Genomic DNA, 137,892 nt, shown 5'->3' on the forward strand with positions numbered 1-137,892 from the left:
CAGGGGCGGGCCCTCCTCTTTCTGGACTTGGCCTCCGTTCTTTGCATCTGGCCCAACGTCTAGACTCAGCCCGGCCTGAAAAGAACCCTTGTGAGACCTGGGAAGCCTCCTGGCCCCGTGGCGTTGGCTCAGCTGTAGCCCTCATCCTAAACCCTAGAGTGCAGACTTGAGGCGCCCCTTCCTGCCTGTTGGTGCTGAGGGGTTGGGTGCTGTGTCGCTTGATGACATGGCTGACAACCACCCAGGGCAGCGGCCAAGCCCATAGTGCTGTCAGTGCCACGGCATCCTTGGGGTCCAGCAGTCGAGGCTCAGCCAGCTGAGGAGACCCCCCCCCAGAGCTGGTTCCAGGACTGGAGAGTTTCTCAAGGACCTTGAAGACCCCAGGAGCCCCTGCAGCAGGAAAGGCTGTAAGGGGGTCAGCCTGGGGCAGACACGGGGAACTTTCTCGTTACATATTTGCCTTTTCATCCCATCCAGCAAGTACGGTGTTAATTTTATAAATTACAGAAGAAGAGATCAGCCAGGAGTGTGTGTGCAAACCGCGTGCCCCAGGCCTCCTCCGCCCCAGGGTGAACTGGAAGTTCTGGCGTGGGCTGAGGCGCACCAGGCAGCTGGTCTGGGTGCACATGGGCCACAGGCCACCCTCACAGGGTTAAATCTTGAACAAGAGCCTCATGCTTGTTAGAAGGTGGGACCCCAGCCCAAGCACCTAGCACCTCCCCACTGCAGCCCAGTGTGAAATCTTTGCCTTTTAGTGGGGATCACTCCTGCCTGAGTCCTGGCTGTGGTGGGGACTCTGCACGTTGCTAACCCAGCATCCATTCTCCTTCCTCCCTGCTAACAGAATTCCAGTGCCTCTGCACAGTTCTGACAGTGGGCAGATGAGAACCATGTCCTGGCCTCCCTCGCAGCCTGGGGTGTGCAGCTGTGGCATGGAGGTGGGTGGTGCTGGGAGAGACTTGCAGGGAAGCTCCTGTGAAGGGGGCTCAGCTGCCACGTGCAGGGCCCTTCCCCTTTGCCTTCTTCCTGCCTGGAACATGGATGTGATGGCTGGTGCTGGGACAGCTGTCCTGAGAGCATGAGGGAAGAGTCACACCCTGAGGATGGTGGAGCTGATGCACAACGCAGGAAGGACCCTGGGCCTTTGCTGACACAGAACGTGGGAAGGACCCTGGGCCTTTGGTGACGTACCAGCCCCCGAACTGCTTAAGTTCAGCTTTTTTTAAATGTGAGAAAATAAACACACCCCTCTCTGGTTTAAAGCACTGCTATTTGGGTTTTCTGTTAGGTGTAGCCAGACCCACCTGTAAGTACTTTTTACATTAGGGAGTTTTCACAAGCATTGTAAGGCACCATCCCCATTTTAAGTCCAAGGAAACAAGTCATCTGCTCACCTCTGATCTGACAGCAGAACTGTCACGTGGCAGCTTCGTGCTGCCTCCACCCTGGGGTTGGCCTCATGGAGGGCCACAGTCCTCCTGCCCACTCCTTCCTCGACCCCAGGCGACTTCTGCTGGACACCACATGGGGCAGCCCCTCCTCCCCTTCAGGCAGCGACAATACTGCCTCTTTCCTTCTGCTGCAGACAGGACGATGAGCCTGTTCTTGTTAGTTGCCCGCCCGAGCCAGCCAGAGCATCTGCCTCCTCGACGCAGCTGCAAAGGCCTCTGCAGGTCATGGCCCAGGGTCTCATCACCTGGAAGGGCCATGACCAGGGGTTCCCAGGTCTTCCTCCGCCTTGGCCTGTTCAGGTGTTAAGTCCACAAGAAAGGAGGGACTCCCCAGGCTCACTCCGCCCTCTCCTTGCAGTGGCCACACAGAAGGCTGAAGGTGGACAGGAACTAACCTGCGACATGGGCTAGAACAGCCAGGGACCGGACACACCCATGGGCGTGAAACCTGCGTCAAGGCCAGCACAAACCCTCGCTGAGGGCCAGACCCTGGTTCTGGGTACTGAGCAGTCAGGGGCTGCCATCTGCCAAGTGCTGTGCTTGCCTCAGGCCCCTCCTGCAGCCCCCAGCTGTGAGCAGTGCGCACAGGGCCCCGCCCTGGGTGGCTGGGCAGCTTGACCTCCCTTCTGGGCTAGGCCTGGCTCTCACTCTGATGCTGGGACAGCCCCCTCAAGCCCACCCTGAAGCCAGACTTGCTGGCAAACCAGCAGAGGCCTGGGCAGAGCAGCTCACAGACCACGGTGCCCGGGGCCCCAGAGTGGACCTCAGGCAAGATCAGGACAGATCTTGGAGGGCCATGGCGGCTCCTTGGTCGAGCATCCCGATAATTAGGTCAGAGAGCTCAAGTCTCCAGGCCTCCACCGTAACAGAGCAGCGCGTGGAGAGGCTTCAAACCATGGAAACGTGTTTTCCGCCCGGTGCTGGAGGCAGAAGTGCAAAGGCTGGATGTGGCTAGGGCTGGCTCCTGGAGGCTCGGGGGTGGGTCTGCTCCAGCCTCTGCAGCCACTGCCGGCCCCTGTCATCCTCGGCATTGCTCCAGCCTCTGCCTCTGTCCTCACAGTCTTGGAGCGTCTCTTGGTCTCTGTAATCAGTGTGTGTTTGGTTTTAGGGCCACAGGTCACCAGTGTGTGGTTGGGTTTGGTCTCATGTAACCAGTGCGTGGTGTTTAGGGACTGCAGGTAACCGGTGTGTGGTTGGGTTTAGGGTGTGTGGTTGTGTTTAGTGACCACAGGTAACCCAGGACCATCTCTAAACCTTTCACTGAATCCCGTCTGCAAAAACCCTTTCAAGAGGAGTTCACATTCACAGGTCCTGGGGATCAGGACATGGACGTACTTAGGGGGCGTCATTCACCACACTACGGAGGCCAGCACTGACCAAGACCCCACGGTGGGGTGGGGGCGGGTTTGGGGTGGGGTGGGGGGGGGCGGGTTTGGGGTGGGGTGGGGTGGGGGCGGGTTTGGGGAGGAGGGTGGGGGCTGGTTGGGGAGGAGGGTGGGGGCGGGTTTGGGGTAGGGTGGGGGCGGGTTTGGGGAGGAGGGTGGGGGCTGGTTTTGGGGAGGAGGGTGGGGGCGGGTTTGGGGAGGAGGGTGGGGGCTGGTTTTGGGGAGGAGGGTGGGGGCGGGTTGGGGAGGAGGGTGGGGGTGGGTTTGGGGTGGAGGGTGGGGGAAGGGTTTGGGGTGGGGTGGGGGAGGGTTGGGGAGGAGGGTGGGGGAAGGGTTTGGGGTAGGGTGGGGTGGGGGAGGGTTTGGGGAGGAGGGTGGGGGCGGGTTTGGGGAGGAGGGGGGGGGCGGGTTTGGGGTGAGGTGGGGTGGGGGAGGGTTTGGGGAGGAGGCTGGGGGTGGGGGTGGGGAGGAGGCTGGGGGTGGGGGTGGGGAGGAGGCTGGGGGCGGGTTTGGGGAGGAGGGTGGGGGCGGGTTTGGGGAGGAGGGTGGGGGCGGGTTTGGGGAGGAGGCGGGTGTCGGCGGGAACAGGAGGTGGCTCATTCCTGGGAGCAGTGCCTGGCCTGGTGCTGGAGGAAGGTGACTGAGGGGTGGGTGGGCACCAGTCCACTGAATAGGAGCTGATCTGCACGGGGCTCCAGGAACTAACACACTGAGCCTGATGGGGCACTAAGGGGAGCGCTGTCCATCATGGAGTGCTGGAGTCTGCTGTGTGCACATAAGCAGCCTTGGGCCTCCGCAGCTGTGCATGCTTTCAGAGGGGACAGTTGTTAAAGTACCCAGGACAGAGATCAGAGATCTCCACTTCTGTTTACTGAGCTTCTGACAAGGGCCAGCGTCCCGGGTGTCTGGATCACTTGGTGGGGGCACGTGGTGCCAGGGCAAGGTTATGGGGTGGGGGCGCCTTGACTGACACACAGGCAGTCGTAGCCCACCAGGCTGGCAGTGATGACACCGGCTCAGCCTGTGCACACTGCCGGCTTGCTGTCGGTCGTGAGGGGTCTAGAGCCCTGTCCTTCTCCCACAGCCACGACCCACCAGCCGCCTTCTATGTCCTGTTCCAGGGGAAGACGCAAAGGGAACTGTGTCCACGAGGAGAATGCACAGGAGTGCTGCTGCCATTTGCTTTTAAAAAGTATCCAAGTTTAATAATTTATGCTTCACCATTAAGAGACACGTTTCTATTTTTCTTAAAATGACTTGGTTGAAGAGCTGAGCATGCCAACCCCAAGCTGGCCTGGCACTGCCTGGGCCTCTGCCTCTCCCCCACCTCACTGCCCAGTGCCCCCCTAGATCCCTGTGGCGCCGGTGCCAGGCCCACCACCGGGCTGTGACTGTGACTCGTGGCTGTGGCCATGGGTCTGGGCCACCATACAAAGCCCTAGTGGGCCATCGCCTGGCCAAGTGGGGGCCAGCAGCTGCTCTTCCGGACACCCCTCTCCTCTGGCCTCGCCCCTGCCCTACTCCCTGCCCCAGCCCCAGGATGGAGCCCAAGTGGTTTACTCCTGACCCAGCCCCCAGCCCCTCTCTCAAAATCAGGCCTTCCCTTTAATACGGTGAAAACCACGGTGAGAATTTTCCACGGGCCCTGCACGGAGAGAGAGTGCACAGTGAGTGGCATTCCGGAGGGGAAGGGAGGTGGCCAGGGCCCCGGGGGACGAGAGGATAAGGATGTAGGGAGGTCACCTGACTGCTCAGGCAACGCCCCAGGGGCCTTTCTGGTGACTCGGGATAGTCCCAGGAAAGGGGAAGGCAGCACCAGGAGAGCCCCTTGGGGCAGCTGCAGCCCACCCCAGGGTCTTTGTGGGAGCAAGAAGGGGTCACCTCTCCCAGCAGAGAGGCTGCAAACAGCACCCCCCTAGCTGATGCAGCAGCCCCAGCCCTCACCCAGGCCCCGCCAGGTCCATTCCTGCAGCCCCGTGAGGAACAAGCTCAGGGACTCCCTCCTGCCCCTGATCCCCAGGCCCCGACGCCCCACCATGGCCCTCGCCCCCAGGCTGCCTCCACAGGCACCCACTCACCGGTTCTGCCCTCGTAGTCTGAGCCGGGGCCTGCCCTGGAGGCCGCTGAGGGGGAAGGGTGGCCCCCTGGAGCCTGGGTGTCCTCGAAGGCCCCCGCGGTCTGTGGAGCTGATCCCGGGGAAGTTGGTTCTTTTTGGCAGCACCTGGAGCAAAGGCCTATTCCTAGTCCTCCTCGAGGGGAAGCTAAGAGCCAGCCTGTAGTCCCTGCAGCGCCCACCACCCCGGAGTGTGGGGTCCTGCAGGCTCAGGACGCCATTTGGCCCTAAAGGGTCCCCCTGCCTTTGCCCACCATAGCTGTCACGTGACACCCAGTCACGGCCAGCACCTCTGCAGAGGGGGTTCCTGCCCCGAGAGGAACTTCCCCACTATGTCACTAGCAGACCAAACCCAGCTTCAGGTCCAAGGGTCCCGCCACATCCTGTCCAGGCCCAGCCAAACACCGTGCCTGAGACGCGCTGTGCAGAGAGGAGCCAGCTGGGGCTGCTGTGTGTTCCAGGGCCAGTGGGCCAGCCCCTCTGTGCTCATGTTCCTGGACCTGGGGAGCACTGGCGCACCTTGATGACCCGGCCCCGGAAGAGGCTCTGGTCCAGCTCCACGGCGGCCTGCACGGAGCCCTTGGTGGCAAACTCTATGTAGGCATAACTGAGGGGAGGGGCGGGGAGGGGAGGGGAGGGGACGGATGAGGCTGGGCCCTGTCCGCACAGCCAGTGCCCCCGCCAGGCCCCTCACTGACCCCTTGGGGTGTCCAGAGAACTTGTCGCACAGGATGGTGACTCGGTGGACCTCCCCACAGCGGCTGAAGTGGGCCTCCAGCTCCTCGGCAGAGCCCCCGTAGTCCACCTGGACCCAGGCCCAGACCCGCATGTCAGGGAGACGCCTGGCCCTGACTCGGGGCTTTCTTGGTAGAGGTGGGGAAAGAAACGCCAAGGGTGGCCCCCGGGCGGGGATGGCCCCAGGCCTCCACCCCACACCCCTGCTGGGGATGGAGGGAAGAAAGGAAGGGAGATCTCACAGGGAGCGCTGCCTTCCGGAGGATTGGAGCCTTTTAAAAAGCTTCTCAAAAGTGGAGATTTCATGGGCAATCCTGAATTCCACCTCATGTTGAAAAACTGGAACATGTGCCCAGGCCAGTGTTTCCTCGAGGGGACAGGGCTGTCCCCCGTGTCAGACTCCCTTCCCAGCAAGCCTGCCTGGCCCAGGGCCGGGCGCCAGACCCCCTGGAAGAGATGGGGCCCCACTCGCTGCCTGCCCCCGGCCCCCGCCCGCCACTCACGTTGCCCACGTAGACAGATCTGTGGTCAGCCTCCACCTTCTCCTCGGGGGTCCCAGGGAGGGGGCAGCCTGCGGAGAACACAGCTCAGGCCCGAAGGCCCATGGCTCCTTCCTCACTCCCCTCATAGGGAAGGTGGCCCAGGTTTGTAGGGGAGGTGACACCTTGGAGCGTGCCAGGCCCAACCCTCATGGGAACTCTGGGACCCTGGCTCAGTGGGGGCGGCCTGGGCCCCTGGTTCCTACCCATGGCCTCAGGGCTCAGCAGCTGCCCGGCCGTGGTGCCCTCCTCTTCCTCGGCCTGGTGCTGTGCTCCTGGAGACCATGGCGGCCCCTCGGCCTGCTCCATGGCGCACACCTTCATCTTGATGGCCTCCAGCTCCTGCCAACACATGGCCCTGAGCGGGGCAGGCAGCCTGCAGGCTCTGCTCAAGGAAGGTGGGTGTGTGGCCTGCCAGCTCCAGCAGAGGGTCACAGCCCTTCTCTGGACAGGGACGCTCCTTCCTGGGGTGATGAATTCGCCCCTGCCGAGAAGCCCCCGGAACTGTACCTCAAGGGCCCTTCCCCAGGCCAGAGAGCTTGACTCTGCAGTCTGTGCAGCGGGGTCTCCTTGCCACCTTCTTCCAGGCAGGTGGGCAGTGGCCCTCTCCCCTCCTAAGTCAGCTGCAGCCATTCGTCACCCAGACCCCGTGTCTCCGCCAGTCCCTGTGCTGCAGGTCCCCTGAGAGCCCCAGGGCCTCCACACAGCTGTTACCTGGTCAGGCACCGGGCACTCAGCCAGGTTCTCTTGCTCCAGCAGAGACAACAGGAAGCCTGCATCCCCATCCTGGTCTTCCTCTGCCTCCTCTTCCTCCTCCTTCCCTTCCCCACTCTCTGGCCCCAGAGTCTCCTTGGTCTCGTTCCAGGCCCCCCAGCCCTGGGCTTCCGGGTCTGAGGAGACCGTCTGGAGCCAGGCCTGAGTTGGGGGTGGGAAGAGAGAGCGGCTCGGGAAGGGCCACATGGTAGAAGGGCAGGAGGAAGGTGAGCCAGGCGAGGCCTCCCCTCCGCTCCCCTCGCGTCCGCACCTGCCCGGGCCCTCCTGGAGTTTTAAGCTCTCTCTTGAGGCCAGCTGCTCCCACTAGAGCATTTGCAAAGGCTGAGTAGGGGCTGAACTTCCAGCCTTGGCTCCTGGCCTCGCCCCTTCCCTGTCACTGGGACAGGTACCTCCAGGACACTCTCCCTGGAGGAAGGAGAGGCTGAGTTGAGTGGGGTCACTGGTCTCTTCTGCTTCTGCCTGGCCACACTGCGGCTCACTGGAGCCTTGGTCCATCACAGGGTTCAAACCTCAGCAGCATCCACACGGCACGAACACCACACGGCACGAACGCCACACGGCACGAACGCCACACGGCACGAACACGCAAAATCCAAGTGGGAATACAGGCGCCAGGGTCCAAGCAGGCTGGGGAGGTGGCTTCTGACTAGGGGAGGCAGGGGCTGAGATGGTCTCGGGGGAGGGAAGGGTCTGAGCAGGGACCAAGGGCAGGTGCACGGGATGAGAGGGCCTAGGCAGGTCGGGGCGGGGTCCTGGGCCCAGAGGAGAGGCAGCAACTGCTGTCCCTGCATCCTGACCCCCATGGAGTCCCCAGGGACCCTTGCCTCCCCAACCCTCATTCTGGGTTTTTGTTTTTTTTTTTTAAGACAGGAGTCTTGCTTTTTTGCCAAGGCTGGAGTGCAATGGCACGATCTCAGCTCACTGCAACCTCTGCCTCCCAGGTTCAAGTGATTCTCCTGCCTCAGCCTCCCGAGTAGCTGAGATTACAGGCACCTGCCACCACCCAGCTAATTTTTTTTTTTTTTTGTATTTTTACTAGAGACAGGGTTTCACCATGTTGCCCAGGCTGGTCTCGAACTCCTGACCTCAGGTGATCTGCCTGACTCAGCCTCCCAAAGTGCTGGGATTACAGGCACGAGCCACTGTGCCTGACCTGGGTCATCTTTTAGATGGGAGCCACTTCCATGAAGCCAGAATTCTTCTCTTGTGGGGTGGGGGCTCTGTGGGGAGTGGCGGTGAGTTCCTGTGGGGTGGGGGCTCTGTGGGGAGTGGCGGTGAGTTCCTGTGGGGTGGGGGCTCGGTGGGAGTGGCGGTGAGTTCCTGTGGGGTGGGGGCTCTGTGGGGAGTGGCGGTGAGTTCCTGGGGGTGGGGGCTCTGTGGGGAGTGGCGGTGAGTTCCTGTGGGGTGGGGGCTCGGTGGGAGTGGCGGTGAGTTCCTGTGGGGTGGGGGCTCAGTGGGAGTGGCGGTGTGAGTTCCTGTGGGGTGGGGGCTCCATGGGGAGCAGCAGTGTGAGTTGCTCTGGGGTGGGGGCTCTGTGGGAGTGGTGTGGGGAGTGGTGGTGTGAGTTCCTGTGAGGTGAGGACTCCGTGGACGTGACCTGCCTCTGCCTTCGCGCCTCCCTCTCCACCTGCCAGCGCGGCTGCTGGGGTCTGCTCTGGCCTCCGTCTCCAGTGATGCCGTCTCCCACCCACTCTTGGGGCCAGGCAGTCATGCATGGCTCTTACCCCTGCCATTGGTGGTGGGGGACGGGGCCGCCCTGCACAGCTGACACCCCCAGGTCGAGGCCATCTTCTCTGTGACTGCACCCCGGCATTCAGCCAGTGGGGCTGGGATTCCTGGGAATTTGGGACTAGGGGAGGAGAGAGAGACAGGGCATGGCCTAGGCTGGAGCTGCACTGCTGCACCATGCACCCACCCACGCAGGGTGGCCCTTCCTCTACCTTGGGCTGGGGGCTAAGGGGGAGCCGGTGGTGACGTGGAGGCTGCCACAGCCTGGGAACCAAGGCTCCTGCACCCACTCTGTTCTCACCTCTGGAAGCCAGATGGTGTCTGAGATGGGTCTCTCTCAGTTTAGAGGTTTATCTTGCCAAGGTTGAGGGTGCGCCCAGGAAAAAGGACCACAAAGCCACAGGCAACATCTGCTTTTTCCAAAGAGGGTTTGGGGGCGGGGCGCAGGGGCTCACGCCTGTCATCCCAGCACTGTGGGAGACCGAGGCAGGCGGATCACTTGATGTCAGGAGTTCAGAACCAGCCTGGCCAACATGGTGAAACCCCATCTCCACTAAAAATACAAAAAAAAAAAAAAAAAAAAAGAAAGAAAGAAATTAGCCAGGCGTGGTGGCGGGCACCTGTAATCCTAGCTACTTGGGAGGCTGAGGCAGGAGAATCGCTTGAACCCGGGACGCAGAGGTTGCAGTGAGCTGAGATCGCACTACTGCCCTCCAGCCTGGGCGAGAGAGTGAGACTCTGTCTCAAAACCAAACAAACAAACAAAAAAACAAGAACAAAAAAACCCAAAGAGGGTTTGGAGACTCCTATATTTAAAGGGAAAGAGCAGGCAGGAGGGGAACACAGGAAGGAAAGAAAAAGGAGAGTGGATAAAGGAGGCAAGCGGTAGCCTGCCTTCGAAGCTCTGATTGGCCGTCACCAAACGCACATTTTGAAATGTCGAAGGTGAAGGTAGAGGAGTGAATTACATAGCCCCACGCTCAGCAACTCTGCGTTTCCAGAGAAGATAGAACTGCCACAGGGAACAGGAAGCCGGCAGGTTCACATTCGTCTCCAGTGAGTGGAGGGTGATGTTAGCTCTGTCCTTTGTCCCACAGCTGGAAGATAAGCTGGGGGATGACATTGTCTGGGTGGGATCCAGCAGAACTGTTTCAGAGCCAAGATCTTGGGGTCCACAGGGAATTTCCATGTAAACGCATTGTGGGGGACCGGGCTCCTTCATCTTCGTAGCTATCCACTGAGGAAGAAAATGGGAGGCACGTGTGTGTGACTTGGCTCCCAGCTGGACTTTTCTCTTTGGCTTAGTGAGTTTTAGGTCCCGAAATTTTGTTTTCTTTTCACACCTCCAAGAGGCTGACTGAAGACCGTGCTGCCCCCCCTATCTGTCCACCACCCAGAGGATCTTCTGGGGCAGGCTCATGAGGTCGGGAGGAATGGTCTTTGTCTGGACCTGGCTTCCCCTCTACCTGGCTCCGCACAGCCACACACACGTGCGTGCTCCCAGGACACTGTTCCCCCATGCACGGTGCCGCTGTTTCCAGGAAGCCTGCCAGGCTGCTCCTCCTCCCTCGAGAGCCGCTGTCCTCACGCCTTTCCTGCTGTCTGTCTGGTGTTGATGACTTGCCCCGTTCTCCCCTTAGAAACCAAAGCTCCTCGGGGGCAGAGCCCACGTCTGCACTAAGGACGGGCGTGCTGCAGGGCTGGCCAGACGAGGGTGGAGTGTGGCCTCGGCCTGGGCTCCTTCTGTTGTGACAGGGCCCCCCGCCCCGTGTGTCTGTGCCTGTGTGGTGGAGGGTCTGCCAGCACCTGTGCCTCCACCTCCCTGTCAGAGGCAGGACTGCAGCCAGTTCTGTCCAAGACCAGAGCCTGCTGGACTCGGCCCAGGCCCTGACGCATGCCCTTCTGAGCTCGGGCCCTGGCTGTGGAAAACCCTGTCATCCTCACCCTGTCTGAGACTGCTGACACACCAGGCCCGGCCAGGGCTCCTGCCAGCTGCCTGGCAGGGGACAGACGGATCCGACACTGGTCTTTCCAGTGACACTCTTCAAATATACCCCGTTCCAGGGCCAGGCCTGAGGATTCGTGGCAGCCTGGCCCCAGGGGCACCAGTGCCCAGCCCAATTCCTATTCCGTACAGGATTTGCGTGTGCCCCAACGTGAGCGTCCCATGGCGATGGCTGAGAGGGGTGAGCTGTCCCTGCTTGCGCTGTCCACTGTCAGGTCCCCTGTGTCCCCTCAGTTTTCATGTCTTTTTTTGAGATGGAGCCTCACTCTGTTGCCCAGGCTGGAGTGCAATGGCACGATCTCGGCTCACTGCAACCTCCACCTCCCAAGTTCAAGTGATTCTCCTGCCTCAGCCTCCCGAGTAGCTGGGATTACAGGCACCTGCCACCACGCCCGGCTGATTTTTTGTATTTTTAGAAGAGATGGGGTTTCTCCATGTTGTCTAGGCTGGTCTTGAACTGCTGACCTCAGGCGATCCATCCCCCTCAGCCTCCCAAAGTGCTGGGATGACAGACGTGAGCCACCATGCCCGGCCTCCTCTGTTTTGTCTGTGTCCCCCGAAATCCCCTGTGTCCCCCATCGTGGTCGGAGGTGTCACGGGCCCAGCCCCAGCACTGTCAGAGGTGGGGCTTCTCAGGCAGGGGCTCCAGTCTTGGAATCCTCAGGACCATCTCCCAGGGGTAAGGTTGTCGGGACCCCCCACATGTCCCCTTTGCAGGCTCAGCCGTTGCCAGCCCTGCAGGAGCCCTCGTGGCTGGAGGCTGCCGCTCCTTCCCGCCCGTGTGCTCCCGCCCCGCCTCTTCCCTTCGCCCCAGCCCCACGTCACACACTGGCCTATTTGTCCCTGCAGTGTGTGCTGCGTGGGGAGGCCCGGTCCCTGCAGGGCACAGAGAAGCCCCAGCAGGTATTTAGTGAATTCACAGGTGAGACGAGGCTCAGCCGAAGCCTCCTGGGATCCACGGAGACTAACAGGCAGGCGACAGCGAACGTTCGCTTTATTACATGGACACGGCGCTAACTGGACCACTGCGTCTCACAGCGTCCACAGGCCAAACCCACAGTACATCCGACGGGGCGGCCGGGGTCACCTCGCAGCTCTGCACAGGCTGCAGACCCAGGGCACAGGCTTCTCACAACTACAGGAAAATATTCCAATGCTCAGTCCAGCTGCTTTGGGGGAGTCAAAAAAAAAAGAGAAGAAGGAAGTAGAGAGTAAGTCCCCTCCCCACTAGGCTGCACGTGGCTGTGCCCCAGCCTGGTCCTCACCGGCCCAACTCCCTTGGCCCTGGCAGATGGGGTTGGGGAGGTGACAGATGGCCTGGCCGGGCTCCCCACCCCATCCAGGTGGGGACAAGGGAGGCCTGTTGCCATCATCCATGTACTTTTTTTTTTTTTTTTTTGAGGCAGAGTCTCACTCTGTCGCCCAGGCTGGAGTGCAGTGGCCAGATCTCAGCTCACTGCAAGCTCCGCCTCCCGGGTTCACGCCATTCTCCTGCCTCAGCCTCCCGTATAGCTGGGACTACAGGCGCCCACCACCATGCCTGGCTAATTTTGTATTTTTAGTAGAGACAGGGTTTCACTGTGTTAGCCAGGATGGTCTCGATCTCCTGACCTTATGATCCACCCATCTTGGCCTCCCAAAGTGCTTGGATTACAGGCGTGAGCCACCGCGCCTGGCCTCATGTATTTCAAAAGCAGGCTTCACTCTCACTACTGACACTGACTTTCCATTCCTCGGGGTCTTTGGGAAGCTACTTGGGGCTTGGCTGGATTGAAACATAAAGAACAGAAAGTGTCCAAAATGGAGTTTCCTCGAACTTTGGGAAAACAGAGCGGGGTTGTCAGCAGCACCCTGGCCTTATCTCTGAAGTGTGCACGGGCACCGGCGGACCTGTGGGAGACCAGCCCCATGGACCCCCCCTCTCCTCACTGTCTTCCTCTCCAGCCAGCACGTTCATCATCCAGGGCTGTGGCCCCAGCCCCATTTTAGCGAGTGCCCCCTCAGTGTGGGAGCTTGCACGGCAGTGCAGGAGGAAATGGGCCCCGGGGCTCGGGGATGCAGGGCAGGGAGACTGCAGAGGATCCTGGGGAGTACCCACCACTCCTGGCAGAATTTATCCAGGCAGGTCTGTTCCCAGAAGTCCCCAGTCTCAGGCGGTAAGGACTCAACTCTTAGCCAGGAAATGGGATGGGAGCCTGGCACCTGTGAGTACCCCCCAAAGAGTGGGGCTCCAAGAGTGCTGGGGACTCGGGGAGGCTGCATGGGGCCACCCTCCTCTCCTAGGGACACCCTCTCCAGGCACTGACCCCTGGAAACAAGGAGTAGAAGAGGGCACCCCACCCCACTGCGTCACAGCTCTGCCAGGGAATGTGCTCACCCTGGCGCCCTGGTCCGGGACCCTAGGCACATGTACGGGCCGCCACCCAGTGTGTGCTCCTGGCCCCCAGCCACCCACCTCAAGCTCCAGGTGGCCCCGACTGGCCAGAGCTGTTGCAAGATGCTGGTCCCACCTGCTCACAGCACCTGTAGCGGAATTTTATCTGCCCCTGGAAGTGTCTCGAGCAGTCCTGGACTGGGCTGGGCATGGGAGGGGCTGCTGCCCAACAGGTTCCCTTAGGGCAGCAGCTGAGGTCACTGGCACATGGCAGGGGGCAGCTGGTGCCCTCAGGTCCGTGGGTGGAGAGGGTGGGGTGGGATGAAGGCACGGCTGTGTGGGTGGCCTTCAGGACACGCAAGGGGGGCACGTGGGGTGTGTGGGGGTGGTTTGGGGTTTGGGGAAGAGGCTCTGAAGAGTGTCTGGTGTGCCATGGGGGGCGCATGGGGGTGGTTTGGGGTTTGAGGAGGAGGCTCTGAAGAATGTCTGGCGTGCCATGGTCCTGTCTTGACGGTGGCTGGCGGGAGGACAGCTTGGCAGGCTGCATCTCTGGCCAGTGATCTGTGAGCTTGTGGAGGTGGCAGCCGGGCTGGGGGCAGAGACAGGGTGGATCTCCCCAGTCCAGGTGTGGCCCCTGCCCAGACCCTCTGTCCAGACCACCCTCTGCCTGGCAGAAGAGAGGCAGATGCCCGCAGGTGCAGACTGCAGGTCGGAACCCTGGGCACGGGTGTTCGTGGCCACCAAGGGGAAACACAAAGTGCCGCCTGTCCCTGTCCCCCCCAGAGCTGTGGGTTCCACCTGGGTTGCCATGAGGTCTTTGGCCACCAGGGCCTGGGCATATGAGCTTCAGAAAGACGGGCCCCCGAAGCATCGGAGGGGGCCCCAGAGCCTCCCTGGGCAGGAGCTGCCTTACTTCATGTGACCCGGCCAACACCCGCCCAGGGGTCCCTGACACAGCGCACCCAGGACACCCCCTCTTTTGTCTCCAGGCCTCAGTTTTCCCAGCCGTCCCGATTCCATGGGGCTGTCGGCCGTGGGGCTCCACCTGCCTGGTCTCTGGCCAGGTCCTCACGCCAGCTTTTGCACTTGTGCCGGGGGTGGCTTGGGGCATGGTGGGGGGCTACGCAGGGCAGATGGCATTCATCCTTGGCTCGAGGGCTGACCCCTTCCTGAGAGCTGGGGTGGGAGGGCCTGTCCCACCCTGAGCCTTGTGGTCTGGCGCCTGGAGGCTGCTGGCCAGACTGATGCAGCCAGCTGGTGAGTATGCTACTGTCCCTGTGTGTCCCCAAAGAAGGATCGAGGGAGGTGAGGGAAAAAGAGGAGGCTTTCTTCCACAAAGTAAACTAGTGTCTCCTTCACGCTCCCCACCAGTCCTGACCCCAGGGACCTGAGTAACCAGGGAAACTGCCCATGGATTCCCTTGCCCTTGCCCCGGGGCTCAGTGCCAGGGAAGCTGCCTGTAGGTCCTCTTGCCCCAGGGCTCAGTGTTCTACAGACACCACCAGTTCACCTGCAAAGCCTTGGACCACACAGCCTTGGAGGGCCTGACTCAATTTACCCCACAGCACCATGCCCGTTTCCTGTCCCCTAGAGCCTTTGATCACCACAGCCAACTGCCCTGCCCACCTGGAAGGGCACTGCAGTGTGGGTGGGGACAAGATGGAGCCCAGTGGGGGAGAGAGATGAGAAGAGTCCCAGGACGCCTACCTCCGGGGGAGGCAGGTCCCCTTCGTGGGCACGGGTGTGTCCGCTGCCACCGCCGCTGTGTGGGTTCGGAGCTGGAGAACCGCAGCCCTGGGAGGAGGAGAGACGGGCTTCCGCCACTTTAACAGAGAGCCCAGATCCCAGACTGGCCCTTGTTTCTCTGAAACCCAAGAAAGCAAACCTCAGGGAGTTTGCTGGGCCTGTCACTGAGGAGTGCAGGTGGTGCTGGGGCCAGGGCACTGTCTGGAGGACACACTCGATCTGTCTCGACTTTCAGAACGAGGTTTCTGTTGTCAGGCTTGGTTCCAGACAGGACCTGGCTGGTGGTGACCCGATGGCATCCATCCTTACGATGCTCAAAGAAGGAACTTTTACCAGTGTGAAGGAACCACCAGCAGGTAAACTGCGCCTCCCCTGGGGCCACAGTTCAGACGCCTTTGAAAATCTGTTTCCTACACTTCGCAAACTCCCGCGTTTCTCTTAACTTTTTCTTTTTTATTTGGCAAACATCTCTTCTTTATTACCATCAGGAATATTATTTGGACCTCTGCAAAGACTATATACATTCACATTAACGTACACTCTCGGCTTCGGGCCTCTCGCGGGCCGTTCACGGCCGCTTCAGTAGCTGGGTCACTCGGGTATTGCACTGAGTTCCTGGAACTCCTGAGAGCCATGCACACAGATGCCAGGCGGTGGGCTGCGCCTGCTGTTGGCTGTCCTTGCACTCGGTGCAAGCGTGAATTTCTTTATCCCTTTATTTCCTTCTTGAAATCGCGGAGGGAGTTGAGAGGAGTGGAGGGAGGATGGGCAGGGCTGGAAGGTGGGAGGGAGCATGTCTGATAGAAAATGTCACCGAGACACACCCCAGGGCCAGAGGCAAACGCATCTGAGGGGTGGCAGGGCGGGAGCACCAGGGCTATGTACATGGTCAGGGTCCTTCCTGGGGAGGAGGCAGAGGGCTGCTTTTGTTTGTAGTTTTTTTGTTTTGTTTTTCTGCAAAAGTTTGGAAGACAGGGGAGTAGCTGCAGTGAGACGCCGGGGTGGGGGCGATGGGGCCGGGAGAGGTTGGAGGGCGCGGAGAGGAGAGAGGTAGAGGAGGACGGGCTGGCTGAGAAGCCGTGTTGCAGGGAGCCCTGCTGGCTCCGCGTGCTTGAAAAGCAGTCGAGAATCACCCCAAAAGATTGTCACAGTTTTGTTTCGGAATTATGCTCTCTCTGGGAAGAAAACTTGAGCACTTTTTTTCCACAAGTGGAAAAAGGAAATAGGAAGCGTCACAGGAGCGTGAGGACAGACGGCGTGTCCTTCCCTACGCACGTGGGGACACAGGCCGCGGCGATGGCACACAGACCGCGCACACGCGGCGGACGCACCGACGCCTACACAGAAGGGAACAAAAGTTGCTTCTCACTGGGCACCAACCCTCTGCACCCCAATATCCTGACACCCACAGACAAACCCAAGAGCAAGGAAAACAGTGAAAAACATACTTTGGCAGTGACAAATTTTGGACTTTGATTTCTTGTGTTTGCTTTTTTGGATTTCCTTTGGAGCAGAGGTGTGTCCGGTATCCTTGGCTGGCTAGCTAGCAAGGTAGTTCACAAGTATGCTTCCTTTGCTTTTGTAAAAAAACTTTTTGGATTTTTACTTAAAGCCAAAGAGTTTAACATTACAGGAAAAAAAAAATCTGAAACCAAAAATGCTTCTTGAGTCAGAAATTGAAATCTTTCCTCCCGTCTTTGCCAATCAGCCTCACGCCCCTGGGGAAGGGGCACAGCTGGGTTCAGATCTCCGGCTATAAAATCACAGTTTTCTTTCTCCCTCGTTAATCAGGAGGGGGAGAACCCCCAGAGTTTTCTTTGTCCATTTCTGAGTAGCTCTTTTGCCAACAAACAAAACCCCCCAAAATTCTTTGCTGAAAATATAAGCCACCAATTAGATTTCTTCATTGAAGAGAAAGTGTGTGATAGTCAGAGAGAGAGAGGATAGAGAAGACAGAGGGGGACAGACAGAGAGAGAGGAAAAGAGAGAGAGGTGGGCAGAGCTGCCGCGCCCGCGGCATCCACTCTGCTGTCTAAAGCTCATTGAGGCTTCTGAGGATGCTTGAAGAGAGGTTGTCAAGAGGTCTCCGCGCAGAATCATTAGGTAGCTGAGGCAGGTGCATTGAATGCGGTTTTGTTGGTTCTGTGTCTTCTTTTGGAGAGGGGCAGTAGCAGCAGTGACTCTAATTGGTCGGCTTCCCCAGGCCAGGCGGGGCGCAGCGTCTGGCCGGCCGGGCATCAGGGGCCACAGCATTTGGCGGGCCCGGAGCTGGGTGGGGTTGGCACGGTGCTGTGTCCAGCAGGCCGGGGGCTGGTGGGGTCAGCGGGGCACGGCATCCAGTGGGCCAGGCGGGCTAGGGGAGCCGGGGCGAGAAGGCCCCGCAGAGCCGGCTTCGCTGGGGCTGGCAGCACCCACAGGCAGGGAGGGGCCCAGGCCGTGGGCGGCTTCGGGCGGTCCAGGCACCGGGTCGGCCACCACGGCCGCAGGGCCCTGCAGGCTCTGGCCACACACGTGGTGGTGCTTCTCCCAGTCCCGATGCTGGCAGAAGGACCCGCAGTAGCGTGCCGCATTGCAGCCGCTGCACGTCTCACTGGCTTTCCGTCCGCAGTTCCAGCAGCTCTGGGTGGGGGCAGAGGGGCCAGTCAGGGCTGGGTCCGGTCACCCAAATCCCCAACACATGCTCCAGCCAAGCCACTCAGACCCAGCAGGTCATCAACAGGTGAGAAGAGAGAAACTCTAAAGCCCCACAGCCCTCGGGCCATTCCCCAGATACAGCCACTCACTGGGCCATTTTGGGGGACAGCGTCCTACGACTGTGTCTCACACTCCAGCTCACCCAGACAGGTTTGTGCTGTGCTAACTCAACGATGACCCCTGCCTCCTCTCCGGGAAGCCCTCCTGAGCTCACCAGGCTCCAAAACCGAAGGGCATGGCCCCAGCATAATTGAGGCTGCTGAGATCTCACCATCTGCCTCTGCTGCATACCCCCCCACCTGTCTCCCTCCCCACCTCTGCCCCATCCCCCGCCTCTGCTGCACCCCCCCACCTCTGCCCCCACCCTGTGGTGGGTTCTGCTCCCTTCCCGTAGGGTGAGTTGTGCCCCAGGCATCCCTGTGGGCAGAGGGGGTCACGGATGCCACACAAAGCCCGAGCATGTTTCTTCTTGGGGAGGGGCTGGATCTCTGACAGAGACGGCTGAGCTGTGGGGTGGGAAGCCCAAACCTGCCCCAGGGGAGAAGCCCAGGGCCCTCTATGGCCTCCAAAGCCTCTGGTGCCACCTCCCACCTCACCTCCCCTCACTGCCACAGCAGCAGCAGCCTTCCTGCGGAAGGCACGGTCCCCGCTCCAGGCCCTGGCCCCTGTCGGTCCCTCCGCTGGGCCTGCTCCCCCAATGCCTGCGTGGCCAGCTTAATTCCTCCCGGCCTCTGCTCAGGTGTCACCTGCCATGAGGCCTCCACGGCCCCACTCCCCACACACTTCCGCCCCCAGAAACTGCGTGCACGCCTCACTTCTGCCCACATTCTTTGCTTCTGCTTTTGGTGTTTCTTTCTCTGTGCCCACTCAAGTGCCAGCTCTGTGAGAGTTTTGCCGGTGGTGTTCTAGCTTCTCCCCAGCCGAGAGCATGTGTGGAAAGGGCTGGTGCAGAGACCCCTGCATCGATGGGGCTCCATCTTCTCCCACCCCGGGGCTGGCCCAGGCACAGATGCACACAGGGCCTTTGGACAGAGATCTGCCCTGTCTCAAGGGACAGTCCTGGGGCTCCCTGGAAAGGGTCTCTCCTTCTCCCCTCTTTGTGGACAAGGCAGAAAAGGGTTGCAGAGGGTCCTCTGCCCCCACCTGCCTCCCAGGTGCACAGGCACAAGCAGGGTAGCTCTCAGGCCTGCTGTGTGCACCGGAGGGAGCTGGGCGCCTCAGACGCCACCTGGGGCCCTCACAGCTCTCCTGGATCCTCCTGCTCTCACAGGCTAAAGAACAGGGATTTCAGGCCAGGAATGGTGGCTTACGCCTGTCATCCCAGCACTTTGGGAGGCCGAGGCGGGTGGATCATCTGAGGTCAGGAGTTCGAGACCAGCCTGGCCAACATGGCAAAACCCCGTCTCTACTAAAAATACAAAAATTAGCCAGGTGTGGTAGCAGGCACCTGTAATCCCAGCTACTCAGGAGGCTGAGGCAGGAGAATCGCTTGAACCCGGGAGGCGGAGGTTGTAATGAGCCAAGATCGTGCCACTGCAGTCCAGCCTGGGCAACAAGAGTGAAACTCCAACTCAGCATCAGCCAACCTGGGCTTGAGTCCTGGCCCCACCACTTCCCAAGGCCGTGACCTCAGACAAGCTGCCAACCTTCTTGAGCCTTCAGTTTCTGGATCTACAGAACGGGGACACCCATAGGACGTCTCACCAAACCATGTGGAATCTGTGTTGATAAGCACAGCATGGGCAGGGACGGCGCCTGCTGCAGGACGCCCGTGATAACTGTGCTGATGCCATGTGGAGGCTCAGAATCCTCACGGGGGTGGTGTGGGACCACACGGGAGCGAGACAGGGGAAGGGTGTCAGCGGGGCCGGGGGGCCCTACCTCGCTGGAGTCCTCCTGCTGGTTGACGACCGTCAGGGCGTCCTCAGAGGCCTGCCGCTTCGCCTCGGCCAGGGCCCGCTCCATCTTGGCACGCTCCGTGGTGATGAGCTCGTGCGCTTTGCGCTCCGCGTCCGACACGGCTTTCTGCAGCTCTGACATGGCCTGCCGCTTCACCTCGTTCACGGCCTCTTCTGCAAAGGACATGGGCAGGGCTGGCGGTCACATGGGCCATCCCAGACGGGTCTCTGGACTTCCTACGCCCACAACCTGGGGACAAGGGCTATGTGCAGCTGAACACACGTAGCATCTGTGCACACACAGGCACACGTTGATGGCCCTCATGCCTATGCGGACAAGTACATGCAAATAAATGCAGGCATCCCAGGCATGTGTGTGCAAAGCTGGGTCATGCGGCGAGCAAGTGGGGAGCTTTTCAAAGCTTGCTCCCCAGGCGCTGCACCCCTGCAGGGCAATGGCGAGGCCTACCCCAGGGTCTGCTCAGCCAGGGGCGCACCCGGAACCTGCATTCCTAATGCGTGCCAGGGGAGCTGCTGCTGCTGCTCCAGGAACCGTACCTGAGGCGCTCGGACAACTCTGCTATTCCGTCTTCACCACTGGCCCCACCCAGACGCAGCCCAGGCAGCCCCTCCTCCAGGGCTCTGTGCTGTCACCCCAGACCCTGCTCTGTTATCCTCACTGCACTTGCCATCCTTTAACCTCGCTGGCCTCAGAAGACCACGCTCCCTGACCCCATTGCTTGATCCTGATCTGTGCTAAGGTGGGGCAGGCTCAGAGCAGGGAGAACCGCCCGCCCAGTTGGAGAGGCCAGGTTTCAACTCCATCACTGAAAGAGACCCTAAGACCAGCTGGAGACCCTGGTACCGCTGCCTAACCCCAACCCCGACCCTAACCCCGACCCCAACCCCAACCCTAACCTTAACCCGAACCCTAACCTTAACCCCAACCCCAACCCTAACCTTAACCCCAACCCTAACCTTAACCCCAACCCCACCCTAACCTTAACCCCAACCCCAACCCTAACCTTAACCCCAACCCCAACCCCAACCCTAACCTTAACCCCTCTCGCTACCCACAGATCCAGCTCTGCCCCAGCCCCTCCCCCACCTCTGGTCCCCACAGCATAAGCACATGTCCCCACAGCCTTGCCCAGTGCCCAGCTCCACGTCTGCCCATGTTCTGACTCTATTCTGCCCAGACTCTGGCCCCGCGTGCCTGATGCGCCCAGGCTCTGAGTGTGTGTACTTCTGCATGCCCTCCTGGGTGTGCAGGGCTGGGACCCACTTTATTCTGCTGGGTGCCCACCGGTCCGTTTCCTGGTAGGCACAGGTAGCAGCTGTCCTGCCCTGAGTGTGGATCTACTCTGACCGCGCTGTGAGCCACGCAGCGGAATGCATAAAGCCCCACAGCCTGAGCCCCCAGATGGAGACAGAAGCTCCTCATAGCTGAGCTGCTGAGGGGCATCTGGGGCCCTGGCCTCCCACAGCACCGCTGGCCGGGCAGCCCCACTCACCAGCACCACTCGCCGGGCAGCCCCCACTCACCAGCACCGCTCGCCGGGCAGCCCCCACTCACCAGCACTGCTCGCCGGGCAGCCCCCACTCACCAGCCTTCCTCCAGATGTCCTCGGGCATGTAGCCGGTGAGGGTCCTTGGCAGGAACTCCCGGGGCACGTCTGAAACGGGCCAGCGTCACACAGGATGGGCCACGCGGCTGCCTCTCCCCACCCTGGCTGGGCTCTGAGTGCAGGGCATGAGTGTGTGCGTCCCTGGGGGAGGGCCCAGGTACCCCTGGACAAGGTCTTGCTCAGTCGCCAGGCACCCAGGGCAGTGCCTGGGCATGGGGGGGCACTGGAGCTGTGGACCTTGGACTCGGCTGGGAGCCGTGTGTGTCCTGGGCCTCTCCTGGTTTCAGTATTCATCACTGAGGCGGAGGAGCAGAGACCCTCAGGGCCTCCCAGCTCAGCCTCCGGCCCACCGGACGCCCTGAGCTCCAGGCTCCTGGGAGACCAGGCAGTGTTTCTGTACAAAGTGAAAAAGGTGCCTCTTTCTCAAGTGAAACTGTTTGCCTGGCGTTTCATTGCACTGCCTGCCTGACAGCTCCCAGGTGTCTGCTCCCTCCCCACCCACCCGCCACACACCTAGCTGACACCCTTCAGGGCCGGCGCAGCTGCTGCGCGGCCGGGCCGTGCTCCTCCCCACCCACGCCACACACCTAGCTGACACCCTTCAGGGCCGGCGCAGCTGCTGCGCGGCCGGGCCGTGCTCCTCCCCACCCACCCGCCACACACCTAGCTGACACCCTTCAGGGCCGGCGCAGCTGCTGCGGGGCCGGGCCGTGGCGGGACCGGGGCCCTTCTTCGTGTCCTCCGTGTCGCTGCAGCGCCGTGCCCAGTGGTTGAGCTCCTCACGGTCGGCCTCCTGGCACCTGCGCAGCACCGTGAGCGAGCGCCGGGTCTTCTCCACCATGTCCATGATGCAGTTCAGGAGCTGGGGGTGGGCGGATGGGCGGGGCAGAGCGCTTCAGCACCTCGGAGGGACCTGGGCGCACGGGACACTCCCTGTGCTGCCCACTCGGCCAGAGCCCTGGACAGGGTGGGTGCTCGACCAGCCCACTGCCCACGAGGGCAAGGGGGTGAGGGAGGGCCCACCTCTACCGTTCGGAACTATGGGTCCCTAGCCTGGGACTGCCGGGCGCCTGGGGTACCAGACTCACACAGGACACATGCTTAGACGCACACAGGAGTTTATGATTCTCCTTTTTTTTTTTGAGACGGAGTCTGACTGTCACCCAGGCTGGAGTGCAGTGGCGTGATCTCGGCTTACTGGAAGCTCCGCCTCCCGGGTTCATGCCATTCTCATGACTCAGCCTCCTGAGCAGCTGGGACTACAGGTGCCCGCCACTGCGCCCAGCTAATTTTTTTTTTTTTTTTTTTTTGAGGCGGAGTCTCGCTCTGCCGCCCAGGCTGGAGTGCTGTGGCCGGATCTCGGCTCACTGCAAGCTCCGCCTCCCGGGTTCACGCCATTCTCCTGCCTCAGCCTCCTGAGTAGCTGGGACTACAGGCGCCCGCCACCGCGCCCGGCTAATTTTTTTTGTATTTTTAGTAGAGACGGGGTTTCACCATGGTCTCGATCTCCTGACCTTGTGATCCGCCCGCCTCGGCCTCCCAAAGTGCTGGGATTACAGGCATGAGCCACCGCGCCCGGCCCCAGCTAATGTTTTGTATTTTTTAGTAGAGACGGGGTTTCACCGTGTTAGCCAGGATGGTCTTGATCTCCTGACCTCGTGATCCGCCTGCCTCGGCCTCCCAAAGTGCTGGGATTACAGGCTTGAGCCACCACGCCCGGCATGATTCTCCTTTTTAACCCGCTCGGGTGGCTCTGCCTCAGGGACCTGGCTTTCTGCCTGGGCTCCCCTTCTAAAAAGGAAGAGGGTGAGGGATGAGGCTGACAACAGTGCTGGGAGGGGTTCTGGCCCTGTGCCCGGCGACCCCTCCTTGGACGTGCTGCGGGATGGGGGGTGGGTTCTCACGAGCCCAGTTCCAGGACCATCCCCTAACATGTCCTACCTCAAAGAGGCCTCAGCACTGCTTTCCCCCCACACTTCTTGTTAAGACTCGGGATAGACTCTGGGACAAGCTAGTGAGCAGAAAGTGGAGGGAAGGCAAGGCCCGCCATGATGGTTTTAGGAATCCTCCTCCCTGTGCCTCTCGCGATGCCTTGCACTAGACACGATGCCTGCGCTGACAGTGGGGGAGGGGGGCTCAGGTGAAGGACACAGCAGCTGGGCAGGGATGGGGCAGGCCACACAGGCAGGCACTGAGCTCAGGGACACCCACACAGTCCTGCTGTCTCTAGCAGCCCCAGGCCCCATGGGGCCCAGCCATGGCCATGTTTATATATGGGTGTAGCCATGCGGATATGGCTGTGTGTGGGTGTAGCTATGTATGCATGTGGTTGTGACTGTATGGGGGTGTGGTGTGTGTGGCTCTGTGTGGGTGTGGTTGTGTGCATGGCTGTGGCTATCTGTGGGTGTGGCTGTATGGGTGGGCATGGCTTTGGGGTGTGGCTCTGTGTGGGCGTGGCTGTGTGACTTGCATGGGTGCGGCTGTGTGTGGGTGTGGCTGTGTGTGGGTGTGGGTGTGTGCATGGGCGTGGTTGTGGGTGTGGCTGTGTGCAGGTGTGGCTGTGTGCATGGGTGTGGCTGTGTGCATGGGTGTGGTTGTGTGGGTGGGTGTGGCTGTGTGGCCGTGTATGTTGGTGTGGGTGGTGTGTGTGGGTGTGGCTGTTTGCATGAGTGTGGCTGTGTGGGTGGGTGTGGCCACATGGGTGTGGTGTGCATGTGTGTGGCTGTGCACGTGGGTGTGGCTGTGGCTCTGTGGGGGTGGCTGTGGATGGCTGTGCATGTGTGTGGCTGTGTGTGGGCGTGGCTGTGTGGGCGTGACTGGGTGGGCATGGCTGTGTACGGGCATGGCTGGGTGCATGGGTGTGGCTGTGTGGGCGTGGCTGTGTGCATGGGTGTGGCTGTGTGGGCGTGGCTGTGTGCATGGGTGTGACTGTGTGGGCGTGGCTGTGTGCATGGGTGTGGCTGTGTGGGCGTGGCTGTGTGGACACTCACGTTGTTGAGGTGCTTCCACTCTTCTGCCCACTCACGCTCTGTGAGCTTGTGGTCGATCACTTCTTCCTGCCGGGACCCAGGCACCACTGTGGATGGGGGAGGTGCATGCTTAGGTCCCACCCACAGCCAAGCTCCGCCCTATTCTCCCAGACCCCGCCCTCTGCTCCCAGGCCCCACCCATGGGCTGTGCCCACTGGGGACTACGGACAGGGTAACGGAAGGGCTGGTTGACTCGGTGAACCTGGAGGATGCCTGGGTTACTGAGCTGCCTGGGCCTCTGGGCCGACTGCTCTTCCCCTGCAACCCGGTACATGCCTCCAAGGGAGGGTCCCGTCTCAGTCCTGCACCTGAGGAAACTAAGCTTGGTTAAGAGCGGTGGAAGTGGGGTGTGGACCGAGGCTGGCTGGAGCTGGAGCACTGTCCTCAGCCACTGTCTGGGAAGGCCCTGTTAGACTAAGCGTGGCCTGAGGATGCCTCAGTGCCAAGTCACACCATGACCTGGACCTGCCTTAGCCCGTGAACCAACAGGTAACCTCGCTAGGAGGAGCTGGTCTGAGTCATTCACAGCAGCCCTCTGTGGTCACCCGCAGGCGCCCACGACTCAACATGAGGCCACGCCAAGCAACATGCAACCCTGCCGCCTCGGCACCCGCCTCCTGTCTCTGCCTGTGAACACCACCAGCCATGCGGAGGCCGGGGCTCTCGGAGCGCGCTGGCTCTGAGGCCTGTCCTATTCGGGGGTTGTTCTTTGCTTAAACTCTGTTCAATGCAGCGTGTCTCAGGTTTTCCCTTTTGACAGGCTCCAGGACTGAAGCCGCAGGGGCCACTCCCATAGGTCACCAGAAACTAAGATGTGAGTGATGCCCCGCAGTGGCTGACCCTTTCGTGGTGGCTGGGCCCACGGGAGACGTGAGTGACGCCTGGCAGTGGCCGACTCTTCCGTGGTGGCTGCGCCCACGGGAGACGTGAGTGACGCCTGGCAGTGGCCGACTCTTCCGTGGTGGCTGCGCCCACGGGAGACGTGAGTGACGCCTGGCAGTGGCCGACTCTTCCGTGGTGGCTGCGCCCACGGGAGACGTGAGTGACGCCTGGCAGTGGCCGACTCTTTCGTGGTGGCTGCGCCCACGGGAGACGTGAGTGACGCCTGGCAGTGGCTGACTCTTTCGTGGTGGCTGCGCCCACGGGAGATGTGAGTGACGCCTGGCAGTGGCTGACTCTTTCGTGGTGGCTGTGCCCACGGGAGATGTGAGTGACGCCTGGCAGTGGCCGACTCTTTCGTGGTGGCTGTGCCCACGGCTTCTGGAGACATCAGAGGCTTCCAGGCCCCACCGTTTTCTGCATTCGGCCATGGCTCAGGCTTCCCGGGGCTGAGGTCTCCCTCTTTGGACCCTTTTCAGCCCCTAAAGATATCCTAGCCCCTGAACCTGAAATGGCTCCCCCAAATTGCAGAGGAGGTGAGGAGGTGGCAGCCACAGCTCAAAGTCACCACCCTGCTCTGCCGCCTGTGAAGCTGCAGCCGGCACCAACACCCCAACCAAAATAGTGGCTGAGACGTGCCCGACAGCTGGCGTTTATTTTTGTATTAGCAGAAGCGGGTGGGAGTCAGCACCTGCCCGGCCCGGCTGCAGCATGCCAGACGCCGTCACCTGCTGCCTGGGCCCAGGCCCTGGAACCTTCCGCAAGGTGGGGGCTGGGAAATGGCCTTGTGCAGGGCAAGGCCTCTGCTGACCCGGCTGCTGGGCCCCCACCGTGCCCTGGGTCTCTGTCTCAGCATGGCAGACTGGAGGCCTCCCTGCAGCCTGTCCTGGGGGGCTCCTGGGGTGGGGCTGGGCCTAACCATCTCTGGGTCCTCAGCACAGAGGCCATCAAAAAGTCAGGCAGGCTGGGCTATGAGACTGTGGGTGCATTATGTGTGCTCTCAGGCTCCAGTCTCCTCATCTGTGGTATGGGGGTGCTGACGCTACCCTGCTGACGGGCTCAGGAACGAGTGAAGGGTAAAATGCACCGAGACTCCATGCCCACTTCTCTGTTATCCATGCCCGTCAGGCCTCAAGCCGAGACTCTGTGCCCACCTCTCTGTTATCTACACCAGCCAGGCCTCACTCTGAGTCTCCATGCCCACCATCTGCTCTAGATACCAGCCAGGCCTCACGGCAGCCCTTGCTGGACTCTGCATTGACTCCCCCGGGCCTTGGACTCTGAGAGGTGGGACTCTGGTCTGACCCAGCTGACAGAGGAGGAAACTGAGATGCAAAGCCATGTGACCCGCCTGCAGGTGCACTGTGGGAATCGCCAAACTCGGATGAGAACCACGTGGGCAGCTCCAGGCCCGAGGCTGCACACCCCAGGGTAACAGGTGGGCTCAGGGCCCAGGACAGGCCCCTCTGCAGCCACCACCCTGCCCCGGGGGGGACAGGACCCTCCTGGCCCCGAATGGTGCCAGGCAAGGGGGACGGGGTCTCCTGAGTTCGGGTGCACACAGCTGCCCGTGGTGCCTTGCGCCCACATGCTCAGGTGTACACACGTGGGCACACGTGTGCTCCTGTAACATGCATCCACACTTCTGCCCCACCACACTGTTCACCAAGTGGCCGATGGCGCTCTCGCAGCTCCCGGGGGTCCGCATGGCGGTAGGCGTCTCGGAAGTGGTGGGCCATGGCGATGTCCTCCAGGCGGTAGTGCGGTGGCGTGGGCTGCGGGGGCCCGTTGCTGGGGCTGTAGCGCTGGGCAGGGTTCAGGGTGCATGGCCGTTTGCTGAGGTGCTCAGGGTGCAGCGGGTCACGGTCCAACCCGTTCTCTTTGGTCCTAGCCCAAGAGCAGGCGGGGTGGGGGCAGTGGGTATAGCAGAGCCAGGGACAGAGGTGCAGGCGGGGTGAGAGGCAGACAGGTGTGGGCAGAGAGAAAGAGGACACGTAAGGGCGAGACAGAAACATGGAGCAAAACACCAGCCCTGGGAAGCCCAGCCTGGCACCCCCACTCGCCACCCCTCTGCCGGGGCCTATGCCAGCCTCAACCGCTGCTCGAGCTGCACTGGATCCTGAGGCCTGGTGGTCAAAGAGCCGGACTCGCTGCTCTGGGAATGAGGAGAGGGATACACCAGCCTCCCGTAACTGGAGACCACCCGCCCCCTGGGCAGCAGTAGCACAAGAGTATCTGGAGCAGCAGAGTGGGCCCAGCCCAGGCACCTGGGGACCCTGGACCCCTGGACGCTCGGGGTCCACACCCAGCACACAGGGGACAGCCGTCCTCCCAGCAGCCTCCTCCCCGTCCTCCTAGGCTCCCCGGAGCATCTGAGTCTGCAGCCCACTGGGGTGTCTGCCCGTGCAGCCGCCAAGCCTGCTGGGCCTAGGATGCTTTGCCACGCTCCCTCAGCCCGAGTGGGCTGGCTGGGCCTACAGCCCCAGAGGAGGTTCCCTCTCTTACCGAGAGGGGAGCAGCGTGAGACGCGTGGCCATGGTGCCCCCAGCCCAGATGCCCGGAGCCCACAGGTACCTGTCGGGCGTCCTCCTCTTGCCGTTCTCGTTGACTTCCAGCAGCAGCTCTGAGGAGTCGATGGGGGAGGAGGCGCTGGCGTCCAGCAGGAGCTGCTCATGCTGGGCCAGGTACTGGGCAGGCGTCTGCTTGGCCAGGCGTGCACAGTGCAGGAGCTCCCGCTGCAGCAAGGGCAGGTTTGCCTGTAGGGTGAGGAAGGAGGGCCTGGGGGGCGGGCAGGGGTGCACAGCCCTGCTCAGGTCTGAGCAGAGGGGGCCTGGGTTGGGTGGCTGAAAGCTCAACTTGACCTCGGGCCTCAAAGATTAGGTGCTCGACCTCTGTGGGCCTCAAGTTCCTTCCTAGCAGTGCCATGGGAGGGTGCCGTGGGAGAGTGGGCACTGAGGCTCGCAGGAGTGCCTCACCAGGACCACACAGTGACGTGGGGCGTGTGGGGCTTGAGCCCAGATCCTGGACTCCCAGGCTGGGGCTTTTCCACTGCACCCAGCTCCCTCCCATGGCGCCGTCTGGAGAAGATGGTGCAGCAGATCACGGCTGGTCTTCCCCCCTGCACCCGCCCCGCCCAGCAGGCACCACATGACCGGGCACAGCTGGGGAAATGCAGGCTCAGGGATGGGGAGGCAGCCCCGGGTCTGCAGGCCCTCACACGAGGGAGTTGGGAGTGAAACCTGGCTGAGATTACGGGCAGTATGTCTGCTCCAGCAATGATGGGAAACCCCTCAGAGTCAGCTTCCCCTTCCTTTCCCGCTGGTTTCCAGCCTTGGCCTCAACAGAGCGTGGACTTGGGAGGTGAACACCCGTGTTCTGTGGCCGCGCTGCTCTGAGCACGTGGTGCTCAGTGATCCTCCAGCCTCGGTGAGGACAGCCTCAAGACCGGGCTCCGTGTTTGCGGGTAAGGACTCTGCAGCGTGCGGCCGAAGGACAGCCCAGTGTACAGGATTCGTGCGCAGACCCTGCCTTTGGCGCCTGTGAGTACTTGCGGCGCCCACCGCCTCCTCCCTGGCTCCAGGTTGGCACCGCTGGGCCGCAAACTGTGCTCTCAAAGTCTTCCCAGAGCTGCCGCGGGAGGGCGGACAGGCTGGACCCTGAGTGTGCTGGACCAGGGCCCAGCAGCAGGCCACTTGGGAGGGCCAGCGGTTCTAAGCATTTGTAAATAAATACAATTCCCCAACTTTCTCATGCGTTTCAAAGCTGCCAGGCCGCCTTCTCCCGCCAGCGCCTCCCCCTTCCCCATGAGTGCTTCCACCAGGCCCTCGAGCAGTGCCGGCTGCGGGCCTGTTTTTCTCTTTGGATAGCTGAACAGGGGCCAACCAGCCATCTGTCGAGCACATTAGGAGCATGAGCTGGGAAACGAGGTCCCGGGAGGTCTGAGGAGCCAAACATCCTCCCTCCCTCATCCGCCCCTCCCCAGGGGCCTCCCCTTGGCCCGTTCGGGAACCGGCTGGTCGCGGTTGGGGCACGGGGGAACATCTGGATCCCTGGCTGGCTGGGGCCGGCTGGGGCCAGCTGGGAGCCGGGGCAGTGGGTGGGGTTGCATCCCAGGCTTCTGGAAAGCCTGACCCTTGGGCCGCGTGTGGGGCAGGCTCGGAAGAGTGCAGGGGACTCAGGACTGGGCAACACCAGCGTGTGCGCTGGACGCATCGCCGCCCTCGGCCAGCAGGGAATGGCTCCCCCAGGCCTGCAGAATGGGGTGGGGCCTGTGGGAGCCTCCTGCAAAGCCTCCTTCGAGGCAGTGTCCCCACTCTGTCCCCAGGAGTCCAGGGCACCCGGGAGATGTCACCACTAAAATGCTACACAAACTGAGTTGGTCAAAAATGCCCCAACCCCACTGCCGAATGGAGGCTCTGACTACAGAACGCCCGAAGCTGCCCTCTGCACAGATGCGAACTCAGGCTGGGGAACTGATGTTCGCAGCAATGGCAGTGGTGGCTGAGGCACTAGCTGAGCTACAAGGGCTTTCGCAGCCTCCGCTGCTCTGCCAAGCACCCAGCTAAAGCCTCCCTGACCGTGGGCTCTGCCATAGAGAGGCTGTGGCCTTGGGCTGGTCACTTAACCTCTCTGACCCTTGCTGTATCTGCAAACTGGCACTGTGGAGACCCTGGCCGAGACAGGCTCTGGCGAGCTCCGGGTAAATTAGCTCCGTCCTTTCCCACCACCCTGTGCGGGGGGTTCACCACCCCAGCTACGAGAGAGAGGACGCAAGCCAGGGCTGGGGTTCCAGCCAGGCAGGCCCCCACCCTCTCCGGCTCCTTAGCCACCATTCCTGCCATTTCTAGGATGATGCCTCCAAGGGCTGCGTGAGGGTGCCCCACACTGGGCCTGGGGGGCTATGGATGTCTCAGGAAGGTGCTACCCCTCCCCTAGCCCAGGCTACAGTCAGGAACACCGAGGTCCAAGAGGGCTGGCTGGGGGTCACTCCCACTAGGCTCCTCCTGTCTGGCCTGGGAAGGTCGGGTTCCCCCACTACACTTTGTGTCTGAAGGGGCTGCTGCCCTGTAGGGGTGTCGGCGGGTGGGGGACAGGTGGGCGGGGTGTAGGTGGGGTGTGGACGGGGGTGTGGAAGGGGTGTGGGAGGGGTTTGGGAGGGGTGTGGGTGGGGTGTAGGTGGGGTGTGGGCAGGGTGTGGACGGGGGTGTGGGCAGGGTGTGGACGGGGGTGTGGAAGGGGTGTGGGAGGGGTTTGGGAGGGGTGTGGGTGGGGTGAGGGCGACTCCCTGGGTGGGACAGCCGGGCCAGGGTTCTGGCTGGTATCTGAGCAACAAGCCCTGGAAGCAGGACTGGCCGCAAGATCTTTAGCTTTTATTTTTGAATCCTCCCGGCCTCCCCCCAGAAGCTCCATGTCAGAGAAGTGACCAGACTTCATGTCCCACTGGCCCTGGGCCCCGGGTGGGGGCATGAGGTGGGCTGGCCCTGAGCTGCAGCTGCACCACACAGGCTGTGGGAGCCCCTGTGTACCGAGGGGAGACTGAGGCGGACGGTGCCCTCACAAGAGCAGTGCTGTGGGCGGCGCCATGCTGGGGTGTGGCCGGGGGACACCAGGGCCTGACCAGGCGTCATGGATAGAGGCTGTAGGTCTGGTGGGGGCAGGGGTGGGGACGCTGTGGCATCTCTCTGCCTGACCCTGCTGCTCGGGTAAACAAGGGTGGCTGGGTCCCCAAAGACTGGGAGGGGTAGGGGCTGTAGCAAGTTAAAAGAAGGGAAGGGAAGAGAAGGACCGCTAACGAACTGCAAACGACGCCAGATGGGCCCAGGCTCCTGACACTCTAGAAGCTTCTCTTTTGTCACCAGCTGGGAGCATAAGCACAGCAGGGTGTGGGAGGGGGCAGAGGAGGGCAGGAGGAGGGAGGGAGGGCAGGAGGAAGGGAGAGGGTGGAGGGAGGGAGGGGGCAGTGGAGGGCAGGAGGGCAGGAAGGAGCGGAGGAGGCTGGGCAGGAGGGAGGGAGTAGAGGAGGGAGGGAAGGAGGGCAGGAAGGAGCGGAGGAGGCTGGGCAGGAGGGAGGGAGTAGAGGAGGGAGGGAAGGAGGGCAGGAAGGAGTGGAGGAGCCAGGGCAGGAGGGAGGGAGTAGAGGAGGGAGGGAAGGATGAAGGGAGGGGGTGCAGGGAGGGAGGGGGTGGCGGAGGGAGGCAGGGCAGGAAGAAGCAGAGGAGACAGGGTGGGAGGGAGGGAGGGAGGGAATAGAGGAGGAGGGCAGGAGGGCAGGAAGGAGTGGAGGAGCCAGGGCAGGAGGGAGGGAGGGAGTGAGGGAGGGTGGCAGCAGAGGTGAGTGTGATGTGGGGTCCCCTTGGGGAGGGACTGAGGGGGATCAGGGTCTGGCCCTGGGCGTGCCCTGTAACGACCATGGCATTTGGAGTTTGACAGATCTCGGTTTGAGCCCTGGCTCCAACTCTCCACCACCTGGGGGGAACCCAGAGCCTCAGTTTCCCCACCTGTTAATCAGGAACATGGCAGTGCCTATGCTACACCTTGACAGGTGTCAACAGGGCTGTGAGAGATCTGCATGAAGCAATTCCTCCTTCGCGAAGGGACATTTCAAATCCCTGCACGATGTCCCTGTGAATCGAGAACGTGCCTCACCTCCCTGCAGTCCCCGCGACCTGGGAGGCTGAGGTGGAAGAGTCCCCTGAGCCCGGGAGTGAGGCCCGTTCTTTCCATGTGTCCCTCCATGCTGTCTCCCCAACAGCCTGAAGATGATTCCATTTTGCGGATGTAGAAACCGAGGCACAGAGGAACTGGCCTAGCCCAGGGGCCAACAGCTGCTAAGTGGCAGGGTCGGGCTCAAGCCAGGGAGTGTCTGATCTGGTCTGTCCTCTGGACCCCCGAGGGGAGGCCTGGCCCAGCAGAGACGGAGCCCACAGCAGGGCGGGCAGTGCTCAGGTGGGCCTGAAGCTGTGGCCAGACTGGCAGCTCCCAATTAAGCTCCATGGAACCCGGACCCCAACACGTGCTCAGCAGAGAGGGTCATGGGGTCAGATACATTTGGGGAACCTTTCCTCAGCTCCTGCTAGAGATGTGCGACTGTCTTGGGGAAGTGGAGACCCGCAGAGATGGCAGTCTGACTCCACGGCACTTCCGTGCCCGTCCCATTTGCCTGTGTGTGGGAATCGCTCTCCCATGGGAATCACTGGCTTCATTCATTCATTCATTCATTCATTCATTAGTTCAGAGACAGGGTCTTGCTCTGTCGCCCAGGCTGGAGTGCAGTGGCACGATCGCAGCTCACTGCAGTCTCGACCTCCTGGGTTCAAGCGATCTTCCCACCTCAGCCTCCCAGGTAGCTGGGACCATGGGTGCATACAGTGCCCAGCTAACTTTTAAATTTTGTGTAAAGATGGGGTCTAGCTGTGTTGCCCAGGCTGTTTTTGAACTCCTGGCCTCAAGCAATCCCCGCTCCTCAGACTGGCATCTGTAAAAATTCAGTAGGTTTCGGCCGGGCCGAGAGCCTGCATAGCTGACAAGCCCCGCATGCTGCCACCCTGGTCCACGGTTGATCTGGGTGTGACCATCTGACCTGCTTTCACCTGACACGTCTTCATCCACCTGCCTACATGGCCACATAAGACCCTTCCCGCCTGTCCACGTCTCGCACCCTCACCTCTGCTCTCTCCGCCCCACGTATTCTGTTCCAGTCGCATTGACCCCTCTGCTGCTCCTCAAGCACAGTGGGCGCCCCACGCCTCAGGCGGCCTCCGCACCTGGCGCCCCACGCCTCAGGGGGCCTCTGCACCGGCGCCCCGCACCTCGGGGCCTCTCCGCACCCGGCGCCCTGTGCCTCGGGGCCTCTGCACGTGCAGTTCCTGCTGTCTGGAAAGCCCTGGGCTGGCTCCGCACCCAGCTCCACCCTCATCCTCAGTCCTCACCAACATGCCTCCAGGCAAGAGACTTTCGGAATATTTCTCCACCATGTACAGCTGCAGATTTGACAGTGGCTGTGGACCAAACACCTTCCCATCCCAGGGTGCTGGCTCCAGGAGGGACCTGCTGCATGTCCTGGGCCCTGTCCCTGAGCCTCGCCCCATGCTGGCACATCATCAGTGCCCAGAAATCACCTGTGGAGTGAGCCAGCGGCAACCAGAGCCGAACCGGACAGCTCTGTCCTACACTGGATTCAGTGGTGGACTAATCCTCCAGTCTGGGAACCAGTTTTCAGGCCCTAACTGGTAGGAATCAACCCTGCCTAGTCAGCTAGTCAGCAGTGCTCCCCTAGGGCACCACAGGTCCTAGGCTGGCCAAGATCGATGCCTGACACTTCTTCACCCACCTGTCTATCCGGCCACATCAGCCCCTTCTCGCCTGTCCACACTGGCAAGGAATGGGATTAGGGGCCTTCTAAGGAGGCCTCCGAAGCAAAGGGGATGGGTTTGCCATTACCTTCAGGAAGGGAATGACAAACGGCCGCAGAGGGAAGTTGGTGGCCTCCTGAAGCTTGGAATGAAACTCCTCGATCGTCAGCGTCGAGTTCTGCAGGGGAGAAAACCCACCTCACACCGGCACCGCTCGGCATAGGAGCCAGCGCCAGCCCGCCCACGCCTGAGGAGGCAGCTCCATGTTGGAAGCAGGCAGGCAGCCCAGGAGCTGGGCACGGCCTGGGAGGGTGCAGGCGGCATCATGGGAGCGGGTCCACGCCCAGTCGTCAGCATGGAGCCCACGTGCGGGCTCCATGCCGTGGCTGCATCCTCATTCAACGGAGGGAATACGCACGTCCCAAGGCCCTGGCTGCCCCTGCCCGACTCACCACCAGGCCCAGCACCAGCGTGCGCACGCGCTCCCCAATCTCTGGGGAGATGTCGCTGCCAAACTGCTGCAGGGCGGTGAGGAAGCGCTTGAGCTTGCTGAGTTGCCGGGCCCCACAGGCTGGGGGCAGGTGCTGTGTGGACAGGGAGGCCGTGGACGAGGTGGCCGGGCCATTGCTGAAGCCGTTGGGTGTGGACGGTGCGCCGCTGATGGCCGTCGGCGAGTGGCTGCTGCCGTTCATCACTGCAGGAGGCAAGCAGGTGTGAGGGCGAGGGACACGAGACACGAGGACACGAAGGTGACGGTGACAACGCGGCCCAGACGGCAACAGTGAGGGCAGCAGCGACAAAGGTGACAATGTCCACAGCAACGGCGACAATAATAGGACACAAGGACAGCAGTGCTGAGGGTGACAGCAGGACCTTTGTGTGCTGACCATCTGTCCTTCCGGCCCTGCTCTGAGAGGTCACACACACCCCCTTACAGACGTGGAAATGGATACGCAGGGAGGTGAAGCCTCTTTGCCCCAGGTCCCCAGCGGGTAAGGGCTGGGATGGCATCCACAATGGTGGTGGCTGTGGAGTGACTGTGTTCTGAGTGTGGCTTCCCCTGCCTGGCACCACCCTTGGGACTTGCTCTGGGGCTGAAGTCAGGCCCTTCACACCTAGGAGGGGTGTGGCCCCTACACCTGGCCTGGAAGACACCGACCCACCAGGCTGGCTCAGGTTTTCACTGCGAACAGGGAGCGAGGGGCTTTTCCACACAACAGGGGCTTGATGGCTCAGTTCCCACTTTCTGGAGGCACAGGAGACTTGGAAAATGAGAAGTCGCTCTCCCCCGAAAGACCAGCTGCCGTCACCTCTGGCATGACGTTCCCAAGCAACACCCCACACCCAGTCAGGCACCTCCCAGCCCCGAGCAATGTCCCCTGCAGGTGCCTCCCAGCCCCAAGCAATGTCCCCAAAACAAGTGTCTCCCAGCCCTGAGCAATGTCCCCTGCAGGTGCTTTCCCACCCTGGGCAATGTCCCTCCTACATGTGTCTCCCAGCCCTGAGCGATGTTCCAGACAGGTGCCTCCCAGCTGTAAGCAATGCCTTCATTTGCCCCAACACCTGGGCTAATGGGGTTCCAGGGGGCAGAGGAGCTGGGACACCCAAGGACACACTGGGTGGGTTCCTGCCTCTGGTGGCTGGACACACAGATGCATGTGCACACAGACCAGCGCATGCTGAGGACAAGCAGGTGACATAAGGAACAGCTGAGGAGTGCACTGCAGGGCTGCCTGTTGGCCACTGAGACGTGACTGCCTGGCTGGCCCTCCTATTGGGGTCAGCGTTCCAGGGGCCTGGCAGACATGGGGCTGCTATGGAAGGTCCCAGGGCTGGGCCTCACCCCTTTTCTCAGGTGACAGAGCTAAGGCCAAGCCTCTTGCAAGGAGGCCAGGGTGGCCCTCCTGTGCCCTGGACACCTGCACCCTGTGCCCTTGGCCTCAGGAGCCTGAGGGGCGACCTCCAGGCTCTGCAGATAGGTCAGAGGTCACAGGGCTCCAAAGTCCCTTGCTGATGGGAGGGGGACTAGATGCCTCTGGGAGGCCTGAAGTCCTGGCCAGCTCCTGCTGTCAGGAGGACGGAAACCCCGCACACACACACAGCTGGCTCCCGCCTCCTGCACAAGGACACGCTCCCTACACAGGGTACCAGCTCCCCTGCTCCGAGTGAGCCCTCCATTTCCCTGCCCCCACTCACCCCCACTACCCTTACACGCATGCACACACATGCACACACGCGCACACATGCACACACGCACACACACGTACACACGCGCACACACGCACACACGCGCACACACGCACACGCGCACACACACGCACACACGCACACACGCACACACGTACACACGCGCACACACGCGCACACACGCACGCACACGCACACACGCACACACACGCGCACACGCACACACACGCACACACGCAGACACACGCACACACACGCACACACACGCACACACACGCACACGCACACACATGTACACACATGCACACACATGCACACATATGTACACGCATGTACACACATGCACACACATGTACACACGTGCACACACGCGCACACACGCACACACGCACGCACGGCTATGACGTTCACGCACGTCTCTCTTGCTCCACTGTGGCCCCGAGTGCCTCTCCCCAGGGAGCCCACCCCTCGCCCTTGCTGAGAGTGTGGGTCTGGGGGGCGTCAGCTCAGAGCCACCTGCTCCCTCAGGGCCGAATTCCTCCGAGGCTCTAGCCGTATGTTCACGCCTGTGGCTGAGGCCTGGCGGGGCCTGTGTGTGCTGAGAAGGAGAGGAAAACCCTTTCTCCAGGATGGAGACGCCCCTGGGCTGGGCTGGTGCAGCAGCTCCTCCTGGGAAGCCGGTAGGCACGTGCTGTTTACTTCATGTGCCGTGGATAGTGGGGGGTCTTGGTGTACCCCTCAGATCAGGCCAGCCCTGCCCATCCTAACCTGGCCCTGGGAGGTGACCCTGCTGAGTGTTGTGGACTCTGTGTGGACGGGAGGGAACATGGGACGTGGGGGCCCACATGCCGGGCCCCCTTCCTGGGCTGCGTCCCCACAGCTATGGCCCCGGCTGGGCCCGGCCTCCCTTTCTACCCACTCCTGCAGGCCTGGGCTGGAAGGGGCCACACCCTCCCGAGGTTGACCGACCAGCCCGTACCTCCACCGAGGCCCTTCTGAGGGGTCAGACCTTCTCTAAGTGTCCCTCCAGTAACCCTTAGGTGGCCGCCATCGGCTTCCTCCACTCCACCTTCCCATAAGCCACCTGAGGCTCTCACCTTCCCGACCGCAGTCTAGTGGCACCTGCGAGGCGCCTCTCGGGTCAGGGAGCCGTGCTGTGGCCCGGGCTGGGCTCTGCATCTGTGCACACACAGGCTACACGGTCATCACACACATTCCACGCGGCAGATGGGCACCGAGGCACTGAAGACACTCAGCAGGGCAGCGTGGCTCCCCGAGACCATCTCCCGTCCCCGGCAGACCCCACACACCGAGCAGCCAGCGCTGGGCACAGTGGGACGGGGTGATGCCAGCCCTGTGCTCAGGATGTTCTTGGTGGAGAGGGCGGAACAGATGTGCCCACAATGACGGCCTCCCCTGGGGCCCAGTGCTCACTCTGCTCTCTCTCCAGCCTGGGCCTCACAGATACCCACTGCAGGGTCTGCAGGAGGAGGCTAGAAGGGCGGGGGGCGCCGCAGAGGCCCTCAGACACACCAGCGTGGTAAGGACGTCCAGACAGACACAGCCCTGCCTTCAAGGGCTGGAGGAAGCTGCCCTGGTTAGGAGCGAGGACCCGGCCGCCAGGCCCAGATGTGCCCTATGACTCAGACCCGGCGCCTAGCCTCAGTTTCCTCATTTGCAAATGGCTCCCAACCCATCCTGGAGTTCCAAGTGGGGCTCCAGGGATCAAGGGACAGCGTGGCAGTGACCTCCTTTGTACCGTGTGTCCCCAGCTGGAGTCGCTCAGGCCAGACCTAGGCTTCCCTGGCCTCTCCTTCACTGCCCAGGTCAACCCCCCAGGTCAGTGGCTCCATCCCGACTGGTTTTATGGTTTGGGTGCTGTGTGAGGCTGTGGCAGTAAATGGCCCCCATACCTACTGGAATTCTGGAAACCACTAACTGAAGGTCAGATATGCCACAAAACCTTGAGTGCACGCGTGGCCTCGGCCGTTCCTACGGGCTCACTGCAAAATTGAGACACCTCTGCTGCTGGGCCGTGAACCTCCACACAGCGTTCTGAGCGGCGCTCCCCTCAACCGGGGGCGGCCTGCGTAGTGGGTAGCCTGTCTGTGCCCCTGGCTTGAATGATCTCGGCAGTGCCTTCCTGGGCTCGGGATGAACGCATTCGCACTCTGGAGTGCGTGGCACCGATAACGGCACCGTGTTCTGGGGCTTTCCCTCCTCCAGGGGGACAGTGGACACTGAGGCAGGATGCACTGAGACCCTGGTCTCTCGCTCTCTGAGGTTCTGTCCAGAGGACCCCACCACACTGCTGAGTTTCCCTCTCACTAGTGAGCTCCAACTGGCCACACGGTGGACTCTGACACACACACACCCCGTCAAGACTGAAGACAGCCACTTGCGGTCACCCAGCCAGGCCAGGAGACGGCCCGTCACCATGGGAGACCTCACCACAGTGGGAGGCTGGTTTCTCCAGGACACGCAGGACTATCACCAGGACTGTGGACCTTCCAGTGGCTTCTCAGACCGCCACGGTGCACACCGGGGCCCCTGCCCACCGCCCCGGCCGGCCTGGGCCTGGCCCTCCCTTAGGTGCGCTTACCAGCCTTGCCCTGGGTGCCTGGTCCTTCCAGTGGCCTGCTCGCCCTCGCCTGCCCGCGCACTCCCTCCCGCGCTGCCGGGCAGTCTCAGCAGCTAAAGAGACGCCGAAAATAACCCCGGCACAAGTGCTTTCACTCCCGCAACAGGTGTGTTACTAAGTTAGACTGCATACGTGTCCCCAGCTGAGGTTTGGGGGCACACGCGAGCACCCCCGTGGCTCCCCCAGCATCAGAGCCTTGGTGGGGGGGTCAGATGGGACAGAGGTGCCCTAAGGCAGCCCCTCCTGTCACCCCTGCTCCTTGCTGTGGTGGCTCCAGGAGCTGGGATTCACCATCTTTGCCATCCATAAGATCACACAGTGGGTGACAATAGCCACTGTCCAGGAGCTGCATGCCAGGCGCGGGTGCATGGCCAGGTCCATCACAGAATAACGGCTGTGACAAGGACAGCCCCGTGCAACAGAAACAATGCACAGTTGTTCTGCCACCCTCATTCTTAGAGCCGGGAGTGACGCGACAGCCACACCTGGGCCATACTGCCAGGCTGGCTGGTAGTGATGGACCGGAGTCTGTCTGATGGGCTCAAGCATGGCTGCACTCACTGGCTGAGAAAAACTCTAAACACCGCGTGTTAAGAGCCCGTGCTCCCTGAACGCCTGCCATGGGCCACGCCCGTCGACGCAAATGTCTGCTGGAGACTCAAGTCTGCTGAGCGCCCAGCGTGTGCCTGGCCCTACCATCTCATGGCTCCTGGAGATCACCCTTGGCACCAGGGCCCATGATGACTCCATTTTACAGGTGGGGAAACTGAGGCACAGGGGGTGGCACCTGGCCAAGGTCACCCTGGCAGGAAGAGTTGCAGCTGGGACTCCAGGTAGGTGGGGTCTGCCCTAGCAGACCTGGCTGAGCTACAGGCCTGCCAGGGACAGTGTCACGCCCCTTCCCTCTGCACTCACGGTCAGTCCCACTGGCCATGTTTTGCTGCTGGGGAAGGAGAGCTCAGAGAGGCTCTGCTCCTGCCTGAAGCCCTGCAGCTTGGAGCGGAGGGTCTGTGGGATGCAGGGACCCTGCGGCTCTGCCCGCCTGCGCCCTCTTCTCCCTAAGGAGGCAGGACCCACACGACAGAGGCGATGCTGAGGGTGTGGAGGCCGTGGAGGAGTGCCGACGCCCCCAGGGCAGCAGTGCTGGGCCCACGGAGGGTGCTGCGGCGAAGACCTCTGGGAAGGCCTGCGGTTTTTGTTATTTTACTTACAGAGACAGACCATAGACCATTTTAAGCAGCCATGAAAACGGCCGTGGGGCAGCGTCGCAGGCCCGTCCTCTCGATCTGTAAGCAAAATAAGAAGAACACGCTGTCAGGAGGGGCGTGGGCAGGAGACTCTGCCCTCAGGGGCGCCTGCAGCCGCCTTTTCCTACTTCTCAGAGCGATTTTCAGTAGGGGCTTGAGCAGGAGACTCCGCCCTCAGGGGCACCCAGGGCCGCCTCTTCCTGCTTCTCAGAGCGATTTTCTGGATGGGGCTCTGTCACCACCGGGGGCCAGGCCACTCCGCTCTCTGGGCCTCAGTTTCCTTCTCTGAGAGTGGATGATTTGAAGGGCCACATTTTTGACAAGACCATTCCAGAGTCTACAAGAACCAAGGCTTCTCTATGAGCAGGGGCGGGGCCCCTCGTTTTCAACATCCTCTTCCCAGAAGGCACCTGTGACCCCATCAGCACCATCCTCAGGGGCCTGGGCCAAAGCTGCATGTCCTAAAAGTGATCTGAGACTTGGCTTGGAGTCTCAAATAAAGCCCTGGGTCAGCGCTGGAGGAGGAAGCACCAAACAGGAAGGAAGATTTGGCCAGGCGCGGTGGCTCACGCCTGTAATCCCAGCACTTTGGGAGGCTGGGGTGGGAGGAGAGCTTGAGACCAGGAGTTCAAGACCAGCCTGGGTGATGTAGGGAGTCCCCATCTCTACTATATAAATGAAGAAAGAAAGATTGAATTTGTCCAAGCTGAAGTCAGTGGCGAAGGCCACAGGAAGACAGGCTGGAGCTCTGTAAACAGGTAGTGAGTTCTCTGTCAAGGGGGTAATCAAGGGCAGGGTAAAGCCTTAGCCCTTTAAGCATCCTGCCAGCTTTAGAGGAGTTTGATCTGGGTCCCTGCTCCTTATATTCCTCCCCCCTCCACCCCCGCCCCCGCAGCAGCACTGCAGCTTCAACTCCAAGATGAATTTGTGCCCAGGGCAGTCAGTGGGCAAGAAAAACTTTGGCCCTCAAGTCTCCGTTCAAGCTCAGTCTCCCATCAGCTTGGCTCAGAGGTCAGTCCCCGGGGAGGAGCCTCCCGGCAGGGCTCTGCCGCCGAGCTGTGGCCCCTCGAGGACACCCACCAGCCAGGGGCAGGGGTGCGGCCAACCACCTGGCTTTCAGGGAATTGCGCGGATTAGGGAATGAATCTGAGGCCACCTCAGGGGCAGCCAGAGCCTCAGACGGATGCTCCTGACAGCCCGGTGGGACTGAAGCGTCGGCTTAGAAAAGGAAAAGCACCTGCTTCTCTCTTTCATAACCTTCACACTCCTTAAACCAGCTGGGACCTCACCCCAGAAACCTGATGCCAAGGTGGGCTGAGAGCGGAGGGGGTGGGAAGGACCCCAGCCCCAGGCATGCCGGCTGCCCTCACAACTGTTCCCAGGTCGCCGGAAGCAGAGCCTGAGGCTCCGCTGATCCCACCCCACCCCCAGCCAGGAGCATCGGGTCCCCAGACCAGCACCTTCGAAGCAGAGGCTGCTGGTGCCCGGGGAGGAACAGGTCGGGGAGACGCACCCTTGAGGGTCTGGGGAACCAGGGTCAGCCCACGGCGTTTGTCCCTGACACTGGGGCCTGAGGTTTGTGGAGTGGGCGTTTTAGGCACTGCACCCATGGCCGAGTCTCCTGTGGTCCGTCCTGAGCATTTCCTCCCCCAGGGCTGGGGTGCGCTGCAAATTCAACACACCAGTGGTCTCCCCTCTCTACCTATGCGGGCTCGGTGTGGTCGCAAGCTGCCTGGTGGAAAGAGACGGCCGTGGTTCATACCAGACGGGAGGGCTCTTCCGGAAGAGAGGGAAGGGCGATTCCAGCCCAGCCACATCGCCGTGTGACAAGCACATGTGAGAAAAAGCCCAGCCAACCTCTCACTGGAAACTGTGGCCAGCTCCGCAGAGCCAGGACCTGCATGCTGGGCCTGCCATCCTCCAGGACCTGCAAAATCGTGAGTGTGGCATCCTGACTGTCGGAGGCAGGGCTGGCCCCCAGTACAGGCTCCATGACACGTAGAGGCCCCATGGGTGCAGGGAATAGGTGTTAGGCTGTTTGGCTCCTACTGAGTGCTGGGCACATTTCCAGCTGTGCCTGCCTCTGGGTGGCACACCTGGGGGCACCCCATTGCTGGGTCACCCCATTCCCCAACCAAGTCAGGAGGCTGACTCGGAGCCAGCATCCCACAAACAGGGCCGCAAATCTGCTGCCTGACCCCACAGCCTCTTTCCAGATGCAGGGGAGATGATGGCCAAAGCCCTCGGCGGAGCAGGCCCCCAGCCTCAGGGGCAGAGCCAGGGAGGGAGCCAGGCCTGGCCCATAGCCACCTGGTCCTCTGTGGACAGTCATGACATAAAGGGACGGAGGAAGCAGCTCTTCCTGGCCTGTGGAGGACCCGGGGCCTGCGGGACAGAAGTCTCAGGCTCCTCCCACAGAGAGGGGCTTCATTTGAGTTTCAGAGCTTTCTGGCCTCTGAATGTGGAGGTGGTACATGGAGTCTCCACCCCTGCAGACACTGAGATGCACTCCTGAGCCCCTGGCCTTGAGGGGCAGGGACGCGGCCCACCCCGCCGGCCCAGCAACTGGGCCACAGAGCACCAATTCTGTCCTCAAAGCCAAGCCTCAGGGTTGACTGCGATGAGAACTGGCTGCTCCCTGCCCCACAGCCCCCCAGAGCCCACCCTTAGCGGCTCTGTGCGCCAAGCATGGCCAACCCCTTGCCCAGGGCCAGCAAGATAAGGCCTGAGAGCTTCTCGAGGTCCCGCCCTTCCGGCCTCCTGTGCTGAGGCCCCCACCCTGGTCCCCATGCTCAGCCGGGCTGCCGAGCTCCTGGGATCTGAGCCCCTCCAAAGCCAGAGCCGCTCCTGCAGTCCCTCCAGGGGCCTGTCCACAGGTGACCTGCTGTGTGACCCTGGGGAAGGCCCGGACCCCATCCGAGCTCCACATTCCCTCTGGATGAGCATCCCTGGGCCTGCCAGATGAGGCAGGAAGCCTGAGGCACAGCGGCCGGCTTTGACCCAAGGCCCACGGCTGGCCCTGGTGCAAGGCCTGTGTGGACTCACCTGGCCCCACCACAGCCCTGGGAGGACTCACACTGCAGAAGAGGAAGCCCAAGCCTCCAGAGGGCAGGGACCTGGCCCAGAGCTACATAGTGGGAAGCAGGAAAGCTGGGATTTGGACCTACCAAGCTTGGGCTCTGGGCCATGCCACATGAGCTCCTCACACGCAGGGCTCATAGCAGGTGCCCACCAGCTCTGGGCAGAAAGCTCGGAATTTCACACAAGGGGCTCCCCTGAAACACCTGGCCCTCGGCTGCCAGGTGGGGGCTACTTACGTGTGTGTGGCGTGAAGGAGGGGGGGCGTGTGGCCCCCTGGGACGCGGCAGGCGGTGGGGGCGGCATGCTGGGGGGTGTGGACCGGGGCTGTGTCTTCACCTCCGCTGGGGAGTCCGGCATCGCTGAGGCCTTCGCCTTCCTGTCCACAGGGGCTGCAACCAAAGGAGAGAGAGTGGGTGAAGCGGGCTAAGTACAGAGGCCAGCGCCCACAGCCCCACAGTTCCCAGCCAAGGCCCCACCAAGTGGCTGTCCAGCGCTGGGGCAGCCTGCCCCAGGTGCCCTGACAGGTGGCTGACGTCCCACCTGCAGGTGATCTCGGGGGCAGAACCAGGCCAGAGGATGGGCTTGGGCCAGCTCATCTCAGGTGACCAGCCACACTGGAGCTGGGGCCCTCGGTGTGTGGTGGCCCTGGGAGAGCCACACCCCACTCCAGGTTTGAGGCTTCTACAGACCAGGAGTGGGCAGTGTCCCGGGGCAGCGGTGCCATGCTCCCGCCTCATGCTCCCGCCTCCATGAGCATCCCCCAGCGGGTGTTCAGACAGACCTCAGCCCTCTCCCAGGTTCTAATTCAGCAGGTCGGGCTGGGACCCAGAACCTGCATTTCCAACATGTTCCCAGGTGGGGCTGCTGCTGGTCCGGGCCCCAGAGGCCATAGTTCTAAGAGTCTCTTCCACTTTGCGATGCTAACAGGCTCCCCTGGGCTGGGGGCAGGAGGGGGGCGGTGTATGCCCAGGGAGAGCCCGGCAGGCAGGCCATCTAGGGCGGCAAAACCTCCATTTTCACCGTCTTCTGCCCCAGTGATTCATAGGAACGGCCAAGACAGAGGTGGCGTTGACTTCAGGACGGCCGAGGCCTGGCCACGCCGAGTGCAGCCACCAGCAGGCAGAGGAAGCGTTGATTTCGGGATGGCCGAGGCCTGGGCACGCTGAGCGCTGCCCACTGGCAGGTGGTAATGCCAGGACACTTGATTAATCAGAACCTGCAGCTGAACAAGATTCTCTCGTGGTCTGAGGCTCCCTGAAGTCTGAGAAGCTCTGCCCAGGGCCAGCTGTGTGCGGGGAGGGTGGGAAAGTGCTCAAGGCACTGGTGGGCAGGACTGGTGGTCACTGAGCCCCTTTGCACCATCCAGAGAGCAGGGCCTGCAGACAAGGCTTCCAGGTTAACTGAAGGGCCTGCAGCACAGACCTGCCCGAGACACCAGGAGGCCAAGCCAGCACCCTGTCTGCAGCATTTTCTTCCTTTTTTTTTTTTTTTTGAGACGGAGTCTCGCTCTGTCGCCCAGGCTGGAGTGCAGTGGCCGGATCTCAGCTCACTGCAAGCTCCGCCTCCTGGGTTTACACCATTCTCCTGCCTCAGCCTCCCGAGGAGCTGGGACTACAGGCGCCCACCACCTCGCCTGGCTAGTTTTTTTGTATTTTTTTTAGTAGAGACGGGGTTTCACTGTGTTAGCCCGGATGGTCTCGATCTCCTGACCTAGTGATCCGCCCGTCTCGGCCTCCCAAAGTGCTGGGATTACAGGCTTGAGCCACCGCACCCGGCCGTCTGCAGCATTTTCTGCAGGGGGTGCGGGGGTAAGCCCCTGGGCCTCCCCATTCATCTTAAGTCAAGGTCAGCCAGCGCCAAGGCAAGGCAGAAAGACCTGAGACTTCGGGGGCCTCAGCGGCTTACAGTAGCAAGGAGGGCATCCTCTACCTGCTAAAACCTGGACTGCCCTGCAGCCTCCTCCTGCTAACACATGTGAGTCTCGCCCACGGCCCGGGGCATGAAGCAGGTGAGGCCACAGCTGGGGGCTGGTGTCTGTCGCTTTATTAGTGAACTGTGGGCGCTACCCCTACTTCTGCCCATTCCCCGTTCCCGGGGTCCCAGCCCCACTGTTAGACGGAGAGATCCAGCCGGGGCCAGGGCCACGCGGCCTCTGGAAGATGACGGATAAATGACTTCTGCAGCTATCACGTGCCAAATACGGTGCCAACCTCGCCTGATCCTCTCGCCGCCTGCCCCTTTCACAGAGGGGCGGAGAAGTTCAGAGGTGCTGAGGCCCTGCCCAACATCTCAGGGCCGTGGCGCCTGGGCTCTAACCAGCCCCTGGTGCTCCAGGCAGGAGTAGAGCAGCCCCCTGTCTGCTGTGTGGAATGGTGGGGGAGGAAGCAGCCAGTAAACAGCCACCCAGGCCTCGCGGCACCTGCTGTCCCCTCCGCACAGCCGCTGGCCTCCCTCCCGCAGGGCGCCCTGCCCCTCCTGGCCACCCGCCTGTCGGGAGGCTGATGGCTGGGCACACGTGCAGCCGCAGCTGTGGGGGCCGTCAACACCGCCTGGCTGCAGGGCCGGTGGCCAGTCCCTGGTGACATCCAAAGAAGGCGAACGTGGCGGGGCGTCCTGTGGGGTGTAGCCCATCCAGACCAGGCTGCCCTTGGGCCAGTGTGGGTTGGGCACACCCAGAAGGGAGCAGGCAGGGATGGGGCCGAGAGGTTCAAACGCCAGGCTGGCTCTGGGGACACGGGTCCAGGACACTGGGGACGCCCTGTTTGGACTTTCCAAAGCCCTCCCACGGAGGCGGCTACATTCGAGCCACGATACTCGAATAAAACAGAAATGGATGCAGAGAGCCCTGCTGAGGAGCTGGCGCCGGGCGCTGGACAGGCGCTCATCCGATGGACGGACGTGCCACATTTCCTAAGGTGGAGAGGGCGGCCAGGAGACTCTGGGCCATCATGCCACAGCGCAAGGAGTTGCTACAGCCGTCATCCAACAAGGGCTTATGGCCACCACCTGCGTGCTCGTGACACTCTGGATCCCGAAGCCAGAACAGACAGTGCCCTGCTGGTGCCCGGAGCAGTCGGAGACTTCATGTGGTTCCCTTTGGGCAGAACAGGGGCCCATCCTTTTACTTCAGAGACCTGGATAGCGGCTCACTGCAGGGAGCCTCTTCTCAGTGCTCTACAGATATTGATGAGTCATTCACCCTCGTGGAGACCCTCTGCGGCTGATGCTACCATCAGCCTATTTTACCAGGAGGGACCAGGCTTGCAGAGGTGAAGTCATCTACCCAAGGTCACACGGCGAGTGTGCTGCGTGCCGGCATCTGAGCCATGACCTGGTGTTGCCCCCACAGGGCCAGGGCTCTGCAGGACTCCAAAGTTCCTGCTTGTCATCAACATGCTCGCCTCCTTTTAGGGGCAGCAGGTCTGGGATTCAGACCTGAGGTCGAACGGAGGCTGCAGGGGCAGGAGGCCCCGTGCCTGAGGAGCACGCCGGGGAGCTGGTGGTGTCCTCCCCTCCGTTCTCCAGGCTCCACCCCAGGTTGTGCAGGGGCAGCTGTGCAGGTGATGGGACCCCACAGGTATCTGTTGAATCCTGTTTGAGTGCTCCTGGCCGTGTGGCCTAGGGACAGCCTCTTCCCCTCTCTGAGCCACACTTTCCTCCTCTGTACATGTGGAGGAAGCCAGGTGACGGATGATGAATGGGAGGTCCCCATGCCCTGCCTGGCACGCAAGAAAACCAGGCCACGGCTCATGGAGCAACTTGTGGCCGGGACCTGCTCCTGGGGCTGCCCCTGGCGCAGACTCCACTCGAGAAAGCAGAAAGTGACAAGAACCCTCAGAGAAGATGAGAGGTGAGTGAGGAGAGGTAGGGGAACAGCATCTGTGGCCAAGAGAACAGCCTGGGAGTTGGCCAGGACCTGTGGAGGGATCTGGAAGGGAAAGGGGGTGGCGTGCATGAGGGACCTGGGGAGGAGGGGAGTGGGGATGCAGGCAGCAGGGAGTCGGAAGGTCTGCACAGCAGCAGCCGGGGCCATCTCTGGGGGGCACATCGTCTCTCTCCTGCTTAATACCCTTCAGCAGCTTCCGCTGTACGTGGGGCTTCACCAACCCACACCCGCTCCATGACACCCCTCTCCCTGCTCGCCCCACCCCCGTGCCCAGCTCAGGGCCATGCATGATCCCCGACCACCCCTCGTTCCCTCTGGGATTCAGCTTCAACCTCACTTCCCCAGGATAGGCTGCCCCGCCCCCCGCGAAGCTTCCTGGTTCAGTCCCCAGGATGTCACCCCACTCTGGGCGGTCCTGCCTCTTGTTGGACCTGTTTGCAGGGTCTCTGTGCTTGACTGGGTCCCCCAGGATGCAGCTCGCCCAGGGTAGCCTCCAAAGGAAGTCCCCCAGGGGAAATGCCTCTTTGGGGTCCCCCCGCTTAGGGGCTGGAGTGGAGCAGAGAGGGAAGTGGGGTGAGTGGAGCACCATGCTCAGGGGTGGAGCTGAGGGGGCGGGGCTGAGGGGAGGTAGGGCTGAGGGGGACGGGGCTGAGGGCAGGTGGGGCTGAGAGCAGGTCTGCAGCAGGTGGGAGCGGCTGGGCTGTCCGGTCACAGGACAGGCACTTTCTGCAGACATCAGGGGCTGGCTGCTCAAGGCAGGGGACCCATGGCTGCCCTGGATGCCCATCTCCTTGGTGCTGGCTGGGCAGGGGGCAGGAAGGCACGGTGGGTCCACCCCACAGTCACAGAGGGAGGCTGAGTCCTGCCGGCCTGGCTTCCTCGGATAAGCCACAGCCTCTCTGCCCATTTTCTTGCCTCTTCAAAGGGGATGGAGATGAAGCTGTGCGCAGCAGGGGTGCCCAGCACTCTGCGATCGCTCGAAAGGGTAGCTATTAATTATCATCCTCCTCCATCCCTGCACTCGCAAGCAGTGTGGGGAGTCTCTGGAGCCTCCCACTGGCCCACAGCTCCACCAAGGCCAACTGCAGGCTCCTCTCCAGGCTAAGGCACCGCTAGACAGGGGCAGCCTCATCCTTCCTGGGTGCCTGGCTTCCCACCTCATTCCCCTTTGAGGCCCTGCACCTCGGCCAAGGGCCATTTCTACAGACCCACTTCGAGGCTCGGAGGCCCCGTGGGCCACCAGCCCGTGGCTGCGAACCACACAGGAACAGGCCCAGCCGCATCCCCTCGACACAAGACCACTTGCTGGCCCTGCTCCCCGCTCCATCCGCAAGAAGGCCCCGTCCAGACACACAGAGGTGAATGAAGTCATCAAACCCCTTGGAAAAATAAGACCACACAGAGCACCTTGTGCTTCACAGTAGAGCCCAGTGTCCTGGTGCAACGGCCCTCAGGCAACTGCGGGGGCTCAGCAGCACCAGGAAAGGGGCCGCCGCTGTCTGAAGGGGTTTGTATCTCAAGGCAGAATACAGAAGTGGCAGGAAAGGCTAACATCACGGAGGAACCTGGCGCTCTAGGTCTGTTCTCAGCATTGTCTACCTGCTGCCCCATGAGGCGGGCCCCGTCACTACATCCACTTTCTAGACGGGGAAACTGAGGCCCAGAGAGGGCGAGTGACTTGTTCTGGGTCTCAGAGCCCAGAAGCACCAGGGCCTGTGCCTGGAGCCCCCATTGACTGCACATGGCAGCCATCAGGAGATGAAATGGTCCCAGTGCCAGCCAGCCTGGACCCTGACTCAGCCTCATGGGGCAGCTCGGGCACCCAGCCCCACGCTGGGACGTGTAGCCCTGGGGGTGTCACGTGGGCTGAAGGGACACTGACTTGTACTTGAGGCTGGGGTGGGTGGCCTGTCGCCATACAGAATCTGGGGTGGCGCCTGGGGTGGCCGGCTCTGAGGCGTGAGCCTAAGGACTGTTTTTCAAACTCCAAGGAGTTTTCTTTCCAGAGCTCAAAGTGCCCATGAAACAGAAACAAGGCCTCCAGCATCCCTGAACCCTACATCAGCTGCAAGGGGACCCCGGTCCCCAATGACACCACCATGTATTTTCAAACAGCCCCTGAGGCCCAGCGCTGCGTGTGCAGAAGAAAGCATGGAATTTAGGGAGGGGTCCCCAGGCCTGGCCGCCCAGCACAAGGGGGTCTTCGGGGCACCTGCTGTCCCCACCCTGGCTGTCCTCCCGGGGCCTACACAAGTGTCCTAATCCCTCCCTGGCTCAGAACAGCACTGAGGTCCTCTTGCTGGGGCTGGTGGGGTCAATCTGGGTCCCAGCGCCTTCCCTATGGTGCTGGCTCAGAGGCAGGTGGGCAGCGGGTGCAGAGTCTGATGAGAAGGGCTCTGACGCCCAGAGGGGAAGGATTGCACACAGAGCACCAACCCTGTCCTCACGGATTCTTCCGCGGCACTGAGGGAGAGCCTGCGCTTCTCCATCTTACGAGTGGGGAAACAGAGGCACAGAGAGGCTGAGGAGGGGCAGAACCAGGTGTGGATCCAGGTGGCCTGGCCCAGCTGCCCCTTCCCCACTGGCCACAGAGGGCATCTGCCCTCCTGGCCTCCCTCTGTGGCTTGGGCCTCTGCCAAATGTCCTTCTCACTCTCCCTGCCCATGGCTGATGGTGGCATCTTCTAGTTGTCTGTCCCCCCCACCCCAGGGCAGGGGCTTTGCCTGTCCTTCCCACCCTCGATGGCTCAGGCACTGGCTCCGGGTGCGATGCCCCCTCTCTGGGCACGCCTGAGTCTGCCCTGATGTTGGGTTTCCCTCCGTGTGGTTTCCCCAAAGGGTCTGGGCATGCAGGAGCTGGTCAAAGATGTCTAAAGAAAGAAGACGGGGAGGGGGTGCCGGCTCCTCCCCCAGCCCTGGCTGCAGCCTCATCTGCCTCCCAAGCTCCCACTCATCGAGAAAATTCCCAGACCTGCTGGATGTGGTGACTCACGCCTGTCATCCCGGCACTCTGGGAGGCCGAGGTGGGCGGACCACTTGAGGTCAGGAGTTCGGGATCAGCCTGGCCAACATAGCGAAACCTCATCTACTAAAAATACAAAACTTAGCCGAACGTGGTGGTGCGTGCCTATAATCCCAGCTACTCAGAGGAGACTGAGGCCCGAGAGTTGCTTTCGTCTGGGAGGCAGAGGTTGCCATGAGCTGAATTTGTGCCACTGCACTCTAGCCTGGACAACAGAGCAAGACTCTGTTTCAAAAAAAGGAAAAAAGAAAATTCCCAGACCCTGGAGGCCGCTCCCCAGGGCCCATGGGAGAGGCCGTGTCTTCCCAGACGGCGCATCCAGTTCCCAGCGAAATGTCACTAACGGGCCGGGAGAGGAAGCCGCTTTCCAGGTTGGGCGGAGCGGGTGGGAAACAGCCTGGAATGTGCCGCGGCCAGCCACTCATCCATCACTTCCCCTGTCTGCCTGGGGCACCCAGCCTGCCCTGCCCAGCTGGGAAACAGCCACAGCCCAGGGATCCCAGTCCAGGGGTTTCAGAACCCTCCATGGGAGGAGGACCCGTGGCCACCAGTGCAAGAACTCGTCTTCCCAGCCTTCCCCGCCTTGCACCTTCGTCAGCTCTGGAGTAACAGGCCCTGCTTCTGCTGTAATGTCCTTTGACCCTCACAAAAGCCTTGGGGCGTAGGACCCTAGGCAGGTAAGGCAGGTGACCTGCCTTGAGGCCTTTGCACAGGTGACACAGCTATGGCGATTACGTCCTACTGCGTGCCAGGCTTGACCTGAGCATTTTGTGCAGGTCACCTCATTTCGTGCCCCCGAAGGTCTAGAGGCTGTCAGGTGGGGAAACTGAGGCACGGGCCCAGGTTGCCTGGCTCTAGAGCCCATCCTCTCCGTGGGTTTGGGACATGCTCCGGGGAGTGGGGGGGCACCAGTTCTGCCCTTGCTGGAGCTGACCACAGGCAGGCAGGGGAGGAGGAGGGCATGGCCTGCAACCAACCCGGGCGCTCCAGGCCTCTCCTCCTGTTAGCCCAGCCGACCCCTCATCCCAGGACGCCCCAAAGTCCAGCCTCAGAGGCCCAGCAAGGCCTCTTACAAAGCCTTTCCTGGTGCTGTGGTGCAGGGAGGGATTGGAGGCGTTTAGGACAGGTCCAGGATGGGCCCTGTTCCCAGAACAGTGCTGTGCCTCAGTTGGCCACTCCAAAACAGTGCAGAATTAAGGGACTGAGCTCACGCTCCGGGCGCTGCAAACTGGGTGGGCAGCCCTGTCCACATCTGCGCAATGGGGGTGACGGGTGATGTGAATATGCACGCGCGACAGTCACTGGCAAATCCCGGGCAACTCTGATGGTGGCTGGGACAGAGGACGCCACGGCATCCTGGGCAACCTGAGGACGCCACTGCTTTAAACAGCTGCTTATTTTCCTTCAGAATCACATGAGTCCCACGGCTTCCTCTGGGAAAAGCACAGATGTGCAAAGAGGAGACCCCGAGAGTCATCCATCCACGGCCGCCCTCCCACCTCCTCACGGTCCTGGAGATGGACAACCCCGCATCCACGCTGCCCCCGAGAGGTGAGGTCACCTGAGGTCACTGGCCACGGCCATGCAGCTAGTGAGAGGCAGGGCCAGGAATTGGAGCCCCAGCCTCTGAATTCCAGCCTCTACTTGGCCGGGCAGCCATCCAGTGCAGTGAGCCCAGGCCAAGGTAAACCTGTACACTTGGCTTTCTGGAGAGCCAGAGGGGCGAGCCACCCTCCACCACACATTTCCCAAGAGCAGTACACGGTGGCTCCCTGGCCCCTTGGCCAGTGCCAGAGTGGCCCGGCTGTTCCTCGCTTGGTGCCTGGCTGTCCCCTCCAGCCTCACCAGCTGTCCCCCCTGGCCTCACCACCCGCACTACCCCTGCGTCCGCCTGTGCTGGGCCTGGGACACTCGCTGCACCTGCCCCAGGGCCTTTGCATGGCGATGTCTCTGCAGGGAATGCACTTCCCCCAGGTCGCCGCAAGTCTGCCTCTTATCCTCATGCCTTTGCCCCAGGCTGCCTGCTTCCCGGTGATGCTGCAGCCCATGCAGTCCTTGCCCTGGCTCCCCTCCTGTCACCATCTCTCCCTATAGCTCTTCCGGTGAGCCCACCTGCCTGTCCTGCTTTTTTTCTCTTGTGGATGCTCCCGGTGAACTCCAGGAGGGCAGGGTTTCCTCTGCATTGGTCACAACCTACAACAGTGTCACACTGCAGGCACTCTGCAAACACTTGCTGCGTGGTGACCGAGAAAACACAGAAAGGCACAACCCACTGAGGACTGGACAGTCCCAGCCTCAGTGTCCTCCGGAGCCGCCGTTATCCGAAGGCCTGGGGACAGGCAATGCCCTCCCACCTCAGGAACAGCTGTGGGGTGAGCTGTGGATGGCGTGAGCAGTGCAGGGCAGCCCTTGCTGCAGGGTCTCTGTGTCCCCCCGAGGGGCATGTGAAACAGAGGAGAACCTGGTGCTGACTCTGGGAAGGGCCCTAAGAAGGTCTTTGACCAGCATCAGACACGGGGCTCCCAGGCCAAGACAGAGACAAAGTGAAGGGATGTGGGGCTCCTTGTGGGCAGGCCCCAGGACAGCGGGTGCCCCCCATCCACCCCCCACCCTGTATCCAGGTGACCAGGAGGCGGCTCCCTCCCCCGCCCCCTGCCCCCGGCCTCTAGGGCTGTGCCGAGTGTGGGGATCTGGGGTGGGCAGAGGCGGTCCGAGAGCTTCAGGCGCGGCCCTGTGGCTGCCTCCACATCTGGCTTGTATCCGGCCTTCCTGTCTGGTGAATAAGCAGCCATATAAACACAGGGAAGCAGCACCTTCTCTGCCATCCGTCTAGGTGGACCCTCCCGCCCCCGCACGGACAAGGGGCCAAGTCCCATTTCTCTCCCAGGCCTTTCCGGGTCCTCGTGGGCCTGACCCAGGGTGGACCCTCCCTCTGGCCCCCCTAACTCACCCCTGCTGCCCTTCCCGCGGCGGACAGGAACAGGGGACCCTGACCCCGGGGCCTGTGGGTGATGGTGACGGAGGTCACAGGGTTGCCATGGCAACAGAGCGGGCCGGGTGGCAGGAAATCCAGTTGGCCTCCCGTGCCACTGTGTGAACCGACTGTGTGAACTCAGGGTCGGGGCCATCCCCAAACGTGTGTCTCTGGCTCCCCTCGGGTAAGACGGGCTGCGTCTTTGGGTGGAGTGATTTGAGACAGTGACCAAAAGGCTTTCGCAAACTCAAAGGCTCTCTGTGGCCCTGCCATGCGGACGTCATTTATCGTGATCTGAAGGATGGGGCAGGGAGGGAAAGGGAACTTCAGATGCCTTCTCCCTGCAGGAACGGAGCTGGCTTTTCCGTCTCCTAATCTGGCCTCAGTTTTCTCATCTGTAAAATGGGAATAGGGATGGAATTCACCCCGCAGAATCACAGAGGGACGAAGTACATGAGCTCATGAAAAGTGTCTAGAACAGAGTGCCTGCCGGCCCCAGCCACCCAGCTGTCATGCTTCAGGCCGTCTGTCCAGCCACAACGGCTGTGTGGAGTTGGCACAGGTGGGGCTTGTTTTTGGTACTGTGCCCAGAGCAGGCCTTGGTGACAGTGAGCATCAGCGTTGGGGAAGGGGACCAACTGGAGAGCCTCTGGGGCACAGTGAAGACCCCCTCCCCCCTCACGCCGTGTGGGGGAAGCTTTGTTGCCCTGAGTTGGCTGGCAGCACCCGGACTGACTGCCAGCTGCCATCACCACCATGAACGGCCGGCCTGGGTGCAGAGGTCCCTTCTGTCCCAGATGTGCTGCTAAACCGTATCAGACAAAAATCTCACTGAAACTCCCCTCCGCACCCCAGCCCAGGGCTCTCCATTGAAAGGGAGTGCACAGGCCAGCCTCTGCCTGCAGGCTGGGCCTACCCACGCCTTCTGCACACACTATGTGGCTCCAGGTGGACCTGGCCTTGCCTCTTCCTTTCCCAAGGAGAGAAGAAAGCCTCCCTCATGGGTTTTTGAGGACCAAGGAGCCTCTCTGGATAGCTGCACCCTGCAAGTGAACCCAGGGTTCGCCAAAGAAATGCAGAAGGTAGGACAAAGTGTGCTGGGTGTCTTGGGGCCAGAAGGGGACAGGTGGGCTGGGGGTCTCTCCGCCAGTCTTGGCCAGCCATGCCATCTGCGCTTCCGCCCCTCCCGCCGGCCTCAGGGCCTTGGCTCTGGCTGGAATTCTTCCCCGATCTCTGCATAGCTGTCTCCTCATCATTCAGGTCTTGGCGCAAATGTCCCTCCTCAGAGAAGCCTTCCCTGACTGCCCCCACACCCCCGCGCCCGCACTCTCTGTCACATCACCCATTTTTCTTCTCCAGCCACTCGTCAGTGTCTGAAGCCTCCGTCTGTGTTGGTCCTCGTGTTTACACCCGTCTCCCCCAGGGCAGGGCCCTGAACAGCACCTGGCACATGGCAGGGCCCCGTAAAGGTTTGCTGACTGGCCCATAAGGACAAAGCCCCCATGTGCCTCCCCTGGCGGCCCTGTCCTCTGCAGGTTCAACAGGGTGGCTCGCTGCTGCAGGACAGAGCCTGGGCTGCGCTTGAATTGAGGCCTGCCCCCTCGGCCATGTGAGCCCAGCAGGCAGCTCCCCTCATCCATTAAGTGGGGGGAACACCCCTCGCGGGGGTGTATCTGAGGACTAAGGAGCTACTTGAGTCTGTTCTGCAGTAGGTGCTCAGGGAATGCCGGTCATGGCTATTCAGGGCCCTCTCCTGCAAGGCGCGTTTCCTGCTAATGGCCTCGATTTCCCACCCTGCCAAACCCCTGTCCTTTCCATGTGACTGCAGCTCTTCCTGCGGAGAGGCAGGGTCCACTTCCCTGCCCCCTGGATCTGGGCTGGCTGGGGGACTTGCTTTGGCTGGGGACAGGATGTGGTACAAGGGATGTCAGATAACCTGAGCCTGGATGTCAGCGGCGGGCAGCCCACTAGCCCTCTGTGCAGCCCCCACGTGAACACGTTCAGGATGAGACACACGCAGGACAGGGTTGGCCCAGCTACTTGGTGGAGCTGGACTGACCCATGGCTGACCACAGAGCAGCCAACAGCAAACCCAGCCACGCCGAGAAGCAGCACCCCACTGAGCTTGCCAAAACTGCCAACCTAAGGAACTGTGAGCCAAACAATGGTGGTTCCTTTGAGCCACTATTTGAGGGTAGCTTGTTACACGGCGATAGCTGACTGATACACTTTGGTACTTACAATCTCAACACATCAGAGCTGCAAGGGACCTGAGAGACCAACACTCAAATTCCACAGATGGTGACAGGGATGCTGGGAAACTGGAGAAGGGAAGTGACCCATCTCATCTCCAGCCAAACCAGGCCTCAGACGCCAATGCTGTGCTTGCCCTCCGCTACTCCACACCTCCTTCCTCCGTGGTGGGGTCAACTGGGACCAGCAATTCCACCCTCAGGAATGCATTCTCAGGAAATGTGCACACACAGTGATCTACAGGGACGTTCATCACAGCATCGCTTATGAGAACGACAAATGGAATAAACACGATGACTCCTCAGAGACAGCCGGCTGGATGAATTATCAACTCAATGCAAATCTAAGGAACCTGAAAATCACACCATGGCCACCTTCATTTTGGAAAGCTGTTGGTATCCGCTGACGGGAACAGTCACAGCTGCCGGAACAGCCCACTCACTCCTGGGCCCAGAACCTACAGAAGGGCCGGCCCACAAACACGCGTGCCTCCAGAGCAACGAGCCAGGGCTGCACCGGCCGCTTCCTCGGCAAGGGTGCACCGAGGTGGAGGGACAGGAGGCTGCTGCACGGCCACACCGGGGAATACAATACAGCAAAAAAAACGGACAGGCCCACAAGTATAACACCAAGCACGGCCTCACAGGCGCACAACGCCACGCACGTTCTCAGGCGTACCACACTGCGCACGGTCTCACGTACGGTCTCAGGCGTACCACACCGCGCACGGTCTCACAGGCGCACGACGCCGCGCACGGTCTCAAGTACGGTCTCAGGCGTACCACACCGCGCACAGTCTCACAGGCGCACGACGCGGCGCACGGTCTCACAGGCGCACGACACCACGCACGGTCTCACAGACACGGTGGCCAGGCCCTGCAGAGCACGCGCTGCAAGAGTCTGTTTCTGGAAAATTAAAAATCAGGCAGCAACACTCTGTGATGTTAGAGTTCAGGATGGTGGCCCCCCTGACAGCGGAGTGACCAGAGGCGGATTGGGGGCCTTGGGGGCAGGGCCTGTGGGTCAGGCCCGTGGCCGCGTGCGCGATGCTTTGTGGCGCCTGTCAGGCCGCACGCTTCTGTGTGCTGTGCCACAAGGATGCGTTCACTTGCAAAAATGATGTCACGGGATGCTCTCTGTTGACATTCCCTGTGGGCTGGACACAGGGTGGGCGGGGGCCCTGGTGGGCTGTGTGGCTGGTCAGCTCGGTCCGGAGCTCGCCCTCCCTGGGCCACTCCCTGCCACCTTCCCCTCTCAGGAGCGTTGCGGTGCCCTCTATCCGTCAGATGTGTGTGTGCGTATGAGTGTGCATGCACGTGTGTACGTGGGTGCATGGGGGTGCATAGGTGTGTACGTGGGTGCATATGTGCATGGGTGTGTATCAACAAGTGAAAACCAACAAAGCAACAAAGCAACAAAGCATGAAGTTCTATTTTGGAAATAAACACATGCATAGAAAGACGCCTAGACCAAAAATGTGATCGTGGTTGCTGGGCAGGACACTGTCGCAGCAGCCGTCTCACTCTTGCACTCTTGCCGTGGTTTTTGTTTTGTTTTGTTTTGTTTTGTTTTGAGACGGAGTCTCGCTCTGTCTCCCAGGCTGGAGTGCAGTGGCGCAATCTCGGCTCACTGCAAGTTCCTCCTCCCAGGTTCATGCCATTCTCCTGCCTCAGCCTCCGGAGTAGCTGGGACTTGGCGCCCGCCACCACGCCCGGCTAGTTTTTTGTATTTTTTAGTAGAGACGGGGTTTCACCGTGTTAGCCAGCGTGGTCTCGATCTCCTGACCTCGTGATCCGCCCGTCTCGGCCTCCCAAAGTACTGGGATTACAGGCATGAGCCACTGCACCTGGCTTCATATTTTTTCTATGAATTATTTTTGTGTCCTTTGTTCACATTTTTGTTGAGTTCAACCTTTTCTTTTGTTAAAGCTTATGTATTAGGGAAATTAGAGCCTTTTCTTTTTTTTATTTGAGACGGAGTGCAAGCTCCGCCTCCCGGGTTCCCGCCATTTTCCTGCCTCAGCCTCCTGAGTAGCTGCAACTACAGGCCCCGCCATCACGCCCGGCTAATTTTTTTGTATTTTGAATAGAGACGTGGTTTCACCATGTTAGCCAGGATGGTCTCGATCTCCTGACCTCGTGATCCACCCGCCTGGGCCTCCCAAAGTGCTGGGATTACAGGCGTGAGCCACTGCGCCCGGCCTCTTGACGTTTTTTTAAAGCGACCGGGGTGACTCTGGGCCTGGCCTCTGGCTTAACCTCAGAGCCCTTGGCCATCAAAGTTGCCATCAAAGGTGCCCCAACCCTCTGCCCTGCACCCTGTGGACGGCACCCAGGGCCTGGTCTTCTACAGCAGCCTGAGTGTCAAGCAAAGCCTGGAGAGGCTCGGAGAGAGTGGTGAGCTCAGAGACTGGAGTGAAAAATCTTCCCTGCTCCCCAAAGGGCCGCAAATGGGACCCAGATGTCCGGGGCCTGCTCACCCCGTGGCCGCACACAAAGGAAACACATTCCTCGCCCAGCTGCTGGAGCTGCGCTGCCAACAGCAACTCCCTGAGCGCCCTGGGGGAGGCGGCCCCGCCATCTGGGCCACCCGCTGCCGGAATGGGGTGGGGGTGGGGGTGTGGCTGCCAGCCCGGGGAAGGGGCGGAGGGAGGAAGGGGCGGTGTCCTCACCCAGCGCTGGCCCTGGCACCCTGGGAGTCCTGGGGGTGGCCAATCCCTTCTCTTGTCCCCGTGCCCACAAGCCACCAAGGGAGGCAGCCGACCTGCAGACAAGCAAGCTTCCGCATGAGGATTCGTGTGCTGGGGGTGCTGTCAGGAGGAGGCATGGGTGTGGGGTGGGGAGAAGATAGGGTTGGGGGAACTGGTGGGTGGTGGCCTCCTGCCCTGGGTCTGCCTATCTGAGGAGGTCTCCAGTCTGACCTCAACTCAGGGGACGGACAGCTCCTTCAGGAGCCCCGCAGGCAGCGTGGAGAGGGGGACGTGGAGGGGTAGCGTGGAGGTGGGGGCCCTGAGGGGGAAGCGCAGAGAATGGACAGACACGTGGGTTGGACACAGGGTGGGCGGGGGCCCTGGTGGGCTGTGTGGCTGGTCAGCTGGGTCAGAACCTCGCCCTCCCTGGGCCACTCCCTGCCACCTTCCCCTCTCAGGAGTGTCACGGTGCCCTCTATCCATCAGGCGTGTGTGCATGTGAGTGTGCATGCATGTGTGTACATGGTGCATGGGTGTGTATTCATGTATGTGCATGGGTGTGTATCCGTGTGTATGTGTGCATTCACGTGTATATGTGGGTATATGTGTGTATATTTATACATGTGTGTACGTGGGTGCATGGGTGTGTATTCATGTGTGCATGACTACGTATCCGTGTGTGTACACTCACATGTACATGTGGGTGTATGTGTGCGTGTGTATTCGTGTGCATGGGTGTGTATCCATGTGTGCACTCATGTGTACATGTAGGTGTATGTGTGCATGTGTATTAATGCGTGTGGGCATTCATGTGCATGGGTGTGTCCATGAGTATGTGTGTGCACTCACGTGTACATGTGGGTGTGTGCGTGTGTATTCATGCGTGTGTGTATTCATGTGTGCATGGGTGTGTCCGTGTGTATGTGTGCACTCACGTATACATGTGGGTGTGTGCGTGTGTATTCATGCGTGTGTGTATTCATGTGTGCATGGGTGTGTCCGTGTGTATGTGTGCACTCACGTGTACATGTGGGTGTGTGCGTGTGTATTCATGCGTGTGTATTCGTGTGCATGGGTGTGTCCGTGTGTATGTGTGCACTCACGTATACATGTGGGTGTGTGCGTGTGTATTCATGCACGTGCATGGGTGTGTGTCTCTGTATGTGTGCACTCATGTGTACATGTGGGTGTATGTGCGCATGTGTGTATTCATGCGTGTGCATGGGTGTGTCCGTGTGTGTGCACTCGTGTACGTGTGGGTGTATGTGTACATGTGTATTCCTGTGCGTATTCGTGGGGTGGGTGTTCGTGTGTGCATGTTGCCTAGTAAGGGCCGTGTGACCTCAGGGATGGCTTCAGAACATCCCTGCCTGAGAGGTGGCCTGATCTGCAGATAGAACTTTTCTGGAGGAAACAAGGGTGGCCCTTGGGGAGAGGTGGGTGGGCTGGCAGGGAAGGGGGATGAGGGGGGGCTCCTCTGCCTTCCCTCCTTGCCTCCCAGCTCTTTATTTTACGCTACATCCTCGTTTTATTTTTAAAAATGCCTCTTGGCCCCTGGCACAGGCCCCTCCTTGCTGCAGCCCCTGGGGGTGAAGACCTGACTGCTAGGTGGAGGGGCCGGCAGAGGGGAGGGCAGGGTCGCCAACGTCATATGGGTTACTAGACAGGCGCAGCAACACATGCTTTTTCAGGAAAGGAGAACTGCTTGGGAGGCTGAGGCAGGAGATTCGCCTGAACCAGGGGTCGCAGTGAGCCAAGATTGCGCCACTGCACTCCAGCCCAGGTGACAGAGCGAGACTCCACCCCCCCCCAAAAAAAAAGAAAGAAAAAAGAAGAGAACTGGAGAATTGGTGGAATCTGAGATCATCGGCTGTCGGCTGACCCCAGGCCTGGGCTGCAGGTGTGAGTTACCTGGCCCTGCCCTCTGCACAGCCACGTGCCTGGACTTAGGTGTGGAGCAGAAAGTCCCACAGACAGCCCCAGACACAAGCAAGTGCCAGAGAACCTTCCAGGAAGAGGCGATGCTGCACCTGGTTCTGAAGGCTGAGGAATTGGCAGCCTTTTGGGAGAAAGGCAGAGGGGAGGGCACAGAGGCTGGGGTGCTGGGGACAACAGGGGAGAAAGGCGGAGGGGAGGGCCTGCCCCAGGGAGGGCACAGAGGCTGGGATGCCGGGGACACGGGGGAAGAAAGGTGGAGGGGAGGGCCTGCCCCAGGGAGGCCACGGAGGCTGGGATGCCGGGGACAGGCAGGTCGCACAGCCCTGGGAACAAGACACTCCCATGTGCAGGGCCTGCAGGGAAGGCTCAGCTGTCTGTGGAGGGTCTGGAAACCCCTGGAAACCTGAGGCCCTCTGTTAGGATTTTCCGCCAATGAGGCGCCAGGGGAGGCTAAACTGCTTCCCAAAGTATCGTCGCTGTTTAAAAAAATGTACAAATTGACTGCAAATCACCTTGAACTCTGCAGAGGGCGGCTGCCAAGTTTAAAGTCATGCTGCTGCCCATGTGGACGCTAAGGAATAATCAGGGTCTGGTGGCTCATGGTGCCCCTGCGTCAAGTCGAGAATGTTTTCCCTGAAGTGCCAGAACGTTCTCCCCGCAGCCTCATGAGTGTGACATGTGATGTCTGCACGTATGATACACGCATGCAGATGAGACTATAGGTGCACACGAGAGTGTGGGTGCACACAAGTGTGCGTGCAGACGGGAGTGTGGGTGCAGACAGGACGGGAGTGTGCGTGCACACGAGCGTGTGGGGCCACAATCCCCTTCGTCCCTCCCTGTGAGCAGAGGGACCCCAGGAGATGGCGCACAGGAAACCCACAAGCCCTAGCAGCCCAAACAGGACTTTAGAGGTGGCCTCCCTGGAGTGGACGGCCTGGGCTGGCTTTGCCCTGGCGCCTCCTCCCACTTCCTGTGAGCTGGCGTGGCCAGGCTGTGCAGGAAGTGACCCACGTGGAGAGACAGCATGGCCTCCCTGGTGCTGACTGCAGGGAGCCCCTGGGACCCCAGGAACCTGGGCCAGGGATGCCTGTGGCTTTTCTCTGTCACCCCCACCCAAATGCAAACGCGCACACAAATGCCCCTTTTGCTTCTCTGTTTTTTGACATTGAGGCACCGACCTGGGCCCTCCCTGACCGCTGCAGGCCGGGGGCGAAGGGAGGTCCCGGAGAAGGCCCCACCATGGCCTGGGCCCCGTCCTCTTGCCCTGGCATCAGAAGGGGCCCTGGTCCCCCTGCCTTCGCAGTGTGGTCTGGGACTGCCCCTGGACCAGCTGCATGACATTGAGGTCTCAGTCCACAGCCATGGGGAGGTCTTCACCACTCTCACCTCCTGGTCAGGGTGGGGCTCCCGCCCCTCCAAAGGCCACACAGCTACTGGCGTAAGCCTTGAGCTCCAAGCGCGTGGCCCGCCGACCTCCTGAAAATTTGTGGCTGTTGCTGGTTTTATGTTGTGAGCCCCACACAGGAGGCTGGGCGGCCTCCAATGCCTCCAGGAGGGAGGGCAGAGCAGAGCTATGCCCAGGCCAGAGCCCTCAGCCCAGAACATTCTGTCTTCTTGCCCTAAGAACTCTCAAAATGTCCCAGAAGTTCCATGGCAGGTCACCCACATGGCCCAGCCCGGCCTCCCATGGCAGGGGGTGCCGAGAACCTTGGGGCCACACGGCCTCCAGGGTTGGTGCAGAGAGAGGTCGGAGCTGCAGGCTCGTCGGGTCATCAGTGTAAAGAAGCAGAGATTCCTCTTCAAAGACTTTCCTCCTCGTCTAATTAGGAATAAATAGTAACTTCTCTTAGAAGCACAATTTATTCAAAGACCTGTGCTAACATTCTTAAATATCTGCTAGCAGTAATAAAGAAATCAATGTACTTGGCTGGGCGCCGTGGCTCAAGCCTGTAATCCCAGCACTTTGGGAGGCCGAGATGGGCGGATCATGAAGTCAGGAGATTGAGACCATCCTGGCCAACACGGTGAAACCCTGTCTCTACTAAAAAAACACAAAAAACTAGCCAGGCGTAGCGGGCGGGCGCCTGTAGTCCCAGCTACTCAGGAGGCTGAGGCAGGAGAATGGCGTGAACCCGGGAGGCGGAGCTTGCAGTGAGCTGAGATCCAGCCACTGCACTCCAGCCTGGGCGACAGAGCAAGACTCCATCTCAAAAAAAAAAAAAAGAAAGAAATCAATGTATTTTATGTTCTTAGCTCCCGCAACTTAGCCTAAATACTTGCCCTGGCATCTTATACTGGTCCAAGCAAGCATTAGGTCATAACCTGTTCCTCTTCCTTATTTGAAGGTGTTTTTATCTTTCTCAGCATTCCACAAGTGACTTCCTCCTTCCTTTATTCTTTTTTTTTTTTTTTTTTTTTTTTTGAGGCGGAGTCTCGCTCTGTCGCCCAGGCTGGAGTGCAGTGGCCGGATCTCAGCTCACTGCAAGCTCCGCCTCCCGGTTTACGCCATTCTCCTGCCTCAGCCTCCCGAGTAGCTGGGACTACAGGCGCCCGCCACCTCGCCTGGCTAGTTTTTGTATTTTTAGTAGAGACGGGGTTTCACTGTATTAGCCAGGAGGGTCTCGATCTCCTGACCTCATGATCCGCCCGTCTCGGCCTCCCAAAGTGCTGGGATTACAGGCTTGAGCCACCGCGCCCGGCCCCTCCTTCCTTTATTCTCCTCTGCCTTTGCCTCTTTTAAAAAGGTCTATAGCCAGTCAGGACAAACACGGAATGTGAGATCCTGTTCCAGCCAATGGAAACCGGACACAGCAGTAGAACAGGGTGGACGCCTCAGGTTGTAAATGACCCTGGGCTCCTTTGTTCAGTGTACTCTCGTGGCAAAACTGCTGACGAGTGTACCCTTTCTGCAGAAAGTCAAAATAGCCTTGCTGAGAGAATTAAGTTTATGTTCAAGTGTTATTTCTTTGCAGCACCAGGGAACAAGCATTCTGTTTCTAAATAAACATTTCTAACAGCAGCATTGCCTCAGGCGCTGGCCCCACGGGCGGTATTCACTCAGCTTTACAGGTAAGAAGCCCAATGCCCACAGCCATGATCACAAGGGCAAAGCCCACTCCTCGAATTCTCCGAACTGCATGCATGGTGCAGGGCGAGGCGCAGGCATTCCCTCCCACCCAGAGCAGCCTCTCCGTGGAGTCCCCGGGCAGGACCCCAGTTACTTCTGAGCAGGTGCAGTCTGGTGCATGTTTACTCTAAAAACAAGGACAAGGATGGTGCCTACAAGTCGAACTGCTAGAAAGTCAGCGTTGCTCCACTTAATCCGTGGAGGCCATTTCAATGCAGGTCTGGAGGCCACGTCAGACCCTGCCTCACACTGCAATTCCTGGGCCTCGGTTCCCTCATCTGCACAAAGGGGCCAATGATAACTTCTCCCTGGAGAGTTACCTTGGGAAGCAGCATGAGAATTAATGAGAATTAAATCGATATACAAGCGCAGGTATACAGCAAGTGCTCAATTAGTGCCAGTCTGTAAACCAGCAGCTTCCCGAGCGCTCCGCTCAAGTATTCATGACTCTCCTTGGGGTGAGCGTTCCTGCCTCCCTCCTTCCCCAGATGGTGAAAGGGTCAGGCGGTGTGTGCCTGAGGCCTGTCATCCTCCCAAACCAGGGACACGTAAGTCGGCTAAACAGTGAATCTTCTGCAACAGTGGAATGTTCTAGGCCCATGCACTGAGAGTCACCGGAGCCCCACCTGGCTGCCCAGTACTCAAAAGGAAGCCCTGTGAGGGGAAAACTGAATTTTACATTTTATTTTACCTTTTTTTTTTTTGAGATGGAATCTCGCTCCGTCACTCAGGCTGAAATGCAGAGGCATGATCTTGGCTCGCTGCAACCTCCGCCTCTCAGATTCAAGCGATTCTCATGCCTCAGCCTCCCCAGCAGCTGGGGTTACAGGCGCCCGCCACCACGCCCGGCCAATTTCTTTTTTAAGTAGAGACTGGATTTCACCAATTTGGCCAGGCTGGTCTCAAACTCCTGACCTCAAGTGATCCGCCCACCTCGGCTTCTCAAAGTGCTGGGATTACAGGCGTGAGCCACTGCTCCTGGCCAGGAATATTTCATCTTAATTAATTTAAATTCCAACGGCCGCAGGTGGTGTGTGGTGACGGAGTGGCAGGAGGCCCCACCACACAATGCCAAAGGCACCAAAAACGCAGGTGGATGAGGGCGGCCTCTGCCTCCCCTTGGGGGGCAGCCACACCTGCCTGCTCCCGGATTCTGCCAGGAGGACTGGGTCCCCAGGCCCTCCCTGCCCTGCCTGATTGCCAGCCGCAGCTGGGTGGTCTTCCTCCAGCCAGGCCCACCTGAGGCTGCCTCCCGCCCTCCTGGAGGCCAAGCCCCTCGCCAGGGGCCTATATTAAACAGCAGGGCCAGACTCGCTGGGGAGGCATCTTGGAGAGCAGCCTCTAGGCTGTGGAGGCCAGTGTCTCCACAACCTGGAACAACACATCCTTTCTCTGAATTTAAGGAAAACAGGCTGCTCTGGAGGCAAACCTTTTAAACAGATGTTTCCTCTTGGTGGAACCTCCCTGCTCCGCCCCCACCCTGGGCCTTCCCCCAGGCAGGGCCTGCCCATCTCTCACAGGCCAGAGGCCTGGGGCAGGGGAGACCAAGTGATTTCAATTCTTTTTAGGAAGGGAGAGGAAAATATTTTTTAAAATGTGTTTTACAAGCCTGCTTTTGCCATTGTTGATGTAAACAGGTAAATTGTTTCCTGCCTCAATTAAAAACATCTGCCACATAAATGAATACCAATTAACTCATCCTGTTTTTAATTACTCTGTTAATTACACGCAGGCAGCAGAAAGGATGGTGGGGGAGCAGGGAAGCTGAGCCGATCCTCCGTGCCACACTGCCCCACCCCAGCTTAGCAGGATCGGAAATGTGTCTGGCTGGTGACGGATAGGGTGGCAGGGAGGTGGTGGCACCCTGCCAGCCGGGATTTCCCGATCCAGGGCAGCGAGCGGGCCCCTCTTCCCGGGATCTCCCTGGGTGGGGGTCCGGCTCCTGCCCCTCTCCTGCCCTCCCTCTCTGTCTGCAGCCCCCTGCTTACTTCTTGGGCCACATTTTGTTGAGGGAGGGAGGGAGGGGCAGTCTGGGGGGAGGCCTGGATTTTGTCCAGAAAGCTCTGCCTTAAGGCTGGGACGCTAGGAGGATAGGAGTCACCCTAAACAGGACCCCTGGGAGTTAGGATCGTGTCAGCTGCCATTTCCTGAGCTGTACATCGAGGAGCTGGGGGCCTCGTGGCTGCAGCACCCTCATTTAGGTTGCTTCCTCAGGGGCACCTGGGAAGCCCCTCACATGCACCACAGCCTTCATGGTAATGACACAGTTACTCATTCGTTTGCTTCAGTAAATGTTCACCCGGGGAATGGGGACGCCTCACCCCGTCTCACCCAGACCTCTCTGCGTGGTACATTTTGACTTCCAGTTCACACATGTCAAAGCTGAGGCCCACACAGGCAACTGCCTGCCCGAGGTTAAATCACGGGGACAGGCCAGGGTGAGCCGTGAGCCCAGGACTCTGATTTCAGGGCTGGTGTCGATGCCACCAAACGTGTCGCGGCCAGGACGTCCCGGGAGCCGGGTTCAGGGGCTGAAGCCGGGCTGCGCCACACGGTGGGTGGGGGTGCTCCCGGTCTAAGGGCATCTTGAGGGTCTTCACCCAAGAGGGTACCCCAGGCCTCCCTGGAAAGCAGCCCCCACAGAAACTGACCCTGTTCTTACCCTAGGTTTCTGCAGTCTAAGGATGTGGAGGTGGCCAGAGCTGGCTGGGCTCTCAGAGCCTATCTAGCCAGAGTAAAAGTCCTGTCCAGCAGCAGGGCCTAGGGCCCTCCGCGGGAAGGCTGCTGCTGCCTTAGCAGGATTGAGAGGGCCGAGTGCTGCGGTGCACTCACCATGTCTGCCTCGGGCACCAGCGTGGGCACGGTGGGAAGGGGCTCTATGGACTGGAGCATTAAATCCTGTCTGCCCTTTGCTGCACAGAGAAGAGAGGACCTGAGTCCAGGGCCTGGCCATGCCGGTGCCCAGGGCAGACATTCTGCAAGCACTCTGCCTTTCCTACCCCATGCCAGGGCTGTGCTTGAGGCCTTCCCGAGGGGGGGGTCAAGAATGCACCCACGCCCTGGCAAGCTGCCAACCCACGCCTGTTCCCTGGCAAATCCCTCCTAGGGGCTGGGTCCCGGCTTGCAGCCGCCGCCGGAGGGTGGCGGACGGCCCCTTCCTGGAATCCCATCCCAACCTCGGAGACAGCGACGCCAATGTTCCTGTAGCACAGGCTTTGCCCCTGTGTGGTTGCACGTGGCCAACAAAATACTAACTCATTTAACCTTGGCAGTCCCCCTGCCCCAGGAGGCTGTTCTGTTATATAATCATGACGAAAACATAAACCTCTCACTCTCTCCACTTTACAGATGGGGTAGCAATGGCCCAGAGAGCAAGGAACTGCTCAAGGCGCACAGCGGGACGGACAGCGCTGGGACCCGGCCCTGACAGCCGGCTCTATGCAGGCCCCCAGCGCCTTCACCTGCACAGCTGCCTGGTTCCCACCGGGTCCCTCCAAATACCCCTCCGTCTCCCCGATTTGCCAAATGTGGAGGGACACGGAGCAGTTTGTGATGTGCTGAGACCGCACTGCAGGTTGGCGAGCTAGGGGCACCACTTTCGGGTTTGAAGTCAGCGTCCACTGGTGTGGGTGAGTCCCTTGGCCCTGCTGGGCCTCAGCGTTCTCCCTATGAAACGGGGGGACCAGCAACCCCTCCTCATCGCACAGAGGAGGTGAGGATTCGGTGCTTCTGCCCACTGCCCCCTGCCTGCCTCCTCTTCCAGGCAGGCCACGAGGCTGAGCTCCTGCTTGCTGCCTGGAGGTTTCCTGAGCTGCCAGGAACTTGCACAGAGACCTCAGGCCCAGTGGGGGCCTCTCAGACCTTTGGCTGCCCAAGTTACCTGCCACATCCGCTGCTACCAGAAGGGCTGTTTGTTTGCTGCCTTTGGGAGCCAATATGAGCAACAAATGCACTTCCTGCTGTGTGAGCCGAGGAGCAGCCGAGCCGGGAAGGGGCTTCAGGCTCCGCACAGCCCAGTCCCGATGCGCAGCACGGCTCGGGAGGGAGGCCAAGCCGCACGTCCTCTGCAACCCGGCTCACACATCTGTCGCTCCTGCTGTCAGGGTGGGAAGGCCCTGACGTGGAGGTCGGCTTTGGGATGCAGGCGCTGGGCTCCTGGCCTAGACGCCTGCACCTTCTAGGCTGGGGAGGCTCTGGGAAAGACCAGAATGCCGAATCCAGCCCCGAGGATGGTCCTGTCTCAAAGGTAGGGCCAGGGGAGGAGCCCAGGCTCACTGGCCAGGACTTTAGAAGCACAGATCACCACAGTGCGAGGACCAGGAAGACCCTCAGGACCGTGGGATCTGATGCCGAGGGTGCATGGCGATCCAGCCAGGGTTACAGCCAGGACCCGGGTGGAGGCAGGGACGCGGTCAGGCAAGGTCACAGCGAGCCAGGCAGGGCTAAAGCAAGGAGCCCGTGTGGGAGGGCAGGGCAGGTGGTGGTCATGGCTACCCTGGAGGGGCCGCGCCTGCTGGGCTGAGTCCTAGTGAGCCTGGGTGAAGATCTGCCCTCTCTGGGCCCCGCCTTCCTCGTTATTCGCTGGGAGCTGCAATGGCTGTGCTGACATGGGTGTGCTGTGTACCTTGAGGACCGCCCCAGTGGCCCTGCACAAGCCCCACCCTTGCCCTGCTTCCCTGGGGCCACAGACCACAAGGAGACTAGACTCTGCTGAGACCAAAGGAGAGCGGCCTGGGGTCCAGGAAGGCGGCAGAGAACGAAGCTCTCAGGGGTGATGGCCGGGATGGCCTTGGAGAAGGGTCCAGCAATGGGCAGACCTGGGCCAGCGCAGACACAGGCCACGGGGAGGAGGGCAGGCGGAGGGCCCAGTGGTGGCAACCAGGGCAGCTCTCGGCGCTGTGCCATGGGGCCTCGAAGCGACTGGATACAGGGAGTGGTCCCTGCAAGGCAGCTCAGGACAAGCCTTGTGGCTCCCCAGAGGCAGAGGCCCCATGGCTGGGAGCATGAGGTCACTCTTGTCAAACAGCCTCTGCTGCCCAGATGCAGATGGTCTCACCCATTGCCCCAGCTGGCCGGACACAGTGGGAACAGCCAGGCACTGGGGCCCAAGCAGGTGCAGGAAACCACCTGTTGAATTTAGACCCAACCAGGGGCCATGACGGCGAGTCCTGCCCACAGCTTCGGGCTGATGGAGGCCACTGCCACCGCCTCCCACCTCACTGAGTGCTTTCCCCGCCAAGGCCACAGAGCCGCACACCCCTGACCACGTGTGGGTGACAACGGGGCAGTCGGGCAGACGGTGAAAGCTGAGGGGTGGCCCCTGAAGAAACTAGAAGCCACCGGTCACTGTGGCCAAGCCCAGGGCTTGCTGTGTCTGTGAGGGGTCTCAGCTCTGCACCAGCCCAAGGGGGAGGCAGCAGAGGAGACAGGGGTCTGCCCGGAGTTACACAGCAAGGGCCTCGACCTGGACACCATGCTCCCTGACCCTGGGGCAGTGGGCCATGTACGCAGTGGGCAGAGGGCCGGGTTCCAGCCCTGCCCCGATTGTCTTCTCCCCGCTCCCGGCCTCGAGAAGGTGCCAGGCAGGCAGATGGGCCAGGCTCGGGCACGCCGCAGCCGTGGTGGCAGCTGCTTGGGGGAGACCCACGAGGGGCTGGCTCTGCTGTTCCCTCCTGAGCGGAGCCTTCTGGGTACCCTGACTCATCCACCCAGTGCTCTCATGCAGCCTCCAGGAGATCTGCAGGGGGCCGGGGGGTGGTGCTGCTGAGTCAAAACAGCCCCCAGGGAATATTCCGCAGAGAAGCGAGGCCCTTCCTGTGCCAGGCAGCCAGAGACCTGCTCTGAGTGCCCCGTGCTCCTCTCATCCCAGCAGGAGGACAACTCTGAGAGTGGCAAGCGGGGCAAGCGGTCACTTTGCAGTGGGAGACACAGGCTCAGAGAGACTCAAGACTTGCCTGAGGCCACCTGGATGGCTCTGAATGCTGCTCCTCCCTCCAGGGCAACACGGTAACCGGAGGCTTCTAGTTTCTTCAGGGACCGTCCCTCAGCTTTCACCGTCTGCCCGACTGCCCACCAGGAGCCCCTGCGTGTGTGGAGTCTGGGAATGTGCATTCCCGGGGGCTCAGAGCTGCCCCTGCACCCTGGACTCCCAGCTTCCCCGCGATGGGCTTTTCCAGGCTGCAGCATGGGTAGCCCCGGTCATCAAGGACGTGGGCGGCACTCTGGAGTCGGTGCCATCCTCTCTTCACCAGAGACCGTGTGAACGTTTTTACGATGATTTTTTTTTTTTTTTTTGAGACGGAGTCTCGCTCTGTCGCCCAGGCTGGAGTACAGTGGCCGGATCTCAGCTCACTGCAAGCTCCGCCTCCCGGGTTTTTACGCCATTCTCCTGCCTCAGCCTCCCGAGTAGCTGGGACTACAGGCGCCCGCCACCTTGCCCGGCTAGTTTTTTGTATTTTTTTAGTAGAGACGGGGTTTCACCGTGTTAGCCAGGATGGTCTCGATCTCCTGACCTCGTGATCCGCCCATCTCAGCCTCCCAAAGTGCTGGGATTACACGCTTGAGCCACCGCGCCCGGCCTTACGATGATTTTTTAAAGAGAGACTGAGAAGGACCAGGACTAGAAAGACAAGGTTGTCGTGTCTCCCACAGGCAGCAGCCTCGAGCTGGCACCATGTCTTCTGCCCCCTGGAAGGCCAGCTCCGTGAGGCCGGGGAGGCCCCCATGAATTCTGCAGGGAGCACTTGGTGGGCGCTGGGCGGACTCACTTTCCCCACCTGTGAAAGGGGCCAATCCCACTGCGGCGGGGCCAGTGAGCGAATTCCCAGGAGGTCTGAGCAGAGCCGCAGCCGGGGTACAACCGGCTTCCGGGGCCGGGCTGCTGCCTCCAAGAGCCCAGCCTTTTTCCCAGAGGTGAGGAGTGAATCTAGGCTCCGTGCAGGGGGGTTCCAGCAAGTAAAAGGTGTGACAAATTCATCCTCCAATGTTCAACTGGACAAATCTCCTCAATCCACCACTGAAGGCCCCCCAAGTGCTCCGAGGGACCCGGCGTGCTGTGGGCTGGGAGGCGTCTGTCCCAGCTTCATCTCCGAAATGTCGGTGTCTGCTCTGCCCTGTGCTGCGGTTTTCAGGCATCGAGGTTGAGTGACCTCTTTCCATCTCTCCTGCTCCGGGTCGGTCAGCAGGCCGAGTCTCAGGGCTATGACACGGAGGTTTGTCACATGTCACACCAGGTGGCCCTGGGTCAGCCAATGAGCTTTGTTTCAGGAGAGTGTGGGTGAGCGCTGCCCCCACTGCATGGCTGCGGGGAGGCCCGAGGGCAAGATCTTCCCGAGGGACAAGCTAGATGCAGAGTGGGGCCTGCTGAGCCTCAGTTTCCTTGGCTGTAAGATGGGACGAAGGCATTTACAGCAGGGATTGCTGGGAATTCCTCCTCTGGATCCGGCTGATGCCTCGGTGCACCGTAGGCTCCCAGGAGCTCACACCACCTTCCATGCCTGTCACTTGTGCCCCACCTCAGAACGAGGTCCTTGTAGCAGCAGGGCAGCCCATCTGGCCCCACCCAGCCCCCGCCGCCTCCCCGCCCTCATCTCCTTTCTCTGAGACAAGGCTCCTCGCGGGTCCTGGAGGTGATGGCACACCTCCTCCCGCAGGTAAGTTCCAGGTCCCTTTACCAGAGAAGCCAGCGTCAACCACCACGGCCCTGGGGGGCGACACACCGTGGCTCCCCTCCTTCACTTCTGTCTCTCCCAGACGGAGCAGAAGCCTCAGGCGTACAGTAGGCACCAATCATTATTTGTCGAGGGAATGAATGGGCACCACCTAAGGAGTTGGGTCAGATGGAAGCGTGGCTCAGAGATGTCAGCGTGAAGACCAGGTCAACGTGACAAGCCGGGTCCCGCCCTGCCCTCGGGTGCATGGACTTCCCCAGGCAGCACTGACACCCCCGCTGAGGTGAGGCTGCTGGGCCCTGTCCATGGGGAGAGGCAGCTGGAAACTGGGGGCCCCAGCTCCTCCTGGGGCCAGATCCTGACCCCAAAGCCAGCCTGTTATCTGGGTGTCGGAATCCTGCTGGGGTGGAGAGGGGCTGGGGAAGAGGCGGGTCCACCTGTTCTCCAGGGACCTCCCTGCAACCCTTCATGAGGTCAGAGCTGGGCACCCAGGAAGACAGTGGCCTTGGCCATGGGGGCCACGCCAGCCACGTACCAGCCTGGCATGGAGCCTGCAGGTGATAATCTCCAGGCTGCTCCGGGGCTGGGCGGCAGCTGTAGGGGGGTTCAGCTGTCACAGAGGGAGCCTGGGAAGCCATCACTGCCTGGGATGGTGCCCCTCCCACCTCCTCCTCCCCAGGCCCCGAAGGCCCAGCAAGCCCATCCCCCTACCCAAGGAGCCAAGCCCTGCTAGGCCGCCCATGCTAACACGCGGGGAGCCAATACTGACCCAAAGACAGGTCAGCCAGACCCACCTGCTCCCTCAGGAGGTGGGATCTGATCTCCTCCCGCTGGACTGCGCGGCCCACGATGGAGAGGCGCCTCATGACTCTGCAGTCAGCTCAGAAAAGCTGTAGGTGCCAACCCGGGGAAGCCTGCCCAGCATGGAGCGTTCTCTGAAGTGGGAGCCACAGGGAGGGCCTCATGGAGGCCTCTGTCCACAAGCAGTGATGCCCGCACCCACTGCTGCTGACCGAGCCCCCGACACTCCCAAGCTGAGCCTTTGAACCTCAGCAGGGAAGACCACCCGGCCGAGACCCTGGCCACCATGGGGCCATCACTGTCCCATGGGGCTCTGTTCCATCTCCTGGCCCAAGGGTCTCTGAGCACCGCCAGGGCTGCCTCACGCCTCTGAGTTTGGGGTGTTTTGTTCGGCAGCACTGGGGCCCGAGCAGCTTCTTGCCCGGTGTCTGGCACAGCTGTCCTTGGAGGCGGCGTTTCCGGGATCCTGTGGTTTAGGGGACACTCCCTCACTCCCCGGCCTCGGGGGCCGATGACCAGGCAGAGCAGGCCCAAGGCCATGTCTGTGAGGGAGTCACAACGCTAGGTCACTCCAAGCTGCCTCTGTGGCCACAACGTCCAGCTGCCCCCACATAGGCGAGACCCAGGATCAAGCCCCAGGGCTAGAAAGCGGACACGGGATGTATTTGTTTGTGGAATCAAATATGACGGCAGCTTGCAGGCAGCCCAGCCGCTGTGCAAACAACCCTCTTCCAGCACCCAGTGAGGGCGGCCCTGAAGCAGCCGGCGACCCCGGGCCCTGTCACCCACCAGGTGGGGTGGTAGGGACCGTCTCTCAGGCAAGACAGGGTGCCTGTGTACTGAACACCTCCCGTGTCAGGTGCAGGGGCCAGACAGACAAAAGTTCTGCCCCACAGAGCTGACCTCGGACGGGAGCCCAGGAATACTGTGCAAACGTACAAGACCCACGGCTGAGGCTGGGAGGTGTGGTGGTCAGGAGAGGCATGGGGTGGGTGAGTGGGTGGCCACTGAAAAGGTGATGTCTGAGCAAGATCTAAGGAAGGGAAGCTGGGAGTCGTGCAGGCATTGGGGGACAGCATTCCAGGCATGGGGTCCAGTAGCGCAAAGGCCCTGAACTGCAGCCAGCCAGGCACAGTGGGCAGCAAGGTGGAGCAGAGTGGGTGATGGTGGGTGATGAAAGGGAGAGGAGTTTGTGTGGTCTTGGCCCCACGAGGACCTCAGCTCCATCCCTGGAGAGCTGTGACTGGCCTTTAATGGGACCCATCTGTCTGTCAAGTGCAAAATGGACCTGGGATGGGGGGCTGGGGTAGAAGCAAAGAAACCAGGTACAGAATCTGGCACAAGTCACGCGGTCAGAAAGCAGGTGCTGGAGAGATCCCATAACTGTTTGTGGAATCAAATAGGACAGCAGCTTGCAGGCAGCCTGGCCGCCGCTGTGCAAACAACCCAGAGTGTCCCTGAACCAGCCAGTGAGCTCAGGCAACCGCATCCATCCCCGGGGCCAGTGCACCATCGCCTGTGAGAGGTGTGGAGAGGGCTGCTCTCCCATGCCTGTGGGAGGACGCGGTGACAGCAAGGCCAAGCCCCCTGCCCACCAGGACAGCAGCTTTTCTTGATAATTTATCCCCTGAAACCCTGTGGACAATTAAACCCAGAGTTACCAGGTGAGCCAGGGATTCTACTCCTAGGAATCCAACCAAGAGAAATGAAGACATTCATCCATGCAAAAGCTCCCAATACCCACGGATGCGTGGTCCACGCAAAAGCTCCCAATACGCACGGCTGCGTGGTCCACGCAAAAGCTCCCAATACCCACGGCTGTGTGGTCCACGCAAAAGCTACCAATACCCACGGCTGCGTGGTCCACGCAAAAGCTACCAATACCCACGGCTGCGTGGTCCACCATAACCACAATGGGGGCAACAACCCACGGGTCCATCAGCAGACACACAAAACATGGTCTTTCCGCATAGTGCTGTACAACTCAGCCACAGGGAAGGGTGCTCCCCGCTAGGCTCCAGTGCGGGGAGCCATGAAGGCCCTGTGCTGAGTGACAGCCAGATGCAAGGGCCACATGTGGCCCCGTCCCCCTCATCCGAGGAATCCAGAACAGGCAAGTTCACAGAGATGGGTGGGGGACGCTGACCGGGGGCTGGGGGTGGAGGAGTGAGGAGATAGGGAGGGGGCAGACTGGGAGCTAGGCATGGAGGAGTGAGGAGATGGGGGAGCAAATGTGAGAGGGGCTCAGCCTCCCTCCCAGGGGCTCTGCTCCTGTCTACTGGGGCCCACCTGCAGGCAGGTAGCGGGAGACACTGCTGTGACCCCAGCCCTGGTTCTGTGGGCCTGGCTGTGCTGGAAACCAGAAGGGTGGAGGCCAGGGCCCAGAAGGCTGGTGGCTGGAGTGAGTGGGAGGTGAGCAACCTTCTTGCTGCAAACACCCCCCTTCCAGAGACACAAGCACACCCTTAGGGGTGGGAGGGGCCCACAAGGACCAGTCTGTGGCAAGTGACCTTTCCAGCCTGGAGGTCTCCTGGGCAGAAGCCCCTCCACGCGCCAAGGATGAGCCAGAGGTGGAGAAGGGCCGTGGGCTGGCCCCATGGTGCAGAGTGAGCAGGCGCTGGGGGCACTGGCCTGCAGCTCAGGCCTCTGCTTGTCCCTCCGGTCACCCCAGTCCCAGGGCAGCACGGTCCCTGGGTCTGGGCAGGTTTGGGTGGACGCAGGTGCTGTGGCCCCCGGTGAGCCCGAGTGTCACGACTCATGCTTTATAGAAGCTCTTATGGGGTCACAGTGCGGAGGGGACGGGGAGGAGGGTTTGGGGAGGGTAAGCACTTTGCCGAGGCACTTCTCATTCCGGAACATTCTCTGAGGCTGGCTGTGGGGATCCCCTGTGCGTCTGGACAGCCAGGTCATAGGTCATGCTTCCTCCTGGCCTGGTTTTCACACCGTGGTATGCCACACGCATGCACACGTGTGCACGCCATCACACACTCAGACTTCACACGCACGCACCTGCATGTGCGCCCCGGCAACAGCTCCGGACAGTGACCTCAGGGCTGGTGTTGTCGTGGAGATGGGCTACCAGGTGGCCCCTCACACGGCCCCCGCTTCCTCATCCCGGCAAACAGGCAGAGCACACTTCCAGGAAAGAAGCCGCCCTGGCATTGGACTCAATGACTGTAAAACAGCCTCTTAAGCTGGGCAGTGGCTCACACCTACAATCCCAGCACTTTGGGAGGCCGAGGCAGGAGGATCACTTGAGCCCAGGAGCTTGAGATAGCCTAGGCCATGTAGCGAGACTCTGTCTCTACCAAAAAAATTAAAAATTAAAAAAACCATTAGCTGGGCATGGTGGTAAACACCTGCAGTCCCAGCTACTCTGTAGGCCGAAGCAGGAGGATCGCTTGAGCCCAGGAGGTTAAGGCAGCAGTGAGCCACGATCGCATCACTGCACTCCAGCCTGGGCGATAAAGGAGAACCCACACTCTGAAAAAAGGGAAAAAAGAGGCTGGTGCAGTGCTCACGCCTGTCATCCCCGCACTTTGGGAGCCTGAGGCGGGTGGATCACCTGAGGTCAGGAGTTCGAGAGCAGCCTGGCCAACATGGCAAACCTCTGTCTCTACTAAACACACACACACACACACAAAGCCGGGTACACACGTGTGGCTGTAATCCCAGCTACTCGGGAGGCTGAGGCAGGAGAATCACTTGAAGCTGGGAGATGGAGGTTGCTGTGAGCCGAGATGGCACCATTGCACTCCAGCCTGGGTGACAGAGTGATACTCTGTCTAGGGGAAAAAAAGAAAGAAAGAAAAGAAAATGGCTTCTTGGGCCAGGTCCTGGGAGCTTGAGGGAGGTGATGGCATGGAGCCAGGACCTGGAAACGTCACTTCTGCTGGAAGCCTGCATGCCCAGAGACAGGTCAGGCCCTCAGTGTGCAAGCCAACAGCCTTCTCTCCAGACAGGCTTTGCCCTGTGGCCCCGGCCCTGCCTGGTGCACCTTCTGTTTGCCTCACTGGTCAACTCCTGGGGGCTGCTTTGCGCTCCCCCAGGGCAGGGCCCCACACTGCACGCCTCACAATGCCACATCTGCACGCTTCTGCACACTTCACATACCTCTACACACCTCACACGCCTCCGCACGCCTCACAGTGCCACACGCCTGCATCCCCACAGCCATAGTGGCCACTTCATGTCATGCATGTGTCACTTGGTGAAATCCCTGTCCCTCTGCTCTGTGCAGTGCAGCGGCCGCAAGCACAGAACCGGCACGAGGAGGGCGGAGGCGAGACCCCAGTGAGTTCAAGGTGCACACTGCCCCTGCGACAGCTTAAATAAAATACCTCAGTCACTTAAAAAATCAGTGCATGTCGAAAATAATGAGTTTTGGACACACTGAGTTAAGTAAGCTTATATATTATGAGCATTAATTTTGCCCAGTCTCTTCTTCCCTTTTTCAACGTGGCCACGAGACAGTCTGAAATGATCCACGCCTCTTCCCTGGCACCCTGAAGCTCCCTTGGGAGAGGCTGCCCCTTGGCACACAGAGGCATGGGTGACAAGGGCTGCCACATGGTGGCTGCTCAGGTCACAGGAGAAGCTGACCTGGGCCCAAAGGGGAGGCTCTGGGCATATTCCCGAACACTCTGCTCCCAGGTACCCTGTTGGATGGTCTGGGCTTCTGGGCATGAACAGTGCTGGACCCTGAAGGAGCAGCTTGGCCGCAGAGGCACAGTGGGGACACGGCAGCCAGCAGGGCCACACAGAGAGGGTCTCAGCCACACACCTGGCCTGCACCATCGGGGAGCGGCAGGCGAGGCCCCGTCTTCCCTGTGCGCAGTGCACGGTACTGCAGTGCTGACCAACCCTCCCAAGGGACAGGTGAGGACACGGAGGCCCAGAGGAGTGGAGATAAGTCTGGCCTTGCTGCCTGCCTGTTCTTGCTGTTGGCAGGGCCTGGTAGGGGAGGCAGAGACGCCGTGAAAGAGGCATGAAGGGCTGTGCCCTGCCCTCTTCCACCCCCGAAGTTCAGAAGGACACATTCTTTAAGGGAACTGAAGGCCACGTGGTGGAGCTGCAAGCCGCCATCAGGCACAGGGATACGTGGAGTCCAGCACCCAAGGCCCCTGTTCTGTCCACTCAGGCACAGCCATGGCCCAGAGACCCAACGCTGCCCCCGGTCAGGGGCAGTCCTGGGTTCTGATGTCTCTGGCACAGGAGATGCCGCGTGGAAAGGCCCCAGGTCCACTGTGCTCTGAGTACAGGCTGGGCTGGATTAGGCTGTGGAGCCCCAGGGTGATGGCCAAGGCAAGGGGAGGGGCCTGAGGATCCCCTAGGCAGAAATACCTTGGCTCAGGATGGCCCCAGTCAGGCGGCCTCGGCTCCCAAGTGGGAATACTGCCTCTGACAGGGAGTAACTAGAGGGTGCAACTGATCCTACCCTGTTTCCCCTCCGTAATGGGTCTGCAGGTGGCATGGTGCACGCAGGGCCCCAGGGCTTGGCCCCAACCTTGCAGGCTGTCCCTGCATGGGTGGAGCAGGCACAGGGCCTGAGGTCTGGGGTCTGTGCAGGGGTCTGACCATTGAGGTGGTCTCTCTGGACCACCCCATTGTGCCAAGGTGCAGAAAGTGAGCTTCTGTTTGGAGGCCTGCAGAGAAGGGGGCCTGGGTGCAGAGCTGCCTTCATGCCTCATCCACCACTGAGTCGCAGGACACCACCGGGTGTCCCCCCAGAAAGGGGACGAGGCTGACGGTCCCAGCCCAGACACACACAGACCTTTCCCAGCTCATCACAGCCCGAAGGGGTAGATGCCTTTGTGACCACATGTTGCGTTTGAAACCCAAGGGACAGACAGGAATATCTGCTGTAGGTCATGCAGCTGCTGGGAGGGGAGTGGAATCCAGATGGGGGCTCCAAGAAGCTGAGGGGCTGCCCACCCCCGCCCCGCTGCCTCTGAGAACAGGGCAGGGGGGCTGCAGTCACCCCTGGCCCTGGTGGGGAGCCCCTCCCCACCTGTAAGAGGGCCTCACTGCAACTGGTGCCGCTTCCCTTGCTGGCTTGACTGCACCCTGGCTTTCCCAGGTACTCAGGGAGGTTGGGTACATTGGGCGGGGACTTCCTCGTGAGTTCCATCTGTGGCCTGGGGCCACCAGGGTGCTCAGGAGCCCTCCTGACTGCCCCAGGTGTTTCCTGGGCGTCTCCCGGGCATCTCCCATCCTGGTCACCAGCAGGTCCCACCTGCTGCCTCACCAGTGTGGACTTTTCTCTGCCGAGTAAATAGAAGACTGCATCGGTGCCCGGACTTCCTCCCCAAACCTCCTCCTGCCACATTCACCATGACCCCAGCCTCAGGGGCAGCCGAGGAGGCTCTGTGCTGCCCAGACCCGACATGGGGCAGAAGTGGCCCTGGGAGGCTGAGCGGGTGGGAAACGCAGAGGCAGGCGGCCGAGCACTGTAGGGTGAGCTGCCGGCTGGGCTGCTGGCGCCTCAGCTCCGGGAGACATCTTCCTTATGACGGCCAAATTCATCTTTGTTTTCCTTCCCAGTGACATCTGGCTCTCAGTGAGGTCCCACGAATTACAAAAAGCAGAAGTCTGAACTTCTGTTTTATTGCCACAGGAAACTCACTGCCACAGCCAGGCGGAAAGCCCAATCTCAGCGGGTCCTGAGTCCCCAGCTCCCACCATCGGGGCCAGCTGCGAGCTCAGACCCCAGCTCCCACCGTCGGGGCCAGCTGCGAGCTCAGACCCCAGCTCCCACCGTCGGGGCCAGCTGCGAGCTCAGACCCCAGCTCCCACCCTCGGGGCCAGCTGCGAGCTCAGACCCCAGCTCCCCCCGTCGGGGCCAGCTGCGAGCTCAGACCCCAGCTCCCCCCGTCGGGGCCAGCTGCGAGCTCAGACCCCAGCTCCCCCCGTCGGGGCCAGCTGCGAGCTCAGACCCCAGCTCCCACCATCGGGGCAGCTGCGAGCTCAGAAGTGGGGACTGGGAAGCAGTAATTTCTCTCTCCTCATCATCAGTTTCCAGCCCAAGTGCCAGGTCTCCGCCTGAGTCTTTTCCACTGATGCTACAAGGGCGGTTTCCACTCCAGGAATTTTTTTTTCCAGACAAGCAAAGCCCTTGCCTGCATTTGCTCTTGGCTAAGGCGGCCCTTCCCAAGCCTGCCGGGTGGGCTGTTTCCTGCAGCGCAGCCTGGGCTCCACTGAAAGGAGGGTCCCGGCCCGGGTAACTGCAGAAGCAGAACCAGGCCTTCTCACTCTGCCCAGGAAAGTCAGGGGGTGGAGAATAAACCCCCTAGGAAAGGATCTGGGGTGTGGTTCACTGACACAGGCATTCCCAGGGAGACTGAGCCACGAGGTGGATGAACAGCATGGTGTCCACCCAACCTGGCCCAGACCCTGACACCAAGGATGGTGACGCTGTCGTGAGCCTCCCTCTGAGCTGCCCTCAAGTGGTGTGCACCCCCCTAGCCAGTACCCCGGCAATTGTGTTTCCACCCCCTCCGGTCCCCGCGAGGCAGCGGGTCCCAGCCCACCGTGTGCACTGGACTCTGCGGGGGCCTGGCCCACTCCCTGCTGTCCCCACGCTGGCCTTCCCATGTCAGAACTCAGTGGGAAGTTCCAGGGGCCTGACCACCCTGGATGTGTCAGAGGCAGAGCCCTGTGGCGCCCACCCGTGTCCAGCTCCTGTGCTGCGAGCTGGGAACCTCTGTGGGCCTCGGCTTCCCGGTCTGGAAAGTGGGGCAGCAGAGGTGCCTTCAGGGCTGCCGTGAGGATCCAGTGCAGGGCCTGGGTGCCTCTCACTGCATGTGCTTCTGCCTCCGCCTGGTATGGAGTAAGGGGTTCCATCAATACCTGCCCGGGGAATGGGCACTGGAGGACGGGCACTTTTTGTGCTGTAAGTGAAGCAGTCAGTGGCAAAACCACCCTCTAGCACTGACGAACTGTAGAGTTTGGGTCCCTCCCATCCCCAGGGGCCTGGGGCCGGCCTGGGAGGTGACATCTGTTGCCTGGACGTGGATTTCTACGAACAGTGGATGTTGTCTGTGATAACAGCCGGGCAATGTTCCAGTGGCTTCTGGAATCTTTAGCAACAATGACCCCCGTTCCCTGCACAGCAGGGTGGGAAGCAGAGGTGAGGCTGGCCAGAGGTGCAGGACTAGAGCAGCTGGGATGAGGTTGGCTCTGGGGCTCCATGACCCAGGCAGGGCAGAGGTCAAGTTCTCCCACCTGGGCCCTGACCCCAGATGGGCCCCAGGGCCTGTGTCCAGGAGGGCTTTTGCACCTGCAGTGCCAACCCCAAGTCATGACCGAGCTCTCAGCCACCAGATCCCCCAGCCCCTTGGGGGTGCTCAGGTGCTCTAAGAACGTGGCCTGGCAGGCTGGGGACGGGGACCGACGGCACGGACAAAGGAACGCCCAGGCAGGGCTAGACAGGGGCTGGGTGGGGTTGGACAGGGGCCTGGAGACACTCGCTGCAGCCCACCATCAGACTGGCTCCCTGCATGACCTGTGGAGTGACTGTACCTCTCCTAGCACTGGAGATGGGGAACGCCACACGGCCCTCGTGGGTGTTACAGGGACGCAACAGTGGGTGTAAGCCCCAGCGCTGTTATAGGCTGTAAGAACCACTCCACGACCCTGTAAGCAGGAGAGACAGGCCACAGGCAGGCAGTGCAGCAAGTGGCAGCAGGGAGAGCAGCCCCACGGAGGCGCCAGTGCCTTCACCTGTGGCACCACTAACAAGGCCCTGCTGCTCCCTCCATGCTGGGTCCGAACACCCGTGGGCACACAGCACTGGGGCACGCTGAAGTTGTTCCTGGTCCCTTCCTGCTTGGGAAGGAAATCAGATCCACTTAATTCAACCACCATCCTTCCACCCTGGCACTGTGGGAGGCTGAGGATGAATCAGAAACCCCAAAGTCAACCTGCGAACGGTGCAGCAGGGGAGGGGAAGGCCAGCAGAGAGCCCCAAGATGGTTCCAGAAGCTGGCAGGGAAATGCCTCACCCATCTCACACCCTCCCCACCACCCCAGACGTGGCAGCAGCGAGGCCCGGCCCTCCCCGGTGCAGCCCTGAGGGCTGGGATCTTGGGGATTAGTGACCCGGCCTGCCGGCAGCGTCTCCAGATCCTCACGTAGGGAGAAAAATTAATTTCTTCCAGTCATGCAGAAATGAAAATACGTGGAGCCAAACCAGAGAGATTTCCTGGAGGTGGTAACTGAATTACGCGGATAGCGGGCGGCAGGGGAAGAGCTCAGGGGGGCTCGGGCGGCCGGCGTGTGGCTGCGCCGCCCCAGAGGGTTCTGGAAGGAGATGTCTGGGGAAAGCCCTCCCGCTCACCGGCCCTGGCTTCACAGGTGGCGACAGCGTGGCCCCAGCACCACGAACCACTCATGTGAACTTCCCTTCTCCCCTGTCACTAGAGGATCCCAGCACATCCCAGGAGAGATGGAGCCTGCCGGAAGACTGGTCCTGATGCCACACTCTCTTCCCTCCCTGAGCCCCAATCTCGGGTGGGGGCCACATCTGTTCCTCCTGCTCTGGGGGTTTCTTCCTGTTTCCCCTTTCAGTGTGGAAGAGTAGCCACTTGCCCAGCAGGACGGTCCCAAATAGCACGGCTTTTCCAGGCACGGTGCTGTCAGCACCCTGAACAGGACCCTCCCCTCGGCTCCAGCGTGCACAGCATCCGCCTGTCTGGCCTCCGTGGAACTTTCTGACTCCCAACGCCCAGACTGGAGCCGGGGCAAAGGACACAGCCCAACCCCAGAGGCACACAGAGCCAGCCCTCCACGGATGAGCGTGCCCAGGAACTGTGGGCTCGGCCTTCCTGCCTCCTCCCCTGCCGGGAAAGCGATGCCAGGGGCAGGTGAGGGTCGGACACGCTCAGGCCCAGCCCTCACCCCTTCAGGTCTAGGGGACACAGTGGAGTCCCAGTCTCAAGAAGTTTCCCCAACCTCGCAGCAACTTGAGCAATGCCAGGCACCGAGTAACTGGCCCCCGCCCCTTATCCCCGGCCGACCCGTCCTCCGAGGTGGCTGCCCTGGGAACCTCCTGTTCCTGGTCCAGGAGAGGAAACGCACACCCGGGCCGGACGCACGGAAGCCGCACCCTGGCCGGGGCCACAAGCCTGACAGCTACCGACCAGCCCCCACCCACAGGAGCACGCGACGTGCTCTTTTCAAAGAAAAGGTTTTTCTTCCTGGGCCCTGGAATGGGCCTAAGTCAGCCGGCCTCAGCCCACAGGGTGAACGGGTGGGCACAGCCTGGCCGCGGCCCCAGCACACACAGGGCGGGCGCAGGGGCGGGGTGCGCCAGCCCCGCAGTGTGTTCGGAGCCCAGCGGCTCTGAGTCGCTGCCACCAGCCTGGCCGCCTTCTGCTCCACGTAAGTGAAGTCAGCCGTCTAGGGCTGCGTTTCCAGCCATCTGTCCCTCCACAGAGGCTCACACCTCCCTCCCCGCTGTTCCCACAGCCTGGCTCCGGGCCTGCCCAACACAGATGGACGCTTCCCAAAGGCTGTGCGCGCCATCGCTGCCACCGGGCTGTGCCGAGGCCCGCGGCCGTCAGGACCCCAGAGACGGCGCGCCAGGCAGGGTCCAGGCCCCCCAGCGCGGACCACCCTCACTCAGCCCGCCGGGCAGCGCCGGGGACCCGGGCGGGAGAGGGAGGGGCTGGAGGGAGCTCTGGACCCTCCTCCCCAGCCCGGCCGCCGGCACCTCGGCCTCTCCCAGGGCCGCCCTCGGCCTCCCCACTCCCGAGTCCCCGTCACGCGGGCCGCGGGGCCTTTGTTAGGAAAACCGGGCGGCCCCAGGGGAGCCCGCGGGACTTCCAGCGCCCGGGCGCGTCGTTTCCCCCTGAAGTTTCACCGCAGCCCCCGCAGGTCAGGCTCCGCTCACAGTGGGCTGCGCTCAGCCCGGATGGGTGGGCGCTGGGCGGGCTGGCTCCACCCTGCCGTGGGCACCAACTTTGAAAACGGCCCGTGCGCTCCGTGCGGCTGCGGCGCAGATCCGGGAACGGCAGCCGCGGGCGGAGTCGGGGGAGAGCGGCGGCGGCGCGCGGGGCGGACGCGGCACTTACGGTCGGGGGTCCGGGGGGTCCGGGGGAAGGCGGACGGCGCACACTCGTGACCCGGTCCGGGAGTAGCTGCTCCCTCCAGCTCGGTCCCCACCTCCGCGACTCGGGGGCGGCTGCGCGCTGTCTTCTGGCGCCGCACCGGGCTCAGGCGCGCGGCGGGGCTGGGGCGCGCGGGGCGGCCGCCTGGGCCATGCCGGGGACTCGGCTCCGGCCACCCCGCGCGGGAACAAAGCGCGCACCCCGCGCCGGGCGGTCTCCGGCCTCCGCGGCCCGCGCCGGGTCCAGCCGCCGCGCCTGTGGCTCCAACGCCGCGCTCTCGCCCGAGAGTCTCACGGGGCCCCGCGGCCCCCGCCCCGCGCGCTCCGCCTCCGCCTCCTGCCCCCCGCCGCCGCCGCTGCGCCACCTGCCTCCCGCCCAGCGCCCATCGCGCTCAGCTCCGCCCCGGGGCGCCGGCCTGGAGAGGGGCTCCCCGCCGCCGAGAGCCGCCCCCAACGCCTCCGCCACTGGAGCGCGCCCTAAGAACTGGCCGTGGGGGCCGGGGCTGTGCGGAGCACCGGGCGCGGGGAGGGGGCGCGGGGAGGGGGGCGGCGCGGGGGGGCGCAGGCGGGGGCACGCGGAGAGGTTGCGGGGCGCGGGCGCCGTGGAGGGGGCGCGGCTCTGGGGGCGGCCCCCGCCTGCGCCCCCCCCTCCCCCTCCGCAGGCCGCGCACACCCACCTCGCAGCAGTCGGCGGCCGCGGGTCTCGCAGCTTTAGAGCCGCGGCTTGTGGCGGCCGCGCGGGAGGCTGAACGGGGGTGGGGGTGGGGGGGGGGTGGGGTGGGGAGGGGAGCTGGAGGGGAAAGTCGCTCCTCCGGCCGCCGCCTCCCGCCCCGCGCTCGCCCCCCGCGCGGCGCCCAGCCCGGCCGGGGCCACCTCCGCGCGCGGCCGGCAGGGGTCGCGCTCCCCCCGCTCAGCCTCCCGGGCGGGTCCGATGTGAAGCCCTTGCCCCGCGCTGGCCCCGGGGCCAGGTCATTTGCATACGCTTTGCATTCATTTGCATACTGTGCGTTGGATGTCCACCGGCAGAAACGGCCCGAGCCGCTGCCCTGGCCTCTCCGCACTTTGCGGGCGGGCCCCCTCGTCCGACCACTTTGCCTTTCCCTAAAGTACTTTGTGGCGTGTATCTGGTGCATTTGCCTGCTTAGTACAGTTTACTAAAATTGGCGCCTTTTCCCTATTTCCTGCCCCAACTCACACGTGCTCTTATTTCTTAGATACAAGCGGGGAGTGGGGCCCAGGGGTCACCATTAGGAGACAGAAGAAGCCAGAACTTCAGAGCAGCAGGGCCTTGGTTTGCCTCTGATTTCACATATATTTTGCATGTGAAGGTCCGAGGTCCCCAATCCCCAAGTATGAAAATACAGCAACGTGCGGAACGTGGCCCATTCCAGCTTTGTGCCGCGGGCCTTTTTCCCCCACCCCTCGTCCCTCTCGTGGACTTGGCTCTACCCACCTGAGCTGGCAGAGGAAGGGGACAGAAACCCAGAACGGGGCCTCTGTGAAGGGGAGGACAGCACCCCCGCCTCCTGCAGCCCTTGGGTAGTGGTCTGGTCAGCTGGGTCACTAACCACAGTGTGGCCCAGCCAGTTCCTCCAGCTCCTGACTATGGGGAGTGCTGTCTAAAGCCCGCCAGACTCCGTGAAAATTGTGACGCAAACACCAGGCACCTACGTTCTCCTGCTTTTCAGACTGTGCTTAACATAGTGCTTGCCCATGTGGCTCAGCCCAGCCCTTGTGGAGGGGGGGTCGGTCCTGAGCCCACCCCACAGGACAGTGTAAGTCCTCATGCATTGGGTGTGTTGCCTGAGGTTACTGATTTTATGCTAGAAATTTATCCATCCTGGCTCCCTGGCTTCATGGACTCTGAGACACAGTGGATTTGAAGATGCACCCTTATTTTATGTGCCACTAAGAAAGGAAAACGTGCTGCCGGTACTAATCCTAAAACGCCCCCAGGTTTCAGAGATGTTACAAAGCAACATAAACGTGGGAGTGGGGGCAGGTGGGAGAATTCAGCAGCGAACCACCCAGAAGTCAGCTGGGAGCTCAACAATGCCTGAGGCAGCTCTAGCTTCCCACAGGGCCTGGGAGCAGAAGCCGGCCTGGACCTGGGCCAGAAGCCCTCACCCAGCACCAGCAGCACGTCTGTGGTCTCAGTTCTCTGGACCGCAGGCTTCGGGTGTTAAGTGACCAGTTGAGATGTCTCTGATTGACACAGGGTGCTCACAACCATTTGAGGAGTAAGAGACCTGAAGGCACTGAAGATACCACTGTAGCATCGGACACCACAACCTAGGCACTGCTCCTGCCCCTGCTCCCCACTCAGGAGAGCCGCGGTGGTGTGGTAGAGAAGAGAGGTATGTCGCAGGCAGGAGGGCTTCCTTCTGTGCTGTGAGTGGGCCTGCCCGACGCCTAGCCCAGCGGTCACAGGGTGGTCAGATGGTCTTGGCAGTAGCCAGCACAGAGCTGGGCACCATCTCTGCATTTCCCCCTGTGCTGCGTGGATGCTTCCGGAACACCCATTTTACAGGTGGAGAGGCTGAGCCTCTCAGCCACACGGACCTCCTGCTGCCTTATCCAAGGACTGGTTTCTTGCCCTGGATGCGGCCAAGTCACAGCTCCTGGGCATTTCAGAGGGACATTTAAGGAGGAGACTCCCAGCCCTGTGTGCAAGATGTCTGCAGTCTGTCCGACAAGGCCAGCGTCACCTGTGCGGGAGGTAGACCATGGGCAAGCAGGACCTCAGAGGGCCACACTCAGGGTTCAGGAGGAGGCAGAGCACTGGAGGAGGGAACTCGGGGTGCTCCCACAGAGCCACAGTGTGTCACTGCCTATAGAGGCAGGAGCTCACTTCACTTAAAAGAAACCGCTTCCCCTCCTCATGGCATGGCAGCCTTTCCGAGTAAAGTTGACTGCCCACCAGCATCTAGTACCCCTATCACACCCGTGGAAACCCCGGGAAGACCATGCCTGGCTCTAGGGCCTGCAGCACACAGTGGGGCAGCCCCAGCTTTGCTGACCTGTGCTGGGTGCGCCTCTGAGGCCCCACCCTGCTGCCCTCAGGAAAAAACCCCAACCTTCTGTCCTGCCAACTGCACTTCTGGCCATCCTGATCCCCCTCCCCAAAGGGCAGCACCCACATCTGATGTCCCTCTCAACCACTCAACAGTGCCTAGCTCAAGGTTCGGATAAAGACGCAGTTTATAAACACTTGCCGCAGGCGTCCCTGCCGTGTGTTACTTCCCCGCAGTCACGGCCCCTTCTGACACCAAGTAAGACTCGCTGTCTGAGGGGCCCTGGCCAAGGGGCAGGCACTAGGCCCTCTCATGTACCCTCCGTGGCCCTGGGAGGTAGGTCTTGCCACCAGCCTTGTTTGCCAGAGGAGAACACCGGGATCCAGCGTGATCCTGGGAGGCAGGTCTTGCCACCAACCTTGTTTGCCAGAGGAGAACACTGGGACCCAGAAAGCTTGGGTAATCACAGGTCACAGGCTGTTCTGTGGCAGAGTTGGGGTCCTGCCAGGCCAGCATGGTCCAGGGGGAGGCCAGGCCATCACCGTTGCTGACCTTCAGAAAATGGTTCTGAGCACTATAGACTCCCTCAAACATTTTCTGTTATAACTAAAAATCTGCAACAAAAGTTTAGATAGCTGCCAAGAATAGAAAGTCTGATACGCTATAGGTATAGATATTTTAAAATCAGTGGGTGGCTAATGGATTCTAGATACCATAGCAATTTGATAGCCACTGTTGTTCATCAAAAATATCTGAATAGGCCGGGCGCGGTGGCTCAAGCCTGTAATCCCAGCACTTTGGGAGGCCGAGACGGGCGGATCACAAGGTCAGGAGATCGAGACCATCCTGGCTAACACGGTGAAACCCCGTCTCTACTAAAAAATATAAAAAACTAGCCGGGCGAGGTGGTGGGTGCCTGTAGTCCCAGCTACTCGGGAGGCTGAGGCAGGAGAATGGCGTGAACCCGGGAGGTGGAGCTTGCAGTGAGCTGAGATCCGGCCACTGCACTCCAGCCTGGGCGACAGAGCGAGACTCCGTCTCAAAAAAAAAAAAAAAAAAAAAAAAAAAATATCTGAATAAACTTTCTTAAACACCGCATTTTCTCTCAGCTCCTACCTAAAACAGTGAGCTTTTAAACATAACACCAAAAGTATGATGTATAAAATAAAAATTTGGTAAGTTGGATTTCATTAAAATTTAATACTTCGGCAAAAGACACTATGAAGAGAATGGAAAGACACGCCAGAGACTGGGAGAAAATATTTGGGCAACACATATCTGATAAACGACCGTTATCTAAAATATACAAAGAACTCTTAAAACCAACCATGAGAAAACAAACAGCCCAATTAAAAATGAGCAAAAGATCTGAATAGACATCAGAGAAGAAGATCTGGCAAATAAGCATATGAAATGATGCCCAGTGGCCTTGCCACTAGGGAGTGTGTCAGCCAAGCCACAAGAGGCCACGACACGCCTGTTAGAATAACTAAAACCTAACACACCAACAACCCCAGACGCCGGTGAGGATGAGGATGTGGAGCAACGGGAGCTGTCATTCATTGCCGACGGGAATACACCATGGTACAGCCCTTTGGAAGACAGTCTGACCGTTTCTTATGAAACCACACACTCGGCCGGGCGCGGTGGCTCAAGCCTGTAATCCCAGCACTTTGGGAGGCCGAGACGGGCGGATCACGAGGTCAGGAGATCGAGACCATCCTGGCTAACACGGTGAAACCCCGTCTCTACTAAAATATACAAAAAATTAGCCGGGCGAGATGGCGGGCGCCTGTAGTCCCAGCTACTCGGGAGGCTGAGGCGAGAGAATGGCGTAAACCCGGGAGGCGGAGCTTGCAGTGAGCTGAGATCCGGCCACGGCACTCCAGCCTGGGCGACAGAGCGAGACTCCGTCTCAAAAAAAAAAAAAAAGAAACCACACACTCTTACCATGCGACCCAGCACTTGCGTTTCTTGGTGTTTACCCAAATGAGTTAAAAACTTATGTCCCCACAAAATCCTGCACATCAGTGTTTATAGAAGTTTCATTCGTATTTGCCAAAACTTAGAAGCCACTGAGACAGCCTTCAATAGGTGAACAGATAAAATACTGTGGCATATGCAGACAATAGAATATTATCCATGACAAAAAGTAGTGAGCTATCAAGCCATGGAAAGTGAACACTGATGGCTGGGTGTGGTGGCTCACACCTGTAATCCCAGCGTTTTGGGAGGCCGAGGGGGTGAATCACCTGAGGTCAGGAGTTCAAGACCAGCCTGGCCAACATGGCAAAACCCCATCTCTACTAAAAATACAAAATTTAGCTGGGCATGGTGGCAGCACCTGTAATCCCAGCTACTAGGGAGGCTGAGACAAGAGAATCGCTTGAACCCAGGAGGCAGAGGTTGCAGTGGCAGTGAGCCGAGATCGCGCCACTGTACTCCATCCTGGGCGACAGAGCAAGACTCCATCTCAAAAAGAAAAAGAAAAGTGAATTTTGCTAAGAAGTCAGTCCGAAAAGGCTACGTACTGTGTGCTTCCAACTCAACAGCATTCAGGAAAATGTAAAATGATGGAAATAGTAAAAAGATCAGTGGTTTTCAGGCGGTTATAGAATAGGGAAGGTTGAGTAGGGAGAACACAGGGGTTTGTTTGTTTTTTGAGACAGAGTGTTGCTCTTGTCGCCCAGGCTAGAGTACAGTGGCATGATCTCGGCTCACTGCAACCTTTGCCTCCTGGGTTGAAGTGATTCTCCTGCCTCAGCCTCCCGAGCAGCTGGGATTACAGGCACCCACCACCAGGCCAGGCTAATTTTTGTATTTTTAGTAAAGATGGGGTTTCACCGAGCTGGCCAGGCTGGTCTCGAACTCCTGACCTCATGATCTGCCCACCTGAGCCTCCTGAAGTGCTGGGATTACAGACATGAGCCAACTCGTCCAGCTGAGTTTTTGTTTGTTTGTTTGTTTGTTTGTTTGTTTTTAGACAGGGTTTCACTCTGTCTCCCAGGCTGGAGGGCAGTAGTGTGATCACAGCTCACTGCATCCTTTGACCTCCCAGACTCAAGCGATCCTCCCATCTCAGTCCCAGCTAATTTTATTTATTTTTTTGTAGACAGGGTTTTGCTGTGTTGCCCAGACTGCATGGAGGATTTTTAGGGCAGTGACACTATTCTGTATAACACTCTAATGGCAGACACAAGTCATATGCTGTCTAGACACACAGAATGTAACACCAAGAGAGATGCCCTGTGTAAACTATGGATGTCTCAGTGTTGGTTCATCGGTTGTAACAAAGGTATCACACTAGTGCCAGGTGCAATGCAGGGACCCTTCCCCGGCCCCCCCAGGGAACGAGCCTGAAAGAGTAGTGAGAACTGGGTGCTTTCCGCCCAGTTGTCCTGTAAACCCAGAACCACGCTAAAAAATAAAATCTATTAACTTAAAAAATTCAGCAGACAAAAATGAGGGTATCAATAACATTTTATGAGCCGTTTAAAAGACAGACACAAATCGACTCTTCTTCAGCGTCTGAATCTCTACACAACCCCTCTCTCCCTCAATGCTTCCCTCCATTCCACCCAGCCGACTTTTATCCTAATATATTTTCATGTTTGAAAGTCTTCTGATTCCCCTGTCGTACAAAACTATGTACATAATTGGAATGTCAAGATTTAAACATTTTCCTGCGTTAAAATGTATTTCCTGGGCTGGATTATCATGATAATTATTGGTAGTATATAACCGATACAAACAATATGAATGTATTATACATTTTGAGAACTAATAAGGATGCAAAGTAGGCTGGGCTTGGTGGCTCCCACCTGTAATCCCAGTGTTTTGGGAGGCCAAGGAAGTAGGATCGCTTGAGCCCAGGAGTTCAAGACTAGCCTGAGCAACATAGCAAAACCTCCTCTCAACAAATAATTAAAAAGTTAGCCAGGTGTGGCGGTGTGTGCACTGTAGTCCCAGCTACTCAGGAGGCTGAGGCGGGGGATTGCTTGAGCCCAAGAGGTTGAGGCTGCAGGGAGCTGTGATCACACTACTGCACTCCAGCCTGGGTGATGGAGCGGGGACCCTGTCTCAAAAATAAAAATAAAGATACAAAGTAAATTTTTGTTGGAAGGCAGTTCCTAAAAGGAGGGAGGGGGCACTTTTTGGTAGTAGTTTGTGTGTTCATGCATGAATAATACTGCCAGAAAAAGACAGGATTTGACATTAATTCCATTCCCGTGGTGGGTGTTTAATGTGAAAGCCAGAGAAGCTTCAGTCCCATAAATAACTCGATCAGAACGGGAGCTGTGTCCTAACAATCTCACTGTGACCTGCTTCTGAGAGTCAGATGCCACAAGCCACGTGGGGAGTGGTCATGAAAGTCATTTTTAATAACTGTCAGCTGAGAAATCGGTTCTGTCCCCCCTCAATTCTGTTTCATGCAAAGACCAGAAACCAGCAGGTTGCAGCAGAGACAGGTTCATGGCGAGTGGGGACCTGGGGGCGAGGCACCAGGCTGGCCCCAGGCAGAGAGATGTTGGTCTGTCTTGGGGAACTGGGAGAGGGTGACTGTGCAGGGGTAGCTGGAAAAGGACCCACACCGGCCCAAGCAGATTCTGCCTTGGCCATCAGCCTTGGCCATGTGGTGTGGGCACCGGATAACCCGGCTTTACGTTGCCCACGAGGTCAAGGAGACCCTCCCGGGAGGCAGGGAAGAACCCTAAAGCTGAGGGAGTCCGGGCTCCGGCCAGGAAGGTTCCTTGCCTCAGAGAGCGCCTCTCAGCTTTCTCCCCTGGCTGACACTGGCATCGCTGCTTTTGCAAATGAACTTTCCTAATTGTGAAGTGGCTTCATTTACTTACTCATTTCTTTTTTCCTTCACTCTCCATATCCAATGGAAGGTAAGTTACTGACACTTTGCCAAACCTCAGTTTTTCCTGTAAAATGGGGCTAAGTGCTGGCTGGCCTAGACATTTGCAATGTGGCCCAAAGACAAGTTCAGAGTTCTCTCCTGTCTTTGTTGAACTTCACACGAGAACCAGGCCAGGCACAAACAGCTGGAAATCGGAAGCGTCCCTCGGGAAAACCAGCGGGTGCACGTGTGTAAAAGGGAATGTGGATGGGATTGAGGTGGTATTTAAAATCCCTGGAGAAGCACAAACTCCCCAATAAATGGGGTTAGGACAACTGCCTCATGTGGGAAAAATAAATTATATACTCCTTACTTTACTTGGAAAAATAAACTCCACTTGGGTTAAAGAATAAAATGTGAAAAACTAAAACAATGAAAGGATTAAGAGAAAGAAACGAGCATTTGTATAATACTAATTTAAAATTAAGGCAGCCGAGAAACTCTTGACAAAATTTTAAGAAGCTGGAGGGGTTTGGCCATGTAGGCACGAGCAACTTCCATGTCCTGAAAGAGACAGGGGGCCCTGATGAGAGACAGGCTGGGAGCCGGGCGTGGTGGCTCACGTCTGTAATCCCAGCACTTTGGGAGGCCGAGGTGGGCGGATCACTTGAGGTCAGCAGTTCAAAACCAGCCTGGCTAACATGGCGAAACCCTATCTCTACCAAAAATACAAAAATTAGCCAGGTGTGATGGTGTGCGCCTGTAGTCCCAGCTATTCGGGAGGCTGAAGCAGGAGAATCGCTTGAACCCGGGAGGCAGAGGTTGCAGTGAGCTGAGATCGAGCCACCTGCACTCCAGCCTGGGCGACAGAGCGAGACTCCGTCTCAAAAAAAAAAAAAAAAAAGATGGGCTGGGAGTGGGTGTGGGACAAACAACAGTGGCCCCAGCACACAAACATTGCTAGAGAGAAGAACAGTACAAGCACTCAAAATAACGCTCAACAAAGTTCATGAGCAGGCAAATCCCACAAGAAGAAAACAAAAGGTGCCAGACATGGTGGCTCACGTCTGTAATCCCAGCACTTTGGGAGGCTGAGGCAGGCGGATCACTTAAGGTCAGGAGTTCAAGGCCAGCCTGGCCAACATGACGAAACCCCATCTCTACTAAAATACAAAAATTAGCCGGGCATGGTGGCGCATGCCTGTAATCCCAGCTACTCTGGAGGCTGAGGCAGGAGAATCACTTGAACCCGGGAGGCAGAGGTTCCAGTGAGCCGAGATTGCATCACTGCACTTCAGCCTGGGTGACAGAGCGAGACTCTGTCTAAAAAAATAAAAAGAAAGCGGCCGGGCGCGGTGGCTCAAGCCTGTAATCCCAGCACTTTGGGAGGCCGAGACGGGCGGATCACGAGGTCAGGAGATCGAGACCATCCTGGCTAATACGGTGAAACCCCGTCTCTACTAAAAAATACAAAAAACTAGCCGGGCGAGGTGGCGGGCGCCTGTAGTCCCAGCTACTCGGGAGGCTGAGGCAGGAGAATGGCGGAAACCCGGGAGGCGGAGCTTGCAGTGAGCTGAGATCTGGCCACTGCACTCCAGTCCGGGCGACAGAGCGAGACTCCGCCTCAAAAAATAAAAAAAATAAAAAAAAAATAAAAAGAAAGCAAAGGAACGATAACCCCCGCCACTCTTAAAGTCACACGGCTTCCCTGCTTCTCTTCCTCACACCCGGCCCCCTCTCCTCCTCTCCCGTCTCTCTTCCCGTCTCTGTTTCTGGATCTGTCTGCGCTTGTTCTGCATTCCCCTATTCTCCAGGGCAGGAACTACATTGGTCTGTTCACTCCTCGCCTGGACCGGCACCGGCACAGAGGGTCAGGAGTGTTGGCACCTGTCTTCCAGGTCTCCATCCCTCCCTTTGTTTGCTGAGTTACTGCGTGTTCTCATTTCCTCATCACACAATTCTTCAAGAGGTATCATTATCTGCATCTCATTTTATTTTCGCCTTCTTTTCTGTTACCTATATGTTTGAATTTTCCTTTAAGTATTTTTGTTTTATCTTTGCTTTTTTGAATTAAAAAATCAGTTTTAAAATTGCACCTGCAGTACAAAATCAGCGTGGCTGCTGGGTTTGCTGCCATTCCCTCCCCTTGGGTCTGTGGCTTCTCAGCCCCAGCTCGGGTCACAGACCTGCTGCCATGGCCCCAGGGTGAGCACAGGGCTCAGAGGACAGTCGTGCAGGCAGCTGCCGCCCCAGCGACTGGTCCAGGAGGAGGGCAGGTGACCACACGTGGCCAGTCACAATCCTTCCCTGGGAGTTTTTGAACTGGAACAGGAGAGGACAAACTTCTTTGGTCTGCGTGGGAGGCAAGCCCAGAGTGGCCTGGACGGCTGCTGGGAAGAGAGGGTGGGCAGAGCGGCCGAGGGCGTGCTCATGGTTGGGTCTGTGGGGCCTGAAGCCGGTGCCCCTGCCCTTCCTGTAGTTTGGTGCTTGAGCCAGCACAGTCACAGGTCTCCCTGATGTCTTTGAGCTGGGTTTCTGTCACTTGCGGCTGCAGCGTTCTGGCACAGACCCTTGGCCCAGAGCCCCTGTGCAGAGGTGGGTTTGGGTCTCCCCAGCCCCAGCAGCCCCAGGAGGCTGTGAGATCTAAGCCGGAAGCTGCTCTGGGCACCTGAGTGCTGAGAGCCCGAGTGATGGGAACAGGCCTGCTGCTGTGCAAAGGCAGAGCGACTCATTTTTATCAGCCAGAGTCCTGGCCAGGCCCCAGGGTGGACGGTCTCCAAACCGCATGCATCCCTGGCACTGACAAAGCCATCTATCATCACTGGAGCGAGGGCACCCCGGGAGGCTCTGCCAGGCCACGGGGTAAGGGAGCTGCCTCCCTCCAATGCTTTTCCCACGGGGCACCGAGACAGCTTTCACCAAGACAAATCTGGCTCTGCCACTCCCTGCCCGAGATAGAGTCTCAGCTCCCCGCATGGGGTGCGTCCTGCTCACCCCACCGCCTCTCTGAGCTCCGGCCTCACAGGCACACACCGCCCGTCTGCCCGGAACCTTCTGCCCACAGACTCCTCTCAGCCTCAGATCCCTCTGCTGAGTGGCCATTCCTGCTGGGAGGCAGGAATTCCCTGATCTGCCCTTCCTGAGTCCGGGAGAGACACCTCCCGTCCCCCCAGGATAGCCCCATCACAATTGTTCACAGGTCTCTGTGTTCTCCTTGAACAAGTATTTGGCGGACCCCCCGGAGCCACAGCCAGAGGCTTCCTGCCCCCACCCCCGGCACCCTGGGGACGGCATGTCTAGGACCCCACACAGGGCCTGTGTCGAGTGGTGTCATCGGGTTTGCTGCTGAATGAGCAGATGATCTAATGAGTGACCATCCTCACCCATGAGAAGGAACATAACCAGGTCTCCATCTGCCCAAGAGATTGGCCCCCAGTCTCGCTGTCCCCAGCAATGACAGAGGAGGAGGGACAAGGAGCGCTGTGCCTGGGCGGGGCCATCGCCTCTGTCCCTCGACTGGGCTTGTCACACTCAGCCAGACCTGCTCCCAGTGGAAAGGCCGAGTGACCCTTGTTCTTGCCTTTGCATCCCTTTCTCACAGGGCCTGCGGGGCTGACAGCCAGTGGTGAGTGGTGAGGGTTGATGGAAGAGGGAAGGAAGGAGTGAGTGTGGGGAGAGCCGGCCAGGCTCCCCGCGTCCACCCAGATGGTGAGCTGCCCCTGTCCTGGAAACGCTGTGGCCAGAGGCTGGCAGAGCCCTCAAAATGGTCCCCACAGCTCCCGGCAAAGCCATCAAAAAGGTTCCCGCAGCTCCCGCCCGCTCTCAGGACCCTGAGTCTGGGAGACTGGGGTTGAGCAGCGATCGGAATGTACGGGGCGTGCGGGCTTCCAGCTCAGGATAGCGCCAGCAGGGGTGGCCGGGACGATGGCGAGGTGAGGTGTCTGCTCCCAGGCTGTGTGTGGCTTGGATGCCAAAGCACCTTTTGCTGTATTTGGTATCCTGAGACCCTTACATCTGTCTTTTGAAGGCACAGTTTGCTCCCGGGAAAACACACATTTGGGTTTATTTTGCTGTGACTGCATCCCCTGAATCTTAATCATATGTGTTTTCTGGGTTTTCCTTAAGGGGGATGGCTCCCCTTAAGATGACTTTGGGGCTGCCATGGGCCTTGTCACCTGTGTTGTGAGGGACAGAGATGCCCACAGAGCATGTGGGCTCTGCTTCTGCCCTGGGCAATTGAGGGCAGGTGGCCTCTAACAGCTGACACCATGTCAGGACAATGGCCACCGAGCCGGAGGCCCTTTCATCTGGAGTCCTGGTGCTTCTGGACTCAGGCGTGAATGTACCGTGGCCATGCCCGGGTGTGGTCATGGCCCCTCTACAGCTGCCAGTCAGAGAACTGCCCAGGAGCTCCCATTCCTCCTCTGAAGACGTCAAATCCCACCACTGACCAAGATAGCCCCCTGGCCACAGTGGGCGCCCCCAGCCGCCGCGATAGTACCCCAGCTGCTATGGAAGGTCCCCTGACCACGAAGGCACCCTGTCCACCATGATAGGCCGGCCACCCATCTACTCTGATAGCCCCCTGCCCGGACAGCCCTGCCCAAGGCTCCTGACCCCACCCAAGGCTCCTGACCCCACCCAAGGCTCCTGACCTCAGCCAAGGATCCTGGCCCCACCCAGTGCTCCTGACCCCGCCCAGGGCTCCTGACCTCAGCCAAGGATCCTGGCCCCACCCAGTGCTCCTGACCCCGCCCAGGGGTCCCAACCCCCAGGCCTACTGAGTTCCTGCTCCCTGAGGCTTTGGGAAAGAGACCGTAGAGTTAGTTGTCTGCCAGGAGAGCCCTGGAGGGCGACCGCCTGGCCCCAGCCCCAGAGGCAGTGTAGAGCTTCCAGACAGAAGGGCCAGGAAACCTGGGTCGGAGCCCTGCTTATCACACGTGGGACGGAGGGTGAAGACCCGCTTCACGGGAGAATCCCATGCACACGGAGCTCACGGCCTGTCCCAGGGTGGGCGGGAGACCTTCCCCCACCCACCGGGTCCCCGGGACACAGCGTGTCCGCCTGCTTGTCCCCGGGGCTCTCAGGGTTCTCTGCTCTTTGACTGAGCCCAGGGACGGCCCTGCTTCCCCTGACTCAGAGCCCAGCAGCTCCCGGAGGGTGGAGGGTGGAGGGTGGAGGAACACAGAGCTTCCTCAGGTCTCACAGGCATGGCCCCGTTCAGTTCCACGGGTCGGGGCTTCCCAGCAGGGGACATGGAGGCCCGGAAGGCATTTGTCTGGAGTCACACAATCCCATGGCAGAGGGAGGCGAGGCTGGGACCCACAGGCTCTATCTCCATCACCCCAACCTGCAGCTGCCCTACCTGGCCTGCCGTCTGTTCCTGGAGGACCCTGCCGGCGGTGCCCTGGGAGAAAGGGGCATTCCAGGCGTGGCCGGCGGGGGGCGGGGCGGGGGCTGGCATCTGCTCCTTGGCTGCCTTCCTGACTGAGTTTTGAACTGGACTGCGTGCCCCCTGCCCTCCCTCCATGCCTGCTCCAGGTAGCGTCACGAGGGCCTGCAGCAGCTGCACTGAGCACGGCCCCCGGGGTTCTGGGCTGCCCGGCACCCTCTTGTCCACACCGTACTTTGCCAGGGCCTCTTAAATGTAGAGGCTGAACCACAGACGGAGTGGCTCACCTGGAGACTGCGGCAGCCTGAAGTCGGGGCCCTCTACGTCTTCGTCCCGCTCTCCCCCGGAACAAAACCGCCCTTGGGCTTCAGGCTCCAGAGGTTGTGCCCACAGGCAGCTGCCCAGCAGAGTCACCGTCACGCGGGACTGGTTGCTCACTCCTCCGCCATCGACCCAATCCCCGGAATCTTCCCTCTCACCAAATGCTCCAGGTGGTTCTAACCTCACAGTCTGGACAGCCAGCTGATGGCCCCAGAGGTTCCTGGTCAGAAGTGTTGCCTTTCCCTGCCCTCAGGACACCCACACCCCACACCAGGGTGCCCAGGACAGATGCCACTGCCTTTCAGGGCTAACAGCACACATGGCAGAGCACGCTCTGTGGGGCTGCCACCTGACCCGGGACAACAGTGCTGCTCACACAGCACAAACAGGGTCGGAGCTTGCTCAGAGACTACGACACCCCTCAGCCCGGGGAGGGTGAAACGAAGGTGACAGCCAGTCCCTCCATCCCCAGACACGTCCCCTTGCTGACCTCCACACCTGTCCTCACTGTACATCTAGGAGGCCCAGAGAGGGTCGGTGGCTCACCTGAGACACACAGCTGTGGCGAGACAAGGTTCTCAACAGACTGTCAGCCGAGCACAGATAAACTCAAAAGCAGATGCACACAGTGGAATACTATTCAGACATAAGGAAAGGCAGGTCCGACACATCCTCCAGCAGGATGGACCCAGAAAACACGGGAAGAGCTGGTGACAGGATCCCACTGACACGCAACGCCGGAAAAGACAAATCCACAGACGCAGGAAGCAGATCAGTGGTGGGCAGGGCTGAGGGAGGGAACGGGCCTGACTGCCCATGGGCATGGGATTTCTTTTGGGGGAAAATGTTCTAAAACTTGTTAGCAGTGATGGTTGCACACCTCTGTGACTCTGCTAAATGCCACTGACTTGTGTACTTGAGATGGGTGAGTTGTAAGATGTGTGGGTTAAACCTCAACAAGGCTGCTTGAAAGTCACAGTAGACCTGGAACCAAAGCTCCTGTGAGCCGCTCACACTCCCTCGCTCACAGAGAGGCCACAGAACTTTGTCGGCGCACCGGGCACTAGCGGGATGGGTGTCAAGGCCGTGCATGCCCACGAAGCCATAGGAAGCCTGGTCAGGCTGTCGGAGCCTCAGACGGCACAAGCCTATCCCGAGAGGAAAGGGCCCTGGACGCACGCTGTGGGCGAAGAGGCCTAAAATAGCTTCAAGAGCCCAAAGCTCCCGGGGAGAAGTTGAGGTTGATGTGGTCACTTCGAATGGGGAACTCCTGTAGGAAGGAAAGGAGAAGTTTTATTTGGGGCGGGGGTGTTAGAGTAATGCCAGGCGGGGCGACGGGGGAGGAAGGTTCTGGGGCGGGGGCGTTAGAGTAATGCCAGGTCCTGGTGCAGAGCTCGTGAGTGCCCCACGTCCCCGGACATCACCCGCGTGTCATCTGGAGCAGAAGCTGGTGGAGAGGCGTCCTCCCCGTTCTCAGATAGGGAGACTGAGGCCTGGGTGGGGGCAGGTGGAGAAGAACAGTCGCCACCCAGCAGCCCAGCACTGCCTTTGGAGAGAGAAAAACTCGCTCCCCCAGGACCGGGGGCTGGGGGCCTGGGTGTGGCCTTTGGAAGGAGATGAACTTGCTCAGGGCCCAGGTCTGCGCCGGCTCTGCTCTTCCCGCTGCAGGCTGTGGGTCCTCTGCGGGCAGCTCTCATGCTGCAGACCTGGCTCCCTCAGGGGATGGTCAGAGTGGGACCCTGTACTTCCTTGGCCTCCCTTTTCCCTTTACCTCCATGGAGCAGACCTGAGTTCCCAGAGGGCTGGTTCCTCTGCGCCCTGACTCCTGGCAGCCCTGTCAGCTGCTCATTCACCCAACAGATGAGTGCTGCATGCCTGGGTTGTGCCACCCCAACCCAGGGCCAGGATTCGGAGGGGAACAGAGAGAAAGCGCCGTCCTCGGGATGCCAAGGTCCCAGCGGCTGGAGGGACAACGACCCTGTTGATTGACGGGCTGAGTCATGTGCCGACGTCCTTACTGGCAGGCACGCCGCATGTGCCAGAGGTTCAGGCCTGGCCTGGGCCCGCTGTGTCCTGGTCTCATACACGCTACACGGACAGTCACACAAGCAGCTGCTGCAGCTATGGACGGGCAGTGGGGACGGGACATGACACTGTCGGGGAGCAGAGGGGCCTCCTTGCAGAAGAGAGTTGAAGTAGCCCTGGTGATGACGATGGGCTCCCAGGAGAGGCAGAGAGGACACGCGTGCACAGCCAGGGTGGAGAGAACACGCGTGCACAGCCAGGGGCAGAGAGAACATGTGGGCACACCCGGGGCTGGAGGCACGTAGGTGTTCATGGTCTGCAAGGAGGCCCGGGCACTGGGGCAGCACCCAGCGCTTACAGAGCCTGCAGGTCTTGGACAGAGGTGCTGGCACAGGCAGGAGGTGGCATGGGTCATACCACCTGTAAAACCCATGCACAGTAGAGAATGTTCTCGAAATAAATGTGATGCTGCGATTGCCTGAGAGGGAATCCAGGTGCAGGAGAGGGAAGGTCCCAGGGAAACCCTCCTTTTCCTCCTCCTTCCTCCCAGCTGCTGGGAAAGGCGATGGAGAGAAAACGGGAGCAGGGCGGAGATGGTGTCTGGGATCACTGGAGGAAAGGTGGCTTATTGTTTAAAAAGATCATTAAACCTGTAATCCCAGCATTTTGGGAGGCTGAGGCGGGCAGATCACCCGAGGTCAGGAGATCGAGACCAGCCTGGCCAACATGGTGAAACTCCATCTCTACTAAAAATACAGAAATTAACTGGGTGCGGTGACGGGCGTCTGTAATCCCAGCTACTTGGCAGGAGGCTGAGGCCTGAGAATCGCTTGAAAGCGGGAGATGGAGGCTGCAGTGAGCCGAGACCGCACCACTGCACTCCAGCCTGGGCGACAGAGCCAAATTGTCCAAAAAATAATAATAATAAATTAAAATAAATAAATAAATAAATAAATAAGGTTCCAAGGAAGATGAGTCCATTTCTCTCCGATGATTTTCAGTAGAAAACAGGCAGAGATAAGACAAGGTGCTTGATTCCCGGTCTGTCTGCCCTCCCAGGACAGCCTAGGAGACGTGAGTGATATTGAATGATTCAGGCCTGCACCTGCTGGGCTGGGAGGGCATGGCACTCTTCTGCCTCAAGCTCTAAGTTCAATGTGGACAGCATCTGTGAAATGGGACCACGTCACCTGCTCTGCTGAACTCATGGGGCCAGGTGCCAGGTCGACGGGGTCATGGGTGCAGAGGCTGTTTGAAGATAGCAGAGAAGGTGTGAAGAGAGAAGCTTGAAAATCCTGGTGTGAGAAGGGCCTCAGGAGTGTTGCATTTGAGCACTGTTGATTTGTGGACTGGAACCTACTGGAACGAATCCATTTGTCGTGGAGCATAAACAGAAGTCAGCTGAGTGAGGCCTCCACAAGAGCCTCAAGTTTCCATATGAAAAGAGGCTGGCCTGGTCTTTGTCCTCTGCCCCTTCTTCCTCCTTCCTGCCTGGAATGCAGACATGATGCCTGGAGCGGAGGCAGCCACTTTGCAGCCAGGAAACCATAAGCAAGAGGATAGTGAAGTTGAAAGAGTAGAAATGCCGGGTACCAGACAGTGTCACTGCGGTGGCCGGAGCCACCTGCCTCTGGGCTTTGGTGATGTAGAAACAAACCTTGTTTACATTCCCATTAGGTTTCCTGTGATTTGCAGCTGAACACAATCCTACTGGCTATAGGAGTCAAACCCTGCACAGGGACGGCTGCCAGGTTTTGGAGATGACAAATCCAGAATGCCTAGTTAGATACCTGGTTAAATTTGAATGTCAGATAAACAGTAACTGATTTTTAGTGTATGTCCCAGGCAATATTTGAGATACACTTGTACTTTAAGAATTTGTTTATCTGAAATTTGACTATGACTGCAACGCTATTCACGGCTGAAGTCACAGAATCCAGAGAGACTGTGAGACCTGTCTGAGGTCTTGCTGTGGGCAGGTGGTGAGTGGGGCTCTGCCTTCTGTATTCCCCAGCCTCCCCTTGTTTTCATCCTGATCTGTTGTCTCTAGAGCTTTCTGAAACCTGCTGTAACAGATGTGTAAAGAAGGGGGCCTGTGAATGCCGCGAGAGTCCGTGAGAGATGGTTCCCAGACGGGAGATGCATGGGGAGTGACGGAACCTTCTGTAGGAACTGACACACAGCACTAGAGATTTCCACTGGATAGTAAACGACACTCAGCCTGGACACTCCCACTCCATAGTGACCAACACAGCCTGGACACTCCCACTCCATAGTGACTGACACTCAGCGCTGCACATTCCCACTCCATAGTGACTGACACTCAGCCTGGACACTCCCACTCCATAGTGACCGACACAGCCTGGACACTCCCACTCCATAGTGACTGACACTCAGCGCTGCACATTCCCACTCCATAATGACTGACACTCAGCCTGGACATTCCCACTCCATAGTGACCGACACAGCCTGGACACTCCCACTCCATAGTGACCGACACAGCCTGGACACTCCCACTCCATAATGACTGACACTCAGCCTGGACACTCCCACTCCATAGTGACCGACACAGCCTGGACACTCCCACTCCATAGTGACTGACACTCAGCCCTGCACATTCCCACTCCATAGTGACTGACACTCAGCCTGGACACTCCCACTCCATAGTGACTGACACTCAGCCCTGAACATTCTCACTCCATAGTAACTGACCCTCAGCACTAGAGAGTTCCACTGCATACTCCTACTTTTTTACTTTTACAAAAGCATCAGTTGCCAATGGATATTTATTTTCCACAAACAATATGAGACGCCCTGACCCAGCCTCAAAGGTGAATTCACTTCCCAGGCTGCTGCGCCCACTGTGTCTGCTGCGGCTGCTGGGGTCACTGTCCTGTGGGAGATGCTGAGGCTTCTTCTGTGCGCAGCAGAAAAAGCACCGTGATTCATCAGCCATGCCTGTCGTGAGTCTGGAAGAAGCAGCCCAGGGCCCAGGCCACCCTGCACCCCAAGGGCACATGGTAGGGCCGGATCTCCAAAGGGTGCATTTGGGAGGACTGAACACAGATGCCGAGTTCCCTGGACCACGTTTCGGGGGGAGACGGCCACGCAGCCGGAGCCAGTGCCCTCCCACCCAGCACCTCCCGTGGCCCTCGTGGTGCTCGGCACAGCCGCAAACATAGGTGTTGTTATTTGTTGCCTGTGTGAAAACAGGGAAAGCAAAGCTTGCTGCTGCTTTCTAGTCCGTCCCCGAACCCTGGAGCTGAGGGTGGGGGCTGACCCTGCACAGCCTCTGAGCACCAGCGCGAATACCCAGGTCCACTCAGAAGGGAGCTGGGCACCCCCACCCTGCATGTCCGAGAACTTTCACTGGCTTGATTTTCACAGAGCCTCCAGGAGGGCACAGGGCACGCCACCCCGCTCTGTGGTTTGCAGAGGGGAGATAACAGAGGTTGGGTCCAGAGCCACATCCCCAGCACCTGAGCTGGGGGGACAGAGTCAGTACCGGGGGCCCCGGGCAGATGTGTAGCTGGGCCTGGCAGGATGCTGGGGGTGCTTCAGATCCAGAGGGGGAACCGGAAGAAGCAGACACAGGCTCAGGGCCGGAGGGAGAGAAGGCAGGGCTTGGACAGAGGCCGTAAGGAGTTTCTACCAAAGTCCAGGGGCCGTGGGGGAAGGCCAGGGGCGGGTGCTCATCTTCTGCCAGGCTGCTGCTGCTGCTTTTTTTTTTTTTTTTTAAAGAACATTAAGATCTTTAAAATATTTGTGATAAACAGTGCATAAAATTTACTATTTTCGCCATTTTAAAGTGCACAATTCAGTGGTGTTTAGTACACTGACAATGTTCTGCAACCAGCGCCTCTGCCTAACTCCAGACCCGTCATCACCCCTGCAGTGAATCCTGGCCCCAGGAGCTGTCACTGTCTTCTCCACACCCTCCCCACAGCGACCCCAAATCCACTCTGTCTCTATGGATTTGTTATCCTGGACATTTCATAAAATGGGACCAGACCAGCCGGGCGCGGTAGCTCATGCTTGTAATCCCAGCACTTTGGGAGGCCAAGGTGGGCGGATCACGAGGTCAGGAGATCGAGACCATCCTGGCTAACACGGTGAAACCCCATCTCTGCTAAAAATACAAAAAATTAGCCGGGCGAGGTGGCGGGCGCCTGTAGTCCCAGCTACTCAGGAGGCTGAGGCAGGAGAAAGGTGGGAACCCGGGAGGTGGAGCTTGCAGTGAGCGGAGATCGTGCCACTGCACTCCAGCCTGGGCGACAGAGTGAGACTCCGTCTCAAAAAAATGAAAACTAAAAATAAATTAAAAAAATAAAAAATGGGACCAGGCCGTATGCGGCCTCCTGGCTCTTTCACTTAGTGTAATGTTCTCGGAGCTGAGGCGTCACTCTGCCGTGTGCCTCAGGAAGAGATTTTAACGGCATCACGCCTGGATTTCCCTGCTCAGCTGACACTTTGTGAGCCAGGCATGCGGTGGCCCAGGGAGAGCAGCGTTCTGCGACTCAGGGTCCTGCAGGATCCTGGAATGCAGAGAGGCTCGGGTCCACGCATGCCTAAGGCAGGAGGCCTGGCCTGGCCACGCAGGCGTGGGTCCCTCATCCCTCTGAGCCTCTGTCTCCTTGTGGTGACTCAGGGGACCCTGCAGCTGGCTTGCAGCGTATCCTGAGAAACAGCAGAGCTCTGTCTGCAGTGAGGAGAGGACAGAGCTTTCTGGGCCCCCAGCCCTGCACCTGTGTGGCAGGTGGCACAGCTCTGCGGTCTACAGGGGTCTTTAAAGGGGCATGCACACAAGACCATCTGCATACCGGGGCCAACTGGCTTAAAGGAATCCATGTGTGGGTCTTCAGCTTCCAGACTGTTCTGCAAACACGGCCTGGGGTCAGCTGTATGCTGCTCCCACCTGCTTTTCCCCCACTTCATGGATTGCCTCTCTCCAGCCTGAGCCTGATTACAGGGCTTCGACCCACCAATGAAAACCCAGGACAGACCCCATGCCCTGCCTGCCTCCTGTTTGGAAGCCACAGACCCAAAGGTATAAAAAGGCACACTGACTTCCGGCCCTCCTGGTGTCAGCCAGGTTGCCAAGGGCCCAGTGGCCTCTTTTGACTTTTAATTTACTGCTGATGAGGCTTCAGTTAGGGTTAGGGTGCAGGAAACTGACAAGTCACAAGCTACTTTTTGTTCTGAAGAAAGACTGCCCTTCACTAATTCTCATTCATCGAGTTTCATGTGGCTTTCCTTCTTCACGCGGTCCTTAATGTCCCTTGTCCCTCTCTGAATCACCTGGGCTGCCCGGCTGCCTCCCTTCTCGAGGAGTAACGCGCCTTTGACACATGCTTACTGTATGTGTGTGTAAGAACTATGCTTTTACCTTTTGAAAAATATACCTTGACCTTTCCTTCCTGCTTCTTTACTTTTCTATCCTCCCATCCATCCATCCACTCACCCACTCCTCTATCCATCCACCTACTCATCCATCCACCCACTCATCCATCCACCCACTCATCCATCCACCCACTCATCCATCCACCCACTCATCCATCCACATACTCATCCATCCACCTACTCATCCATCCCCCACTCATCCATCCACCACTCATCCATCCACCCACTCATCCATCCACCCACTCATCCATCCACCCACTCATCCATCCACATACTCATCCATCCACCTACTCATCCATCCACCCACTCATCCATCCACCTACTCATCCATCCATCCACACACCCATCCACCATCTATCTATCCACCCACCCACCGTCTATCCATCTGTCTATCCATCCATCCATCCACCCACCCATCATCTGTCCACTCATCCATTCACCCATCCATCCATCCACCCATCCATCATCTATCTATCCACTCACCCATCTATTCATCCATCTCTCCGTCCACCCACCCATCCATCCACTCACCCACCCACCATCTATCCATCTGTCCATCCATCCATCCATCCATCCACCCACCATCTGTCCACTCATCCATCCACCCATCCATCCATCCACCCATTCATCCACCCGCCCACCCACCATCTATCAGTCTGTCCATCCATCCACCCATCCATCCATCCATCCACCCACCATCTATCCATCCATCCACCCATCCATCCATCCATCCACCCATCTATCCACTCATCTATCCGTCCATCTATCCATCCATCCATCCACCCACCCACCATCTATCCACTCATCTGTCTATCCATCTAACCATCCATCCATCCACCCATCTACCCATCAATCCAGCCATCCACCCACCCATCCATCTATTTATCCTCCATCCATCCATCCATCCATCCACTCACCCATCCATCCATCCATCCATCCACCCACCCACCCATCTATCCATTCATCCAACTACCCCACCCATCTATCCATCTGTCCATCTGTCCATCCATCCATCCATCCATATCACAATTAGAATTCAAAGTGAGACATTTGGGTCATTTAATAACATGCTTATTTGAATTAATATCTGACAAACATCAGTCTGGGCAGATTGTTTTTCAGTGAGGACCAGTTCTGCCATTTGTTTTTAAGGCAGCATTTCTATAAATCAAGTGAGCTAAATCTGCAGATTTTCATAAGACTAGATGCCAAACACTGGTAACATATAAAGTAGGCTAGAAAATACAATTTTTGTGACTGTTTAAACAACGTTTAGAGGCTGCAAATTGACCCATGGGGCACCATTGCCAAGGATCCTGTGTCCAGCCATTGGTTTAGAAGGATACTTGGTGTGCAGTGCCAGCCAAAGCCCCTGAATCCTGCTTCTGCAACCCAGGGGGCTGGAAAGTTTGCTGAACGGGTGTGTGCCATGGTCAACACACACCTCACATAATTTATGCACCTGTTCTTCTGTGACCTAGTGGTGAGGTTGTGAGGTGCAGCTCTCACCTTATTTATTTTAACAACGTCTTGTCCACAGATACCTGTCATGTTTGAAAACCTCTCTAGTGGCTACTGGGCCACCATTATCTGCCAAAAATGGAGCAGCACAAGGTCTGTGTGTGATCAAGCTGGGAGAGGCTGCTTTCTAAGAGATTTCATCTTAAAGGGGAACTTGGCTTGTTAAAAAATAAGTTGTAGGGAGCTTGCAAACAAAAGCGTTAAAAGCCCACAGAACCACCGGCTTTGAGAATTGGGCCTGGTGCTTGGCATCCGACAGGTCCTCTCCACTGTGCCCAGTTCTTCCTCTGTGGGCTGATGTTAGGGGAGGGGACGGGGTCCCATTCGGCAGCAGGAACAGAGAGACCCCACAGAGCATGGGAGGATACAGCGCTCCCCCTGGGCCACTCCTTGGCCAGGGAAAGCAGCCCTCACCTCCTCTTCTGCCTGCAAAGTGGGGCCCTCAGGACAGAGCGGAGTTTGAAGCCGTCACCTCCTCTTCTGCCTGCAAAGTGGGGCCCCTCAGGACGGAGCGGGTTTCCCGGTTTGTCTGGGTCCCTCTGCTCTGAGGGTCCCTCTGCTCACTGGCCTGCACAGTCCCAGGACTTTCCCGCACCTGAGTCATAGCACGGCCACATTACGCTGTCTCCAGGGACAGACTCCAGAGCAGCCAGCTAACAAGGCCGCCAGTCTCCCCTGGTCCTTGGCAGGAGTGAGGCCTATGCCAGGGGTGGGGGTGGCAGCCCCTGTGAGTGCCCACAGAGGAGAGCAGAGTGGGGGATCATGAGTCCACAGACCTCCCGGCCCCTCTCCCACTTGAGCAGCATGGCTGGGTTTCCTCCCATGTCACACCCTCATCCCACCTGGGGTGACCGCCGAACCCATGTCCAGAAGAGGACCAGGCCCGATCAACCCCAGGCCCGATCAACCTCTGGCCTTCCAGGAACTCAGTAGTGGAAGCAGTAAAAGCACCCAGTGCCAGGCCTTACCCAGCGCCCAGCCTCCCAGCCTCCCTTGGAGGCCGGCCCTGGTTTCCATGAACAAGGAATTCCTCCAGGGGCAATGGACACTCTTGGCCTCCAGAACCACCGCCTGCCGCCACCAACACCTTCGCGGGACAGAGGCCTTTCTGAACACGAGCTGGGTGGGTTGGCGGGGGGAGGTCTCCAGTGACTCCCGTACGCTGGCCCTGCCTGGCTTGTAGAGCCATCCAGACAAAAGTTCGACGCAGCACGCGCACTGCTGCCCCTCAGAGACCAGGCCCTCGTTCCCCCCAGGAAGCCGGGATAGGGCCCACACCCACCCTGGACTCCGGCAGCCCACGATGAGAACTTCCTAGCACACTCCTGTCCCTGTGGCCAATGTCTTGTGCTTGCTTTGGAGAAACCACGTGGGCCCCAGGGGATGAGGAAAAGGATCCTTGATTGAAGCATTGTTTGTAGTGAGGGAAACTGACGTACTCAACCTCTCTCCATAGGGAAGCCGAGAACAGCACGCTGGTGTGTGCCCCCCGCACCAAACCCCGAGGCGCCACTCGGCCCCAACGTGAGGCAGCGCCATGCTCAATGCAGTCAGCCTCGCAGGTGTCGAGAGAGAAAATTGCAAAGGAAAAGGAGAATTTGGTGCCTTTTCTGTAACTGGGCGAGACACACTGTACCTGAGAGTGACGGGGACGGGGCAGGACGCCTTGGGACGGCTTTCCACGCCCTCAGTGCTGCCATGAGTCCACCTGTTCAGGTTTCACGGATGTGCCAGAGACGGCGGCTGCTATTGCGCCATTTACAGATGAGGAGGCTGTGGCGGGGTGCGGGGTGGCCGAGCATCTGAGCTAGGTCCCCCCAACCCCTGGATCCCATCTCGCCACCCCCAGGTGGGGTGGCCTTCGGGGCTGGGGACACTGAACCCACAGGAATTCCTTTCTACAAAGAAGAGGGAAGGAAGGAGCAGGCTGGCGACGGGGACGGCGTGCTGCCCTGTGCGGCTCCTGCAACCTGGCTTCTGCAGGGGTTTAAAGATCAGCCCCAGAGCACGGGGGTGAGGGTCAGGCACACGCTGCTTGGGGCTTGTTGCGGCTTAGCCCTCACACTGTCCCTTCCCGTCCAGGGCCCCGAACACGCAGGACGCCCCCCGCCCCGGAGCAGCGTGTCCAGCGGGCGTCAGCGTGAGAGCGGTGTGGAGACACCCACCCTCCCTTGCAGCCAGAGGTAAGAAGTGGAAGGGAAAGAGGAGAGGCCGCTCTGTGACCTCTGGAATGTTACCATTTTCACACGTATTCATTTTGCAAATTATTAAGGCATGCTGCATCCTTCTTTTTGCACTGTGACTGAAATGACTGAAATGCTGTATGTTCGACAGGTCCTGTGACTGAGTTGGGACCATGTAACCACAGGGCTCTGAGAAGGACCACCCCACACCGCCCACCATGCCTGGGGCCCACCTGGAGGAAACAGGCCCAGAGAGGCACACCCTGGTGAGAGGCTGAGTCGGGGTGGACCACAGGGGCCCTGGCTGCAGGCCTGCCCGTCCCAGCTGTCTCTGGCCCTGGGGAGGGGCTCAGCAGGGAGGGGCAGGAAGCACCTGGCAGTTTCGGTTTCGCCAGGAAGCAGCCGCCGGCCGTCTCCCTTCCCACCAGTCACCCGGAGAGCCCCCCAGGTGGGGACGGCCCCTTGCACTGCAGACGAGGAAGCCTCAGCTGAGGGGCCACAGGACAAGCCTCACGGCTCTTGGTAGCAGGGACAGAGCCAAGCCCAGCCTCAGCTGTGTCTCAGGAGGACCTGGGGTGGGAAAAGCCCCTGGGTCCGAGAGCAGCCGAGGGCAGATCTGACTGGCATCTTCTGTCACCTGCTGGTGACCTTTTAGAACACGTGGTCCTAACCCTTGGTCTAGAATATGCTGCCGTGTTGGAGGGGCAGAAGCAGCTGAGATGGCTGTATGTCCCCTACCTGTCACTCCGTCTGTCTGGGGCTGGGGATGTCAGGACAACACCCACCACTGCAGGCCTCCTTGGAAATAAGCGGCAAGAAGCTTCGGGGTCTAGTTTGCACCGAGCCCCTCCAGGGGGGGTGCCTCTTTCATTTCTGCACCTTGCGCCTGACATGGAGGGGTGTGCGGTCAGCCGGTGGGGGCTGACCGGGTACTTGCAGTGACAGGGTGGCAAGGCCCTGGACGTGAGTGTCGTGTGACCCCCGTGGGCCACAACCCCTCTGAGCTCCACGGTCTACAGTGCTGCAGGCCTCACACAAATTGGGGGCCGGAGCCTGAGATCTGTTCTCTAAATCTGGGAGCCCAGCCTGAGCAAGCCCTCAGCAGCCGCAGCCCCAGCGTGCCGCCTGGGGTCCCCGTTTTGAGGAATCCCCCCTCCTCTCGTGAGCAGTCAGCTGGGTCAGGCTGGCTCCACCGGCTCTGGGATTCAGCTGCAGCCTGGCCTGGATGCAGCCGGGGTCACTGCCATCTGGAGTGAGGGGCTGCACTGGACACGGCTGGAGGGAGAGCTGCAAGGTCCCCTCCCCCAGTCGGTCCCCTTCAGGTCGGCGAAGCCGGGGCTTTCCAGACACTCAAAATGCACCTGGACTTGGGAGCACAGGAGGAAGCTCCAGGAGCCCGCAGGGTGGGGCGAATTCTCCAGTTCCTTCTCTGCTGGGCTCCCTCCTGGCCGGTGCCTCCTGGCCTTGGCAGCGGTGGGAGGCCTGGTGTCTGCAGGGCCAGCTGCAGGGGTCACAAAAGCGGGACCCCTTGGGAGGGAGCAGCAGGAAGAGGATCTTTCGTCACCAAATCCCACCCCAGCCTCGAGGAGGGGCTCGCCACCACCCCGTTTTACAAATAGGAGACAGGCTAGGGTCGGCATGGCCGGTGGACAGCGGTTTCCATTGCCGCCACAGTCGGGTCCAACCACTGCCCCTCACAGACCAGGGAGCGAGGGAGAGGGGGACGGGGCCGGCCCAAAGTCGCACAGACCTCAGCACCGCCCGCGGGGCTCCATTGTGCAGGCTCAGGGCAGCAGGCCAGGCTTCGCTGCCGGGGTGTGAGGGGCAGGTGCTGGGGCTCCTGGTGGGCCCTGCTAAAGGACACAAGAACCCAGTCCAGTTAGGGCGAGCATGGCCTGGGGGGCTGCAATTTGGCAGAGCCCCCAACCTTCTGCAAAGCTGTGGGTTCACCCCATCCCCTTCTGCAGGGGCCTCCCTGAGTGAGCCCCAGTGGCTGCGGCTGTTGGCAGCTTCTGCCAGGTCTTCTCAGGAGGGCATGCCTTTGCCCCCATTCCTCCGAGGGAGAAAGCCACACTTGGGGCCCTCACCCCAGGAGCCCTTGTCTCCACAAAGGGGGTGCCTGGAAAAGCTGACGGAAATTCACGTCAGTGCGGGGCAGGCCTGGGGGAGGGGTTGGCCCACTCTCCAAAAGCTGCCAGTAAAACAGCTGCAGCAGCTGTCCTGGGCCGAGAGAAGATTTCACTCCCGGAGGTGGCGGTGGCGGCCCCAAGCCGGCAGCCTGGCTGTGTGATCAGCTGGGTGTCAGGACGTGCTTGATCCAGGGGTCAGCAGCATGGTGTCAGGCAGCACCTGCGTGGGGCTTCCTCGAGTGAAGCAAGGTGATAGAGAGGGGGGTTCTGAGGGGCTCAGCTGTGGGCGTGGCTCTCGTCTCGGAGCAGGGCGTGCAGTGGGGTCCCTCTCCTGACATGCGACCTCAGCTGCCTTTCCTCTGCGAGGGTCCTTGGCAGGATGCACAGCCTAGGAGGACGTGGGCCACCCTCGCCGCGCTGTGTGAGCTAGGCTGATTTCTTGACCTTTCTGATTTGTGTCCTCATCTGAGGTCAGCGATGCCCTTGAAGTGTTGCCGGGTGAAAGCCGCGAACAGGACTGCCTATCCGTCTGCCGCTTCCCTCCGGGGCCACAGAGCCTGAGTTCCTGGAAAACTGTGGAGCCCGGCCCTGCGTCCTGGCTGCTGTCCGGGCTGCTGTGGAGCTGCCTGCGGGCCTGCAGGTCTTCACCCGCTTTGTTGACTGACTGTATTCTGTCCTTGCTGCCCGATCCTCCAACCAGGTCTGGAAGAATCGCAGGCTCTCAGAGATTCAAGCAGAGTGGGCCCCGCTCTGTGTCTGGGACACCGGCTCAGGAAGGGGGCCTCAGTCTGTCCCCATGCATCTCCAATGCTATGTCCAAGACAGAGACCTGTGCTGTCTGAGGGGACGCTGTACCCTGTCTGCCGTCAGGGACAGCTCAGCCCCAGCAATACCTCCCGCCTTGGAGTAGCCCTGAGCAGTGTCTGCACCTGGGGAGGGGCTCGACACGGTCCTCTCTGATGCCAACCCAGGCAGGCAAGCAGGACACCAGGCCTCACTCCCTCCTGAACCGAAGCTCAGCCATGTGGCAGGGCACAGTGGCAGGGGCCCCAGGATAGGGGCAGGAGAAGAGGGGGCTGTTTCTCTGCTCAGGGAGAAGGAGGCAGAGCCCTGGTGTCTCCTGCAGTTTCCAAGACGACGATCCCCAGGCCAGGGCTCTCACCCCTCCTCCCATCAGTGTCTCCCTCTGTTCTCCCCACCATGCTCCCTGGATCTCAGGCTGTCCTCTGACCCAGACCTCTTGCCCAGATCACTTGCCACACCTTAGGGGCAGAGACAGGAAGGGGTAGGGCCTCCCAGGGTCACGGGATGATCGACCCAGACCCAGTGCTGAGTGAGGTGCTCCCCTGATCAGGCCAGGCCAGATCCTGCAGTCTCGAGGCTTGGATGCCTGGCACCCTAACAGCCACCACGGGGCTCCCTGCTGCAGGCTCCAGCCCCTCCAGGCCCATCCCCAGGCCTGACCCCAGGGCGCTAGAGCCTGGCCTGAGGCTGACCAGGCAGTCAGGACCCCAGACCCAGTGGAGGGCCCATCTCTGGGCCTGGCCCTGCTCGCTGTGCAGCCCCGGGCCCGTCACCCCATCTTTGGGCCTTGGCTCCTGCTCGGACATTGGCTGTGAAGGTGGCTCTGGAATCAGAGAGCAGCTCGGATATGCCAGTCCCTGTCTCGGCACCAGCAGGATGCACACAGCCAAGTAACAACTCAAGGACCAGGAGCGCGGAGGCCGAGCCTCGCCTGGAGATGGGATGGACTCACGCCCTCCTGGGCTGAGCACCCTCCTGGGCCAGCACCGTCTGCTGAGGGCCCTGCTGCAAGCAGGCACCAGAGCCCCTGCCTTGTGCAGCCAGCTGGGGGCCGGGGGATGAGTGGTACCTAAGGGGGTGGCTGGTTTGTCTCATGGGGTGAGAGATTGAAGGAGAACACCGAGAGAAGGAGGCCGGTGGCAGCGAGGCCTCGCTAAGAAGACGCTGAGAGCAACCCCAGGCAGGAGCCCGTGGGGAGGGGGCTTCTCGGTGAGGGCACAGCACAGGCACTGGCTTGGGAGGCTTGTGGAGCCGCCAGGCAGCCGGGGCTGTGAGTGCCGGAGGTGGACGCGGTGGGGTCGGGCCGGGCGGGCTGGGCCGTGGGTGTGTGCAGGTGTGACGTGGCTGACTTGTTTTAATCAACTCAATTTTCCCTTTTTTTTTGAGACGGAGTTTCCCTCTGTCGCCTAGGCTGGAGTGCAGGGTCGCAATCTTGGCTCACTGCAACCTCTGCCTCCCAGGTTCACGCGATTCTCCTACCTCAGCCTCCTGAGTAGCTGGGATTACAGGTGCCCACCATCACACCCAGCTAATTTTTGTATATTTAGTAGACAGGGTTTTGCCATGTTGGCCAGGCTGGTCTCCAACTCCTGACCTCAAGTGATCCTCCGGCCTCGGCCTCCCAAATGCTGGGATGACAGGCGTGAGTCACTGCACCTGGCCTTGGTTTTTCAAATGACACGGTGACACAACCACTCTCTGCCCACCTGAGAGAGCTGCCTGGGGCCTGGGGTGGGCAGAGCTGGGAGAGGAAGCCCCTCGGTGGGGTCCCCGCTGCGGACCTGTGTCCTGGCAACTGCCCGACAGGCCTCTGAGCAGCCGTCCTGCGGGTGGACTTGGGGGTTCAGTGCTGAGAACTGCATTAGCTCCTGCTGCAGGTCAGCCTCTGGCTTTGTCACAGTCAATCTGAGTGATCCAGTCCGCAGCTCCTGGCTGGAGTTCCTTCAACGGGTGGGTGGGTGGCGCTCAGACAGGCCTCTCTTTTCCCTGCTTCTCCCCAGCTGCCCCTGGCTGACGTCTCCTCGGAGGAGCACTGGCCGGCGCGTTCTGGCTCAGCTGTGACCAATCGGCCTCTCCCTGGGGCTGCTCTTCCTGCCCACGCCTCCCTGGTCAACTGCAGTCACGTAAGTGAAAGTGCCGGAAAACCCCTGCCCAGCGCCCAGGCAGGTTAACGGGACGCACTGCTTCTCAGTCCACATGTGGTGAGAAGTGAAAGTCATCTTTGCCTAAAGAATGGCCTCCCAGAGCCGCCCCCATGGGGCCACTTCCTCCAGGAAGCTGGCCTGGATTGCACCCTGACCCTAGGCACCGTCCCTGTCTTCCTAGGTGCGGATTCAAGGTCTTCCTGCTGGACAGGAGGATGTGGCTGGTTGCTGTCCTTGTGTGTGGGGATGGGCTGGTATGGGGAAGAAGTGGAGCATTCCAGTGCCACGCTTACTGGGGAGAGAGGGAGGTGCACTTACCGGGCCCGGAGAACCGGCTGCACCTGGCAGTGAGGACATACCCAGAGCCCCTGCTCCCTGCTCTGCCCCAGTGGAGCATCCAGTGGGGAGGTAGTTGGGGGAGGTCGGGCTTTGTCCCACCATCCACTCTCCTGAGGACTGCCTGCTTCTGCGGACACCCCTCTCTCTATTCCTGGCTCATCCATTCCTCTTCACCCTCCGTCCCTAGAGCTCTGCAGTCTCCCGCCTCTGTCCGGCCTTCGCAAACCCTCCCTCATGGAGCTGTCCACGCACTGGCCACCCTGTCCCCTCGTGGTGCTGCTGGCTTCCTGCCATGACTGACCCAGCAGGGGTTCCAGGGCGAGCTTCCCTCCGAGCCTGGGGCTGGACTCCACGGTCAGTGTGATTTCACAGCAGCGAGATCCTCACATCTCCAGCCCATCTGCCTCTGCCTCACAGGGTCAGTGAAGCCTGCTGTGTGCCTCTCAGAACCTCAGTATCTTCTTCTGTGACTGCAGTAACAGCAGCATCCCTGGGCTGGCTCCCCAACATGGAGCCCCCCAACACTATGTGGTCAACCAAAGGAAGAACAGGAGGTGGGAGAACGGCGGCGACAGCACGTTGCTCACAGATGCGGGTCCGACGGCCACTGTCTGGCCCCTTTGCAGGCACCCTTGGGGCTACCTGTCTGTCTGTCTGTGGCCTCAGACGTCTTGTCACGCACACACTGACCTCCCTGCCTCTGGCTGGAGCCCACGGACACCCTGGCCGAGCTCTGCATGATCCGCCAGCTCCATAGCCCAGCAAACACGGGGCCTGTGCTGAAGGGAGAATTGGGCTGAGATCACCTGGCTGCTCATGTCCACTCCCCCTCCCACCGCACCCCCTGGATGGGCACCTCCCATAATGGGGCTGCCTGCAGCCTCTCCAGCGCCTCCCTGTGTCCCACTGCCTGGAGTGCAGAGTGAATGGCTGGAGCTCTGGCCTGGGATGGGCTGGGCCTTAGAAGAAGGAGGCAGAGAAAGATTTGGGAGGAAGGAGAAGGCCTTGGGAAGACAGAGGTAGTGGCTGTGGTGTGGCAGGCACAGCCCAGGAACACCTGGGGCCAGCAGGACCTGGAGGAGGCAGGACCTGGAGGAGCACAGCCATCTGGAGCCTTAGTTTCAGACTTCCAGCCTGCGGCGCTGTGAGAGAAGCCTCTGTTGTTCTGGGTCCCCACCCAGCTTGCAGCCTGTCCTTACTGCAGCCCCAGGAGATAGAAACACTGGGGGAAGGCATTCCAGACCGAGCACATTCCAGACCCAGCACATTCCAAACCCAGAACATTTTGGACTCAGAACATTCCAAACCCAGAACATTCCGGACCCAGAACATTCCAGATGCAGAACATTCCAGAACCAGAACATTCCGGACCCAGAACAGTCCAGACCTAGAACATTCTGGACCTAGGACGTTCCAGACCCACAACATTCCAGAGGGCAGCTGGGCCCAGATGGCCACTTGAGGACATGGAGGATGGAGAGTGAGTGGCAGCAAAGCCCAGTCCCAAGGGCAAGGTCAGTGGAGGGAGCTCAGGCTGACCACAGGCTCTGGATGTGACCCCTGTGCCAGGTGGGCTCTGGCCAGGGCTTAAGCTTCCTGCACGGATGGTGCCTCCACAGCATCTGCCCAGCCCCCATAACATCTGCCCACCTTGCCCGGTCCCCATAACACCTGCCCGCCTTTGCCTGGATCCCTCCACTGATGGTGCTCACCACCTCCCCGAGATCCCATGTCGTCGCTCTAAGGTGACACCAGGCCACCTGACTCAGTTTCTCCCCCATGGAGGTCCCAGCACATGGCACTGAGCCTTCTCTGCCTCAGCCTACACTTGCCAGGTGGATTTCAAAGTCTCTGTCCGGCACCCTCCTTAGGTGACCTAGTTCCCATCCCTCTCTCCTGGGGCAGTCTGGTCACCATTGTGACCTCAGCCTCTTTTTTTTACGAAGTGGGTTTGTGGGGACAAGGCGGTGAGAGCCTGCACAGCTCCGAGCACACACAGCGGGCGTGTCATAAACCCAGGACCACAAGCCCTTGTCTTAAGAGGCTCCTTCTGCACCACTGGGCCAAGGGGTCAGTGAGGATCTGGACCCTCCGCCTGCGGGGGCTGGTGCAGGAGCCCAGGAAAGGGGTCCTGGCCCCCAGACGGTGGCGTGTGCTCTGTGGCCGTCTTCTGATTGCTTACGCCTCAGCCCCTTGGACACTGTTAGAGGAGACGAGGGGCTGAGGTCCTCCCACCCGCTGCGCAGCACGCAGATGCCTCTCCCGCCTGCCACCAAACACGTGGCAACACAGCCCTGTTCACTAAGCCTTTGTTCTAAAGACAGGAAGGTTCTTCTACTTCAGCTTTTAAAAATATTAGTGTTCTCCCCAGAGTTTAAAGCCAATCAGCCTCTTTTCAGGCCTCAAAGGTTTTAGGGACCCTTGGGAGGCCTGTGTGCCTGAGACCCACACAGTGGGGCTGAGGGGCCCTCAGGTCTGTCCAGGATCCCCCAGTTCCCACAGCCCCCATGACCCCTGCTCCTCCAGCTGGGCGAGGCTTGATGCTGAGGCTTTCCGGCATCGCAGGGCCCCCACATCTGTCCCCTGGGGGCCTTGGGGGGCCCCTGGGGTGCAGGATGAGAAGCCCCAAGCCCTGGTATTCACGTGTATCTCTGCTGCCTGATGTGGCCAAGGCTGTCCCATGGGAACCCTGGAATAGGTTTGGGTGGTTGCAGGGACAGAAGGTCCTAGAAGCCAGCTGCCGGATCCCGCACCCAAGTGAGACTCTGCTCCCTCCTCACATTGAAGCCCCTAAGCAGGGCTCCCTGGGGATGGGCACAGTGGCTGCATACTCTGTGTTAGAGGCCACCCACTCTGGGCCTCCGCTGCTCACCTCCAGCCATGTCAGAGGCCCACCCTGGCCCTCTGTTTCATGCCTCTAGCCACCAGCCCCTCGCACGAATCAGGCACGGGGCCACCTCCTGGCCCTAACCTCCTTCCACAGTAGATGCCCCCATCCTTCCACAGTAGACGCACCCATCCTAACAAAGCAACTGCTCTCCATGCACCTCAGAGCCCATCTCTCTCCCCACCGGTGAGAAACTCACGCAGGGAGCAGGTGGGATGGGTCTGATCCATGAGGAAACTGAGGCCCAGGAGGAGGGAGCCTCTGGCCCAAGGCCAGTCAGTGCCAGGGGACAGACAGGGCCGCTCGGGAGAGGATGGGATGGCAGATGCCGGGGCCAGTGAGCTGGTGCTGCCTTGAAGGCAGCTCTGAGTCACCCACTCGGGAGAAACCCACAGTAGCACTAGCTGTGGTGAGGTCCGGCTTTTGCATGCCAGGCACCTGGGTCTGGGCTGTTCCTGCTCACGGCTGGGGCCCTCGTGGGGGGCGGCTCTGGGGTCCCACGGGCACCTGCAGGTGGGAACAGCCTCAGGCAGCCACCGCCAGGACCTGCTCAGGGAATGTGGTCTCCAGAGATGGGGACACCCCTGGGTCCTGGGTTCTTTGTGTGAGTGTCAGGGGTGCAGTCAGACCCTGGACCTGACGGCCGCAGTGAGAGCTCTGCGAGACAGGAGATTGCTAGCTCCAGAAGGTTCTGACAGCTGCTGGGAGTGTGGCCACGAAGGCCACCGGGAAACGGGGCCACCAGCCTGCAGCTGCAGCCCCCAGGAGGGCAGGCCCAGGCTCCCCATAAACCCCCACGGCCCTGCCTGCAGTCGCTCCTGGGACGGGGCCTGGAGTCGGGTCCATTTCCTCCTCACTGGGGTCTTGGGCCGGTGCCCTCCCCTCTGGCCTCAGTTTCCTCATCCAACCTGCTGTGAGGTGTCGCACCCGGAGGGCATCCCAGGAGGAGGAGGGCTCTCTTTGCAGGACCCCCCAATCACTTCCTGACTGCAGCTCTCCCACCCCCAGGAGAACACAGCCCACCCTCCTAGACAGGGCTGAGCAGCCCGGCCTCCAGCATCTGCCTCTGGGTGGGGCCAGGGCACCCGGTTGGCACCTGCCAAGCCCTCACCAGCCCACCTGCCCCAGCTGTGCAGGACCTGCCTGGGGGGTGGCCCTGTTGATATCTGAGGTGAGTCAACACGGCCGCCCATGCCAGCGCTGTCAACAAAGCAGGGCAGGCCCCGCGAAACTCGAAGGAGTCACAGCCTCGGCACCTGCTGCCGCCCTCTGCCCCCACCCCACCACCTTCCCCCCGAGCCTCTTACCTGGGCCGCCCTTCCTGGGACCCCGGGGTGCTGAGCAGGCAGCAGATGCCAGGAGGCCGCTCTCCAGCCCAGGGAGCGGCTGGGACATGGAGCCACAGGTGGATCCCGAGGCTGAACCGGCTGCCCTGTCCCTCAGTCTCGAAGCCGGCATGAGGAGGGCCACCCTCAGGGGCCAACCTGGGGCCCAGGACAGGCCTCTTCCGGGAATGCTTTTCCCGACCTCCTGCAGCCTTGAGGGAAACAGGAGGGGCTGGGGTGTCCTGGAGTTGGGCCTCTGCCCCTGGAAAGCCCAGGCCCTCCTGGCCGCCGACTGGGTGTCCTCAGCCCTGGGGAGGGGGTGGGAGCCGTGAGGCTCATGTGATGCGGGGCGGGCCTGGGGCTGCAGGCTGGGGAAGGTCTCCCTGCAGCCTGCGGGTGAGGCAGCCAGCTGTGTCCCCGTGATAATGACGGGCCGGAGGCCTGCAGCTGTGCCCCCCGCTTCCCCGACAGGAACCATCTGGGGCCCTGCCCTTCACGGCCTTTCCTCGGGCCATTCCGGTTTGACCTTCCAACAACTTCCTCCTCCCAGGCAGTTCTGCTGATGTCCCACCCACCCCGAGCCCCACAGCATGGCCACAAGGCATGGGTTTCCTCGCTCCAGGGCAGGTCTGCAGGCCTGAGGGCAGCTCCATCCTGGCCCAGAGCCCTCGGCCTACTCCACCCACCCACCTTCCCACCAGGGCTTGGCCCTTTCTTCAGTCTGGGGTATCTGGGGGTCTCCCTCTCTGCTTGCCTTCAGTCAGCCGGACTTTCCCCCGCACCCCTTTTAGTTTGCCCCCACTCCAGGGGCCACCCTGCCCGTGTTCCTCTGGCTGTCGACTGTGCCCTTGAGCCAGATGGGGCCTCTGACCGGCCGCCCCTCAGCCCCGGCTCCCCCAGCTGCTGGGGGTTCTTGGGCCCCTGATCTGTCCTCAAAGTACCTCCTGCTCACTGGGGAGGAAACCGTCTCTCTCTGCTGGGCCTCGTGCGCAGGGCTCCTGGCCCTCTGTGGAGATAGCGGGGCTCCCTGCCTCTCCGGGGGTGCCCTGGAAAGGCCCTCACCCACGCCCCAGCGGCCGCCTCCGGTGAGCAGCCTGGAGTGTGCGGGTCGGGGCGGGTGGCTTCTCCAGTCCGAGAAATTCCAGAAGCCACCTCAGAGCCCACTTGGGACTACTCAGACCCTAGGGAGAGTCCCAGGACCCCTTTCTAGCGGCCACTGGGCTGAGAGAGTGAGTCACATCCCAGATGCTGGAAAAACAGTCACTTTCTAAAGTGCCCTGACAGCCGTCAGAGGGCACGAGGAGCTTCCCGGGAGGAGGCAGTGACCCTTCGGCCCTGCAGCCCTGGTGGGTGGCTTTTTAGATGCTATGGCTGGAGGCTTCGTGGCCTCAGACAGGCCAGAGGTGTGGAACCCGCAGACCCAAGGCCGGTTCACGGGCATCTGTGCTATTTTGATTTGATTTGATTTGATTTTTAGGTCACGTCTGCACACGGTTAATAATTCAAGCCGTGCAGGGGTAAAAGCTGACTCCTTTCCCGCAGGGTCCCCAGGTGTCCCGGGTCTCCCTGTCCTGGTAATCGGGTGTCCTTCTCGAGCTGGTGACAACAAGCTGCGTGCCAGCGCGTGTGTCCAGCTGACGGTCAGAGTGTGTTTGTTACTGCTGGGGAACTTCCTAGAGGCAAGGCCCGCCCGGGGCCTCCCCTGCACTGGGTGGTGGGCCGCTCTGCCCCCAGGACTCAGGCTGGAAGGGACCTCCCTGCAAGCTCGGGGCCAGGCCCCTGGTGCCATCATCGGGTCCCCATGTCCCCTGCTGTTCCCTGCGCTCTGGCTCAGGGTGAGATTAGCAGTCGGGCTCCTGGGGGCTCTGATCCTCTTGGTTTCCTCATCTGTGCAGGGCGCGGGATCCTAACGGCCTCAGCTCCTAGAGCGTTTCCGGGAGTGGAGAGAGCAGAGGCGCTGGGCGGCCACATGGGCCAGGGCCACGGTGATCACGTGGCTGGTGTTTGTCTGTGTCAGTGCCTGTTCCCCAGCTATGTGCAGTGGGAGTCTCAGAGTCGGGGAACTAAGGGTCTCAGGGGGCGCAGCCCCCACTCCGTGAGGCAGCAGGACGGCACCCTGGGTGGGGGTGGTGGCTCCCCCACCAGGGTAGGAGACAGGAGCCCCGCCCCCAGCCCTGAGGCAGGTGTCCGAGGCCTGCACCTGCGCCGCCCGCAGATGGAACGCTTCCACTTTCACAATGAGGCCCTGAGCTCCCTGCCTGGCCGTGTCCTGCCTGGTGTCTAATCAGGGGGTCTGATGGAGGTGGGGTTGGAAAGAGAAGAGAAGAAAGTTGCCCACAAGTTGGGGGCAGGAGCTGCCCCCCACTTTGGCGGCCACCTGGGGTGTGGGCACCACTCCCTTCCTCCCCACTACCCGCCTCCTCTCCCCCAGGCTGGGCAGTTGGTGCTTGTGGGGAAGCAGACGTTGGCTGTGGCTTTCAGAGCTGGGCGGCTGGGAGATAAGGGGCTGGGGAGGAAGTGGCTGCAGAGATGGAGGCAGCAGGAGCGGGCACGGCTTCTCCCAGAGACTCCTGCTGTCTGCAGCCAGCACCCAGCCTCGTGGGGAAGAAAGGGCCTTTCCTTCCTTCCTAAAAGACCTATTAGGGCCCACTGGGGTTCCGTCGGTGTCCAAGACAGCCCCTGGTCCTGCTCTCTGGGAACTATAGGAGACATGTTCCATTAACATGGCCTAGCAGGTGCGGCCTGTAGGGCAGTTGGGGAAACTGCCCCTGGGTAGGCAGAGGGGCCCTAAGGCAGGCTTTGGTGAATCTGCAGGGTGGCCAGAGAACTGGAGGAGGGTGTGGGGGCAGTGGGGGAGATGACGCCATGTGGGGGTGGGTGAGGAGGTCTTCCTTCAGGCAGGGTGTCTTATGTTTGCCTTCTCTTCTAGCGTGTGGGAACCCGCCACCCGCCCCCAACACACACACACTCTTCACTGCTGGATAAATAGATGAATGAATAGATTGATGAATGAATGGATTGATGAATGAATGAATGGATGGGTGGATGAGTGAACGGGTGGGTAGATGGGTAGGTGGATGGGTGGATGGGTGGATGAGTGAATGGGTGGATGGATGGATGGATGGATGGATGGGTGAGTGGGCGGATGGGTGGGTGGATGGACAGATGTGTGGTTGGGTGGGTGGATGGATAGATGGGTGAATGGGTGGATGGATGAGTGGATAAATGGGTAAATGGGTGGGTGGGTGAATGGGTGGGTAGGTGGATGGATGGCTGTGTGAGTGAATGAATGTTGGATGGTGAGTGGGTGGGTGGGTGGATAGATGGGTGAGTGGGTGGGTGGGTGGATAGATGGGTGAGTGGGTGGATGGGTGGATAGATGGGTGAATGGGTGGGTGGGTGGATAGATGGGTGGATAGGTGGATGGGTGGATGGACGAGTGGGTGGATGGGTGGATGGATGGGTGGGTGGATGGGTGGATAGACAGATGGGTAAATGGGTGGATGGATGGGTGAGTGGGTGGATAGATGGGTGGATTGGTGAATGGGTGGGTAGGTGAATGGATGGGTGAATGGGTGGGTAGGTGGATGGGTGGATACATGGTGAATAGGTGAGTGGGTGGATGGGAATGGATGGGAGGAGGGGGAGGATGGCTGGGTGGAGGGGTGGGTGGGTGGATAGGTGGATCAATGAATACGTGGTAATATGGTTTTATGTAAGTCTCATGCCAGCCCACTTTACAGAGGAGGGAGGAGGCCCACAAAGGTGCCATCCCTATTCACAAAGCCTGGAGAGAGGAATGGCAGTCGCAAGGCAGCCCCAGAGGAGGCTGAACAGTGACACGTGTGGGTGACCCTTACTGGCCACGCCTTGCCCCGGCTTTCTGGTCCTGAATAAGGTGTGGACAGTTGCGGGGAGCCACAGAGGGAGCAGGGGCCGGGGGCAGAGGCAGGAAAAAACCTGCCCCAGGTGTTCAAGACAGTGCAGGCGAAGTGGCCCAGAACTGGACGCCCAGCCACTCCCCAGCTCAGGGCACGGCTGAGCAAACCCAGAACCACGCAGAAGGTGCCACGGCCGGAGGGCTGGGGTGATTTGGGGGAACTTGGTACGAAGTGATGCAGGATTCCAGGGCTCTGAGACTGCAGTTACTGGGCGCACCTGCCACCCCCAGAGAGAGCAAGTCTGCCCGGGGAGTCCAAGCCGAGGTGCAGGCCAGAGACACCCCAGTGAGAGCACGGAACTGGAATCGGTCTTCACCTTCCCGGTGTGTGGACTCCTTGGGCATCTAGTAAATAAATAAGTTCACAGAATTATGAAGGAAACTCATTTTACCAAAATACAGTACCACCCTCTTAGAACAGCCTGGTGTAGTGAGCGCTGTGCTTTCATTCAGCCGTGATTTAAAGTGGGGAGGTGTGGGAATTGCATTCTGAGATGTGGCGGTGAGTGGAAGGCGAGGGGGGCTGTCGTGATGCCCAAACCCTCCCAAGGCATGGCTGCTTGGGGTCCACAGAAGTGGCCCTGGGGCAGTTCTGTCGGTGTCAACGACACAGGCACGGCTGAGGCCCCGGGAGGTGCCCACGTTCATGGTTAAAAGAAAGGCTAAATTTTGGTTAGAGACTCGACACAATGCCAGATGAAACTCATCCAAGTCCACAGATCCCCTGAATTCTGCGGAAAGAACTGAGGTTCCAGCTTATCTCGAAGGCGTCCCCCCGTCCCGGCTCACCACCCTAGCTTCCGGGAGTCTCCGGTGAGACAGCCGGGGCCCCATGAGGGTCCCGAAGTCACAGGCCCCTGGTTCACACTTAGCGTTTCCTGTCTGTGCTGGGTACACTTGGGCAAAATGTCTTGACCCGTTTCCTCAACTGTAAAGTAAGAAGGTAACAGAGTCGGCTGAACGGGGGTGTGGAGAGAATTTAACAAAACAGTCCACGTTTGGACTCTCCTGCGGTGCCCGTGAGGGTGGGCAAGCACGGAAGGGCAGCTGTGACCCCAGTGAGGTCCCTGGGCCGTGAAGGGGCCAGCCCAGGGGAGAGTGGAATCCCCATGCCGCCGTCTGGCCATGCCTGCCTCCGGGGCAGGCGCGTTGCTGCTAGAAAGCTCTTCCTAAATTGAGCTCAGGTCGGCATCCCTGCAGATGCGGTCCCTCTCCGGAAAAGTGCTTTGGAAGGGAGAAAGGGCTCTCCCAGCCCCACCGCCGTCTCCCGGAGTCAGCCACAGCCTCCTCCTGCTCCCATGGCAAGAGACCTGCTTCAGTTGCCATGTGGCCGCCCCGCCCCCCTCTTAAACCTTCAGTGGCTGCCCACCTCCCTCAAGATCAAGGCCAGACCCTGAAGGTGACTGGGGGCCCCTCCAGACTCTGCCCCAATCCCACATCAGAGCCGCTTCTCCCCAGGGTGCTTCCTCATCTCTGGGTCTCCCCAGCCCTCCCATCGAAACTTGCCTCACCTGGCGGGCTTGTACCCAGCCCTCAGAGCCCTCAGGAAGTGCCCTGTCCTGTCCTGGGCTCCACACCCCCGCCTGCCTCCATCACAGCACAAGCACCTTGGGTTGCAGTTGCCGTAGGCTGGTTTCCTTGGACCCACAGGAAAGCAGCCCGGGCGGGGACCTTGTCTGTCTCCAAGGGCTGTGTTCCCAGCACGAGGCGCAGGGCTCCGTGGGTGGTGGCTGCTGGTGGAGTCTGGCACACCCATCTCTGGGTCCCCAACATGACACCAGGAACTTCTCTGGGCTGAATTCCACCTCTCCCGCCCTCAGGACTCCCCTGGGACTCTGCCCCACACACATCCCAGGGAACACAGAGGACACGGCCGGTCTCCCCGGGCTGAGCAGGATGGGCTGAGTCTCCAGGCCCGGCCGCCTGGGGCAGCCTTGGGACCCTGGGGCAGCCCCCAAGGCCTGGGAGGCTTGGTGGCCTTTGCCCGGACAGGAGGGCCTTCCCCAGCTCATCAGCCACCCCAGGAGGGCAGTGGGTGTGGGACGGAGAACTGACGGCAGTCGCAGGCCACAGTCCCGCAGGACGCGCTGCGCCCTTGACTGGCATCCTCCTCCCCTCCTGAAGTGCATGGGGCTGGGCCCAGCAGGGTGGAGTCTGAACGGAGACCGGAGTTCGAGCATCAGGGCAGCGGACAGCCTCGCCCCTGCTTCCTGAGCACCCTGGACTTGCCAGGGCCACTGGTGGTGACCTGGTGGCATCTACTCAGCGTCTGACAGGACTGGAGAGGTGGAGCAATTTCCCAGGTCACCAGCGGTGCCCTGGGGTGGGATTTGGGACTCAGACTGGGTCAAGCCAGTCTTCTCCCTGAGGCGGAGAGCCTGCTTTGACTACACCCACCCAGCTTCCAGGGCACAGAGCCCTCTGCCCACCGTGGTCTCTGATCCTCCCCAGCGCCAGGAGGCATGAAGACCTGTCAAGGCTGCCCATTCTGCAGAACAGGAAACCGAGGCTCCCAGAGGGGAAAGTCCCAGCCTCCCTGGGGTCCTGGGGTCCTGGGCTGCTGCACCCCAGCTGCAAAGGGGGAAGCCCCGCCCAGAGGCCACTTTCCCTGTAAGGAGTCCAGGCGGGGTGAGGGCTGCCCTGTGCTGGTGCCGCACCGGTTTCCCTCTGACTCAGGCGGAGGCGGCTGCCTCTGTGCTGGGGCCGCGTCTAGTCCTCGGGCCCCACACCGGCGACGGGCCCTCATCTCATCCCTTGTGAGTCTGCAAGGCCACGGCTCTGCGGGGAGGGGTTGGTGTGAGCAGCAGAAGGAATGAAGGAGGGAACCCCCGCCCTGGGCCCAGGTGTGACTTTTTCTTGTTCTTGCTCTTCCTCTCCTCCCCTCCGTCCTGCCTGGGTGTTGGCAGCAGCATAAGAGGGAGGAGCATGGCCCTGGCCAACCCATCAATGTTCTAGAACATTCTGGAATATTCTGCTCTCAGCCCGGAGCCTGGGAACTGGGTAAACCTGGGCCAGCGAGCAGCATCCAACATGAGGAAAATACCAAGAGGCTGGTGTGTGTTTCTCCGTGTGTGACGCGTGGTGCGTGGGGAGCGGCAGCTACCTGCCCTCCAGAGCCGGGTGCCGCCTCCTGCATCATAGGCACCTCCCCCAGGCAGGGCCCAGCCCCCACCTCCCACCAGTGGCCACTTCAGGCTGCAGTGGGGCCTGGGGCCACGGAAGACCCAGCTAGGTCTGGCCGAGAGGCCCAAGGATATTCCAGGCACCTGGAAGGATCTGGAAGGATCTGGGAGTCTTGGGTTAAGAATCATGCAGCCTGTAATCCCAGCACTTTGGGAGGCCGAGGTGGGTGGATCACGAGGTCAGGAGATGGAGATCATCCTGGCTAATCCGTGAAACCCTGTCTCTACTGAAAAAAAAATACAAAAACCGGCCGGGCACGGTGGCTCACGCCTGTAATCCCAGCACTTTGGGAGGCCGAGGTGGGCGGATCACAAGGTCAGGAGATCGAGACCACAGTGAAACCTCGTCTCTACTAAAAATACAAAAAATTAGCTGGGTGCGGTGGCGGGCGCCTGTAGTCCCAGCTACTCAGGAGGCTGAGGCAGGAGAATGGCGTAAACCCGGGAGGCGGAGCTTGCAGTGAGCTGAGATCCGGCCACTGCACTCCAGCCTGGGCGACAGAGCAAGACTCCGTCTCAAAAAAAAAAAAAAAAGAATCATGCAGCCTGACGACCTGCTCCAAACGTGGACTTCGTCCCTGAAGAGGCTGCACGACCCTAACCATGGTGTGTCCTGTGCAAATGTGAGTGTGAAGGACGATCACAGTGCTGCTACTGTAAGGGAGGAGATCGTCCCTCATGTCATCTTATGCCCAATTTCTGCCTCCAAAGAAAGAAAAAGTAAAAACTAAAAGGCAGAAATGAATCCATTTCAGAAATGAAATCCACAGGCAGACAGCCTGGCACCGCACTCTGGGCCTGGTAGTTAAAGATCGACCCCTGACCTCATCAGTTATGTTGTCTGTAGATTACAGACATTGCATGGAAGAGCACTGTGAAAATCCCATCCTGTTCTGTTCCGATCGTGCAGCCCCCAGGCACGTACCCCGCTTGCTCAATCAGTCACGACCCTCTCACGCAGACCCCCTTAGAGTTGTGAGCCCTTAAACGGGACAGGAATTTCCCACTCGGGAGCTCAGCTCTTGAGACAGGAGTCTTGCGGATGCTCCTGACTGAATAAACCCCTTCCTTCTTTAACTCGTGTCCGAGGAGTTTTGTCTGCAGCTCGTCCTGCTACCACTGTACCTCAGAGGTGAACTGGAAGACGAACTGGCCTGTATCCAAAACAAAAAAAACTTTATGTTTGTTTCCATCATTTATTGACTTATTCTGAGGCAGGGTCTTGCTCTGTCGCCCAGGCTGGAGTGCGGTGGTGTGACCTCGGCTCACTGCCGCCTCCACCCCCTGGGCTCAAGCAAATCTCCTGCCTCAGCCTCTGGAATAGCTGGGACCAGAGGCGGGCCACCATGCCTGGCTAATTTTTTATGTTTTGTAGAGACGGGGCCTCATTACGTTGCCCAGGCTGGTCTCAAACTCATGGCTGAAGCGATTCAGCCTCCCAAAGTACTGGGATGACAGGCATGAGCTGCTGCACCCAGCCTCATTGCTTTTTAATAGTTAGGGTTCTAGTGACACTGTGACTCAGAAACACACAAGCTTAGAGGATATAACACAGGCTCGTGGATCAAGCAGAGTGCGCTTCACTGAACTGGAAGCATTTTAAACATCAGATTCTTTTAAGGCACCTTTGGGTGCCCTGGCCTAAAACACCCTTCCCACTCTGCCTGTGTTCAGTCCCAACTCCAGACACCGAGGAAAGTGAGAGGGGTCGGGGAGGGGAGTCCAGGTTCTCAGAGCGCGATCCCCAACCCTGGGAGCTTGTCAGAGATCCTCGCCCACCCAGGACCTGTGCATGGGGCGCCTGGGGCTGTCCTGGGTCTGCTCCGATTGTCCCCAAGTGGTCTGGAGGGCCGAGGTCGTCCTCGGGTCTGCTTGGACCAGGGTGAGGTGGCACCGTGCCTGGCACTGCTGCGGTTCTCTCCCCATGGGTGGGTGGAGGAGCTTCCCTGAGGCTCTGGGACCTCCCTGGTGGTTCCAGTCATCTGAGCTCAGAGCACATGTCTGTGGTGCTTGGCGTGGGGGTGGGTCCAGGGTCCAGCCCCTTCCTGGCTGTCACCTGCAGGCCTGACCCATCTAAGGGGTCCAACCTGGCTGGCCCAAGAGGGTAGGGGCTTCTTGGGAGGAAGCTGAAGGTCGTGGAGGAGAAGTGGGGACAGGGAAGACCATCAGGCTGAAACCCCCATCAGGCAGTTCAGGGCAGGGGGTTCCACGCCCGGCCCCTGCGCCGCCTCCTGCTGTCACAGCGGGTGGGTGTGAGGTTTCATTCAGCACCCAGGGAGGCTGGCCCTGCAGGCAGGGCTCCCGCCTCCACCCGCCTTCCGGCTGCCCCGCCTTGTCCTGGGACCTGCTCCAGCCCTCCGGTCCTGCTTCCTCTCTTCCCTCTGCTCACTCAGCTCCTCCGGGAAGCCCCTTCTCTCCAGCCCCAGGGGGTTTGGATGCTGGGCCCTGGGGAAGAGGCCTTGGAGTCCATAGCAGGGCATCTGAGGGTCCCGGGGCACCCAGAAACCCAGGAAGGCTGTGGATGACTCAGCAAAACCCACAAGCCCAGGGGTCTCTCAGGCATGTGCTGCAGGAGGGGTATGATGTGGGGTCTGCTCTGAGTGAGGGTCTCAGCCCTTGTCTGCTCCTGGTCCTCCTGCCACTCTGTCCCAGCCACAGCCCAGAACAGCCCACTCCACTCCCACCTCTGACCATGGCTGGCCCCGGGCCTCTCAGACTCTTGACTCTGGGACCCCCTTGTGGAGATCTGCCTGCCCCCTGAGCCCCGCAGCCCCTCCCTGCTTTGCAGCCCCCTCCCTGCTTTGATTTTCTTGAATGGCAGGTGGGACTCTCTGATGTGCTAAATGTTGTTTACTGCCTGTCTCTCCCACTAGGTCAGCTCCAGGGAGATGAGCTCTTTCTTTCTTTCTTTCTTTCTTTCTTTCTTTCTTTCTTTCTTTCTTTCTTTTTTCTTTCTTTCTTCTTTTCTTTCTTTCTTTCTTTCTTTCTTTCTTTCTTTCTCTCTTTCTAACATTTTATTTTTTTTATTTATTTTTATTTTTATTTTTGAGACAGAGTCTCACTCTGTCACCCAGGCTGGAGTGCAGTGGCGTGATCTCGGCTCACTGCAGCTCCGCCTCCCGGGTTCATGCCATTCTCCTGCCTCACCCTCCCGAGTAGCTGGGACTACAGGCCCCCGCCACCACGCCTGGCTAATTTTTTTTTTTTTTTTTTTTTTTTTGAAACGGAGTCTCGCTCTGTCGCCTGGGCTGGAGTGTAGTGGCCAGATCTCAGCTCACTGCAAGCTCCGCCTCCCGGGTTCACCCCATTCTCCTGCCTCAGCCTCCCGAGTAGCTGGGACTACAGGCGCCCGCCACCTCGCCCGGCTAGTTTTTTGTATTTTTTAGTAGAGATGGGGTTTCACCATGTTCGCCAGGATGGTCTCGATCTCCTGACCTCGTGATCCGCCCATCTCGGCCTCTCAAAGTGCTGGGATTACAGGCTTGAGCCACCGCGCCCGGCCGGCACAAGCCTGCTCTTATCCTCTGGTCCCATGCTGCGGATGGGAAGCCGGGGGTCAGCACTGGGTGACGGTCCCACTCCACAATGCGAGCTCCCAGAGGCCGCTTCCCACCCACTCAGCTCCACACAGGGCAACGGGAGCTCCTGGCTCCTCACAATCCCCTTCCATCCACTCAGTGTCTCGTGCATGGCATATGCATGTCCTGTGGGCCCGCTGGGAGCTGGCTGCTGGTCCCTGTACAAGGCTGGGGGTCTGACCGCACCACCAGGGACAGACAGCAAAACAGACCATGAGAGGGGGAGCGAAGTTGTGCGGGTAGGAGGGGTGAGGCGCGACTGCAGGGTTGGCAGGTCCTCAAGGGGAGAGGCAACACGGGGCAGCCCTCACCGCCCAGGCTTGCGTCAAGTTCTGGGAGGGGCGCTCCCCACAGGGTCAGCCACACGTGCAAAGCTCCTCCTGCCCCGGGGCCCCGGTCAGCATCTTGAAGCCCCAGCCAGCGTCTCAGAGCCCCAGCCAGCATCTTGAAGCCCTGGCCAGCGTCTCGAAGCCACTGCCAGTGTCTCGGAGCCACTGTGGAGTCAGTTGCAGGGTCCTGGACGTCAAGGCCCTCCCTAATCTGGGCACCGGGACCTCCCAGGTGGCAATGACAGACTCCCAGGCTGGCTTGAGGCAAAAACATGGCGTGCTGGGACGTATTTGGATGTAAATGTTTTCAGCACAGAGCAGCTGGGAGATGCGGCCTCCATGGGAGCTGGGAGCCGGGGCCATATGGCCCCTCTCCTGGCTGCGCTGCCTTCAAGTGGGGGCGCTGCCTTCAAGTGGGGGCGCTGCCTGGTGGGGCCCCCAGGGGTGTCTGCGGGTGTTAGACTTGAGTCCTGCCAGCCCCTCGCTGGCTGCTGCCCATCCTGCCATCTGTCAGGTGGGGTGAGACCGTGCCAGCTGCCCTGGCCTTAAGGAGGCCGTGGGGGCACCTGAGGGGCTTGGGCCTGGTGCCAGCCCGATGGGTGTGTGCATCTGTAGCCTTGGCAGCATCAGGTAACTGCCCTCTTCCCGCTCTTGGCCCTATCCCTGGTTGGGGAAGAGCCAGGTGCTCACCTGCGGCCCTGCATGGTAAACCAGACAGTGGCTCACAGGGTCATCTTGGCAGGGGACCCTCCTGGCCACACAGAAGCCTCAGAATTCCTGGCTCTTCTCTCCCAGCCCATGGCAGCTCCTTCCAGAGACCCTGAGAGACCCTTAGGGCCCTGGGGATCTGCCCTGGACTCATGGGATTCCTCCTGCTAGAACAAGCACTGGCTCCCCATGTCCCATCAACTGAAGGCTAAGTCAGGTTCAGCCCTCACAGCCCTGAGTGAACTGCCCTCCTGTGCCCTCTCCACAGCCCTGAGCTGCCTTCCTATGCCCTCTCCACAGCTGGGCCTTCCTGATGGTTCCGTACGGAAGCCCCTCCCTCACAACCCCACCACTCCCAGCTGCAGTCACCCCTCCTCAGTCATGGTAGTGGGTGATTTGGGCTGTGAAGCCCTGGGAGGTGGCCCAGTGCAGCAGCGGCAGACAGGGGCACTGTGGGGAACCTTCTCTAGCTTCAAATGGAAAAACACAGGCCTGCATGGGGCCTATCCTAAGGTTCTGGACTGGGTGCGTGAGTCAGCGACGTCATCAGGGACCCCGGCCTACTCCCTCTCATGCCCTATTGTGGCCTCTGCCGGGCCTGCTGTCATCTGGCCTGTTGCCTCATGGTTCCCAAATGGGTGCTGCAGCTCTAAGAGTCACAACTTCTGACCACTGTGTTCAGGGAAGGAAGAGAAAGAGCCAGGGAGGAAAATCTTTTCCAGAAACCCCATGCAGTTCTCCCCTTTCAGCTGACTGGCTAAGCCGAGTCTCACGGCCGTGCCTGGCTGCCAGGGAACTGGGAAGGTTCTGTGGGGTCCCTCCCTTTCGGGGGGATAAAGACGCGGGCTCAGAGGGAACAAAGGCAGCTGTGGCCGTGGAAGGAAGAGCAGAGCTTCCCCCAGGCTGGGTGGGGCTGGAACGCTGCTGGGCCCAGCTCTAGTGGGCGGGAGGCTGCGTGCGGTGCTGAGGGGCAGACAGGGCCCCTGAGCGTGTGCCTCGGTGACAGTACCTGTGCTCTGGGGCTCAGGGTGGGGTGACAGGACAGCAATCCCCTCAGGCGTGGACAGCAGGCTTAGAATGGCGATGAGGGGCTTATCCTGAGGAGGGCCTCAGGCAGCTCCGTTAGACCCAGTAAAGTAGGAGAGCTCCTTGCAACTGAGGCCTGGGGCAAGTTCACAGCTGCAGAGCGGAGGAGCCCTCCTCTTCTCTGAGGAGCCTCCTTGGGGAGCTGCATGGATCCTTCCCACTTTCCCTCCACCTGGGGCTGCCCCTCTCCCCTGCCCAGCTTTGAGGGATGGGGACGGCAGCTGGCTGGGAGCCCTGTGTCCCCTCACTACGATGGGGACTCTCAGCTGTACCCGCCTAGGGGCTGCAGCCAACTCATGGTGCTCCTTGCCTGGCTGTTCTGAGGAGTGCGGAAGAGGCTCACTTCTACATTTGCCCTGAAAATCTCCATTTTTGCTTTAAAATGCAGCAGCGACTGGGCAAGGTGGCTCACGCTTGTAATCCCAGCACTCTGGGAGGCCAAGGTGGACAGATCATCTGAGTTCAGGTGTTTGAGACCAGCCTGGCCAACGTGGTGCAACCCTGTTTCTACTAAAGATACAAAAATTAGCTGGGCGTGGTGGCTCCTGCCCACCTGTAATCCCAACTGCTCAGGAGGTTGAGGTGCGAGAATCACTTGAACCTGGGAGGCAGAGGTTGCAGTGAGCTGAGATCGTGCCACTGCACTCCAGCCTGGGCAACAGAGCAAGACTCTGTCTCAAAAAATAAATGAATACAATGTAGCAGTCCTGGTCACTGTAGCAGCTCCTTCCCGGCAAATACCCCTGTTGATCTGAACACAGGGCTGGGGCTGGGTTTCTTTCGTGTCCCCAGTGCCTAGAACTGTACCAGGCACACAGTAGGTGCTTTGTACGTGTTTGTAGAAGGTATGAGTGAACAGTGTTCCCTGTGATGGGCCCAGGAAGCCCAACATGACCCACACAGCACTTGCGTGATCACACGTGGGCGTTGGGGGGTGTGTTATGTGTTTGCTTGTTTGTAAATGCCGAGTCTTTTCTTTCCGGACAGACTGGAGCCCAAGGCTAGGAATTTGTTTTTCCAAGACTCCAGACTCCAGGCCGTGACCAAAGCTACACACACAGCCGGCGATGCGGCCAGGAGCCTGGCGACTGGGATCCCCCAGGCTGCCCAAACAACTGGGTCCCAAGGCACATGGTGGCCTCATGGATCCTGGGGGGCGCGGCCTCCGCATCCTGGTGAGACACGTGGCTTCTCCCTGGGCCCACTGTGTCTGTGATGTGGGGCTCCCTGGCCACCTGGGCCTCAGTCTCCCCACCATCCTACAGGGATAATAGGATATTGTGAGAGAAAGTCGGTTGTTCTCTGCAGAAAGCAACCCAGGCCGGGAGGGCGGGGGATGGCTGGGACTGCTGCGGACAGCTGGGCGGCCTTGGGGACGTCTTCCTGGGCCACCTCCGTCTTCCTGGGCCACCTCCGCATCCCACTCCCGGGGTCATTACCTCTGCAGGGTGGGGTTGGGGCTCTGGGTCTGCATACAAATCCACATCCGACAGCCCATCTCTGTGCCTGGGAACTTCCCCAGGCTGCCCAAGGTGGCCTGAGAGATACTGGGCAGGGGGCTGGGAGTGTTCCTGCTGTCACAGAGGCAGTTGCCCGGCCTGCTTGGCCTTCCTCTGAGTTTATCTCCCACGGCCCAGCCAGGCTACCTCATCACAGCCGTGGTGAACTGGGGGCAGGGGTCACAGTGTCAGACGCCCCTTCCAGAGGCTTCTACCCAAATCTCCAGCCACCCCAAGGTGCTCCTTCCCCAGGGACACACGGAGTGTCTCCCATCAGCTGCCTGGGTGGGCGCCCGGCCTCAAGCGGGAGAGCCTTATTCCCTCTGCTGCCTGCGGCTTCCCCCACCCCCACCACCCGGGGCTGTTTTGCTCTCACACCTGCGCTCTGGGTTCACATCAGCCCCCGAATCTAACCGAATCCAAAAATATTAAGCTGGGGCCCATCTGTCGGCCAACTGATGAGCACAGATGTGCTCCGGGTTTCGGAGGAGGCCGGCAGCCGGTCAGGGCTGTTAGGAGCGGCACCTGCTGCCCTGCTTCCCTGTCCCCCTCTCATTCCTCAGCCCCTCCCAGCCCCAAGATCCTCTGGAACAGGCTGGCTCCTGCCCCATGCAGCGGGAGGAGTGTCCTGGGGCCCCCACAAGAGCCAGGCCCACCAGCTGGAACCCTTTGCCGTGAGCCTCTGCTCAGAGCCCAGCCTGGGGCTGCAGCTGGGCAGGAGCCAGGTCCACTCTGGGTGGAGACACTGGTATCACGGTGGCTGCCTCACAGCCTCAGCACCTGCTTCCCCCTGCTGGGAGCACGGTCCCCAGGGGCCCCAGGACTCCTTCCACTCCATCCCAACACATGGCTGGGACTAAACGATATGTTTGCAGCTTGCTTTGGGGTTCACATGAGGGCCTGTTCCGTCTGCTTCATGTAACAGACGTCCTTACTGCTCTTATTTCCAGAGGGGGTGGAGAGGAAACAAAGCAGACGCCCCTCCCTCCTCCCTCTCTCTTCCTCCCTCCTCTCTCTCTCTCCCAGCCTCCCTCCTCTCCTCTTTCTTCTCCCTCCTCCCTCCCTCTTCCTCCTCTCCCTCCCTCCCCCTCTTCTTCCTCCCTCCTCCTCTCTCTTCCTTCCTCCCTCCTCCCTCTCTCTTCCTCCCTCCTCCCTCTCTCTTCCTCCCTCCTCCCTCTCTCTTCCTCCCTCCTCCCTCTCTCTTCCTCCCTCCTCCCTCTCTCTTCCTCCCTCTTCCCTCTCTCCTCTTTCTTCCTCCCTCCCTCTTCCCTCCTCCTTCTTCCTTCCTCCGCCCTCCCTCCTCCTCTCTCCTTTCTCCTCCTCCCTGCCTCCTCCCCTCCTTCCTCCCTCCTCCCCTCTCTCCTCTTTCTCCTCCCTCCTCCTTCCCTCTTCCTTCCTTCCTCCCTCCTCTCCTCCCCCCTCGTCCTCCCTCCCTCTCCCCTCCTCCCTTCTCCCTTCTTCCCCTCTCTTTCTCCTCCCTCTTCCCTTCCTTTCTTTCTCCTCCTTCCCTTCTGTGAGAGCCAGAACCAGAGGCCCAATGAGGAGGCTGTGGTTTTGGAGTCTGAGGTTGGGGCTGGACAGGGGACAGGGTGTGGCTGGTGGCTGGGAGGAGCTGGAATCTGGTTGTAGCCAGGGAAGAAGCAACAGGACTGTCTGGCAGATGAGAAAACAGGTTCCCCGGAGTCAGTCGGCCCTGCCCCTGCCCCTTAGGGTGCCCCCCAGGCACCTGTGCACGAGCCTTCCCTGTCCAGAGTCCTGGGGGTGGAGAGCACTGACACTGAGGCAGGTTCAGCCCTTGCTGGACAGGTGGGAAACCTGCTTCCAGGCCAGCAAAGCCCAGGGAGCCTGTCTACCGCCCACCTCCCTCAACTCCTGGCCTGGAGGTTTTGCCTTGGCACCAGGGCCGGGCGGTGGCATAGGCTCCACTCCCTTCTCCCATGGGACGGATGAAGTCACTGAGGGCCAGGGTCTCCCAGGCAGGAAAAGGCAGCACCAGAATTGGAACCCAGGGACCCTCTGTGTGCCAGGCACCCATGACCCCGGCCCCCAAGGGGCTGAGCTGTGGGACCCAGACGAGGCCTCCCCGAGGCAATTGGGGCCCTGAGCTGGGCAGCCGTAAGGTCACAGTCAGGGGTTTTTTGAGGGGCTTGGGGCTAGGGCTCCCCCAACAGAAACCCAGGTTTGGGGCCTGGCTGGGGACCCCTGGCTGTCCCCCAGCCCCAGCAAGCCTCAGTTTGCCCATCCCTCAAATGGGGAGCAGAAGAAACCAGTTCTCCTAGTGTTTGCATTGAAATCTGCCCAGGTCTGCGGCCTTTCCAAGCACAGTCCACAGTGAGGAAGACATTTTCTATCCTCACAACATTCACATGCTCCTGTGCGTTCTGCAAATGACACACCTGTGCCACTTAGACGCACGAGACTCTATGCGATTTCTTTTTTTTTTTTTTTGAGACGGAGTCTCACTCTGTCACCCAGGCTGGAGTGCAGTGGGCGGATCTCAGCTCACTGCAAGCTCCACCTCCTGGGTTCATGCCATTCTTCTGCCTCAGCCTCCCGAGTAGCTGGGACTACAGGCGCCACCACCTCGCCCGGCTAATTTTTTTGTATTTTTAGTAGAGATGGGGTTTCTCCGTGTTAGCCAGGATGGTCTCGATCTCCTGACCTCGTGATCCGCCCGCCTCGGCCTCCCGAAGTGCTGGGATTACAGGCGTGAGCCACCGCGCCCGGCCGAGTCGATGTGATTTCTGTGTGCATGAATGTGGCATCCGTTCTCGCTCACACGTGGCGGAGAGCAGCCCTTCCCCTTCCCCTTGGAGAAGTGCCGTGGCTTCTATTTTATTTCTTGTAGCATTTCTTTTACTTTTTAACTATGAAGTGCACACACCTTTGGGGCAGCAGGAAACAGAGCAGGTGGGATGCCCTGAGCCCTGCGTCCTCCACGGCTGCCCCAGGAGGCGGCTTCAGCCCCGGCTCCAGCGGCGATCACACCTCTGCTTTCTCCGTCGTTTTAGGCCTCTGTGCGTATCCCTTCCTCAGCACAGCGTCGCCTGCCTGTGGCCGGGACCGGATGTCTCTTTCGCCTCCTTGCCTCTGAGTTCTGTTTCGTGCGGGGGTGAGGCCCGTGCTCCTGTGTTCGATGCACGGCGCTGCTGGAGGAGACGCCTCCTCGCTTCGTTTGTGTGTTCTGCGGGGTCGCTGTGGGATGTTCACAGTCACAAACTCGGTATCATAGGAAACATACGTTTGGCCTCTGCCCTAGTTCCTGGCATGGAGCTCCTAACCCTCAGCCTTTCCGGGATGCCAGGAGCATCTTTTGTTCTACCGAGGCACCCGTAGGGGCTCCTGGGTGGGGACTGCACACCAGATGAGCCCCGCTAGGATTAGAAGCCTGGAACTCTAGCCCCAGGCCCTGGGAAGAAGAGGGGTGGGAGGTTGAGGTCATCGGGGTCATGCTTATGTGATGAAGGCTCGGAAGAAATCCCTAAAAGACAGAAGACGGGATCTGGGAGCATCCAGGGTGGAAACACATCAGTGCCGTGAGGGCGGCCACCCCCGCTCAGTGGGGACAGGGCTCCTGTGCTCCGGAAGCTTCCGGACTCCGCCCTACAGACCCCTTCCTGTGAGTCCTTCGTAACATCCTCTATAATAAACCCATATGTGTAAGTGTTTCTGAGTCCTGTGAGCTGGCCTAGCACACACCAGACGGGGGGCGGGGCTCACAGGAGCCTGGGTTTATAGCGGTCAGTAAGAAGCACAGGCGGCCTGACCCCGAGACTGGCGCTGAAGTGGGGGCAGCTGCAGGACCGTTCTGGGCTCCCGGGGTCTGCAGTGACTCAATTTAGTCAGGCTATATCGTAGGGCTCCCCGTGGTCATCCACAGAGAGCTGGAGACTGGCTCCATGTGGAAAGCCCCCACGTCCAGGGCCCCGGAGTGAGCAGTTGTCTGAGAAGGGACCTTGTTTCCCTCTTCCCAGACCCAGTGCCCGGCATCCAGGCACAAACAGTCTCTCTGGGGTACAGGGGGCATCTCGTCCTGGGGCCTGTGCCTCTCAGCACCCACACTTTCCATTTTATTCTCTCACTAAAAAAATGCTGGTCATGATCCACTAAATGGATTTGTGTCCCCCTCAGGGACCAGCCACCTCCCACAGCCTGACAAAGGCTGGCCTACGGGTACTGGGAGGGCTGAGGGGTGGCCCTCGGGCACAGGGTGACACTGCAGCCTTGGAGGTCCCTGGGACCCCAGCCCCATCCTGCTCACCCAGCCCCTCACCCCTTTTAGCCATCAACAAAAGGAGCATCCCTGGTCTCGGGGGGAGGCTCTGGGACCCTGTGCCACCCCCTGGTGACGGCTGGAGTCTGCTCTGATGGCTGGTGTGGGAGTCTCTTGGGGCTGCCGTGAGAAATCACCACAGACCAGGAGCTTCAACAGCAAGGATTTGTTCTCCCGCGGCTCTGAGACCAAGCTGTCTGCAGGGCCGGTTTCCTTCTGGTGTGCTGTTGGTGGGGTGGGGGGCATCTGCTCCAGGCCCCTCTCCGTTTCTGGGGATGGGGCAGTCTCTGGTGTGCCCGGGCTTGTGGCCGCATCACCACGATCTCTGCCTCCATCTTCACACAGCGTTCTCCCTGCGGTGCACATCTCAGTGTCCACACCCGCCCTTTCTAGAAGGAAACTAGTCCTGTGGGGTGAGGGCCCCCCTAGTGATCTCACCTTGTCATCGGCAAGACCCGGTTTCCCAGGAAGGCCGTCGTCTGTGTTGTTGGGGGGCTAGAACTTCAACTTGTAAATTGGTGGGGGGCTCCATCCGACTCGTAAGGGAAGCCTCGTGGGCCCCACAGCCTTGGGTGGGGACATATCCCCCTGGGCTTCCCGGAGCCAGCGCCTGTGGGGACTGAGGGTGGAGTAAGTTTGACCCTTGAGACAGGGCTCTATCTCTTGGCAGGTGCAGCCCTCCTACATGAGTCCAGCCATGGTGGGTAAGCCTCCTACACCCCTTTGCCTTCTCTCCTGGGCTCCTGGCCTGGAGCCATTCATATTAGTTCTCACTCAGGTGGCTTGGATGAGAAGCCGGTCACACCAGATTGGCCAATAATATGGGTTTTGGGATTGAGTCAAGGCAGCACTTCTCAGCCACCCGCGCTGGGGCCTGCAGGTGACTGATCTGGGCTGCCACACACACAACCCTCAAGCATTGGATCCCAGCCTGGCCAGGGCTGCAGGGGCTGGTGGGAGGCTGGGCCTGGGGCAGCCACCAAGCCACAGACCTGGGAAGCTTGGGAATGCCACACAGGAGAACACAGCAACAGTATGGGAAACCAAGAAAACCCACACCCAGGCACATCATGTTCAAACTCCAGAGAACCAAAGACAAAGAGAAAATTATGAAAAGAAGTTGATGTGGGGAGGAGGACTGAGCATTTTATATAGTTAACACCAGAGAAGGCAGGAAAAGATGGAAAAAGCAAGACTCTTCAAAGGAAGAAGAAGAATCCGAAATGTCCACAGTGCGTCATCCCCATACTCAACATACACACTGCTGGGCACACAGGAAAACAGGAACGCAGAGCCCATAGTCAACAGAAAAAGCAGTTACTGGTAGTAGACACTCAGATGCCAAAGTTAGCAAACAAGAACTTTAAAGCAGCTGTTAGAAATGGGCTCAACTGGCCGGGCATGGTGGCTCACACCTGTGATCCCAGCACTTTGGGAGGCCGAGGTGGGTGGATCACTTGAGGTTAGAAGTTCAAGACCAGCCTGGCCAACATGGTGAAATCCCATCTTTACTAAAAATACAAAATTAGCTGGTGGTGGGTACCTGGAATCCCAGGTACTCTGGAGGCTGAGGCAGGAGAATGGCTTGAACCCGGGAGACAGAGCTTGCAGTGAGCTGAGATGGCACCACTGCACTCCAGCCTGGGCGACAGAGCGAGACTCTGTCTCCAAAAAAGAAAAAAAGAAATGTGCTCAACTGCCAGGCATGGTGGCGATGGTGACATGGTGGCGATGGTGATGATGTTGGCGATGGTGGCAGTGGTGGCAGTGGTGGCAGTGGTGGTGGCCCGATGGCGATGGTGGCAGTGGTGGCAGTGGTGGTGGCCCGATGGCGATGGTGGCAGCGGTGGCACATGTGCCTATGGTCCCAGCTACTTGGGAGGCCAAGGTGAAGGTGGGAGTATCGACTGAGCCTGAAAGGTCGAGGCCACAGTGAGTTGTGATCATGGGATTATAGTCCAACCTGAGTAGCAGAACAAGATCCTATATCAAAATAAATAAATAAATAAATCCCAGTCCTCACCCCAAAAGAAATGTGATCAACTGCTTAGCAAAAAATGTGATCACAATGGGTGAACAGACAGGGCTTCACAGAATAACTAAAAAGTATAACACCCGAAATAAAAAATTCACTGGGCCAGGCACGGTGGCTCACACCTGTAATCCCAGCACTTTGGGAGGCCGAGGCAGGAGGATCATTTGAGCCTAGGAGTTTGAGACCAGCCTGGGCAACATCACGAGATCTTATAGCTACTAAAAATTTTAAAATTAGCTGGGTGTGGTAGCAGGTGCCTGTAGTCCCAGCTACTCTGGAGGCTGAGGTGGGAGGATCACTCGAGCCCGGGAGGATGAGGCTTCAGCAAACCGTGACCGCGCCACCGCACTCCAGCCCGGGCAACAGAGGGAGACCCTGTCTCAAAACAAAATAAAACTAATTACACTGGATAGGCTTAACAACATATTGCAATTATAGAATAAAAGATTAATGAACTTGAAGACAGAGCAGTGGTAATCATCTAAATAACAGAAATTTTAAAAACACTAAAAAAGAGAGACGGAGCCAAGCCATTTACAGAACAATGTAAAATTGCCAACTCCATGTGTAACTGGAGTCTCCGAATGGGAGGAGAGAGAGATTGGAGCACAAACACATTATTTAGAGAAATAATGGCCTAAACTTCCCCGGACGTAGTGAAAAGCATCAATTTACAGACACAAAAAGTTCGGCTAACTTCAGACAGGATAAATAGAAACTCACATGTAGGCACAGCACAGTCAAACTGCTGAAAACTGAAGAAAACTTGGAAGAAGCCGGAGAAAAGGGCGGCCAGAGGTGCTGAATGCCGGTGCCTCCTCATCAAAAACCAGAGGGCAGAGGGCAGAGGGCGGAGGGCGGAGGGCGGAGGGCAGAGGAATGAAAGCGAAGAGCCGCCCCACCGCTCCAAATCCAGCAAGAAATCCTCAGAGTGAAGGTGAAGGTGAAATAAAAGTGCTCTGAAGTAAATGAAACTGAGAA

At 59.9% G+C, this 137,892-nt stretch overlaps 2 protein-coding genes and 3 long non-coding RNA genes across 16 annotated transcripts in view; 1 reads left to right on the forward strand and 4 right to left on the reverse strand.

Moving 5' to 3' along the window:
• Window positions 1-4,019: 4,019 nt before the first annotated feature.
• On the reverse strand, window positions 4,020-7,542 carry PABPN1L (PABPN1 like, cytoplasmic). 5 transcript variants are annotated; one of them, XM_033219933.1, is made up of 7 exons: window positions 6,938-7,542; window positions 6,430-6,565; window positions 6,188-6,255; window positions 5,648-5,754; window positions 5,469-5,556; window positions 4,915-5,057; window positions 4,020-4,481 (listed from the first exon to the last, which is right to left on the reverse strand). In XM_033219933.1, exons 1-7 carry the CDS (start codon window positions 7,181-7,183, stop codon window positions 4,442-4,444), a joined length of 828 nt encoding a protein of 275 aa, XP_033075824.1. In that variant the 5' UTR covers window positions 7,184-7,542; the 3' UTR covers window positions 4,020-4,441. The 5 variants fall into 5 exon arrangements, with proteins under 5 accessions (XP_033075824.1, XP_033075825.1, XP_033075822.1 ...); XM_033219934.1 differs by lacking the exon at window positions 5,469-5,556 and having other exon boundaries at window positions 4,056-4,481; XM_033219931.1 differs by lacking the exon at window positions 6,938-7,542 and having other exon boundaries at window positions 4,056-4,481; window positions 5,469-5,516; window positions 6,430-6,929.
• Window positions 7,543-8,432: 890 nt separating this feature from the next.
• LOC117088798 lies at window positions 8,433-9,256 on the reverse strand. The gene is made up of 3 exons (XR_004439331.1): window positions 9,027-9,256; window positions 8,722-8,846; window positions 8,433-8,472 (listed from the first exon to the last, which is right to left on the reverse strand). It is a non-coding gene; the product is annotated as an uncharacterized LOC117088798 (long non-coding RNA).
• Window positions 9,257-9,620: 364 nt separating this feature from the next.
• LOC117088224 lies at window positions 9,621-17,826 on the forward strand. Its single transcript, XR_004439080.1, has 3 exons — window positions 9,621-9,781; window positions 15,106-15,206; window positions 17,691-17,826. It is a non-coding gene; the product is annotated as an uncharacterized LOC117088224 (long non-coding RNA).
• CBFA2T3 (CBFA2/RUNX1 partner transcriptional co-repressor 3) lies at window positions 15,800-116,796 on the reverse strand. 7 transcript variants are annotated; one of them, XM_033219362.1, is made up of 12 exons: window positions 82,632-82,701; window positions 42,722-42,874; window positions 39,369-39,443; window positions 33,782-34,023; window positions 33,418-33,507; window positions 27,553-27,734; window positions 26,645-26,865; window positions 24,061-24,146; window positions 21,734-21,932; window positions 21,050-21,118; window positions 19,426-19,616; window positions 15,800-17,469 (listed from the first exon to the last, which is right to left on the reverse strand). In XM_033219362.1, exons 2-12 carry the CDS (start codon window positions 42,840-42,842, stop codon window positions 17,170-17,172), a joined length of 1,776 nt encoding a protein of 591 aa, XP_033075253.1. In that variant the 5' UTR covers window positions 42,843-42,874; window positions 82,632-82,701; the 3' UTR covers window positions 15,800-17,169. The 7 variants fall into 7 exon arrangements, with proteins under 7 accessions (XP_033075253.1, XP_033075252.1, XP_033075251.1 ...); XM_033219361.1 differs by lacking the exon at window positions 82,632-82,701 and adding an exon at window positions 81,920-82,396; XM_033219359.1 differs by lacking the exon at window positions 82,632-82,701 and adding an exon at window positions 116,264-116,796 and having other exon boundaries at window positions 16,433-17,469.
• Window positions 116,797-137,512: 20,716 nt separating this feature from the next.
• Window positions 137,513-137,892, reverse strand: part of LOC117088225 — a 4,050-nt gene continuing 3,670 nt past the window's right edge. For both annotated transcript variants that reach the window (XR_004439082.1, XR_004439081.1), the window contains one exon: window positions 137,513-137,892. This exon is cut by the window's right edge and continues 541 nt beyond it. This is a non-coding gene — a long non-coding RNA (uncharacterized LOC117088225).

Source organism: Trachypithecus francoisi, unplaced genomic scaffold (genome assembly GCF_009764315.1).
Source record: "Trachypithecus francoisi isolate TF-2019V2 unplaced genomic scaffold, Tfra_2.0 Lachesis_group10, whole genome shotgun sequence".
In the NCBI taxonomy this organism is placed as follows: Eukaryota; Metazoa; Chordata; class Mammalia; order Primates; family Cercopithecidae; genus Trachypithecus; species Trachypithecus francoisi.

Excerpts from the sequence above, each read along its gene's own strand:
- PABPN1L (XM_033219930.1), bottom strand. The coding sequence starts at position 6,856 with ATGGCTGCAGCTGACTTAGGAGGGGAGAGGGCCACTGCCCACCTGCCT. Across the intron at positions 5,755-6,187 it reads GATCTGTCTACGTGGGCAAC|GTGGACTACGGGGGCTCTGC; the intron begins GTGAGTGGCGGG and ends GCCTGGGTCCAG. Across the intron at positions 5,058-5,468 it reads TCCGGGGCCGGGTCATCAAG|GTGCTGCCAAAAAGAACCAA; the intron begins GTGCGCCAGTGC and ends CCTTTGCTCCAG.
- CBFA2T3 (XM_033219359.1), bottom strand. The coding sequence starts at position 116,759 with ATGGTTCCTGTCGGGGAAGCGGGGGGCACAGCTGCAGGCCTCCGGCCC. Across the intron at positions 42,875-116,263 it reads TCCCAGGAAGGGCGGCCCAG|CCCCTGTGGACAGGAAGGCG; the intron begins GTAAGAGGCTCG and ends CTTTGGTTGCAG. Across the intron at positions 26,866-27,552 it reads AAGAGGAGGACGCCCGACAG|GACCAAAGAGAACGGGTTGG; the intron begins GTACCTGTGGGC and ends CTCTTGGGCTAG.